General features: G+C 22.4%; 25 protein-coding genes and 2 long non-coding RNA genes across 63 annotated transcripts in view; 14 read left to right on the top strand and 13 right to left on the bottom strand.

Moving 5' to 3' along the window:
- Positions 1-728: 728 nt before the first annotated feature.
- On the bottom strand, positions 729-18,258 carry LOC122721065. Of its 4 annotated transcripts, XR_006347853.1 has the most exons (10): positions 17,653-18,258; positions 16,556-16,847; positions 15,065-15,303; positions 13,510-14,469; positions 12,249-12,600; positions 10,539-10,944; positions 9,166-9,437; positions 8,687-8,871; positions 3,862-4,050; positions 729-1,734 (listed from the first exon to the last, which is right to left on the bottom strand). XR_006347853.1 is itself a non-coding variant. In XM_043948288.1 (9 exons), exons 2-9 carry the CDS (start codon positions 16,655-16,657, stop codon positions 3,987-3,989), a joined length of 2,580 nt encoding a protein of 859 aa, XP_043804223.1. In that variant the 5' UTR covers positions 16,658-16,847; positions 17,653-18,258; the 3' UTR covers positions 3,102-3,986. The 4 variants fall into 4 exon arrangements, 3 of the variants coding, with proteins under 3 accessions (XP_043804223.1, XP_043804225.1, XP_043804224.1); XM_043948288.1 differs by lacking the exon at positions 729-1,734 and having other exon boundaries at positions 3,102-4,050; XM_043948290.1 differs by lacking the exon at positions 729-1,734 and having other exon boundaries at positions 3,102-4,050; positions 17,990-18,258.
- LOC122721066 lies at positions 8,731-10,700 on the top strand. The gene is made up of 3 exons (XR_006347854.1): positions 8,731-9,064; positions 9,175-9,591; positions 10,563-10,700. It is a non-coding gene; the product is annotated as an uncharacterized LOC122721066 (long non-coding RNA).
- LOC122721067 lies at positions 10,806-12,193 on the top strand. The gene is made up of 3 exons (XR_006347855.1): positions 10,806-11,623; positions 11,733-11,787; positions 11,869-12,193. It is a non-coding gene; the product is annotated as an uncharacterized LOC122721067 (long non-coding RNA).
- A 427-nt stretch (positions 18,259-18,685) lies between the features above and the next one.
- On the top strand, positions 18,686-23,373 carry LOC122720861 (Golgi apparatus protein 1). 2 transcript variants are annotated; one of them, XM_043947900.1, is made up of 13 exons: positions 18,686-19,097; positions 19,197-20,180; positions 20,266-20,367; positions 20,463-20,747; positions 20,838-21,007; positions 21,085-21,202; positions 21,298-21,494; positions 21,576-21,795; positions 21,886-22,212; positions 22,285-22,464; positions 22,555-22,783; positions 22,906-23,012; positions 23,096-23,373. In XM_043947900.1, exons 1-13 carry the CDS (start codon positions 18,786-18,788, stop codon positions 23,258-23,260), a joined length of 3,396 nt encoding a protein of 1,131 aa, XP_043803835.1. In that variant the 5' UTR covers positions 18,686-18,785; the 3' UTR covers positions 23,261-23,373. The 2 variants fall into 2 exon arrangements, with proteins under 2 accessions (XP_043803835.1, XP_043803836.1); XM_043947901.1 differs by having other exon boundaries at positions 18,959-19,135.
- A 2,022-nt stretch (positions 23,374-25,395) lies between these two features.
- On the top strand, positions 25,396-27,933 carry LOC122720866 (carboxy-terminal domain RNA polymerase II polypeptide A small phosphatase 1). 2 transcript variants are annotated; one of them, XR_006347823.1, is made up of 5 exons: positions 25,397-25,674; positions 26,399-26,832; positions 26,917-27,102; positions 27,190-27,496; positions 27,631-27,933. XR_006347823.1 is itself a non-coding variant. In XM_043947904.1 (4 exons), the coding sequence occupies exons 1-4, from the start codon at positions 25,605-25,607 to the stop codon at positions 27,379-27,381; spliced, it is 882 nt and encodes a 293-aa protein (XP_043803839.1). In that variant the 5' UTR covers positions 25,396-25,604; the 3' UTR covers positions 27,382-27,933. The 2 variants fall into 2 exon arrangements, 1 of the variants encoding a protein (XP_043803839.1); XM_043947904.1 differs by having other exon boundaries at positions 25,396-25,674; positions 27,190-27,933.
- A 7,408-nt stretch (positions 27,934-35,341) lies between these two features.
- On the top strand, positions 35,342-37,244 carry LOC122720996 (KICSTOR complex protein kaptin-like; the record flags this gene model as incomplete). Its single annotated transcript, XM_043948162.1, has 7 exons — positions 35,342-35,645; positions 35,726-35,991; positions 36,147-36,313; positions 36,377-36,549; positions 36,650-36,725; positions 36,790-37,081; positions 37,191-37,244. Coding segments are annotated over exons 1-7 (1,233 nt in total), but the record flags the coding sequence as incomplete, so codon positions are not given.
- Positions 37,245-37,755: 511 nt separating this feature from the next.
- LOC122720868 (tetratricopeptide repeat protein 7B) lies at positions 37,756-44,097 on the top strand. Of its 5 annotated transcripts, none has more exons than XM_043947906.1 (15): positions 37,756-38,035; positions 38,525-38,676; positions 38,800-38,968; positions 39,408-39,470; positions 40,508-40,690; positions 40,973-41,102; positions 41,216-41,352; positions 41,447-41,733; positions 41,820-42,008; positions 42,082-42,260; positions 42,331-42,770; positions 42,858-43,096; positions 43,219-43,323; positions 43,509-43,600; positions 43,761-44,097. In XM_043947906.1, exons 1-15 carry the CDS (start codon positions 37,912-37,914, stop codon positions 43,891-43,893), a joined length of 2,622 nt encoding a protein of 873 aa, XP_043803841.1. In that variant the 5' UTR covers positions 37,756-37,911; the 3' UTR covers positions 43,894-44,097. The 5 variants fall into 5 exon arrangements, with proteins under 5 accessions (XP_043803841.1, XP_043803842.1, XP_043803843.1 ...); XM_043947907.1 differs by having other exon boundaries at positions 37,758-38,035; positions 41,447-41,685; XM_043947909.1 differs by having other exon boundaries at positions 37,864-38,016.
- A 6,591-nt stretch (positions 44,098-50,688) lies between these two features.
- Positions 50,689-56,975, top strand: LOC122720829 (calmodulin). Its single transcript, XM_043947845.1, has 4 exons — positions 50,689-50,888; positions 53,133-53,307; positions 53,578-53,820; positions 54,027-56,975. The coding sequence occupies exons 1-4, from the start codon at positions 50,886-50,888 to the stop codon at positions 54,053-54,055; spliced, it is 450 nt and encodes a 149-aa protein (XP_043803780.1). The 5' UTR covers positions 50,689-50,885; the 3' UTR covers positions 54,056-56,975.
- Positions 56,976-57,487: 512 nt separating this feature from the next.
- LOC122720979 (gamma-interferon-inducible lysosomal thiol reductase-like) lies at positions 57,488-59,198 on the bottom strand. Of its 2 annotated transcripts, none has more exons than XM_043948142.1 (4): positions 58,974-59,198; positions 58,504-58,565; positions 57,724-58,044; positions 57,488-57,627 (listed from the first exon to the last, which is right to left on the bottom strand). In XM_043948142.1, the coding sequence occupies exons 1-4, from the start codon at positions 59,086-59,088 to the stop codon at positions 57,538-57,540; spliced, it is 588 nt and encodes a 195-aa protein (XP_043804077.1). In that variant the 5' UTR covers positions 59,089-59,198; the 3' UTR covers positions 57,488-57,537. The 2 variants fall into 2 exon arrangements, with proteins under 2 accessions (XP_043804077.1, XP_043804076.1); XM_043948141.1 differs by having other exon boundaries at positions 58,372-58,565; positions 58,974-59,196.
- A 588-nt stretch (positions 59,199-59,786) lies between these two features.
- Positions 59,787-61,559, bottom strand: LOC122720993 (DNA-directed RNA polymerases I and III subunit RPAC1). The gene is made up of 7 exons (XM_043948160.1): positions 61,463-61,559; positions 61,296-61,355; positions 61,039-61,229; positions 60,794-60,978; positions 60,525-60,713; positions 60,042-60,290; positions 59,787-59,965 (listed from the first exon to the last, which is right to left on the bottom strand). Exons 1-7 carry the CDS (start codon positions 61,514-61,516, stop codon positions 59,850-59,852), a joined length of 1,044 nt encoding a protein of 347 aa, XP_043804095.1. The 5' UTR covers positions 61,517-61,559; the 3' UTR covers positions 59,787-59,849.
- A 984-nt stretch (positions 61,560-62,543) lies between these two features.
- On the bottom strand, positions 62,544-64,919 carry LOC122720884 (ATP synthase subunit gamma, mitochondrial). The gene is made up of 3 exons (XM_043947936.1): positions 64,811-64,919; positions 63,128-63,671; positions 62,544-62,960 (listed from the first exon to the last, which is right to left on the bottom strand). Exons 2-3 carry the CDS (start codon positions 63,652-63,654, stop codon positions 62,594-62,596), a joined length of 894 nt encoding a protein of 297 aa, XP_043803871.1. The 5' UTR covers positions 63,655-63,671; positions 64,811-64,919; the 3' UTR covers positions 62,544-62,593.
- Positions 64,920-65,482: 563 nt separating this feature from the next.
- Positions 65,483-66,730, bottom strand: LOC122720991 (protein jagunal). The gene is made up of 4 exons (XM_043948158.1): positions 66,421-66,730; positions 66,107-66,248; positions 65,828-66,043; positions 65,483-65,718 (listed from the first exon to the last, which is right to left on the bottom strand). Exons 1-4 carry the CDS (start codon positions 66,510-66,512, stop codon positions 65,590-65,592), a joined length of 579 nt encoding a protein of 192 aa, XP_043804093.1. The 5' UTR covers positions 66,513-66,730; the 3' UTR covers positions 65,483-65,589.
- A 513-nt stretch (positions 66,731-67,243) lies between these two features.
- On the top strand, positions 67,244-69,358 carry LOC122721087 (tRNA (adenine(58)-N(1))-methyltransferase catalytic subunit TRMT61A). 2 transcript variants are annotated; one of them, XM_043948345.1, is made up of 5 exons: positions 67,244-67,299; positions 67,875-68,144; positions 68,323-68,595; positions 68,764-68,933; positions 69,140-69,358. In XM_043948345.1, exons 2-5 carry the CDS (start codon positions 67,910-67,912, stop codon positions 69,311-69,313), a joined length of 852 nt encoding a protein of 283 aa, XP_043804280.1. In that variant the 5' UTR covers positions 67,244-67,299; positions 67,875-67,909; the 3' UTR covers positions 69,314-69,358. The 2 variants fall into 2 exon arrangements, with proteins under 2 accessions (XP_043804280.1, XP_043804279.1); XM_043948344.1 differs by lacking the exon at positions 67,244-67,299 and having other exon boundaries at positions 67,705-68,144.
- Positions 69,359-69,469: 111 nt separating this feature from the next.
- Positions 69,470-72,113, bottom strand: LOC122721086 (tubulin gamma-2 chain). Its single transcript, XM_043948343.1, has 9 exons — positions 71,950-72,113; positions 71,410-71,612; positions 71,167-71,313; positions 70,968-71,104; positions 70,678-70,872; positions 70,476-70,587; positions 70,197-70,328; positions 69,881-70,063; positions 69,470-69,725 (listed from the first exon to the last, which is right to left on the bottom strand). Exons 1-9 carry the CDS (start codon positions 71,996-71,998, stop codon positions 69,522-69,524), a joined length of 1,362 nt encoding a protein of 453 aa, XP_043804278.1. The 5' UTR covers positions 71,999-72,113; the 3' UTR covers positions 69,470-69,521.
- A 535-nt stretch (positions 72,114-72,648) lies between these two features.
- On the top strand, positions 72,649-85,121 carry LOC122721081 (transcription factor IIIB 90 kDa subunit). Its single transcript, XM_043948331.1, has 15 exons — positions 72,649-72,782; positions 73,168-73,381; positions 73,510-73,594; positions 73,710-73,846; positions 74,037-74,141; positions 82,561-82,710; positions 82,931-83,024; positions 83,105-83,237; positions 83,328-83,424; positions 83,577-83,732; positions 83,838-83,923; positions 84,003-84,240; positions 84,332-84,506; positions 84,600-84,781; positions 84,880-85,121. Exons 2-15 carry the CDS (start codon positions 73,168-73,170, stop codon positions 85,011-85,013), a joined length of 1,986 nt encoding a protein of 661 aa, XP_043804266.1. The 5' UTR covers positions 72,649-72,782; the 3' UTR covers positions 85,014-85,121.
- Positions 76,810-82,211, bottom strand: LOC122721082 (BTB/POZ domain-containing protein 6-B). 2 transcript variants are annotated; one of them, XM_043948332.1, is made up of 7 exons: positions 81,928-82,211; positions 79,897-80,178; positions 79,644-79,791; positions 79,365-79,581; positions 77,812-77,998; positions 77,545-77,723; positions 76,810-77,458 (listed from the first exon to the last, which is right to left on the bottom strand). In XM_043948332.1, exons 1-7 carry the CDS (start codon positions 82,022-82,024, stop codon positions 76,994-76,996), a joined length of 1,575 nt encoding a protein of 524 aa, XP_043804267.1. In that variant the 5' UTR covers positions 82,025-82,211; the 3' UTR covers positions 76,810-76,993. The 2 variants fall into 2 exon arrangements, with proteins under 2 accessions (XP_043804267.1, XP_043804268.1); XM_043948333.1 differs by lacking the exon at positions 81,928-82,211 and adding an exon at positions 80,736-80,869.
- Positions 85,122-86,023: 902 nt separating the features above from the next.
- On the top strand, positions 86,024-88,443 carry LOC122720932 (COP9 signalosome complex subunit 5). Of its 4 annotated transcripts, XM_043948043.1 has the most exons (6): positions 86,048-86,174; positions 86,425-86,539; positions 87,006-87,164; positions 87,289-87,523; positions 87,608-87,802; positions 87,878-88,443. In XM_043948043.1, exons 3-6 carry the CDS (start codon positions 87,013-87,015, stop codon positions 88,328-88,330), a joined length of 1,035 nt encoding a protein of 344 aa, XP_043803978.1. In that variant the 5' UTR covers positions 86,048-86,174; positions 86,425-86,539; positions 87,006-87,012; the 3' UTR covers positions 88,331-88,443. The 4 variants fall into 4 exon arrangements, with proteins under 4 accessions (XP_043803979.1, XP_043803978.1, XP_043803977.1 ...); XM_043948044.1 differs by lacking the exon at positions 86,425-86,539 and having other exon boundaries at positions 86,024-86,174; XM_043948042.1 differs by lacking the exon at positions 86,048-86,174 and having other exon boundaries at positions 86,353-86,539.
- A 2,412-nt stretch (positions 88,444-90,855) lies between these two features.
- Positions 90,856-99,390, bottom strand: LOC122720888 (AP-1 complex subunit gamma-1). Of its 17 annotated transcripts, none has more exons than XM_043947949.1 (17): positions 98,219-98,683; positions 97,749-98,143; positions 97,076-97,166; positions 96,644-96,705; positions 95,917-96,109; positions 95,602-95,748; positions 95,214-95,529; positions 94,563-94,580; positions 93,351-93,761; positions 93,045-93,275; positions 92,749-92,970; positions 92,506-92,633; positions 92,155-92,401; positions 91,683-91,938; positions 91,435-91,595; positions 91,277-91,369; positions 90,856-91,195 (listed from the first exon to the last, which is right to left on the bottom strand). In XM_043947949.1, the coding sequence occupies exons 3-17, from the start codon at positions 97,093-97,095 to the stop codon at positions 91,094-91,096; spliced, it is 2,607 nt and encodes an 868-aa protein (XP_043803884.1). In that variant the 5' UTR covers positions 97,096-97,166; positions 97,749-98,143; positions 98,219-98,683; the 3' UTR covers positions 90,856-91,093. The 17 variants fall into 17 exon arrangements, with proteins under 17 accessions (XP_043803884.1, XP_043803889.1, XP_043803891.1 ...); XM_043947954.1 differs by having other exon boundaries at positions 98,032-98,143; XM_043947956.1 differs by lacking the exons at positions 97,749-98,143; positions 98,219-98,683 and adding an exon at positions 99,220-99,243.
- A 306-nt stretch (positions 99,391-99,696) lies between these two features.
- On the bottom strand, positions 99,697-101,236 carry LOC122720892 (ADP-ribosylation factor-related protein 1). The gene is made up of 5 exons (XM_043947963.1): positions 101,011-101,236; positions 100,743-100,913; positions 100,593-100,674; positions 100,342-100,513; positions 99,697-99,918 (listed from the first exon to the last, which is right to left on the bottom strand). The coding sequence occupies exons 1-5, from the start codon at positions 101,101-101,103 to the stop codon at positions 99,819-99,821; spliced, it is 618 nt and encodes a 205-aa protein (XP_043803898.1). The 5' UTR covers positions 101,104-101,236; the 3' UTR covers positions 99,697-99,818.
- Positions 101,237-101,572: 336 nt separating this feature from the next.
- LOC122720891 (post-GPI attachment to proteins factor 3) lies at positions 101,573-104,531 on the top strand. The gene is made up of 8 exons (XM_043947962.1): positions 101,573-101,781; positions 102,127-102,389; positions 102,572-102,714; positions 103,438-103,590; positions 103,704-103,828; positions 103,896-104,029; positions 104,101-104,305; positions 104,412-104,531. Exons 2-8 carry the CDS (start codon positions 102,254-102,256, stop codon positions 104,488-104,490), a joined length of 975 nt encoding a protein of 324 aa, XP_043803897.1. The 5' UTR covers positions 101,573-101,781; positions 102,127-102,253; the 3' UTR covers positions 104,491-104,531.
- Positions 104,532-106,334: 1,803 nt separating this feature from the next.
- Positions 106,335-113,298, bottom strand: LOC122720845 (integrin alpha-PS1). Of its 2 annotated transcripts, XM_043947873.1 has the most exons (18): positions 112,908-113,298; positions 112,457-112,584; positions 111,940-111,963; positions 110,943-111,046; positions 110,742-110,869; positions 110,459-110,667; positions 110,131-110,335; positions 109,895-110,038; positions 109,629-109,770; positions 109,169-109,437; positions 108,863-109,085; positions 108,536-108,767; positions 108,006-108,402; positions 107,654-107,883; positions 107,336-107,568; positions 107,153-107,247; positions 106,925-107,054; positions 106,335-106,703 (listed from the first exon to the last, which is right to left on the bottom strand). In XM_043947873.1, exons 1-18 carry the CDS (start codon positions 113,078-113,080, stop codon positions 106,464-106,466), a joined length of 3,306 nt encoding a protein of 1,101 aa, XP_043803808.1. In that variant the 5' UTR covers positions 113,081-113,298; the 3' UTR covers positions 106,335-106,463. The 2 variants fall into 2 exon arrangements, with proteins under 2 accessions (XP_043803808.1, XP_043803809.1); XM_043947874.1 differs by lacking the exon at positions 111,940-111,963 and having other exon boundaries at positions 106,336-106,703; positions 112,908-113,297.
- An 888-nt stretch (positions 113,299-114,186) lies between these two features.
- On the top strand, positions 114,187-115,689 carry LOC122720849 (ATP synthase mitochondrial F1 complex assembly factor 2). Its single transcript, XM_043947879.1, has 6 exons — positions 114,187-114,244; positions 114,367-114,560; positions 114,645-114,755; positions 114,830-115,010; positions 115,089-115,204; positions 115,303-115,689. The coding sequence occupies exons 1-6, from the start codon at positions 114,187-114,189 to the stop codon at positions 115,441-115,443; spliced, it is 801 nt and encodes a 266-aa protein (XP_043803814.1). The 3' UTR covers positions 115,444-115,689.
- On the bottom strand, positions 115,515-121,629 carry LOC122721025 (protein eyes shut). The gene is made up of 16 exons (XM_043948206.1): positions 121,566-121,629; positions 120,440-120,611; positions 120,121-120,269; positions 119,817-119,927; positions 119,627-119,734; positions 119,437-119,550; positions 118,409-119,330; positions 117,854-118,325; positions 117,463-117,785; positions 117,162-117,372; positions 116,923-117,074; positions 116,689-116,825; positions 116,369-116,614; positions 116,094-116,288; positions 115,699-115,927; positions 115,515-115,611 (listed from the first exon to the last, which is right to left on the bottom strand). Exons 1-16 carry the CDS (start codon positions 121,627-121,629, stop codon positions 115,515-115,517), a joined length of 3,702 nt encoding a protein of 1,233 aa, XP_043804141.1.
- Positions 121,599-124,218, top strand: LOC122720847 (SET domain-containing protein SmydA-8-like). Of its 3 annotated transcripts, none has more exons than XM_043947878.1 (7): positions 121,599-122,132; positions 122,585-122,953; positions 123,038-123,172; positions 123,429-123,615; positions 123,760-123,792; positions 123,890-123,963; positions 124,059-124,218. In XM_043947878.1, exons 1-7 carry the CDS (start codon positions 121,641-121,643, stop codon positions 124,161-124,163), a joined length of 1,395 nt encoding a protein of 464 aa, XP_043803813.1. In that variant the 5' UTR covers positions 121,599-121,640; the 3' UTR covers positions 124,164-124,218. The 3 variants fall into 3 exon arrangements, with proteins under 3 accessions (XP_043803813.1, XP_043803812.1, XP_043803811.1); XM_043947877.1 differs by having other exon boundaries at positions 123,697-123,792; positions 124,059-124,217; XM_043947876.1 differs by having other exon boundaries at positions 123,429-123,792.
- A 149-nt stretch (positions 124,219-124,367) lies between these two features.
- Positions 124,368-130,169, bottom strand: LOC122720846 (zinc finger CCCH domain-containing protein 13-like). The gene is made up of 10 exons (XM_043947875.1): positions 129,732-130,169; positions 129,475-129,550; positions 128,941-129,341; positions 126,673-128,727; positions 126,213-126,521; positions 125,808-126,141; positions 125,550-125,716; positions 125,076-125,356; positions 124,848-124,965; positions 124,368-124,759 (listed from the first exon to the last, which is right to left on the bottom strand). Exons 1-10 carry the CDS (start codon positions 129,911-129,913, stop codon positions 124,651-124,653), a joined length of 4,032 nt encoding a protein of 1,343 aa, XP_043803810.1. The 5' UTR covers positions 129,914-130,169; the 3' UTR covers positions 124,368-124,650.
- Positions 130,170-131,096: 927 nt separating this feature from the next.
- LOC122720971 (PITH domain-containing protein GA19395) lies at positions 131,097-132,511 on the top strand. 3 transcript variants are annotated; one of them, XM_043948129.1, is made up of 6 exons: positions 131,097-131,175; positions 131,446-131,627; positions 131,729-131,772; positions 131,843-131,920; positions 132,042-132,146; positions 132,216-132,511. In XM_043948129.1, exons 2-6 carry the CDS (start codon positions 131,457-131,459, stop codon positions 132,424-132,426), a joined length of 609 nt encoding a protein of 202 aa, XP_043804064.1. In that variant the 5' UTR covers positions 131,097-131,175; positions 131,446-131,456; the 3' UTR covers positions 132,427-132,511. The 3 variants fall into 3 exon arrangements, with proteins under 3 accessions (XP_043804064.1, XP_043804066.1, XP_043804065.1); XM_043948131.1 differs by lacking the exon at positions 131,097-131,175 and adding an exon at positions 131,220-131,252; XM_043948130.1 differs by lacking the exon at positions 131,097-131,175 and adding an exon at positions 131,315-131,374.
- Positions 132,512-138,031: 5,520 nt separating this feature from the next.
- LOC122721003 (leucine-rich PPR motif-containing protein, mitochondrial) overlaps positions 138,032-140,270 on the bottom strand; it is a 2,883-nt gene continuing 644 nt past the window's right edge. Inside the window, exons 4-10 of the mRNA XM_043948171.1 lie at positions 139,996-140,263; positions 139,628-139,859; positions 139,360-139,548; positions 139,066-139,273; positions 138,742-138,954; positions 138,422-138,663; positions 138,032-138,172 (exon numbers count right to left, since the gene is read on the bottom strand). Coding sequence (XP_043804106.1) covers positions 138,047-138,172; positions 138,422-138,663; positions 138,742-138,954; positions 139,066-139,273; positions 139,360-139,548; positions 139,628-139,859; positions 139,996-140,263 — 1,478 coding nt within the window. The 3' untranslated portion in view covers positions 138,032-138,046. The remainder of the gene's footprint in view (positions 138,173-138,421; positions 138,664-138,741; positions 138,955-139,065; positions 139,274-139,359; positions 139,549-139,627; positions 139,860-139,995; positions 140,264-140,270) is intronic.

Here is a 140,270-nt window from a genome sequence, read left to right as displayed (position 1 = left end):
TTTCAATATTTTAGGTTAGAAATTTGCAAGATGGAATCCAAATGAAATTCGTCACTCGTAAATAATTTATTGCGATTTTAACTCTTTCATTCTCATTATAATATAATTATCATTCGAAATTTATATTCTTTGCAACATCTTTTTTTTTTTTTAATAAAATTCGTAAAAAAATTATTTGGCATATCATCCAAACGATTCACAATTCAAACTAAATCTTGTATATCCCGAGAACTCGATTTTAACAAACGAACCATCCTGCTCGTACAAAATTCATTTCACGATCAACCTCTCTCTACCTCTATCGTTCTGTTCGAACACGATTTTACAGATCAAACATCGATGGCCACGCGATCAGTTTGCACGATACGATTCGAATATTTCTCGAAACGATGGTGATATCTTCTCGCGTTTAGAAGCCATCTTTAAAGATCTTTTAAAGACGAAGACGCTTGATTAAAATCCTAATAACTAGAATTCTGTTAGTTGGTTAGCTTATATTTGTTTTTTTTTTTTTTTTTTTTTTTAAGATCCATTAAACTGCAACTGCAATCATGCCATTTACATTGTTGCACAGAAATACAGACACGGATACAGACACGCGTTTAAATATTATTATGTTCCTCCACGGATGCACAGCGATTAAGATTATACACAGCTCGAATTGTACAGAGTGTTCTATAATCTCTTAAATACTTAAAAAAAAAAATTCTCTCCAACGATAATATACATGTGTATAGCCTCCGATTAGGAATTCTTCTCTTTTTCTTTCCTACCATTTTATCTTTTCCTCTTTGTCATTTTCTCCTTACCTTTTTCTCTTTGCATCTTTCTTAAACAAGCGAACAGTCGCTTTTCACCGAGTATCACGCGCTCTTTTGCACGCTCCTCTCTTTAAAATATATTATGCACAGATGTACTCGAGTTTGAAGAAATATAGTGCATTCTCAGAACGATGTTTTAGTGCGTTTCAGCGGAAATTCAAAAGAAGTCGAGCAATGTCGATGACCCGAGAGAGAGAGAGAGAGAGAGAGAGAAAAAGGGAAAGAAAGAAAGAGAGTAGAAAAATAAGTTCTGCGTGGAAGAATAAGTAAAAAATATTACGCGACATTTTTTCATAAAGAAGTTTCCTTTTCGAAAAAATTCAAGGATAATAAAATATCATCATATTGGAATAAAAATATCCTTCGATCAAAAAAATAAAATTTTTGTTTCAAATATAATTAAGGATGTTATCATTTGACAAAATTAAAATTAAAATTAGTGAAATGAAAAATCGAACAACGATTTTCATTCAACAATTAATTAATAAAAATTCATCAGATTTCCTTTAACATAGTTTCCTTTGACTTAAATTCGCCAAGTTTATCAGCGCTACTATATTTCTTCCGACAAGTGTATACACACACGCGATGCTTTGTAATACGCAGTGTTTCGAACAGTATTTCGTGATCACGCGAACATATTTGGATAGAGGATCGCAGCCATGTTTTAATCGGGGCACGCGTGAATCTCTGTGGCATCAGACTCTGATTGGCGACCACGTTGATTCATAGTTTTGATTATCATCGCCGTGACGTTTTATCACGAGGTTTAAAACACTTTGCGTGGTTGCAACGAGGAATCGATATTGTCACTTCGGTGTAAACGCGTCCACTGGTGTGCTGTGCGCGGAGTTGTTATAACAGATGTTAACCAGAAGAGATAGAGAAGAGGAGATGCTGCTTAAAAAATTTACTAAAAAAATTTAGAAATAATTCATTTTAGAATTTATTTTTTTTTTCTTTTTCTTTTTTTTTTTTTTTTTTTTTTGGCAAAATCGTTTTTATAACTTTTACGAGTTATATATATTCTTCCTTGAAATATTTTCTCTTTGAAAACATTGTTTTATATGAATAATATAAGCTTGTTTTATGTTCTACGCATAAACATGGCAGATATGTAACATTTCTTGTATTTATAAAATCTATTTTCTCTGAAAGAAAAACATTGAATATCGTTTATGCTACAATTATTAATTTTTCCGCGCAAATTGATTATCTCCTCATTTATTATGAGAAACTTTATAAACGTTTAGTATCAAACGTAACGTGTATAAAATGTAGAATAATATAATAGAGTATAGCGAGTTCTCACAGATCTAATCTCTTATATAACGTATATTCCGGTTTATCCACGCGAACGTTTATCTCTTGAACAAACTTGTTCGACTCAAAAGTGAAGGTCCTTTTTTTAATTTTATCACTTCTCCTTTCTTAAAAAAATAAATTTTATAAATTTTTTTCCTCCGTAATTTTAACCGTCTAAACGCTAAACTTGATATATAAAAAAATAAATAAAGTAGTAGTAGGTAATAAAAAATGTGAACACGGTGATTTCACGGTGTGTTACGCGATTATCGATAAAACTATCACAAAAATTTTCTAAAAGTAGACAGACCCGGTATTAAGAATCACTTGCAGTATCGATCGTACGCTGAAAGTAGAGTGCCGCGTGCTATTTAACGTTTTGAGTTCGCAACGTTTTTAGTTTCGTTCCCCATACGAAAGATCTCGTCCATTATTTTACGCGAAATATCTTGTTCTGTGTGTTATTTCGGATTGTTGTCGTCGTCAAAGTCAACAAAAATTACGATTTCTGGTATAAAAAATTCCCATTTTTCTTCTACATCCAGTATTTTTTTAAATTTTCTTGTATCATAAACTTGATGTCACCTCTATTATGATAGTTAATAATTTTTTGATTACATTATACTATAGTGATGAGGTGAGGAATATTATATCATTTTATAATTATCCTCTTCTGAAATCGTTCTTTCTTAAATATTTCAATCGACTCCTTCTCAAAATATTCAAATGGCCTCCATTTGTGCCATCCCCATTCTTGTACAATTAAAAAACGCTTCGAGCATGTTTTTTTCTTTTTTCTCTTTTCAATTAAATCTTACGATCTCAAAGAGTTACAAAAATAGTCTCTAATATTTGTCTATTGTACTACTACCTTTGAATACGCGAATTTTCATTTTTTCTTTTTCTCTCATTCTTTTTTTTTTTTTTTCTTTTTTTAATATATCACATTTACCGTAAAATAGACATCGNAAAAAAAAAAAAAAAAAAAAAAAAAAAAAGAAATTGATAAGAAAGAAAAAAATACGATGGATCGAATGACAATAGCGAATCCTTCATTGCGTTTACGATGACAAGAGATTAAATATTGTGACGAACTATATTAAACCTAGAATTATTAGAAATTTTTTTCTCCCATTTCGCTCATTCTTTCTACGAATCATTCGTAAAATTAACATCGATCGCGAGAGATCGATCAAATTTTTGTGCATTTCCTCGACAACGATACACACGCAGTATAGAAACTCGAAGATCCGAGTTTTTGCACGATTAATTAATAATACTGATTCACATCCATTCTCACACGAAAATCATTTGCGGAGATCGGCAACTAGATATACAAACTATCTTCTATAATAACCCAAACTTTCAAACGCGATACATTTATCTTCGCTTACATCGAACTTGATACTCGATTCTTCAAAATCCAAAATTCAAAATTTTTATTTTACATTTTACATTACTTAGACCAACGCGAACGAGTATTCGATACTTCCTTTTCATTTCAAGATACACTCTACCAGTAGAGAGATCAAATTGGATTCTTTTCGTTCGATTGGAGAAGAAAATCGAATAGAATTTTTGACAAGAGTCGAGAAATCGACGTGCATCGATAGGTAATCGAACATCGTCTTTTCCTTTTCTTTTTTATTTTTTTATTTTTTTTTTTCACCCTCTTCATCTGCGTGCTTCAAGTGGCGTGGGTCAGTTACGATGGAAAGAAGTGTCACGTACTTACTCGTTGAAACCGGCGGAGACGAAACGTACGTTATTCGGTTCACCGTAGTTTCTCTGTTTTTCGATTCACATGGTGAACTGGGACAATAGAATTCGGGGAGTTGTTCGGTTGCTCGGAGGCTCGGGTCAAGTGGTGCACCAGGCCAGAATCACTTTCTTGAACGGGACGAAGATCGCTCGATCGGGATCGCTGGAACACAATGTGAAATTATGTCAAAATTATCTTAATGTTTTATGCTTAATATAAAATACGATAATTAGAGGATCGATCGTGATTGTAAATCACGTAGATCTCTTGAATGTCTTTCTTTTTTTTTTTTTTAAACATTTTGCATCGTATAGAAAATAATAATTGTAAATAGAGCGCAAGTTTTTAGATAATAGATTATCTTTCTTCGATCAACTGCAATGCAAAATGCAATAGAATTCAATATTTCCGTATATACGAAGAAAGAAACAAAAATTTTCACGATATTTCATAGAGATTGTATCCAACAAAACGTAGTAGAAGTATTCGAGTTTTTTAGTAGCTGGTAATGGAGACTGGCGATTCAGAGATATCTGGGCAAAAAAAAAAAAAAAAAAAGAAAGAAAGAAAGTAACGACCGATAGAACGTTGGATGGAACATTGTTGTTGCTTTTACACGGTTGGTCGATAGCCATGCCTGTCGCACACGTTATCGTGAGAAACGTCCGTCCAGGGAGAGAGAGCCTTGGAAAATCGCTCCAAGTTTGGCTCGAGATGCTCGCGTGACGATCGTCGTCCCTGAAAGTACACTTCATCTGATTTTGATCTCGAGAACGTACAACATCTATGCGTTACTTCCAGTCCCATCGTGTGTAACTCGAATCAATAACATGGAAACGCGAAAGGAAATTCCTATCGTGGTTTTGTGCAGCGTCGATAAGATTTTAATTGTTCGAGAGAGAGGGTTTCGTTAGAAATTTAATATCACTTTTCAGCATTGACGAGTAATTCTCTGCTTCGATATGAATTCGTTGCGATGTTTCTTGCGATGTTTGCACTTGATACGGATAATTAAAGAGAAATTTCTATCGTGATAGAGAGAGAGAGTTGATAAGAGATATTCGAGAGATTTTCTTGGAAGTTTAAGCGTTATTGGAATGAGTTAAGATAAGATTTGAACTATTTGAAATAGAAATTTCGTAGAAATTTAATATTTCCGAAACAGATTTGATTCGATTCTGATAACATTTGCACTTGTGATAGTTAAAAAAGGAAATTTTTCTCTCATTGTAGAAATTGATAAGATTTGAGCTATTGAAAAAAAGTTATTGTTTTATAGAAATTTTTCATTTAAAATAAATTTGTTTTTCTTACAATATTTGCATTTGTGATACGAGTATTAGCGGTAAAATCCAATTTTTCTAATAAATAAAATCTAGATAACGAGACATTTTTAAGTGAAACGGAGAAAATAACAAAAAGCGTGGAGTCGATCAGTTTGATTGCCAAGAGGATCAGGTATACATTACAATCCATAATTCTTTATGTATAATTTTTTTTTTTTTTTTTTTTTTGCTCTCTTATCTTCTCTCGTAAATTACGACTCGCGGCAATTTGCTCGGCAAAATACAAAACAACCCATATATTTTTTCGATAAGGCTAGAAAACACCGCGACCTGTCTCAATTGCGTGACTCTTCCTTATTGCTCGAAATTTATAGAGTGATAAAAATTCAAGTGCACGCTCATAAAAATGGAAGTACAAGGAAAATGCAAATGACTTATCGGCTCATGCAACCGGTCAACATGTTACAATATTATAACTCGTGAGTACGTGTTACGTGGCATTTTCATTCGATTCTTTCGAGGAAGTCGAGCCACGATACGAGAATCGTGTAACATTGATCTTTAACCGGTCGTCAATTCTTTTTCTTTCTTTTTTTCTTTCACTCTTTCTTTCATCTCTTGATCGTTGTTACGCCTTCCAATAATCCACCGCATAAGACGTGCACCTCTTTTGCTGGAATTTACTTCGCGATTAAAACTCTTTTCTCCAAAGAATACGCACTTTGTGAAAATCCTCGTATTCATCGGAGAAGAATATTCGCACTTTCTGAAAATATTCCTCCTCCTCTTCGTAAAAGAAGAATATACGCTTTGTGCAAATAATAAATACATTGTAACCGAATGAACGTGTCGTTTGAGCTGGCTTGGTTTTGTAACACTCACGATGATAGAATACCGTGCAGATATATAATTAAGAGAAAAATTTGTTATACCCGGAGGTCTAATTATTTTCTAATTTTTTTTTTACGCAAAATTTCCACGAACTCTTATCGAATACATTTAACAAATGATATTAAATTAAAACATTAAAACGGGAGATAAAAATTAGCATCGTCATTCATTCGATAATAAATTCACGTTCACATTTTATTCATCGCTCGTGATGGAAGAAAAAGTAATGTACAGTTATGAAAAATGATAAAAATACCGATCATAAAAATATCATTTTACGTCGATACTCTCCTTTTTATTCTTGGAGTCAAAGATAAAGATAAATCTTTCGCGTGTGTTACACGTAAATATCGATTTAAAAAAAAAAATCTCTCAGATTTCTATATCTTATAATATCTCAATCTCACAAAAAATGAATATCTCAAAAAAATTATTCAAAAAAACAAATTTTAATATTTAATATTTTTATTTAAAAAAAAAAGAAAAGAAAAGGAGGATAGAAATTTATCATAACGGAAGAATATCGATGAAAAAGTATCGATGTATCGTCGATACAAAGTCTCACATTGTATATAAATTGTACATGTGTGCACACATAGGTCAGACCTCAACGATCTACGGCCACGACACGATGAATTACTTATTCATCGTGTTGTCGATGCACTTGGAACAAAAGTGTTACATCGAAACGTTGTTTCACGTGGTTCATCCGACAAGACGTAAAAACGCTTTCTCGGTTTGCGAACCGAGAATAGCAATTACCGCAAAACGGCCACCGATAAATTCTTCAAACTTGGGACAAGATATGCGCAAAAGTGTGCAATTACACCAACTTTACGTAATAATTTTTTCAAAAAGTTTAGCCAAGAAATTACTAGGAAATTTGCCTCGGCGATGGAACGAATTAAATTAGAAATAACGTACGATGAATTAATAAAAGAGATATTTTCAATGCTTCTGAAAATTCGCTGCTTCAAACACGAATATCATCATAGAAAAATCTCTCTACGAATTACTCGAAAATGAAAATATTCCGCAATGGATCTCGGATAAATACGAAACAGTTAATGCAGTTAAAGTGTTTCGACGCAATTCCAACGAGTTTCGAGGAAAATTCTAAAACTCTTCAGGTTTCGCCTCCGACAAAATGAATATTTAAAAAAAGAGGAATATCAAACCAGCCTCTGTACATCCGTTCGTTATCCGGGCGGAGATGAGCGAATTATCGTTTCTTTCGAGGAACAAAAGTTGTTAAATGTAAAGTTATCGAGCGACGTTCACAGGGTGAACTTTGCATTCTTACTTGGAAGAGAGAGAGCCACGTTTACGCCAGTCCACGCGCGAATATAATCTCGTGCACACATGGCCGAGAGAAACGTCCATGGACGAAGAAGAAGAAGAAGAAGAAGAAGAAGAAGAAGAAGAAGAAGAAGCGAGAAGAGAGTTTATCGCGTAGCGGAATTGCTTTTGTCACGCAGCTCGTTCCACGTTCGATCTATTATCTCGAGAACACGATGCAATTACGAAATTAAATACGTTCCCGATGATGATTCGGGAAAGGACGCGGCGGCGATTTAATTAAGAACTAGGCGAAGAAATCGTGACACACGCCGTTTCGTTTGGAACGGTTTCGCTGAAAGGGAGGAAAGGCCCCATTGCCGGGACGCGATTACCCGGCCAGACCTCGTAAAATACGGGTAAACGAATGCATCACGAAACCTCGTGCGCTGCGAAATGATCACTATTATACCTCGTAACTGCAGAAATTCGAGCAATCTACTCGACCATCGAATATATCCCGTTCGTATACTGGAATTTCGCGTTGTTTCCGCGAAGTAGGTAGCGCCTTTCTCAAGTATGCGCTCCGGTAATTACTCTTTTCTGCGGCGCGAGTTGGAAAAATGTCGGGCTGCGGTGTTACGGTGGATGGATTTTTCTTACCGAAGAGAGGATATACTTGACATGGACTTTCGTATACCAAGAAATATATATACAATTATATATATTAAATATTGATATGGAAAAGTATTCCAGGCTACCACTATGGACTTGAATTTTTTAAGAATTAACTCTTAGCTGCTTAAAAAATTTGTTGTTTAATTGTTTTTAATTTTATGACAATAATAATGAAAATATAAAGAGAGAGAGAGAGAGAGAGAGAGTTAAGAGGAACGTAAAAAAACAAGTTTAATATCGTAAAATTAACTTTGTCGATATATCGACGAAAATAGTAAAACTTTTATCCCGTACTACGATATACGAGAGTTATTCTTTGGAAGAAAGTACTTACGGTGTCTACTCGGTCGTTCAATATCACTTTAGTTTCATAATTCGATATCCATGTCTCGTTTCCTAAGCATTTCGTTAACATTATTTTCACTGCGGTAACGATGCAGAGTCGCGATCCTGGCATTGTGTTAATAGGAACTGCTAACTGCGAAAACGCGATCAACGTTCGTTCGATAAAAGACCTGGTTATTATTTCACCAGCGAAGCAACGTTCCCCGTTTCATCGAAGTCTCTTACTTCACGCATCGATCAATCATACGTATAAAATTGTGCTGACGTTGTGCTCGAGAAGAGATAGAATTTTTTAAATAACTTAAATAAACGAAACTTACCAATCGAAGAATCTTCTCCCGTGAAACGTGCCATCGGAGGAGCCATTCGAGTAAGGTAACTCCACGCCTACGTGAGTCTCCTCGCGGCCTGGTACAGGACCCACGTATCTCACTCGCCCTTGAAGAACTTTACCCTCTGGCGATATAATCTTCACGAGATGATCCAGCTTTAGATCTCTTGGTATCTGTCGAAAGAAGGAAAATACAGGGGAAGGTTAAAGATTAATCGAATATTAAAAAGGAAATATTTTCTAAGCTCGTCTTTGTTATCGCACCAACGATATTTCAAAAAACGAAATTACCACGAAAATCGGATCGTAACAATCCGATTAATCGTATTCTAAAAAATCTATCTACTACTCTACGAGAAATAGATTCGTAAGTTATTATTAAATAATAATACAAAGTCGCAATTCGATGCGAAACAGTGTTCGAATCGAGGGACAATACACGTAGAGATAATTGATGATGGAATTTACCTTTGGCAGGTACGGTCTGGCATCCTGTGGCGGATGCCAGTCACGGATTAGATCCGGCTCAGAGTATCGCCGTGTACGTCTCCGCCTAGCTGTCTGTCTGTTCCAGTAATCGGAACTGACGCCGCTACTGGATATTGTCAGCATCGAGTCGATGCTTCGTCGCAAATAATCCTCGGCCTCGTCGATCAACGACTCGGTCGAATCGCCGCTGTTATCGCCGGTCACCAAATCCGAGCGCAGATTTGGCAAGCTGCCACGCGTCATCGGGCATTCTGCGAGCAAACCAACTTGATGATCGTATGCGAAAAACTTGCTACTTGTTGGGGAAAACACCAGATTCATAACAGGTTCCGGCTAATTAAGATTGTCTTCCCGAGAGGATTTCGAATTTGTTCATCGTAAACGTAAATTCATCGAATCGTAAATGTAAGTACGTATTTATTGGAAATGAGAAAAAGAAGTTTGGAATCGTTGTAATATTTTTTTTCCTTTCTTTCTTTTGTAAAAGAATTAAAAGAATATATTGAATAGGTAACCGTGATCGTATCAGCTTTGAAATTGTTTAAAGTTTGATTATTTTAAAATTTTTGCGCAGTTATATATAATATATTTCAATTCTGAAACACATGTGAATATTGCGCGTTTTAAAATTGTTATATAACTATCGAGTTGAAGGAAATAGTAGTATCTGTGAAATCGAAATTTAAAATTCGAATAAATATTATAAAAGTAATCTTAACAAGTGAATTTTGTTTTTATTGTTTGTAATAACTGTACGGAGATATAGGGCAGATACAAAATATAAAAAAAATATTGAAAAGCACCCGCGTAATGTAGATTACGATCAAATTTCTCGTCCATATCCTATAACGTTGGAAACTCGAACCTACGATACGGTTCTATCCAATACAAGGTTGCTAAGCGCGATAGAAGATTAATTTAAAGTGGCTGAGGCTGAGATTCAATTAACTGTAACCAGCTTCAACGGATTATCGAGAAATCAATTACTATTTGCAACATTTTATCCTGATTGAAAATAAAATTCACTCGTTTTCAAACATCAATTCAAATTAAAACTATAAATATTTATAGATACACTCGTAACGTATAGTATATTATTTCTCCAATTATCTTTTCTATCTTTATCGTTGTTAAAATCATTCCACAACGAAAATAAAAAATTCTCTATTCGAATTATTATTTATTTATTCTCTTCGCATTTTCCATAACATCCAGTTCAAATCTGGATAAATTTTGAATCTAATTAAATTGTCCATCGTAGAAATAATACACGTGTCACGATGTTTGACAATCTCTGATCTCTAGATGACAAAAAAAATTATCTAGATTAACTTGTCTGAAGAAGAACGTACCTTGAAAGGTGACCTTCGATCTAGTTCTCTTAGGAACGCTCTTAGAAGTTTTCGAGGACGTAGCAGGCGGGTGCACGTGGGTAGGAGAAGAGGGCATAGAAGACCAGGTGGGTCTCGGGGTGGAAGTGGCGAGCGGAACTCTCCAAGTGTCGAAGGACGCCGCGGTCGCTCTCCACGAGTGTCTACGCGGTGGACCGCCGACCACCTCCAATCCGGGCGATGGGATCGAGGACAATGAACCGCGGTATCGCGAAGAATAAAGGTCGGTCGAGAGACGACAGTCGCAGGGACTCGGCAGTCCTGTGGCAGGGTTGCAACGGGGCCAGAATCCTGCAGGAGAGCCCAATGATTCTCGCCGATGCACGTCCGGTGTACGAAGTCCACAACCTCGGGAACTGAAGCAAGTCTGAAAGAAAAAACGTGAGCGATTAAAAAATGTAGTTTTATCGTCTATAAATAGTATAATAGCCTCGTGACTCGAGGAGAAGGTCACGTGTCTATTATATAACGGAATTAACAAATAATATTTGTATCTTGTTGAATTTGTGCTAATATTTACACAATTTGTTAGATTTGAGTGTAATATATTTTGTTATTTAATTTATATAGGAATGTAAAACTTGGAAAATAAAGGTACATGGGTGCAAATACTTTTTGTAGTCAATATAATTTTAAAAGTTATGGATGAAAAAGTATAAAAAAGGAAAATGAAGATGAATAATAATTGTGTTTTACGTAAGATCATGATATTAAAAATTTCAAAGAATTTTAAGTTGAAATGAAACGATGAAAAATATTTGCATTTCGATTGCGATACTCGAGATCGATAGATTCTTCCTTAAAGAAAGACGGTAATTGTACAACAGAGAATATTATTGGAATCGACACTACGTATCAATCAAGGCAATAAACATTATAAACCGGTAGTATCATAATAAAACGAGACGAAACCGGTAATTAGTCATCCAAGTTGACGAAGAGACGGAATTGCAACGAATTGCATTAACTTCATTCGTTTGACCTTCTCCCACGCACAACGAGTATTCATTTCTGTGAATACTAACAGAAATAAAACAACGCTTTAGGTATAACTCTACCACGTTGCAAAAGAGATTTATGTACACGTAAATAAATTTGTTCTAATTATCTTTTTCCATGAAGTTTTCCGTTTTCCAAGAAATCTGTTTTGTTTAGATGAACAACTATATTACGATATCAACGATGTAAAAGAAAAAAACAACATGATTATGTAAGTTCTTTTCTCTCTCTTTGCGCTCTCTATTTCATAAATTTTTAAATTTTTAATAAAATGCTATAATTTCATTTTAAGGATCCGATATTAAATGCTCCGATTATATTCATTGATCACGAGAAATAAAAAATTATTAGACATTAATAGAATATACTTTTATTATTCATCATCATTTAATTACATCAAGATACTCTTGAAATGTAAATTCCATCAAATATAACGAAATATATTTAATGAAGCACAATAATCGAAAATATTTAAACACCAAACATATAAAAATTTAAAACAATTGTAACATAAAGATGTAACATATATACAATAATAAATGTGAAAGCGATATAGAAATCGATATGCAATTTGCAGTGAACAGATTTCTCTCGTCTGTCGCATAATAATAATTATTTTATAATAATTACAAATACAAATTATGAAGATTCTGATCCCAATTCGGATCCTACCTGTGCGTGTGAATCGTGGCAGAGATGATCGGCACTTCTCGACAGTTCCGGTACCATACTGGTGAAACTGATGTCGGACAGCATGACTCTTCTCGCCTCTCGGGTTTTATCGGATAATCGAAGCCTTCCAGGCACCCCGGCCGGCAAAGCAAATTTGCTGGGCAACGTGGTGAACGTATGAGCCACTTTATGCGCGAGATAACTCTCGGAACGCCAATGGGCTGGAAGCGCAGAAATGTCTGTTTGGGCGCCAGATTCTCGTCTTGCACCGGTGATCCTGTCCATCACTGGTCTCAATGGTGCCACGCTCTTTCGTCGGTTACCCGCCAGAGCTTCACGATGGATGATCGGTCTGAAATAGTGGATAATTACGTATTTATTAACAAGATTATTTTTTTATGAAATTTTTTTAAAATTAATATTCGTCTTATAAAATTTAATTGACATTTAATATAATATGATATACTGATTTTTAAATATGTAGTGATAAAATTTTGAAGTGATAAAATCGAATTATGTGTTAATTTTGAACCGTTAACACTTCATCCCATCACTCATGAATACATTGACTACCAACTCTGATCTAATTTAATTAATAATCTATTAGAATCAAAGCCAATATCTGATACAACTTTTAATTAATAATAATTTTGGCCACGATAATAATTATACACAGTATTGATTAAATATATAATTATAATATTGCAAGAAATAAAATAGAACAGGTGAACAGACGAATGATTTTAATTAGAACGTTTATTAAATTACATATACGTGTCGATTATATGGCAGGAAACATAAGATATCGTTTCCTTTATGCGTACCAGTCGTACAATGCTTTGTAAAATAAATTGTGTACACGAAAAAAAAAAGAGAGAAAAAAGAGTTGGAAGTAAGTGAAAACGTTTTATATAGCAATTAAGTACCGAGCAGCTAATTAATGCACTTTCAACGAATATACGTATACATATATTAGCGTGAGAATTCTTCGTCAAGTGCAGACTGAAGTGCCCTACGAGATGTAAAACTTGGCACATCCATTCAATCGAATAATTGTATCTTTTTCACTTTCATTTTCAAAAATTTGATATGAAAAATAACATCTACATTTATTCCAATTTTTATTTCAATTAAACAAATTTATATATAAAATTATTATATAAAAAATTACTATATTTATTAGTTCGATAAAAAAAGATAAAAAGATATTGAGAAAAAAAGAAATTGATATATTATGCGACATTAAAAAAATATCTATTACCTGTAGGCAGTGGGTGGTGCAGCTAAAGTGTTCCTTCTAACCGCATGTCTGGTAGCATGTTCAGGCTCTTCGACGATTCCACACTTGCTGATATCCGTTTCAACCAACACCGAACACTGCGACCATATTTTGTTCAACCTGGTGCTAGAACCCTCGTCGAACCTGTCCACGCTTTCCTCGCGATCGATACTCGAACTCTGCGAGGAAACCGCCTCTTCGACAGAGCTAGTCTTCTCACCGTTGCACACCAACGATTCACCTTCGGTTGATTTGGTATATTTCAATAATACCGGTTGACCAGCGGGTACAGCCTGCTGCCAGGATTCGGTTTCCGTTATGGAGACGAGGTCCTCTTGAAGACCGAGATCGCGACAAGTCTCGTCCGTCGTGAATATCAACTCGATATCATCGAGCTCTTCAGATTCGTTCTCGGATTGATCGTTCGGTTTCGGTTGATCCACCGTTTGATTTTGACGTTGATTTTGCTGCGACACTTGCGTGTCCGGATTATCGCTGAACACCGAATTGTCTCCATCGGAGACAGACTTCAAACTTAAATCCTCGAGATCCTTCTCTTGCACCTCCAAATGATCAATTTGAACCTCGATCGCATCCTCCTCTTCAATATCTTTGGATTGTCTAGTATTGGTCAAAGCAGAAGTCTCGTTTTTCAACGTGTCATCCAAATCGACGCTAGATATTCCAATTAAAGGTTTAACAGAAATAGAGTCCTTAGACATGGTGCACTTCAATCCGATGTCCTTAGATTCTGATTTCGAGAAGGATTGTGCATTCTTGGACATTTTCTCAGCTGTATGAGAATAATCAGGATTCTCATTGTTATTTCCAGCGTTGATGTCGGTACACGGCCCAATGACCGGTTTAGATGCCTCTGGCATGTCCTCCGCGACTAGTTCGTCCCTGGATTCGTCCATGAGTACGCCTACTTCCTCTGACAGACTGATATCGTTCACAGGGTGAGAATGACAGCGAGAAACAAACCGCGTGTGCACGCTACGCGTGGCTATTAATAGTTACAACATCGAGAACTAAACGCATTCCTTTTAATTAATGCTAACACCATGAAGCTTCTCCGTTTAGCGATTCATGTTGCTAACTATCGAATTATGCAAATATCTTATCAATTATAACTATTATATATAACTATTATTCTGAATTTTTTTATATTTGACAAGACACGTTGTGCATTATTTTATTCCAATTCTGTATATCTTTTTATATAAACATGAAAAATTGCTTTAGTCAAAATAACTTTTTATTAACGAGTCAATAAAAATAAAACATATAAAACGTATAAAACTACAAAGTAAATGTTGAATTAAAACCAAATACAACAAACAATGAATAAATGAATAATCGTTTCACGTCAATGTGATTAATTGGAACACCATTTTTTGCACGCAAATAGGAAAAATCGTTTTTCCATGTTAATATTACTACGATTGATAAAGAGAATCGATAAAAGGTCATTATCGATCAACTTCCTTTGCCAAGTTGCTCATGATAATCGAGCAAAATTTAAAGATAGGCTTACTCTTCGATGTCTTCTACTGCGAATGAAGAAAAGAGGGCCTGAGGTGGCGGACTTGTAGCAGCATCGTTAGAAAATTCACTGTTCCTGCTTAGGATCTTTCGTCTAAGGACATGATTCTCAAGAGCGAGCCTCTCGACAACGTTAACATAGCTTTCGCCAGAAAAATCACCAAACCTTTCCTTAAGACGACGAAGCTCTTCCCGTGAGGAATCCAGCGCAGAACGCAAAGATATCACAGTCTGAAAGGACCATATTGAAAAGTCAATTATCATTATATTTTGTAAATCAAATGTAAAAGATATATATAAGAGGAAGCAAAAAAATTCTAAAGCATCTAAAACATAAAATATTTGAATTTATGTAAATTAAATTTAAACTTTACAATATTATAACATTATCATCTTAAGGAATATTTAATATTTTTTTAAAATTTTTTAAGAAGAGTGTTTTAAAATAAAAATTTTATAAATAAAAAAAATAAAAATCAGAATAAAGTATAACGAAAGCTGAAAAAGCAATAGTTTTGATTTTTTTCGTTTTTAATTTTAATTTCCAATCATTATATATCAAGTAACATTATTTTTTTTTCAAACTATTCAATTTATTTTATTTTCTTAACAAACAATCTATGCCTATCATCATCATATGCGATAACAATAAATTTTAATTCGAATGTTCATAAAATAGCTTCAATTACATATTATTATCAAATGAAGATATTAGGAATTAATTAAGATTATGGATGAATGTTTGAAAAAAATTATAGTCATATGATTTGATTTCGCTATACATATATAATGATTAATATATTGATGTTTTCTTTAAAAAAAAGATATCTATTATGCGCTATTATTGCTATTATGCTATTCTAAAAATCAGCAATCAATTGATTACTTTCTAATTTATTGTGAAATTGCACGAATAAATTATCAATAATTCTCAACTTCGTACAATGGAAAATAAAATATTTATAACTATTTATATAACAGGAATCAGATAGAAAGTATAATGAAAATTTAACACAGAATTAAATCCAAAAAATATAATTCAATATAAAATAATATAAAGGAAGAAGTGTATTAATGTAGAGATATATATTCATGATATATATATATATATATATATCATCAACAAATGTTAAAAGATTAATTGGAAAAAAAATCAAAGAAAAAAAAAATTAAATTTAATGTCATGGATGTCTCGGATTAATCGATGATTTTTAGAAAAAAAAAAATATTAAAATTGGTTTTTTAAAACTTTTTTAAACTCTATTATCTAAATAATGTAAGAAATGTTCTAATGTTCTAATGTAAGAAAACTGTAAGAGTTTTTATATTCTTTAATTTAATAATGTTTAAAATTATTTTAGATCAAATAAGAAGAAAATATAATATAAAATAAATAAAAATTTAACTATAATGATATTTTATATCATATATATCATGAATGGTAGTAAAATTGGAAGAATTAATTAAATTCGTTGATTCAAACCTGATGCAATGCTCTTACGACGTCCAGTCCGGGGATTCCCGGGGATGACAGGGTAAGCTGCAGCCTCTGATGGTGAGACTGCCGACCAGCTTCAGCTTCCATGCCTCCTCCTCCCCGCCCAATATTTCTAACGAGATCTTGTTATCTCCACAGATCATGCCGAAATCGTCTTTCTCTTTGTCCGTTTTACCACTTCAGCCAGAATTTTACCGATTCGAATCGATTACTTTATTTTCGTTACAACATACAACAGGAACCACTGATCGATTTCCTCACTCATTGGACCTCGAATCTTCAAGGTAAAGCCAAAAAGATCAGATAATGATATATTGATATAATCAGATGAACTATCATAATTAATAAATATTAATTCAAAACAATTATTAAATTTTAATATATTTCATAAAAAAAATACGAAATATGAAATTAAATATAAAACTATAATAGATAATTAATGACAACTTGTTATAGATAGAGCCGAAAATATCAGAGATGGACACGAGATGGTTGTACTCCATTACTTTACATATAAAATTATGAAATTAGAACAATATATTTTTTTTAATATGTTATCCAAAAAAGAACGGTCAATATGATACGTAGAAATACAAAATACATTCAAAGCATAGATTAAGCGTGGTATATATAACAAAATATTTTTTATCACTGTTCAAAATATTATACATATCGTATATGTCGTATATCGTATTATGTCGTATATCAATTTTAATACATTGCGAATTTTCTGCATGTTATTTTTGATTGTTAAATAATATAAACGATATATTATTTTACACAATAATTTTTTTTTTATTCAATAAAGATATATATTATATATAACTCATTTGAATTAAATTATATTTGTTGAATATAATATTAATATGTGTTTAATAAACGTTATATCTTTAATATATCGAATAAAATGAAAATTATTAAAAAAAATTTGTAAAACGAAATTAAATCATTGTTTAGAAAAATAATTATTGAAATATAAAATAAATAAGTTTTTATAATTTTTTATAAAATTAAATTAAAACTTATTTATATTTATATAAATTTTTAAGATATAATAATAATTTTTGTAATAAAATTATTACCAATCAAGGAAATTATTAATTTTTTTTAGAAAGTGACGCTGTAATACCATACGGATTGATTCACTTTTACACATGCACTTTATATTCACTTTATATTCACTATCGAGAACATACTACTGAGAACAACGTTTACGGCGATGCCTCGAAGTTTTCCAATAATCAGTCATTGTTAGAGCTATTAAATGATAACAACCAATATGAAACAATTGAAAAATCTATAAATTAAACTTGCATGCGCTAAATATTTTAAATTTATTAATTCTATATAATTAAAACTTTCTCAAACACCAATTATTATTTAATAGTTAAGTTTTCTTCTTATGAATACATAATTCACTAAAATCGTTTAATGGTTCTTATTATCAAAGAAAAACAGTTCACTTGTATTTCAATATTAATTATATTCAAAATTACATTTTTAATTTTAAGTACTACACACTAATATAATTTTCATAGGAATGTCAACAATAAAGCTCGAACTGTCACTTGCCCTTTAATGCAGACGACGAGATAGAAATACATACTCAATTATCAGGTTTGCCAACATTGTGTAATATTACTCACAATAAGGAGCATTTTCACTAGAAGATATAAATGACAAATATTGCAAAACAATAATTCTTATTTATCAGAATATATATTCGTGTATATAATGATGATTTAAGCTTAAATTAATATTATTTTATTATTATATTTTTAAAAATTACTTTTATATCTTTTATAATTGGAAACTATAAATATTTATAGAACATTAAAATTCAAGATGACCTATATTAAAAATTATTTAAATTATTAAAATATTTTTACTTTTTGTAAATTACAATATAAAAAATATTAAATGTATAATTTAATTATTGTATAATAAATCAATTTTGCTTTTCAATTTCTATCTTTTAAGCTTATTTGAAAATCAAATTGTTAGAACTATAGATAATAAGTATTACATAGATATTATCTGTCTGCTCAAAGTTTGGTGTTACGAGTATACTATTATTCGTGACGTTGATATAACATAATAACAATTAAAAAAATAAAGAAAAAAATACGAAGAGTTTTTATAAAAACGTAAAAGTAATGTAATGTATTTTATCAAAAATAAATTTTAATTGAAAAAGTGAATCTACTTCGTAAGGATGGAAATAAATATAACAAACATTTTGTTTGTAATTTTTTTACATATATCGATGCTAAATTGTACTCATTTGACAAAAACTTATTTTAAAGACGAATATGTAAATAATGGTGAAAATATGCCAAAAATCAGTTGGTTATTCAGCAATTCTATTGATAATTCCATTAGAGTTAAAAGAGCTAAAATTGATTTGACTGAAGACAATTTATTAAAATCTATGAATATTAAATGCCGACAAAATTTGAATCGCTTGTGTCATATAACTAAAAATAATGACGAATTAATGTTACTAGAATGCATTCAAAATTTTAAGGTATAGCTTCTAATCATTTGTAATTAACATAAAACAAGGTATGTAATAAAATAAATAAAATAAAATTATTGTTTTTATCTATTTACTTTTATTTTACAGCCAACTGAAATGTCTGGTATTGATGATGAATGTCGTCAAGCAATTTGGGATTATATCTTAAACATTACAGATAATTCAAATATAGAACGTTTATCTAAAAGAACTTGTGGTAGAGAATTAGATTCATTAGATTGTTCTGGTTTTGGCAAAAAACATGGAGCATATCTCTCATGTTTAATTGATCAAAAAGAAAAAGTCAAAAATCCTAAGTGCATTGCATATATTCAAAGATTAGAATGGATTGCAGTTAATGATTTTAGAATTATAATAGGACCATTTTCTTCAGATTGTGAAAATGATATTAAGAAATTTAAATGTGACAAACTACAACCATACAGAGATATATCTCAAGGACAAATATTAGCTTGTTTACAAGAACATGTTAATGAACTTCAACTTCAATGTAAAAGACATATTCTTCATGTATCTGAAATACAAGCAGAAAATATCAAATTAGATCATCAATTATATTTGGCTTGTAAAAATGATCTTAGTGAATTTTGTCGAAATATTAGACCTGGAAGTGGTCAAGTATATAAATGTTTAATGCAACACAAAACAAATAGATCTATGACAGCAGTATGTCAAGAACAACTTACAAGAAGAGGAAAATTAATTGCATCTGATTATAAAGTTAGTAAAGGACTGGTTAAAGCTTGTAAAGATGATATTAAAATTAATCATTGTAGAAGATCTGCATTTGAAGATAAAAATATAAGACTTGCACAAATTCTTCTTTGTTTGGAATCAGCAGCAAAAAATGGAAGCAAAATTGATGAAGATTGTCAAGCTGAAATGTTCGATCATAGAAAACTTTTAATGGAAGATTATAGATTATCTCCTGAAATAGTTGATGGATGTGCTAATGATATTACAACATTCTGTAATAATTTGAAAATTGGTGGTGCAACAATTCATTGTTTAATGGAACATACTAGAATGAGAAAAAAAAAATTAAGAATATCTAGTAAATGTCAAAGAGCGGTAATTAAATATTTATATATATTTTTATATATAAAAAATTATATAATTATAAATATTAATTAAATATCTTTCGTCATCATAATAGATAGAAGAATTAATAACAGAAACTGATGCTGGAGAAGATTGGAGAATTGATCCTATTTTAAGAGAACAATGTAAATTTGTTGTTATTCGTGCTTGTAGAGATGTAAGAAATATTTAATCAAATAAGAAAAAATTTAAGAAATCTAAATAATATCTAATTAAACAAATAAGTAATATTGTAATTTATTTTAAATATAGATACATGGAGGTGATGCTAGAGTAATATCATGTTTAATGGAACAACTTGGTACAAAAATAATGACAAAAGCTTGTGAAACTGCTTTAATTCAAATACAATATTTTGTAGCTAGAGATTTTGAATTAGATCCTCAATTGTATAGAGCATGTAAATTTGATGCAATACATTTATGTCATGCAAGAAATGCATGGGCCAATGATGGAAAACAAATGGATCCAGAACGAGGACCTCTTGTTTTACCATGTTTATATAGACATGTATATCATCCTCAAAAAAATATGACAGTAAGAATTTACATAATTTGATAAATAACATTGTAAATAAATTTATTTAAAATTTATTTTTGAATTTATTATTGAATTGATTTATTTCAGTTAAAAACAGAATGTATTGAAGAAATTAGACGTGTTATGAGACAAAGAGCAATAAATGTTGATTTACAACCTGAAATTGAAGAAGTATGTTTGAATGAATTAGCATCATTTTGCTATGATAAAACGGCAAAAGGAGAAGAAATATTATGCCTCCAAGATAACTTAGATCGGTAATAATAAATTCAATTACATAAAAATCTGAATTTTTACACTATTTATATTTTTAATTTATTTATTTTATTTACAGTTTAAATAGGAATTGTAAATTAGCAGTTGGTAATTTTACAGAAGAGCAAGCAGAACATGTTGAATTGAATCCAATAATTTCTGCTGTGTGTCAAGATATTATGGAACGTTATTGTGAGGTGCAATATAATTTTTTAAAAAATTTAAATTAAATATTAATAAATATATTTTTTTTTACTTAATTATAATTTATATAAGAAACTTATAAAAATAGGAAATATTAAAATATGGTAAAGATGAGGGTGACATGATGGAATGTTTAATAGAACATAAAAATGATTTAAATGTGCGATCCGATTATAAATGTAAAGCAGCAGTGGAACATTTTCAATTAATATCATTAAAAAATTATCACTTTACATATAAATTTAAAGAAGCTTGTAGACCTTCTGTTAAGAGATGGTGTCCAAAGTAAATTTTTAATACAATTTTTTAAATATTTTATATAAATTTTAATCGATAAAAATATCTATTTTTATATTTAATATTTAGATCTAAAACTAAAGCAGATGTAATAGAATGCTTAAGTACAAGAGTACAGGAAGATATAATGAAAGATACACAGCATCATATACCAAGAGAATGTAGACAACAATTAAAAGCACAGCTTTATCAACAAAGAGAAAATATTCAATTTGATCCTATTTTACAAGCACAATGTATAAATGATATTAAACAATATTGTTATAATCTTGAACCAGGAAATTCACAGGTTGATATGTATATTTATCTTATTTAAATTATTCAATTTTCTATTCCAATATTTTCTATTTCAATATTAATATAAACATTATTTTTATAGATTCTTGAATGTTTAGCAGCACATAAATCAAAATTATCTGATGCATGTCATAAACAATTGTTCAAAGTAAGAAAACAAGAATTTCAAGATAGTTCAAGTGATTTTGCTTTATTAAATAATTGTCGAATAATGGTCAGACAATTCTGTCATGATATCAGCCGTTCACAAGCATTAGATTGTTTAAAAAAATATAAAGATGAACCAACATTTGATGATAAATGCAAAAATATTGTTGTTCGAAGAATGATTGAACAAAATACAGATTATAGGTTTAATACTGCATTACAAATAGCATGTTCTTATGATATTAATAAACATTGTAAAGAGGTAAAAATATGTTACTGATAATATTTTTTTATTTTTTATTATTTCATTAAACAAATAATATTTTTTCATTAGGTATTATTAAATGAACCTACAGATAAAGAACTTGAAGGAAAAGTTATAAGATGTTTAAAAATTAAATTTAGAGAATCTAAACTTTTAACAAAATGTGAACATCAAATGACCAACATACTTAGAGAGGCAGCCTTAAATTATCATTTAAATCCATTATTAGCTACAATGTGTGCACATGAGGTATTATTTTTAAATTAATTATACAAAAAAAATAAATATATTTTTATTAATATAGTAATTATTTATGCAATATATAATTATTTGGAACAGATAGAAACAATTTGTAGAGCAGATGAAAATGATTCTGGAGCAGTAGAAGAATGTTTAAAAATGGAATTTAATGCTGGTAATAGAGATATGAAAGAAGAATGTCGACTTGAAATTGCTGATTTAATAGAGCAAAGAAGAGCAGATATCAATGTAGATCCATTATTACAAAAAGCATGTGCTGTTGATATCAATAAATATTGTAGTGATGTTCCCCAAGGCGCAGGCAGACGTACGTAAACAAATATATGATATATTTATATAATTGATTTACAAATTACAAATTACAAATTAAATAAAAAAAAAGTTTTCTATGTGTATTGGAAATATAAATCAAAATTTTATTATTATTAGATATCAAGTGTTTACAAAATGTATTAGAAGACAATAACAAGTCTCTACAACCCGATTGTTACAAAATGTTAACTACTAGGATTGAAATGTTTAGGAATGCAGCAAAAGTAACAAATTTTTGTATACTATTTAGAAAAATATCTATTCTATAATTTATAAGATAAGAATTCATTTATTTATTTATTTACAGTTAATTGGACCAAATTCAATACAAGAATTATATTCAACAGTAAATCAATCTCCTGCAAGACGATATTTTATGATCATTGCTTTGACAATGATTGGTATCATTTTCATTACTGGTTTATTTTGTGGAAGAGTGACGAGACGAACAATGATAATGAAAAATAAGTGATAAATTATAATAAAAAAAGTCCGTCCTCGATTCTTTATCACTGTAATTAAAAAAGAACAAAATAATTTTAAGTAAACATCGAAAATTAAAAAGAATAAAGTGATTATTAGTGATTTTTTTGCAAGATATATCAAATTGTGCAAAATATAAAAATAAAAAATAGTAACCTTATATATATATATATATATATAATTTAATTTCTTTTTCGTTTTTTTTTTAATATACATATAAACTTCTATTATAAAAGGGAAATATTTGCATATTATGTTCATGTTCATTTACAATTTTACAATTTATTGTTCAATAGTATTATCATAATATAAAAAACTGTAAGAATGAATGGAATGTAAGTTGTAAGTGATTTGCAATTAATATAGATTTTAATAAAAATATATATATATTAATAGAGAATATATATATATATACATAATAAATTGAAATGAAAAATAAAATTTTATATCAATATTTATACATTTATATGATATATAACAAAATATCATAAAAAAAATCATTTATATCAATATTTATACATTTATATAATATACAACAAAATTTCGTAAAAAAATAAAATGATTACATTTTATTTAAAGCAAAATGTATTATCTGGGCACAAATTACCTTGGTCTTCCATTTTAGAACATTAGAATTCATATATATTAGATATTATTAGAAATGATTTATAATTAATATTATAATAAATTTAAATATTATATAATATATATACAATATGACATATAAGAATATTACATTATATTTTACGCAAAAATTCATGCTCAATTTACAATAATTAATGACTAAAGTTATTGAAACATATCAAACAATCATCAATATATTATTATTGTATTATAAGTTAAAGTATAAGACCAAATATTGTGTTAATATAGAACATATTAAATAAATAGTATGCAATATACAAATAAAACCTCAAAATAAAAATAAATATTTAAGTATAGTTATACCATTATTAGTTATAATAAATAAATTTTTTCCATATTTGTGTTATAAAAAAATATTAAAATTAACAAACAAAATGATTTTATTTAAATTAAATTTGTAAACTATATATATATATATATATATTTTCATTAAAAAACGTATTTATTTAAAATGAATCATATTAATAAAATCAGTTCATATCTTAAAAAAAGAATTAAATAAAAATCCTGAGTTTTATTTTTATAGCTTTGATATTTGAGTTTAAACACTGCGCAACGGTTATATGTATAGTTTAACTAAAAGCCGCAAGAAGACGCGACAATCGCATAAAATACAAGACCTAGCAAAACATTGTAACATCAAAAACCTTTATAGCGCAAGTCCATAACGTTGTTTCCGTTGAAAGGATAAAATTATAGCTACAGTAAATGTTGTGAAAAATATACATTGTTTAATATTGTGTGTGTTAAGTGTATAATATAATTGTTGTGTACAAAACATTTGCAAATCATTATTATTACTAATTTCAATTAGAAGCTATATAGATTGATTATTTTAAATTCAAATTTATTATTGAAAGATTGATGTTTAATATGCATCGAAGAACATCATCATCGGATACAAAAAAATATTTAAAAAATATAACATGTATGAGAAATGTCGAATCGCAATGAACTGCGCAATGATATAGGTGTGGCGCGTAAAAGAGAGAGCGTACATGCACGTATACGTAGCATACGTGCAATACGTGCTCCCTTGGAATGAAGACAACAAAGAATTGGATTAACTTTCCCCTGTTACGTTTACGTTTAAAAAACCGATCGATTGCTTTCATGCAGTGTTAAATATTTAATTCTGCTAAATATAATTGTATGTGTATATAGTATAAACAAGGTATTCGTTTTTGAAATCGAAATAAATCCTGTGCCGATCTTGAAATAAATATCTGTAGTGTTAAAAACACCGTGTGGGTGCGTGTGCGTGAGCGTACTCGTGCCCGTGCCTGCGCCTATGCGTCTCCGTTCGCCAAGTTGTAGTGATCTTCGCAGAAGTAGTGGCAGTGGTAGAAACAGTGAAGGTGGTGGTGGCGGTGGCGGCAATAGCAACAGCAGTGAAGGAGACAGTGAAGGTAGTGGTGGTGGTGGTGGTAGTGGTGGTGGTGGCGGTGGTGGTGGTGGTGGTAGTGGTGGTAGTGGTGGTGGCGGCGACGGCGGCCGTGACAGCATTTGGAGGGAGAAATTTCATACATCGTGACTGAGTTAGTGCGTGTACGTGCTACCGCGCGTATATGCTCTCTCATTCTCAAGATTGTGCGCGCGTGTTTGTATATGTATGTATGTATATTATCGCGCGCGCGCATTAACGGAATTCACGATCAGACACGCAGAGACTCTCAACAAATGTTTAAATGGACGCATCGTCCATTATCACGCAAGTGTCGCGGGATGACGAGCTAGGCCAGTTTAATAATGGGAAAGGTAGGTGTCTGCTGTGAATACAGCTTGCCGCCTTACATTTTTTTTTACGTTTTTCTTCCAGATGCTGGATGGAATCTGCACCTGTTACGGGACTGCACCGCACTCCTCACCTTACCTTACCTCACCTAACGTCACCTCTTACTTCTCTCCTGTTATTCGTCTATACTTCACTTCCGACGTCTCTTTTCCTCTCGCCCTCGTTTTTGCCTGGCCTCGCCTCATTTTGCCTTGCCTCTCCTCTTCAAATCATCCTTCTCCCCTCTTTTCTTTCACTTAAGTTCGCGTGTAACTTATTTCATCGTGTAGTATTCTATCTTGCCGCCGTTTTAAACTATTGTATTTTGTTGTATGATGCTCGATATTGAATGAATGATTTAAACAATGCAATTAAAGTCAAATATTTTTCTCTTGAAAATTTTTAAATAATATGTAAATATTATTATATAAATATTTTTTGCTAATGATAATTTTTAATTCATTTTGTAAATTAAACAAAAAGTAAATTTTCATGTATAGCTCCTTAATTAATTAATATTAATTAATATTAAAATTAATTATAAAAAAAGATTTTTATTTTTTCAATATTTTTATGTAAATATATTTTAATACAATTTAATAAGTTTTAATAATTTTTATTCATGTAATACATCTGATATATATATTTGTATATATATATTCATAAAATTTATTGTTTCAATACAAATTTTATTTCTTCCAAATGTAGCTCAATTACCACAAGAAAATGAAGTGGCCAACAATAATCCAGCCAGTGGCAAAAAGCCAAGAGGGCGTGGACTTTTGCGATCTCTACTTTGTTGTCTTGGTAGAGGACGTGGAAGTAGTTCAAAAAGTTCAAAAACAAGTTCATTGCAAGGTGATGGACATGGTTCTCCATCCCTGAGGACTGGATCCCCAAGGTTCCTTCTTCCACCTGTCAGACATCAGGATATGCACAAGAAGTGCATGGTGATTGATTTGGATGAAACACTAGTGCATAGTTCTTTCAAACCAATCAACAATGCCGATTTTGTTGTTCCTGTAGAAATTGATGGGACAGTACATCAAGTGTATGTTTTAAAGAGGCCTTATGTGGATGAATTCTTACAGAGAATGGGTGAACTTTACGAGTGTGTATTGTTCACTGCAAGTTTGGCTAAGGTATATTATATAAACAATTATTTATTACTATTAGTTTTAGGAAAGGAATATTATTTGAATATTCAAAATTTCTGATATTTACAGTATGCTGATCCAGTAGCAGATTTACTTGACAGATGGGGCGTATTTAGAGCAAGACTGTTTAGAGAATCTTGTGTTTATCACAGAGGAAATTATGTTAAAGATTTAAATAAACTAGGACGGGATTTACAACAAATTATTATTGTTGATAATAGTCCTGCCAGCTACATTTTCCATCCAGATAATGCAGTAAGTTTTAATAGAAGAAACATACACACACGCAAAGAAGAAAAGAAATAAATAGAGATATAAATTATAAAATAAGTTTATTTTTAGGTACCAGTGGCATCATGGTTTGATGATATGACAGATTCAGAATTATTAGATTTAATTCCATTTTTTGAAAAGCTCAGTAATGTGGAGAATATTTACACAGTCTTGTGCAATAGTAATCATCCTTATAATCAAGTACCTTCGGCTATACAAAGTAGTCCAAGCCCAGGGTCAGGTTCACTTGGTGCTTCCTAGCCCTACCTAAATTCTAGCCAAATAGTCAGTATTGTCATCGCTCAATGCACTCTGAGGAGAATTTTAATTGGAATATTCCACATTGCTTATTTGTTATGTAGCAATGGATAATCAGGTATGACTTATTAAATGCTGGATATATAATATAAACATTTATCAAAAAATTGTCAAAAAGAAATGAAAAATTGAATTATATATTAATTATTTCGATAAAACATAAATCACAGCTGCTTTCTTTATTGATTTCAGTTCTTTTTTCTGAGAAATAATAATACAATATTGATTGTTCGCAATATGTCAAAAACAATGAACTGATTCTATTTATTTAATTATTAAAATATAATTGATAAAAAGTTCAAAAATATTAATCTAATTGATTATATAACAAGACATTCTTTTAATTAAATTGGAAAAAAAATATGTTTTAAATACAATTTATTACACAATGAATTAATGTGTATATTCCCGTGTTTGATGTATTTGAGAAAAGGAGTAAATGACAATGGTAACAATACATGAAACATAAAATTTGATATTTGATGAATAAATATATTTAGTTGTCATATCATTTAAATTTGTGTAAAGTACATCCAAAAATTATTTGCACAAAAAAATAAATCAAAGTGTAATATAGAAAAAAAAATCAGATTACTTAGAGTCTTTTGATGAGCTATTATAATTTTTTTTTCTAAATATTCCGATTATTTACTATAATTTTGCTTTTAACACTATACTAGTATTGAACTTCAATGAGTTTTTCTCTTTTTATGATTATCACATATTGAATAAAATAATTCTTATGTATATTTTATGAGGCTAATAATTCTAAATATTTACAAAAATATAAAATTTTCTTAACTATTTAATATTAATATTAGTGAAGTTCATTGGAAACTTGTATATTTAACTTCATTATCATGAAATCAATAGAATTTTTTTATAAATGAGCATAAAAAATTAAAATATAAATATGTGGAAAAATAATGTATATGCAAAATAAATTATTTTTTCATTTTTTTATAAAATAAATAAAAAAGGTGAAATATCAAATCTGACAACATTAGTTAATTTAATTTAAATAAAAACTATGAAAAAAGTATATGATATTTTATTCTTATTATTTTAATGATATTATAATTCTATTCCAAAGAATTAAAAAAAAAAAAGAAAGAATAATGCAATAGAAATTTTATAAGATAAAAAAAAATAATATACATTTGAATATTATATTAATGCATATCATTCTGTTTTCAAACAATTGCGTCGATGAAGCATTATGTTAATCATTACAATAATAAATTACATTACATACATTAATAAATTAAAATTATTTAGATGTAATCCATAAATGAATAAAAAAGTATATATTTACATTTGTAATACACTTATTAATAAATAGTCAACAATTTTGTACGCTTAATTCGTGCATAAGAAATGTACAATTAGAATTACATTTTTATATCCAAACTATCGTTATTCATGCTTTTTTATTTTATTTGTATTGTTGATAATATATTCATCATTATTAATGATATATTAAATCAGATTTTATAGATAGATTAAACCAAATTTTATTATATTGTCATTATTAACTTAGTTTCAAATATTATATTTTATATTATTTTATATTATTTATCATATTATATTTTTCAAAATAAAATTTATTAGAAAAAAACAAACAATTTAAATAAATATAATTTTAAATAAAAATGTTTATAAATGAAATTTTTATTTATATATATTATATGTGCTTATTAGCTTTTATCCCTTTTATTGATTTATTTTATTATTTATTTTATTATTTTCATATGATATGTTTATCATATAATATAATATAAAAATTTATAGTCACATATTGGTCTTTTTTTTGAAATTTCGCGCAATATTTGTTTTATATTTTAAAATAAGAAAAATAAAATATTGATAAATAAAAACAAAAAAAAAATTAGTTATAAAAAAGAGTTAATAAATTTTAAAATAAATTTATTGTTATATTTTAAAATAATCATTAAAATAGAGTTTAATAATATTATACATTTATGATTTGGAAATAATTTTTTTTAGTTTTAATTTATTAATAGAATGAATTGAAGTATAATAAATAATATAAATATAAAAATAGAATAAATAGAAATATGAATTCTATTATTGTTTTATTCTTCTATTATTTTTTATTACTTATCTCATCATATTATTATTATTGATAAAAAAAATAAACTATTATTGTTATAAGATTTTATTTCATATAAAAAAGGGCTAAGGTATACAGAAATAATAAAGTTACATAATAATAAATCTTAAATGCATAATATTGCATAATGCTGTATATTGCATAATATTAAATGGCTTCCAACTAAATATTTTTTCAATTTTTTTGTTACATATTATATTATATATTATGTAACTATATGTAACTAACTGACAATATTGTTTTCAATCAAATTTTAAAGCACCTGATACAAAAATAACATTATATACTAAATATATGCAATAAATAAAAATTAAATATTATATTGATTTTCATGAAAGTTTTATATAAGATCATTTTAATATTTATTATTTAATCTAAAATACACAAATTTATCTCAACATTATATAAAAATGTTGAATGTTTATATCTAGACATTATTTGTATTGTTATATTTATGTTTATTATTATATTTAAGAACAAAAAACGGCATGTTATAAAATATTTATATTTAGTAAATGTACCTCGCCGTTATAACTAAAAACAAAGTTATGCTATAATCATATCCTTTCCATTTTATTCTTATAAATTTATAAATTTATTAAAATAGAGAATCGGATATTATAAGAAATGATCATTAATTTTTAAAAGTTTTTGATATAATATCAATTTAAAAAAACGTACATAAATAATAATATTTGCAATTCTATAATATAATATAAAATCTATAATATAAAAGATATTTCATTTTTCATTTGTATAATGCTCATCAAAATGACTCTAATTATAGAGTACTTTTTCAGGAAATATATGCGAAAAACACGGAAAATCAGAGGAACATATATATATATATATATATATATATATATATATATCAATAATATTCGATAAATTTTTAGAGTTAAAATCTCTGTTCTCATTTCCTGCCTGAAAAGAGTGATAAATTTAAAGTATATATGAGCGATTACAATGCGATTACAGTCATGTGACAAAATCTTAAAAAATTATTTCTAAGTTCTTCATCTTGTCCCTCCTTTTTCTTTTCACAAAAATTTTTATCTTTAATACTATATAATAATAAAATTCAAATATAGGAAACATCAACATAATATTGTAAACTTTTGAAAAAACAGATGTGGAAAAAATCATGTTATTTCCGACAAAGACTGTGTTCCTTATCAGATTTAACGTACATGAAATAACATATATCAAACATCCCTTAAGTATCCATCACGTTGTGCTTCCGTGATTAAATAACATTAACAATCCAGTGTACTGCTTTTATTGAATGCAATTTGTTGAATGCTTGAAACACGTATCTATAGTATTTCGTAATATTCATGCGTTTCTTTTGTCATGTTTTAATCTTTCCAAACATTTTGTTTTCTTTTCTTTTTTATTATTATTATTATTATAATCATCATCATCATCATCATCATCATCATCATCATCATCATCATCATCATCATCATCATCATCATCATCATTATTATCATCATTATTATCATCGTCGTCGTCGTCGTCGTTATTATTATTATTATTATTATTATTGTTATTATTATTGTTATTGTTATTATTATTATTATTATTATTATTATTATTATTATTATTATTATTATTATTATTATTATTAATGATTTATTATCATCATCATCATCATCATCATCATCATCATCACTATGGAATTGTAACATGATTGTAGATATTGTAGCAAAACACTAAAGATAATGATTCATTTGCTACAATTTAGATTTATTATTGAAAATGTGCTCCGAGAAAATTGTTAGCGTGAAGGCGAAAATAATTATGATTAATAATTATATGTATACGTATATATAATATATAAATATTAGATAGATCAATTAATTTATAAATCGCAATACTTTTATATAGCAAAGCAACGATGTCTTCAAATTCGTAATTTTTCGTATTAAAATTTACATATATATATATATATATATATATATATATATATATGTAATATGTATATGTAATACGTATATGTACAAAAATACAAGTATTGCTCTTATTGATGAACAAGGAACATATAAATAATATATTTTTAATTGAATTCACTGGTATTTGTGCAAATTATTTGTTTATACAATCTATTATATTTTATTATATTTTGTAATGTTTAATATATTGAGTTATCTTGAATTTCTTAAAAGTTCATTTATACCGGTAATTTTATTACAATTAATTATTAAATCATTTATATGTATTTGTATGTATTGTTTGTTTTATAAAATGAATTTTTCTTATCGATTCATGATAGATAAAATCAATAAAATTTTGAAAAAACAAAAAGTAATGCGAATTATATCGTTATTTTCATTACGCATATATTCTTGCATTAATTTCAAATAATTATTGTTAGTTCGTTAGATTCGTTCCCAAATACAGTGTTTATTTAGTAACTATGTCATATTGTAATAGCAATAAAAACGCTAACATTTTTCTCAGTGCCAATATAATGTTATTTCACAGCAATTTTGCTGTAATATAAAACAAGCAAATATGATATGATATGAGAGATGATATACTTTTGAAAAAGTGGAAAAAAAAACATACATGTGTGTATGCGTGTGTGTGAATATGTGTATACATACCATATGTAAGCATGAATGTGTAATTTGAAAAATATAAATGAAGAAGAGAAGAAAAAATAAAAATAATAGCGAAAATCGTTTGCCAAGCAACAGACGCAAAATCAAAATTGAAACTTTTTATATGTAATCAATTTAAATGAAAGTGAACGAAGAAGAAAGAACAGGAAGTAAAAAATAAAAAATAAAAAAGCTCGAAATTCCAGTCGTTGCCTTGTTGCATACATAATTAATAAATTATTGTATTATTATCATTATTATTATTATTATCATTATCATTATTATTATTATTATCATTATCATTATTATTATTATTATCATTATTATTATTATTATTATTATCATTATTATTATTATTATTATTATTATTATTATTATTATTATTATTATTATTATATACAATGTACAAAAAAACCATTCATCATAAATGAAATGAAATTATTAAGATATATCGTCAATATAGAATGTTAATATGATATGTAACTAAAAACAAATGAACAATGAAGAAAGAGAAAAAGAGAAAAAAACTAAAAGGAAAAACGCAAGTACATGTAAAAAAAAAAACATAATTAACGATATTGCCTTGATTTGTAAATAAAATTTAATTACTTCCACTAACAAAATTTCTGCGAATATTAAGCGGGTCGCGATTGTTCCATGTGGGCTCACCCTCTTCAATTTCGTATGTTTTTTACTAAAAATTGTAGCTGATTTTTTAACAGTAAAAATATTTTGTATAATAATGAAACGTAAAGAATATATATGTATATATTATATACATATATTATTTATATATATATATATATATATATATATATATATATATAAAATATCGAGGTGAGCCCTATGTATCGTACCAGAAAAATCAGCTAGAATATGTAAATCTCCCCTTCGATATGTCCAGTTTGCTCTGTGATTCTGTTTAATAAAAAAAAAGCAAAAAAATATATATATTATGTACATGTATATACATATATGTACATATACACGTTTGATAAATGAATTCTAGTAGTTTTTGCATGATCCCTCTACGAAAGCGTTCCCCAATTCATTATTGTGCATTTTATATATCATAACAATGTTAATATCTGATTATTTATTAAACTTTTAAAATGAAAATTGTATTAATCATGTATTTAATGTTATAAAGGGATATATGAGGAGATTTTCATTATTAATTTCAATTATATCTTTATAATTTTAATTATATCTTAATATTAAATAAAATAGTCAGCTTAGCAAGTTTTTTATAATAAGAAATATGGTGTTTAATTATTTTCAATATGCTGTAATGCTATTTGATAATTTAATAATATAAAAAGAAATTAATTATACATAATATTATATTGAAAGAATTTTGAAACAAAACTAAATATTAGATAGAAATGTCTTTTAAATTCACATATGTTCACTTCTATACTAATTTAAATGATATCGCAGAATTCAAATCAATCGTTCGGTTAGATACAATTGAATAATCAACAATTGAATATTGAATTTCACTAAATGTCCTGATATAAAGAAAAATATGATTATTAACGTAAGTACAATATGCTATTAATTTTATAAAATCTATCAATAATTAAAGCAATTATCGTAAAGTATATAATATATATTTATATGATAATTATACAAAAAGAAATACATATATATATTTAAATTCTATTTTATAATTTATTACAAAAGAAATTTTTGTGTAAATTTAAGTGATCAAGAATTAAATAAATTCTGCGATAATTATTAAAAGGAAGAAAATATATTAATGTAATTTTATAATTTTAAAATTATTAATTAATTTTTAACGTAATTTTTTTTGAACAAAATAATTTGCATTTTTATAAAAATATATATATGTAATTTTAATTTTTATTTTTTATTATTAATTATCTTATAATCAAAATATACTTTTTAAACAGATTTAAATTTTTATATTTATACTATATGTTATATTGTAGAATTTATTATCATTTTTTTATTTTTCATCATATTTTAAAATGTTTCTTAATATAAAATTTAAATATTAATTTAATATAATTCTTTACCTATTTTTTTTAATTCATAATAATTAAATATAAATATTTGAAAATTGATTATTAAAATTAATGTAAATAATATTTCATAAATATATTTTATATTTTTAATCTTAATTGTATTGTAAGAGTAATTTTCTATAACTTTTTATATTTGATATATGTTGAAATTAATTCTGAAATTTAATTATAATCAATTCTATCATTTAAATTGATAAAATTCTCTGTCATATATAATTAAAATATAATTAATAACTCTAATAATGATCTATGATTATTAATAATTTTGAATTGATAATAATGAATTATTTATTAATTAAAAATTATAAAAAAAATGTAATTAATATGTTTACCTTATTAAAAGACTTCTTTAAAAGTAGTGCAAATTGTAAAAATAGTTAAAAAATGGTATTATTTCTTATTCTACTTTATTCTACTTTTGAAAAAACATCTTTAACATTTAAAAAATGATGCTAATGATTAATTCTTATTCTATTTCTATTTTTCTCTTATTATTTTTTGTCATTTTTATATATATTTTATTTTAAAAGTGATTCTATAATTTTTGATATATTTTTATTCTTTTTATATTTATTTGACATATATAATGATATATATATCATTATAAGTATATTATCAATAATATGTATTTAATATGTTTAAAACGATCTCTAATTATCTTAGATCAATATATTATGTTGAATCGATAACATTGGAAATAATATTAAAATAAAATTTATCCTTATTTCACTTATATAAACTTTAATTTAAAATATTCATTTATAAAAATTTATTAAACTTGTATATAATATGCTCAATTTTTAATAATGCAATCATATATAAAAAAATAAAAATATAATATAAGAATATCATATACTAAATAAATATATATATATGCATATATGCAAATATATATATATTCATATGTATACAAAAGAGACATTATTTATATCTAATGTATTATTTATTTAAATGATACTTGTTTTTAAATAGAAAATTTAAAAAAAATTAAAGTTTAATATAAAACATTTTATAATTTTATAAAATCTGTTATTTATCGTGATAAATAAAATTAATTTTATATTTCTAACCTTAAAATTCAAATATAAATATAAGTTTATAATAAAAAACAATACAATATTATTTATTTTCTGTAAATAATAAAAAGTTAATTAAATAATTCATGCAAAATAATAATTATTGTGCTTATTAATACTTTTTTATATAAAAACATGAATAATTTAACAGATGTACATTGGTTTCCTCTAACATCACAAGGAAATATTTATTCAATGACAAAGTTGTGTTCTGCCAATGGTTCTAATAAAGTACTAGTAGCTTCTTTAAAAAGAAAAATATATTCCTGTGAATATCATTTAATGCCAAATCTACATTTAAGACCATTGGTTAAAGAATTACTTTTTACATATATTCCTAGTTTGTAATCTTAAGTATTAACACATTACCTGAAAATTAATCTTTTTTATATTTAATTAAATACAATATTTATATATTAGGTGGTGCAGAAATTATATCTATTGATGCTTATAATAAGATCGATAGTGGTGATGGATTTGTAATAGGAATAACTATTTTAAAAGCAAGTACAGATACATCTGTAGAAAGATATTTAAATATATATACAGAAGGTGCTATAGATGGAGAAGGAGATGAAGGAAGTTCAATTGAAGCTATAGCACAAAATTGTCTTATGGTTGAATTACCATATACACCATATCATTTATATCATACAATATTACCACAACAAAATGCTCCTAATGAGGTAAATTTTTTATAATAAAAATATTTTTTTTAATTAGAAAATAAGATGTAAGAGATATAAATAAGATTTATAAGATATAATATTTAAACAAAAATGATATTATTTATTATTTTATAAATTTATAACAACATTTTAACTATTTCTAAAAATTTTAGGTTGTTTGGCTACTCTCTGGTAGTGATTATAAAATACATATGATCAGAGAAGATAAATTAAATCATAGTTATAGTGAATCATCTATTGAAAAATATTTTCCTGAATTATATGATATTCAAGGAATCGCAATATGGATTAATATTTATTATTATGATAGTTATAATTGGTATGATTTTATATTTTTATATATTATATTATAATAACTCATATTTATCTTTAATTTTTTTAGGAGATTGACGGTAATTGGTTGTGAATGTGGTTTAGTTAATGTAGCTATAATTAATATTCCAGAATTAAAAATTTGCCAAAGTTGGAAATTAAGATATGATAAACCTATCTGTAGTGTATCAATTTTTCCGCTACAAAATAATATTGGAAAACCTTCTTTTATTAACTCTAAAAGTAAATTTTATTATATATTAAATATATATATATATATATAATTAATAATCTATAATTTGATTAATTCAAAATTAACGATAAGTATTTTTATTTATTATAGATTCCAAAATGTTTTTAAATGATAAAGAAAAATTAAATGTTCTTATTGTAAATACAAATAATGCAATTGTTTTCATGTAAGTACAATTATTTTATATGATATATAATCAAACATATATATTATGTATTTTTCATAACTAGGGATATTCTAAATAATGAAATGAATGAAGATATAATATTGAATGGTAGTGAAACAACTGATTGCATTTTATGTTCTTGTGTTGCCGATATAAATATGGATGGTCAGAATGAAATACTACTGGGAACTTATGGTCAAGAAGTTCTTATTTTTTATTTTATAAATAATACATGGGAATTGATAATTAGAAAATTATTTGATGCTCCAGTACATTCTATATGTTATATGGATATTACTAATGATGGAATGAAAGAACTTATTGTTCTTACACAACGTGGAGTGCATATATTACAGGTTATAATTCTTATTTAATTATATTAATTCATTTTAAATTAAATATATATATCATACAAAATGTATATAAAAAAAATTCAAATGTTTAAAGTAAAAATATAAATTGCAGCATAATATTATAGATGTCAAAGATAAATGGAAAAAACGGTATAAAAAATTTCTTGAAAAAGAATGAAGTGAAATTCAATTTTCATTATCAAAAATATTATTTAATATTAAATATTTATATTTATATTAAGGATTTGTAAGAGTACAATATAAAATATAAAAATACACATATTTAATATTATACAAGTATATATATATATATATATATACAAGTGTATATACAAATATATATAAGTGTAAAAGATAATAAAAAAAATAATAGAAAATTTATTTTTATTGTTATTATAATTATAAACTTGAATGATAATAAATGAATATTAATAAATAAAATTAAAGAATACTTATTGTTATTTATTTTTGATTAAAATAACTAATTTAAAATATATTTAGTAAATTTATATAAATAATTCTACATCGTAAGATTTTATTTAAAAAACAAAATGATATTTTTATATAAATTAATAAATTTGTGTATAATGTTCAAACGGATTGATTTCCATATTATAAGTAGTTTCACGAAGTATCGTATCTATATATCGTAGAATCAGTGACGTGATAGACAGTTCAAAATAGCACGTGCTTGAGAAAGAGATTGTCATACGTGTTCTTTTACGTTGTATCCACACTTGTAACACTGATGATCGATATATTACTTTATGTTTTTCTAAATATTATAAAAGAATTTAATATCTTATTTCATTCTTTTTCCTATATGAATTAGAATGACAAGTAAAAAAGGACACACCCTTCGAATTGAATCAGAAATCGATAAAAACCGTGAAGAAGGAAATTGGAAAAAGGTTATAGAATTGGCAGAACACCTAAAAGTACAGTATCCCAGTAATGGTAAATATTTTTTTTCTTTTAATGTTTATAAACACTTGTGATTTGATATTTTTGTTTTTCAATAAAATATTTAATAAGATTTTATAAAAATTAATTATCAAGAATTTCGTAAATTATTCATTTAAAAAAATCGTTGTCATGTCTCGGATTACATGAGTAAAGGTCAAATATAACTCTAATAAAATATATCATTTGATATGAAATTTTTTTAATATTTCTATATTTTAATTTAAATTTTAAAAATTATTGAATTATTAGATATTTTTAATTTTTAAAAATAAAAACGAATAATTAATATTAATTACTAGATTATTAAATATTTCTATTAGTATTTATATTAATTTTTATTAACATATTTTATTAATAAAAATCCATATTTGTAAATATTTTAATATATAAAAATATTTTCAAAAATTGTACAAAAATTTAATTTCATAATAAATACATAACATAAAAATGCATATTTTAAATAAATAGTTTTAATTTTAGAATGTTTAGCAAATTTTTTATGTGGAGAAGGAAGATTAGAAAGTTTTTTAGAACAAACTCCACCTATAGATGCTAACATTGGAAAAGCTAGAAATGGTCTACAAGAAACTAGAAGATATTTAATTCTTGCAGCAAATGAAAAAGATAAACAAGTAATTATAATCTTAATTATATAATTTTTTTATTGTATATTTTTTTTATTGTATATTATTAAAAATTTATAAATTTAAATATTTTAATATTAGATTAATTAAATAATATTTGAAATTATCTAGGCTTTGGTTGTATTAGATGCACATTTATTACTTGGTAAATTGCATTATGCAATGGGAATGTATGAAGAAGCTCTCAAGCATTATCAACAAGCTGAATTACATACACTTACAGAAAAACCATTACCTTGTAGAAGTCTACGTATTATTGCAGAATCATATGCAATTAAAGGTTTGCATCAGATTTAAATCATAATATGTTAATAATGTTAATATATAATTAATATGTATTAGTATGCTAGTGTATTATTATTTTTAATACCATATATAATAGCCTGCTTATTTAAATAAAGGAATGATGTATATCTATTATAGTTTCATGTTTTATATTCACTTAATAAATTTTTTTTTAATTTCTATGCTTTAAAACATTAAATTTTATATCATTGCATTAATATAAATATAATATTATTAATATAAATATTCTAACAAAGATGAAGAACTGCATATCTTTTTTTTTATTTTCTGTAAAAGTATAAATCTTTTCCAATCTAAGGTAACATCAAATCAAAATCATTTATACAACCAATTATTTTTGAGGATATTTATATCATTTGTTCAGTATTATAATTAATGTATAACTTAGAGAAAGAAAGATTTGTTTACTTTAGACACAGGAAAACATTTATCCCGCCGAAGACTGCGCATTATTGCTGAGTCACATGCAATTCAAGGTTTGTACTTTGCTTCATTTTTATTTCTTTTATTTGCTATGTGTAAGTTTATCCTATATCTTCATTTTTCTTTCTTTCAGCTATTAAATTATATTACATTATTGTATTATAATATAAATTGTATATGTTTTATCATTGTAGAAAATTATTGTTAATGCAATAATATAAATCAAATTTTTTTTCATTAGCTTTGAAAATATTGAAATTATGTATTGTTTTGTTAATATAATTTTCATTATTTAATAAGAATTGCTAATAAGAATTTTCCAAAATTTAAAATTAAAGCAATATATTTTTATTAAACTATTATGTATTATGTAATATAATAATATATAGATTTTAGTATTTAAAATCTAAAATCTAAATTTATATATAAATTTATATAATTATATTTTTATATCAAAATACAGAGAAATCTTGTTTATCTAAAAATTTCTAAAAAAGATTTTTAAAAATATTCTATTAATAATAATAATATATTTTTTTATCTAAATTACTTATTTATTTATACTTTTACTTTTTTTAATACTTTTTTTAATATTTGTTTGAGTCTTAAATTCAATTCTTATTATTATTTCATTATCTTATATTATTTTCAATTAATAATTTTTAATTATTTTATTTTATATTTTTTAAACATTGAAAAAATTATTGCATATATTATATTTTAATTAATTTGTTTATGTTTTAAAAATAATTGATATATAATTAAGTAAATCAGTGTTTATTCCTGTTGTATAATTAATATATGTATAACATAGATAATTTGTTTTGTGGTGATTTTATTGATATAATTTATTAATAAAAAATATATTTGTTACATTTATTAATACATTTTTTGATACATATAAATAAGTTATATATTTATTGCATAAAATAAATTAATTAAAAACATTGCTTTGTATTTTTTATGAATATAATTTTTCAATATTTAAAATATGTATCTTAATATAAGAACAAATTATTTTTGTTTTCTATTAATTGTATTTTTTGTTAACAATAAATTTTTCTGATATCCTTTTTTTTATTTATAACAGGTCTTTGTCTAGAAAAATTACCACCAAATTCTAAATCAAAATATAAAATAGCAGAATGGCAAGAACAAATCATCAAATGCTATGAAATAGCTGGGGATCTAACATTGGTATATTTACAAGAACAAGATAAACTTGCAATGCAACATCAAAATGGAACATCTACCGTAAATAGTAACAATGCAGGTGATCCTTTATAACATATTCTTTTGCATTAAATAATGTTAATTGATGTTTAGTGTTCCATAATTTATAAATGTATAAATAATATCCTGATTGATAGTAGGAATATTCAGTGAATAAAGAACAGTAATAGCAAACATTAAAATAAATTTATTTTGTAAAAATATTGTATTAATTATATTTGTTTACATTTTTTCAGGTGATATTATAGGGTTGTTGGTGGAATGTGACAAAACTTGAAATTTGAGTTTTGTAGTTAATACCTTAATATCATTTGATCAACAGGTACATATTCTTCTCAATCTTCGTTTTGTTCTACAAAACATATTGGACCAATATTGGAAACTGCACTACAAAGGGCACCCATATTGTACATTCAAATTGGTAATATTCAAGGTGCAATAAATCGTTATAGGTAATTATCTGTTTCTATTAATAAAATTATAAATAAAGAAAGTGAAAATAATAATAATGTAGAAAAATATTTAAAATGTTAAATAAACAATTTTTATTCATGAAATTTATAAGGGAAATTTTATCTGCTGTGGAGTCTACAACAACTCAAAGTCTTAGGGTTACCTTAACGAGACAATTGGCAGAAGTATTAATTCGAGGTATTAGTGGTGCTGAATATAAACCTCCAGAAATACCAAGTGACTCAACAGGTAATATTATTAATAAAACTATATATTACTATGATAAAATTTAAACAAAAAATTAGAATTGGAAATAAAATCATTATTATAATTTATTTTTTAGATTCACCTTGGAAACCAAAGAAATATTTAGGTCTTAATAAGTTTGTGCCAAGAAATGAATATGAAGAAACAATTTTATTATTATTAATAAGTGAAGCTATGGCAGTTAGAGATGCTGTGCTTAGTCAATCTCCAGAATTTAAAGATGCAAGAATTCATGCTTTTGAAAATGCTGCTGCAGTATATGATCTTCTCACAGTAGTTGTTGTGAGATGGAGTCAAGTGGATTTACTGTATGAAGTAATTGCAATGAATTTTTCAATATATATTCATTTCTCAAATATACATGTATATAATATATCATATATACAAATATACATATATACATATATATAATATATATCATAACATAATTTAATTTTATATTTTTATAGTCATTTGAAAGGGCAATGAAATTTTCTCATGAAGAAGCGCATGTATGGACTCAATGTGCATTATGTTTAATTAGTATGGGAAAATATATGCATGCTTATAGAGTTTTAAAAGTGGTAACAAGATTATCATCGCAAAAAGTAATGCCGTGCCTTTTAGCCGCGAGACTATGCTATGAACAATTAAATATGGTAAAAATTTTATTTCATTATTTATGTATTCTGTAAAAACTAACATATAAAAAACATATTAAAAACAATATAGATAAAAGAAGGTATTGAATGGAGTCAAAAAGCACTTCAAAGAGAAACTTCAAATTCTCAAGGGATGCAATCAAGATGTCATCTTTATATTGGTATTGGTCATAGTATTCTTGCAGTAAATACTATAGTAAAAATGGATAAAACTTATCATACCAAGACAGCTCTAGAATGTTTTCAAAAGTATGTACAATTAAAAATTAAAAAAAGAAATAAATTAAATATATTATAATATTATATATTTATTTAATAGAGCACAACAATGTGATCCAAATGATCATTTAGCAGAATATTATTTAGCTCATGAATATGCAATTAACAGACAAATTAATGACGCAATGATTCATGTAAAAATTGCATTAAATCTACGAGCAGAACACATTCCATCATTGCATTTATTGGTATTGCTATTGTCGGCTCACAAGCAATATTCAGAAGCATTGCATTTAATAAATAGTGTATTAGAAGAATATCCAGATAATTTAAATTTTCTTTATGTAAAAGCGCATCTTGAATTACGAAGTATCGGTGGTGAACAAGCATTGTTTACCATAAGACATATGCTTTTATTATGGAAGAATCTATATGAAGATCAAACTAATGCTAATTGTAATGAACAGCATAGTGAAAAACGCAGTGAAACTAGAAGTGTTTTTCAACTTTATGCTTCTGAATTGTCTGATAAAGACTCCAGTATGTCTTTATATATTTTCTTAATTTATAGTTTTTAAAATTAAATTATTTTGTATAAAAATTTCAAATAGCTAAAATTTTTAATAGGTTCTCTTCATGCACAATCATTAGCTGCTTCAAGAGTAGAGCAAGCTTTATCGGAAGTTGCATCTTCGCTCAGTTCCTTTACTCCAAAGCCTGGACCACAAAGAGCATGGTTGTTACAATTACAAGTTTGGCTGTTGCTTACTGAAGTGTATCTAGTTTTAGATCAACCAAATGGTGCTGTTCTTTCTTTACAAGAAGCTACAAATATTTTTCCATTAAGTCATCATATTATGTACACAGTAAGTAATATTATTTTCTAAGAATAATAATAAAGTAATATTAATTTCTAAGAAAAAATAAAGAAAAGATTTGCTTCTTCTTATTTCATATAATTTCATTATTAAAAGTATTGAAATTCCAGCGGGGTCTTCTTCATGAATATAAATTGGAATATATGGAAGCAAAACAATGTTATCAGAATGCAGTTTCAATTAATCCATCACATATTAAAAGTTTACAACATTTGGTAATGATTTTAGTAGTTTTTTAAACAACAATTTTTAATGAATTAAATAATAATATATTTATTTATATATTATTTATATATAATATTATTATATATATTATATAATATAATAATTATATATATTATAATATAATAATTATTATATATATATAATAATATTTATATATTATTTTTATTGTATATAGGGATTAATTTATCACTATTTGGGTAGTCAAAGATTAGCTGAAAAAACTTTACGAGATGCTGCAAAAATTGATCCAAATTCTCATCAAACATGGTAATATAAAAAATTATTACATACTATGAAAATTATGCTTGTATCTATATTTGAAAATATAATATGATATTTAATGATAATATGATAATATGATAGTATGATATATTAAATAATTTATATATTATAAAATTTTGATCAATAAATAATTTTCTTTTTATAGGTACAATTTAGGAAAAGTATTAGAATCTTTAGGTGAAGTAGAAGCAGCAAGTGATTGTATGGCTACAGCCTTGGAAGTAGAAATTACGAATCCAATATTGCCAATTCTTTCAATACCAGTAACATTTGAATGATTCAAAATTTTAATTTTTTAAAAAAGATCGTAATTTATCATGCAAGATTGGCATTTGTTTGTCCTTGTGACAATCGTACCTGCTTATCTTTAAAATTAATATTACATTATTGTACAAATATATAAATTCTTTAAAAAGTATTATGCAAATAATTTATCAATAAAGACTTACTGTAAAAAAGACTTAAATAAAGAAATATAAGAAAGAAAATTATTTCTTAATAATTAATATATATATCAAATTTAATATTAATAAATATATCAAATATTTAACGAATTTTTTTATTAAAAAAATATTCTATATGTTATTAAAAATATTTTTTTAATATTTTATATATGTGATAAAATATTTATAAATAAGATTAATATTCACTTTTAATTTTTTAAAACAATTTTTATCAAAAACAATTTCAAATAATATTCTATGATTTTTTATTATTTTTATTTTTTATTTTATTAATATATTATTATAAAAATATATATGTAACTTTATATAATAACATTAAATAAATTTATTGAATATATTATAAATTGCATGTAATTGAATGTACACTTTTATAACTTGTAATAGAAATATTTTTATAGTAAATTTTCTGTGTATGATGTGCGCGTGTATATATACATATATGATTAAAATAAATTTTAGAATTTTTTTTCTATAAATATTAAATATAATTAATATATTATATAATAAATAACTATATCAATATAATGTAAAATAATAATATTTATATATAAATATTTATATATTATTACTTTTTATTATATTTTTTTAATTAATTTTGTACATTTTTTTTTTAATTATTTTATTATAATTTAATACTTTTCAAAATTTATGAAAAAAATTTTTAAAAATATAAAAATAAAGAAATAGGAATAATTATAATAACAATATGATTCATATTATGATGCAATATTATAAATATAAACTTCTCGATAAAATATAATTTAAGCATAATTTTTTAATAAAATCATTAAATTTTATTTTTTTAAAAAAATTTAATATCTATATTTTATTAAAATAAAAAATAATGATATTTCTAAAATATTATAAATTTTTATAGAAAAATATTAAAAATATATAATATTTTTATATAATATTTTATATAAAGTATATAATATTTTTATATAAATCAAATTTAAATTTATTTCACTTAATACTAAATTAATATAAATAAATAATATAATAAATTAATATTTATTTTTTTTTAATTTTTTAATTTTTAATATTTTTAAAAATATAATGATTTTTTAATAATCACAATATTTTATATTTCTTCAAATATATGATAAAAAATTAATATTTTTTTATATGTTAAGTACATATTAAAACAAATTTATTTAAAATTATTACATACAAATTTACCTACTACAGGATAGACTCCAATATCGCATTTCTTATTAAATTAACATCAATTAGATTCTACATCGATAAATATTTCGCGTTTCTTATTAAATTAATAGCAATTAGATTCTACATTAATAAACATATAAAATTAACATTCTTTACTATGACATTAAATTCCCTTCCTTACCATTAATTGTGAACGCTATTGTGCGCTTTTTCATTCTCTGTTTCGTCTTTTTTTAACGAGATTATAAGTGTTTCTATCCTATTCTATCGCGTGTCGCATTGCGCGTTTATTGGTGCGCAGACTCATTGCAATTTCGCCACAAAATTTTTTCGAAAACCTCATTTAACAACAAGCCGGTGTTTTGAAGAACTGTGTCATGAATCCATATTTTCTATAACCTATCAGGTTCAGCATTGATTTTTTTTGGTAACGATATCCAAAACAGTATTATATAGATAGTCCATAGAACATTGTACCGCGTCACGTTTAGCGCATCACGCATCTGCAGAGCTTACGGCTATGCGTAATACAATCGACCAACTATTATCTTACTCTTTTTTTTGTATTCGTCGAACGATACTTATAGAAGATTACAAATTTGCTGTAATTGTATTGTATTGGAATTAAAAATTTAGTAATATAATAAAATATATATAAAATACACATAATTATAGGTTAGAAATTTTGATGTTTTTTAAGGTATGACACACTTAAATGTAATAAAAAAAATAAAAATATGTATTTTAAATAATAATAATGAATGGCATAACTCGAATAAATCTTTTTTAATAATATAATATAATATAATAATATAATATTTTATATCAAATGTATAAATTATAGCATATAAATTTATTATTTTTTTAAATTCATTACATTTAAATTATTTTTGTTATAAAATATTATTTCTAAAGAAAATATTGCATATTTATATCATATATTATTAATTTGCTTAAATTATAATATTTATTATTTCAAGAAAATATAAAATTATATATTTATTTGTTACAAATTTTTTTAAAATAATTTATTTAGATTTTGATTAAAAAATAAAACTATGAAAACCATTTTTATTACATGAATTATCATAATTTTAATAAGAGAATTTTGATAAATAAAAATTTTTATTCCACTAAATAATTTTTTTATTCCAGATATTTACATAGGAAAAATTTGTAGTTATATATATTGTATAATACATATATTTGTATTTTGTACATATTTTTTTATAGTAATTTCCAAATCCAAGATGACCTTGATATACTTTCAAAAAATTGACGTGAAGGAACTGTCATTTCCGTTAGGTAGTTAAGTACATACGTGAACGTTCTTTTTTGCCGCACGCATGCTCATCGCTTATTATTGATATCGCGAACATCGTGCGACGGCGTACCGCATATCGGTCACGGCCACCAACGAAACTGTTAATTATCTATTAGATATGAACGAGATTTATGAATATCGATATTAAAGTGATATCATAATTTTAAATGAATTAAGAATTCTATGCAAAAAATATGCAAACAAATGATTTACAAATCAATAAAGAAAATTCATTTATTATATGATATCGTGAATATTAGAATTTGATAGAAAACTAATATATATAATTACAATTATATTAAAATTTATATTAAACATATATTTATAGTTGCAAATATTAATTTAATATTATATTATAATTAAAAGAATATTATATGGATTAATATTATATTACTTTTATTAGTAGACAAAGAAATGCTAAAGCACAAAAATCCATAAAAATCATATATAAATTTACCTTCAATTAATTTAATCTTATGAGTTACATATATTTGCATTATATTTTGCAATAAATTATATGCCAATATGTTATATACTTCAATATTTAAAGAATTAATTCTTGTATGCAATATATTTGTTTTTTTTTTTTTTAGCTATAAAATATATAATTACAAAATTTTATTTTATTTATATTTAATTTATATTTACATTATAAATTTTATCGTTATATAAATTTATATTATATATTTATATTATATATATTATATATATATAATATTATATTATATATTTATATTATATATATATATTATATATTATATATTATATTATGTTATAAAAAAGTTTAATATTATATTTTTAATTATAAAATTATATTTTTTTTCTTAATAATTCTTAAATATAAAAGTAAACGATAAAATAGATAATAAACAAAATTAACGTAGTATTAATACAATATATAATGTAATATTTAATAAAAATTCTAGCAAATTTATGTTATTATATTAAAATTATATATCCACATAAAATTATTTTCGAATTATTTTAAAAATTATAAGTAAGAATTAAAATTGATTTTTTATTTTTCTTAATTAAAAAAATAATTATTTAAAAAATTTTTAAGAATATAAATATAAAAATGTAACTAATTTAGAAATTTTAAACAAAAATTATTTATTTATCGTATTTGGATAAACATCGAAAAATATAATAAATATAGTATTTAAGAATAATATAATCAGAAGATTATCTATAATACCTACTTTTGCAATAGAAAATACTGTTGAATTAGAAAATGTTCAATAATAATACAAATATACAAATTTATCAATTTACATAACAAATATTTTTTAAATAGAAAGTTTATAAAAGTTTTATAATTACCCGATTATTATTGCCAAAAACTATATTTTCAACGATAAAATTAATTTACATATAATATGAATATACAAGATATTCTAAGAATTAATCATGCAATAAATTTAAATTGATTTTGATAATATAATAAAAAAATATTTAAAAATATATTGATATGAAATGAAGAATTTTTTGCCGCAAATAAAATTTAAAAGCATTATTAGAATTTTTTAAATAACATCATTAATATATTTTTTTATTTATATTTTCATAATATATAAGAAATAAAATTAAAAATGTAATAGAACACATTAGATATTTTAGTCATGATTTTAAAAAATTTAATTTTAATTTTCGAAAATTAACGAACAAACTTAGAGAAAAATAAAAAACGAAATAATTTTAATTGACAATTATTTAGAATCTTTTAATTGCAAATGCAACAGCAACAATTAATTTATTGAACATTTCCTTTTTTTTTTATATACATATAGAATCATGGACTCGTCATTCACATTTTTCTCTCACACGTCATACGATGATCACATTCAGTATAATCAACTAATACAATTCCGCAAATCAAAATTTTATCCTGAATGAAATATTCAGTCTTTATTTTTTATCATTATTTTTGTAAAATTCATAATTTTTATAAATAATATTAAAAGAAAATTTAATTACATTAAATAACTTACAATAAATGTAAATTATATTTTATTATTAGAATTAAATGTCGAACTTTAAATTAACAATTTTCTATATCAACATTAAATTAAATTTTATATCAAAGAATTTTAAATTTACATTAAATTTATTTTATTATTAATATTTTATAATATTTTATAATATAATAATTTACTCAAAATCAAAATCATATATATTACATATCACTATGAATTTATTAATAAATAATCCAAATGAAAAGTACAAATAAATAATGCAAATCAATTTCATCTGTGATATTATATTATATGATTCAATTTATATACATATAAAATATTTTCTGTCTTTATATACATATAAAATAAAATACTAGTTTTTTAATTACATCATTTATTCGTCATTGTTAGTCTCACATTCTTTTCTTTATCCATTTTAACTTTTGTAACAATTTTACGAATCCAAATAAAATTTCTATGTATTTCAATTACGAGACATATAATTTTTATGCATAATTCAGTAATAAAAATAGAGTATATATAAATAGTGTATATATTTTTCATGTTTTGATTTTCAATTTTTTAATTCTTTAATTTAATAATATTAAATTATAATTTAATAATATTAATTTAAATAATAAATATTATAAATGAAAACAAATTTTTAAATAGTTATAGATTAAATGTTGAATTTTAAGTATCACTAATATTGATTTTAATCTAATATTGGTTTCTTAGCCTAAAAATGATGCTCAAGTAATTATAATATTTTTTTACTCAAAGTTGCGCATTATTTTTATTTGAGAAAATATCGACCGACTCTATGAAAGAACATTGCAACCATTAAAGCTGAAGTTAATACAAGGGATGGTCCATGTAAAATAAACTATTTAAATATTTTCTTTTTTCTTATCTTGGGAATAGAATCAAAAATTTTCATTATAACACAAAATTATAATTAAAAATTTTATATCAAACATAATATAGAAACTTTTTATAAATAAGAAAAATTAAAGATTTATATAACTGAAAGATTATTGTAATTTTCTTTTTTTAATAACTTAGAATATAGAAATATATTTATTATTAAATGTATTATAAACAAATATATAACAAAATATTTTAACAATAAAGAGCAGCAATTTCACTTTTCTATATACAATGGATATAATGATTTTAGTATTCATTAACTAACATTGTTTCATGAATGCAATTTTAAAATATTTTGTATAAACTGTAAGCATTAATCCATAATGACCTATTATTTATAAGACAAGCTAGAAAACGGAATCAAAAAGAGTTGTACTATTTTTCCTAAATCTTTTTTTTATCCAATTACTATCATTTATGTCCAGATTTTTTATCATTAAGAAATAATTTAAATCAAAAGTTAGATAAAAATTATGAAAAATTATTAAGATTATAATTGTATAAAAATTAATTGTAAATAAATAATATCGTTCTAATAGCTGTCATTAGTATTGATTGACATTATTTACAACTAGGAAATTAATGAAAAATCTTAAAGAAGCAAAGAGAGAAAAAAAAAAGCAAAAGAGAAGATTAAAATGGAAAAAAAAAATTAGGATAAAGTAAAAATAAAGATAGATAAAGAGTGTAGAGAATAAAAAAAAGAAAAAAAAGAGAAAAAAGACAAAGAAAGAAAAAGTGTAGGGCTAAACGCACCCGAAAAACGCGCTCATTGCATTCGAGCTATCTCTCGCAGGGAAGCCCGGCTTTGACCCGGTAGCCGGCGGCGGCACAGTCCGCGCGGCTGCCTGACGCATTGCAGGTGCGCGTCGGCCAATCACAGGCCTGGTTAGTTCGCCCGGACTTGTCCTGTAAACACGACCGCACCCACCCCACATGTAAAGCGGATTTGCACGATTGTCTATGACGACTATTCTGTACGTTAGACGTTGTATCATTCCTACTTCTTCTCATTTGTCCAATTAAAAACTAGTCGTTTTTTCAGGGTTTTCACAGAGGAGAAGCCGCACGGAACTATCTGTCGATCGCGTAGGAAACGGCGCAGCGCATCACCGCGTGAACTCCCCTTAACCCCCGTCTAGATTGCCGACCAATCGGGAGATACCATCATGTAGCCCGTTAGGGGCGGCGTAGTGATACTTGACTGAGACAAGCGGCAGAGAGGCTCGTACACCGAGAGAGAACGGTGGACTCCATTGCTGTCCTGAGTGCGTTTCTCGTCGGCTGTGTCGTATTGCGTGTCTATCCGTGCTTTCGTGCACATAAGTTTTCTTTCCACATTGGAGATATTGTGAATAGTATTCTTTGTGTTTAGTGCCTGAACAATATTTAAAATCGTCAAACGTATCAAGACGTAAAAACGAGCCAAAATGGTAAGTCCAATATTTTCTTTTCTGGTGCGTGTGCTTATGCGGATGTCGTTTAGCGGCTCCTCGCCCTCACCCTCGCCTTGGTTTTCGTTTGCCGCATTGACGCGTCGAGTGCACGTGCAACCCAACCGATACGCATTTATTATGAAACTTTTTTTTGTAATATTTTTTTGATTAAAAAGTTTCGATTTCTATTTCTATATCATTTTATATCTTGTCCTATGTATCAATTTACTAACGCACTATTATATTACATTCGTAATGGCCGGTATGCGGCGATGGACCGACTATCGATCCATTTCTCCTCCGGTGACTACGTATGTTTTTGCCAATCTTTCTGGACATGTCATAAATTGCAAAAGTTTCAAAAATATTCATGAAAACATTAAAAAAACATTAATGTAAAAAAGAAACGAAATTTTTAAATCTTCTGCTTCAAATATAGCATTATTATAAGTACAGTAAAAACTTTTGAAAGTCAATATTATCCATAATATATTTTTTTAAATATCAATGCAACAGTAAATTGAATGTTGTTAAAAATTTATTTGAAATTATAGATTTACAAATTATCAACTTAAAATCTTAATATCTTATCTTTAGATTATCAATCTCTCATGAGATAATGTCAATTTCTTTGGATATTTCACTAATTTCAATTTAATATTAAATTATTAATAGTAAATTCGAATAATGAATTATTATCATTTGTATATTTAAAAATTGAAAAATTAATTGATATTAAAAAAATTTAATTTAATCATATTTAATGAAATAATTATATATAAAAAGCCATATATATATATATATATAACAGTTATTATTATATATATATTTGTAGATGTATTTTATTATGATTTCAAAAGGAATTTATCTTCATGTTAAAGTACAAACTTTAAAATATATCTATTTTTTTGTCTTATTTTATATCACATTATTTTTTTTTACAAAATTTTGTTTGGACAAATTTATGTAATGAAAGAAAATAATCTTACAAAATTTTTTTTGTATAATTATTATTTTTTTTTATGGATGATCATTGTTTTCTTTATATAGTATATAGTATTTGACAATCAACCATTACACAGTAATACTTCACTATTGATTTTCGCGGTCTCTTGCCGTTGCGCTAATTTCCTCTATTTCTTATACATCGTACTTGTTCTACAATTAGTTTTCTCACATAATGAGTTTTAAATTTTTTCTTCAAAATTGAAATTTAAGGATTTTAATTTGTATTTTATTGTATATATATTTAACTAAAAAAATGTTGAAAATTGTTATATATGTATAAATATATTTATTTATACATAAATATATTTATTATATTTTATAATTATGTAATTTCATTTTCTAAATTTTCAAATCACAAAAAATAAGAATACATTTTATGTAGTATATGTAGAATTTTAAATAAAATTTTCATTTTTATTATAATTTTATAATTATAGTTTTATGTTTAAAGACGTTCAACGAGCCTTTTGTCGCATAACCTAAAATGTATATTATTTCGATCTAAATTCATCTAAATTATTTATATAAATATGCATATAAATATTAAAATTTTATAAACAAACTTTTAAATCGACTAAACATAAATTTTTAATAAAACTTTTTTACTTTTATTTTAATTATAAAATTTAATTTATAATGTATTATATATTTTCTTTTCAATAAACAGTTAAATATTCCTAATATTTTTATATAAAGTATAAATTATATGTAATTGACTTATATTCAAGATATAAAAAGAATATTTTATTGTAAAAGTTATGAATTAATTTAAAATTTTTAATATTCATTACTACATAATTTTTATTTATAATGAAATAATTTATTAAAATCAAATATATAAATAATAGGAATTTTATATTTGTATATAGGATTTTCTATTCAAAAGTACAATACAAATGAATATAACATTTTATAAAAGAAAAATATAATCATATTTAAGTAAATTATATATTGATACTTATATATATTGATATTTTAAATACTAATTAAATAAATTATTAAAAGAATTATTAATAGAAAATTATTTTATAATACATCAAACTTTCATGATGTTCATTAAAATAGAATTTTTATATGCAAAAAACTTAGATTTTAATAATACTATATTAATTACTTATTATTATTATAATACTTAATTAATATATTACTACTTAATTAATATATTAATTAATTAATTAATATATTAATGGTTTATTTAATATTTAATTAAAAATTTAATTTTTTAATTTAAAGGCTGATCAACTTACGGAAGAACAAATTGCAGAATTTAAGGAAGCATTTTCGCTATTTGATAAAGATGGAGATGGTACCATTACAACTAAAGAGTTGGGTACAGTTATGCGATCACTAGGTCAAAATCCCACAGAAGCTGAGCTTCAAGATATGATTAATGAAGTTGATGCAGATGGTATTTTATATAATTTTATTTTATATTTAATATTTAACATTTACATTTTGATATTATTCATTATGCAATTTTTATATTCATTATATTCATTATATTCGTTCATAGATTGCATATAATTTTAATATTATTTTTAAATTTATTTTGTTTAAAATACTTGCATAATAGAAAAATAATTCTTATATAATATATATAATTATCTCTTTCTTAAGAATATTGGGAAAAAAATCTGATTTCAGAAAAAATCAAAACTAAAAATACTTGGAATTGTAGGTAATGGCACAATCGATTTTCCGGAATTCTTAACTATGATGGCTCGTAAAATGAAAGATACTGATAGTGAGGAAGAAATTAGGGAGGCCTTCAGAGTATTTGATAAGGATGGAAATGGTTTCATATCTGCAGCAGAACTTAGACATGTTATGACAAATCTTGGCGAGAAACTCACTGATGAAGAAGTTGATGAAATGATTCGGGAGGCTGACATTGATGGTGATGGCCAAGTTAATTATGAAGGTTGTATAATTAAATATAATAATTTTAATTTAAATAACAAAATATATTATGTAGTTTTAGAATTAAAATATTGTTATCAATATTTTAAAAATTCAAATTAAAACTTTCAATTTTAAATATTTAAAATTTTAAATATTTGCATAATTTTTAAATTTAAAATATATATTTAAAAAATTACAATTCTAAGAATCATTTTATTTGTCTAGAATTCGTCACAATGATGACATCAAAGTGAATGCAACCTGTGTAATGGAAAAACTTGCAACTTGGAGTGGTGTTGACGTATTAAAATAAATCAAGAAACAAAGAAAAATGTAATGTTAACAAAAAACGAATCGACCAGAAAGTGAAAAAAATCTTATATCTGGACGCAAAGATGTCTATAAAACGCGAAAAATCAACGTCCAACACGCGTTAATCATCATTAACGATAAGTAATACAGGGCAATTGTTTAATTAAAAGAGTTATTCCACTAAAAATCATTATCTCTAAATACACAAAACTTAATTACACAACATGAACATAAAAATACATATTACTCGCGCACATACATGAATACAAAAAAATATACAGCACACACAAATACCATCTACATAAAAGATAATTTATTTCCGTATTAAAAAATATATAATTAAAAAATGTTATATATAATTAAAAAATATATTATATAATATATTATATATATATATATATATATATATATATATATATATATGTATAAAATGTATAAAAATGCGTTTGTTGATGATAAAAGTTTCTCTACTTTCCTCTCTTTTTGATCTTTTCCTTTTCTTCTCTGTCTATACTTTTGAAGATTTTCACATGCAAGTTTTTCTAAATTCTACTTTTTAAAATATTGAGAAAAATTATTAATTAGTGAATGGAGGAGAGGAAAAGTATTAAAAGAAAGGAAAAATTAACAAATTATTATTATAACATATTGTGTAGATTCGAATATTAATCAAGATAAATTAAAAATTTAGTCTGATTGTTCCTCAATCAAAAAAAAAAAATTTGTTTATAACGTTAACAATGATATTTGCTCTAGTGAGAAATTTTATCAGTAATGTATATATTAAGCGTTTATTTTATTTTGTTAAAAAAATTCAGTTTGGGTTTTTTTTTCATAGTTCAAAAAGTAATAAGTTTTTTGCTGATAATTCCATGCATATTAAATTCTTTATTGTATCATCATGAATAATTCTATTTCTTTAGTATCTGGAAAATATAAGGATTAAAGAAAAATTCTCAGAGTTCAAAGATGCATAGTATTACCTTGGACCACATATTTGTGTAAAGGTAGAACATTTATGAAATTAATTTACATCAGATTTAATTTTGATGAAACATGCTTTTTTAATTTTGTCATATCTTTAAAAATCTTATGTAATATACAACATTATACACGTACATATACACACATACGCAAGTACACAACAGCAACATATAAAACATTTCACCAAGTGCGTTCTGTATTCAATTTCATTATAATCTCCCGTTTGTATCTTATCTCCACTGAAAAAGCCTTAAAACGCGTGCGCGTTATACAACGTCGACACCACTTTTGTTGAAATATAAATGAAATCACAGGGAAATAGGGATGAGGGATTAAAAAAGGAATCAAGTCACAACAGTGATCGGTGCATTATATTTTCCTTCACCCAGGGGTGCGTGCCAGTCTCGCAAGATGAGCAACTAAAACCGGAAAAACTGGTGTGATTTTGTGCGATTCGTACGATAATGTTACTTAAATATTAAGAACAGACACCGAAGAGTGGAAACACATGCGTGTCGATGGTTCAGTCATAATATATATGTAATATATATTATATATACATATATATAAATATATATACGTATATATACATATATATAAATATATATACGTATATATATGTATATATAGTTATATATAATTAATTTACGAAAAAAAGGAAGAAAAGAAGAAAGAATTCCTCCACAGTCCTTTATTATTTAATATTGAAGTGAACAAAATGAGAAGTACTTGTATTTCTGGTGACCTAGATCGCATTGATCATAAAAAGACAAAATAAATGTATCCTCATTTTTAGGTCACAACTACTCAATTCGTTTCCTTCATTAACCAATGGACCTCTCGTTTCAGCCATTTTTATCTTCATCGTCATTTTCAATGGCATCTAGGAATAGTTTGCCGACAAAATGTATGTGTATAATTCACTATCAAGATTCGCGTTAACATATCTACGAAGTTTCATCGATTCGAAAGCCTTTTATAAAAATATTAAGGCATACGAATCGCAACAAAGAGCTCTTACAACTATTTTACTTCACTTGCGATCGTTCTGATAGCTGTTATCGTTATTGTGAACATAAAATTAAAATTTAGATTTACGGCGAAAATGTTCTCACTTTGTAAAGATGCAAAAAAGAGAGAAAGAGGAATCACGACAAAAGTCCTTTTGTAAATGGTGATATAGAACTTATTCAAATAACATCCCTATTTAAATGCTTAAACAAGTTATTGCTCGTTTCATCGATCATTGACAATTAGTATTTAAGTCTAAGTTAAAAAAATATATTCCAATATTTAATATTAATTTTATATTCGTGTCGCAAGTTATACATAGTCTAAACTATAATTTTATTGTTCAAAGTTCTTTACAGCAAGCGTCAGGAGCCAACATTGAGTTAAAAAAAATAAAATAAAAAAATTAGTATTGTATTTAAAAAATAACTAAAAGCCTGAAATTTATCAAAAAAATGCATTCTAATTTCTTTAAGAGTTGTTTCTTGAGACATTTGTTCCTCGCAAATAAAGTAGTAGAAATTCTATATCATTCTTGTTCTCAATCTTTTCTTCGATACTACATAAAAAATATTAAAATGCGATATTTATAAAACTCCGTCGTGACGTGGATAAGACATTATTTATTTTTGATGTTTATCTTTAAAAAATAATTCCAATAAATGTATTTATTCATTCGGCTAACAAAGAAATTTTTGCTACATATTTCTTTATCCTATATTTGAGATTGTACGATTATTATTTCTATTTTATGTGAGATATTTTCCGCCATATTTCAAAGGCATATTTCATTTATCGTGCATGACGAAGCGATACAGTTTGTATAAAGTGTTATTAAGTTAATAAATTGTTCCCATACATTAAAAAGTCGATAAATTATTACTTATATTACAAAAATAATAATTCTTTAATTTCTCAAAAAATTTTTTTTAAATATCATATAGATTTTAACTTAAATAGTCTAGTGTTACTACTATTTTGCATAATGATAGGATTTTAAATTAAAATATTATATTTTGTACAAATTTTAAATATATTCATGTATATCATTAATATAAATAATATAAAATAATATAAAAACAATAAATACATTAATTTACTATTAGTAGAATATAAAAGTTAAATTTTATAAAAGAAAATTTTGATTTAAATTTTCTATTTTTCTATTAAAATTTTTAAATAATAATATTTCTACTAAATTTTATAATTTCTATTAATTATATATTAATATAAATGTATTTATTCTTCAATTTCATTAAATTAATATTTCTTTGTTTTAATAATAAAAACTTCTTTTTTAATAAAAGGTAAAAGTCATTTTTTAAAAATCTTTACATTCATTAAATACATAAAAATTTATGTAAAAAATATTATATTTCATGCAATTTTGTCAGGAAAATTTAATGTTTTGTAAATTCTTTGCATATTTTTATAGTATACAACCTTCTGGAATAATCTTAAAATGTAAGCATACTTCTTGTAGTAAATTTTTTAATATCCTTGCCTGGTTCTCTGAACTCTGTAAATCCATATTTATTACAGTATAGAATTAAAATTTCTTTTTAATAATTTACTTTAAATAAATGTATTTTGAAATTGATTTAAAGAAACTTACCCCATTTATTATAACAGTTGGTATGAAAGAAATTCTTGGTATTAAAACATTTGTTAATTTTCCATATTCAGCCAAAAGTTCTTTACCTTTTTCTTCATTATAACACTTAAATATAGGATTATAATCTATATTCATTTTTTTTGCACAGGTTTCCATGATTCTTTTTGGTATCATATTATTTTTAATCATACAAGATAGATATTCTAATTTAATGGAAGAATTCTTTAAAATGTCTATAGAACATGCATGAATAATATTTGCTGCACATTCAATAGGTCCATGTTGACATTTAAATTCATATCCATCTTCTGTTTTCAATGTCTATAAAAAATTTAATTTAGATGAATAATTCTAAATATATATTTATTTTTATCTTTAAAAATAATAAATAATCTTTTAATTTAATTTAAAAATATTTGAATATGAAAATATTTAAATAAGTAAGATACACTAATCTATTGTTATTGAAATGAAAAATGAAAAATATAATAGATGACATATAATAATGACATATTATGATAGAATATTATTAAAATTATTTAATTATTATATATATTATTATTATATTATACTAATGTATAATAATACATAATATTTAAGAAATATATTGTTTAAAATTTTCTTTTTTTTTTATTTAAAGTATCTTACCATAGCTTTTCCATATGGTATAAATTCTATTCGTACATTATCTGGAATTCTGTGATATGTTGGTAATAACTGTTTTATGAAAAAACTGCGTGAATCTGGACATAGTGCTTCATAATAAATAGCTATGTGTACCTTTTGTGCATTCTTCTCTTCTTTTTGGCTTAATGTTACTGGTTGATTGTCCTGAAGCTGTGCTATACAAAACTTAGCAGATATCCAAGAAAATCGAGAAAGTTACATAATTATTTTTATTTTCATTTTTAAGCCATTGACATGAAAATTAAATATTTATATGTATAATAATAATACTTTATTTTTATAAAATTTATTTCATTAATTTTAATATATAATTTATTATTATAATTATGAAAATTATTTATATCAATATAAGTTTTACATATCGATTAACTACTTATTTAATATATATAATTTATAGTTATATAATAATAATGATTTATATGGCATTTAGAATTGAAAATTATAATTATTAAATTTTTAAATTAACATACTAATAAAATAATAATTAATTAATTATATATTAATTAAAACTAAAAATATCTTAAAAAATTAATTTTATAATATTTGTGAACATGGATTTTTACCTTTTATGCCAAATTTTCCTTGTGTAAAATTCAACCATATTTTCGAGGATTGCCAAAAAAGTAAAACTGACAGAATAATCAATAATATCTTCCATCGAAAAATTCCTAATCCCATTATCCGTAATTGTAAAAACAAAACTTAAAATGATGATAGAAAAATATAAAATTTTACTTGTAATAAAAGTTTAGTGCAAGAAGTCTATGGTATCGCATCACGATAAACATGGAAGTAAATTATTATTTTGTACTATCTATTCTTTAACTTGAATTATTATATATTTTATTATAGAAATAAAAGATATAATTGATACATGTAAAATAAAATTAACTTATATATATTACTAATTAAATATATTTTTAAAAATATTTTTTTTAATTTAATAATGATAAAAATATATATTAACAATTTAATAAAGAATCAAATTTTAATTATTTTTATATAATGTTTAAAATAATTTATAAATAATTATAATAATTTGCAAATTATATGTATTAAGCTTATAATAATCATACAATTTTAAATTATGTATAAAATAACTTAAATTAAATAACTGATAACCTCAAATATATCAATGAATAATTAAAATTATCTAAATATCATGGAGTACAAGAAACAAAAAAATATATTATTTTATAATTATTTTATAATTATACATATAAATAATATTATATATGAAAAAGTTAGTATTTAAAATTTAAATTTTTTAATAATGTTAAAATTTTTATAGATTTTATATATATTTACATTTATTTTTTATTAAATTATATTATAAACATTGGTATAATAAAAATTGTAATTATCTAAAATTATTTAAAATTATATATTATATGTAATTATTTATTTATTATTACAATTAAAAATAATATCAATTCTAATTATTTTTCAATATGTTCAAGTTCTTCTAAAAATGTTTTACACTTTCCTTTAAGTATCTTAATTGCTTCTACAAATAATACAGATGGTAATAATGTTCCCACTGATTCAATAGTAACTATAAAAGAAAAAACACTATTAATATATATAATATTCAAATAAATAATATTTTTAGACACAATATTTCAACTTACAGATAATATGATTTCTTATTCTACTTAATCGTATACATCCTTTGAGATCCTCATGCTGAAATACATTTCTAGAACAACTATCATAGCGAGGATTTTTTACTCTAGCTTCACGAGAATCTGGATCACCAGATTTATTCTCAATTACTTCTATAACACCTATGCTAAAACAATTTTTTAAACGATCTGCCATTTCTCCTTTTACTGGTTTTATTATTTGTATATCTGGTAATAGTCTGTATGATGCTGTAGCTAAAGAAAAAATATATACAATATTATACATACATACATACATATATATATATATATATATATATATCATATATTATATTACATATACATATGTAATATATATATATGTATATTACATATGTATATATATATATACAATATTAAATTCAAAAATATCATATATAATATAAATTATAAAATAATTTATATTATAAAATTTGATAATATATACTTTAGTAAATATCTAATACTTACCTACAGGAGAAAATTTAGCATGATCTTTCCCAATTCCTTTAACTGCATGCATAAAAGCATGAATTTCTTGTCCTGGACGCATTTTACATATTAAAATATCATTTTCTAAAACACCTAATTGTTCTGTTCCTCGAGGATAAAGTTCTGCTTGATGTCCAATAGGAACCCATTTAATATCTCTACTATATACTATAAATAAAATTATTTTTCTTTTTAAATTTTTACCATTTTTTTTAACTATTTACCATTTACCATTATTAAATATTTACCATTGCTATTTCTATACATATCATTTGTCCTTCGAGAATCTTTAGGTGCTTGAGAATTCCAAGTACATGATATTTTAAGTTCATATCTTAATGTATCTTGATCACTAACTTCATCTTGATCTTTAGCAATAGAGGAAGGATATTCAAATAATCTTGGATCAGCTCGAAGTGGTATTAAACCCAATCTTTAATAATAATATATGTTATTTTTAAACAAAGAGATAATTTTAAATATAAAAAATTACCTATGAGCTAAAACTTCATCTTGAATCAAACTTGTATTATTTACAATATAAACTTTTTCTATAGCCATGGTTGGTACTTCACTTAAAAGAACTCTACGAAATGCATTAGCAAACCCAACAGGATAACCTATTAAATCAAATTCTAATTCTCTATTATCTTCAGATTCTCGCATAACTTGTATTCTAAATTCCTAAAAATATAAATCAATATATTATGCAATAATTATAACATTTTCTATTCAAATTAAAAAGTGTACTTTTTTAAAATTATGTAAATTCCAATCCTGTTGAGGTTGATAATGTGTATATTCAGAAGCCTAAAAAATAAAATTATCATTAATAATTATTTATTTTAATTATAACTAATATATATATATATATATATATATATATATATATATTGCATATTATTTAAAATGCTTACATTTGGTATACCGTATTCTTCAAGAATAACACGAGATTTTCGAATTTCTTCCATTATTTTCTATTTGTTATAATTTGAGATTATATTTGAACATATAACCATATATTTCAAAGTTTGTGTTCCTCAATGTATCAAATATTGCTCAAATATATATTATTATATTATAAGTATTTATTTGTAAACATTATTTAATATTATTTAATATAGTATTTATAAATATTTATAAAATTCATTTTAATTGTGACTAAGAAAAGAATTATTATGTATAAAATATTAATACGAATATATAATTTAGTTTCGAATACATAAATTTGTAAAATAAGACTATAATATTTTACATTTAGATTAAAAGTTCATATAAATAATTTATAAGTATATAATACTTTTTCTTTTTTCACTTATATAGTTTGTAATTTACAAAAAGATTTTATGAAAATTTATAATATTAAAGTAAAAATTTGTATAAGTATATATATATATATATAGGAAAGAAAGAAAAGGATGATAAAAGAAAGGATTCTATATAAATGTCTTAATAGTAATTAATTTATTTATTTAGTAATTTTAGTAATTATTTATTTATTTATTTTGTTTTTGAATAAGATGTAATTTGATAATTTTTTTTCATTAAAAAAATATTATGTTCAACAGATTTTCTTCAATATATGTTGCTTAGACTTGTTCATCGAACAATGCGACTAATTTATATGCTTCACAATCAGTGTTTTTTGTTAATAACTCCGAAATTTGTTAACAAAGTAACGAAAGATTTTGGAAAGGAAAACGTTATTTGAAATTTTAAGAATTTTCAATTAATTGATGTTTTCACATTTAATTTTATATTATAATTTTATTAATATAATAATTTATAAATATAATATATGTAATATAATAATACAAAAGTTAATAGAATTATCCATTTTATTTGGCAGTTTTAATATAATATTATAAAGTATAGTAAATTATAATATTATAAATATTCCAATGAATAATTTAATTGGATTTGATTCAAATTAATTTTGAAATTGTGAATTTTTTTCTTTTAATAATGTATAATCACCAATGATCGATAATTGTGTTCTACTTCACAACACTATAATGTATTAATTTTTTCATAAATATTTTTTTTTTTTAATCCAAAGCAGCAGCACCAGAAATAATTTCAATCAATTCTCTAGTAATTACAGCTTGTCGAGTACGATTGAATGTCAGAGTTAATTTATCTATCATCTCTCCTGCATTTTTACTAGCATTATCCATAGCAGTCATTCGACTTGATTGTTCACTACAAGCACCTTCTTTCATTGAATAAAATAATAAAGAGGTTAGAGAAAATTCTAAGTAGCTTTGAATTACATTTTCATCCAAAGAATCATATAAAGATAATTTTGGTGCACTAACTATTGCATTTTTATCAAAAAGAGGTAATTGGTCAACGCTATATGATACCACAGATTTGAATCTATTATAAACAATACGACCAGAACCAAAACTATATCTGTAAATATTAATTTATTAAATATTATATATGTATAATATTATAAATATACAATATAATTATGTATACTAATAATAAATATACTAATTTACTAATTACTAATATATAAAATATATTAATTTGAAAATTAATTTGATATTTTGTATTAAATTAATAATAATACATACCCACTGTTCATGATTTCAATTGCTACTTTGGCAGCATCATTAAATGTAGGTGGTTTACGACCAACTTCAGATGCAACAAATAATATATTATTAGCAAACAATCGTGACAAAATTGCTCGTGATTTTTCACCAACACATATAATTTTTGTATTTTCACGTTCTTTGGGATCTGCTAAAAGAGAATCTCTAATATTACGAGAAACTCCAGTATGTACAGCACCACACAATCCACGATCACTTGTTATTGCTACTACAAGTTTTTTTTCATCTTCTGGCGGAGCTTGAATTTCAGCTTGTTCATAAAAGATTTTTGTGCCAACACCAAGAGGTCTTGCTTGTTTTAAATCTCTTTCTGCTCTATTATATTTAGCAGCAGATACCATTTTCATTGATTGAGTAATTTTCTGAATATTTTTTACAGATTTTAATCTTATAGAAATGGCTTTAAGAGTTGCCATACCACGTTGATGTTGCTGTTGTTGTTGTACAGCAAGTTGTACAAGTGTTTTCATATGATTAGAAAACATTTTGGAATTAAATATTCCTGTAAGTTTGTATTAAAAATATTATCTTATATATAACATATATAGTAAAATTCTTATTAAATTATTCTACATTTAATATTTATAAAAAATAACTTTAATAATGTAAAAATCAAAACTAAATAATTAAAATAATTAAATATATGATATTTATTCAGTATATGATATAACTTATTTATTAAAACTACAAAAATTATTTTCTTAATTATTATATATTTTCTTATTATTCTTAAAAAATATTTAAAAATGAAATATGATATATAAGAAAGTAATTTTTTTATATCTCAAAATTACTTTATTAAAAAAATCTAAGAAAAATAAAAAAAACCATTACATATTGTGTCATAACATATGTACATATATCACAATATATAAATTACGACTTTTAACATAATCTATCTATATAATATAAATAATTCAATTTTTCAATTTAAATAAATTAAAAATAATAAAAAAAAATAAAAACTATAAAATAATAATAAATAATAATAAAAGAATAATTGACTACTGAAAAATTTAAAGAAAATTTAACTTACCAAAGTTTTAAAATTTTAACGTTTGGAAAATAAAACAATAAATTAAAATAAGAGAAATAGATATCTTAATAAGATTATAATTAAGAAATAAAATAACAAAATATATTAAATAATATATATTTTTACCTTATTATTATTATATTATATATTTTTTAATTATATTTATTATACCATTATAATATAACTATATTAATATTATAATATTAACATTACATCAATTATTAATATTAATTTATTTAATATAATTTATTATATTATAAAATAATAATTGTTATTTTTAACAGTCATTTGTCTTACTAAGTTTTTGAGAATAACTATAAAATAAAAATTGAATATAAAACTAATAAAAATTAAAAAAAAATAAATAATATAATATTATATAATAATGTTAGTACAATAGTTAATAACAATATTATTGGTTATTTTTTAATAAGAATTATCTTTTAGTAGAAAATATTATCTGATTTATATAATCATAATGGATACTATTTAATTATATTTGGAATTAATTTTCTTTATTGAATATTTACTTTTTGTTATTCATTTTTTTATATAGTAATTTATTAAAATAACTATTTTACGTTTTATTTATTACATATACTCACCACACGATTTATTACAATATGATAAAAAATGAAAAAATTATGTCAAACAAGATAGAAATGATCATAAGACATGAAGTCACAGAAAGTGATATAGATACCTATACATATATGCGTATAAGTTCTACTAAAGACGATCGATAGACAAGTGCAAAAATATCTTTTAGGATCTAGGGAATTTATTATATATTACTAGTTTATTATAAATTATGAATTTTTTTTTCTTAACATTTTGTATTTATGTATGTATATATGATCTCAAATAAAATTTTGTTTCTAACTTATATTAATATTATTAAACAAAAATCAAACTTGCATGATAGCATTTTATTTTTTATATTTATTTAAATTTTATTAAATAATTAAACAAAGTAAATTGATAATTTTTTAAAAACATTCTTTGCTATTAGATTAATAATATATTAGATTAATGAAATAACAATAAATATTATATTTGGATCATTTAGGTAATTATTATAAGCATACAAAAAAAGTTAATTTATTTGAAATTTTATTTTATTTTTGTTATATAATTTGTTTTATTTAGTATATAAATTTATCATTTTTATTTTTTTTAACATTAATTATTATTAAAATTATTTATAAAACCAAAATAAAAAATAAATTGTTTTAAAATATATAATCCATTCATTTGCATATATTTATATATACATATTTGCATGTTAACAATATTTTCACAGTTTTAATTTTTTTAAAGAATAATTGTATTATTAATGATATTTACAGATATGATCAAAATTCAAATAAATTTTATAATTACATTAATCTGCTTTTTTACTTCCTCGTGTTTTCCATGCTATTAAAAGATTCCAAGAAAAAAACAAAGAAAAAGAATGAACTTGTGATGCTAACAGAATAAATGCATACCATAACAATCCATATGGTAGATCCTAAAAATAAATTTTTATAATTTTGAATAATATTTTATATTAAAAAATTTAATATTTTAATAATATAGAATAATTTATTTATTTCCAATTATTTTATTTAAATTTATACCTGCCAAAAATGAATTTCATCTGTTTTACCAATAGTTAAATATTTCCAAACATCCTTAAAATAATAAATAAGTGCATAAAGTAATGGACCATATCCTAATAGAATGATACCTATCATATATTGTTTTAATGTTTTAATTTTATTTTTTTTAATAGCAGATAATGCAAGAAAATTTAAAATTAAACTTGTACACCAAATATATTCCCACCATAGAGGCTATAAGAAAAAAAGATATTAATTCAATATTTTATATTAAAAATCATATTAAAAATTATATACCTGTGGTACTTGCAATTCTTCAATTTCCAAAATGAATATATCCAAATGATCTAAAATATCAGCTTGTAATTTGGCAAGCATAACAAAGAAAAGAAGATAATGAAAAAATATACAATATTTCAGTCTTGATTTATTTGTTGCACTAAAAAAAATATATATTTTAATTTTTTAATTAAATTCTAATAAAAATATTTTATTTTTAATCATTGTTCTTTCATCACTTTATTGATATTAATTTCTAAAATATTAATATCAAATAATTTTTAAAATGAAAAAAAAAATCTTATATATTATTTTTATTATGTTTTAATTACCTGATTTGATAGTGACTAGCAATTTTTTGTCTATGATTAAAATCACTTCCATCTGTACCCAAAGCTTGAGATAGTGTAACTTTTGAAGCCATATTTTGAAATTATTATGACTAAGATGTAAGAATCACGTATTAATTTTAATAATAAATATTTATATATAAACAATTTTCAAGCTGCAATTCACGATAAACTATTCGGTATTTCATTACCAAATATTTAACTATTTTTAAACTTTTAGAAGCTCTGTTAGTAGTCCCATGGGTCACGGATCTGTGCAAATGTGTCACTTTTATTAAGTCACGTTTTCATTTCATAAAAATTGAATATCGTTTTTGTTGATTTTCTTTTTATATTATTTTTATAAATAAATATTTTTAATTACTATAATATATTATTTTTTATTTTTCAAAAATATATAAATCAATGATACATAAATACAATTTAAAAATTTAAAAAATTATATATAATTATTTAATATATGGATAAATAAAACAAAGTAAAGATTATCATTATAAATATTATTTTCACATTTATTTAATTATATAATCATTTATTATATTTTTAAAAAATTTATAAAACAAATAATACAATTTGATTTTGTGCAAAATTATATATTATACATTATATTATATATTAATAATTTATGTATGTATGTTTATATATTATATAATTTATTTTTGTGAGTATTTTTGTGTGTGTATTTGTATTGTATTGTATTTGTATATTAATTTTTTATTATAATAATAAGAGAAAAATGACAGCTGCACATAATAAAAAATATATATTTTATACATATATATTCTATACCTATTGATATACTTATTGATATAGTACTTACAGTTTTTATTTTGATAAATTTATATGTAAATTTGAACACGGGTATGAGAAAATGATATAATTTTAAATTTGAAACAATAATTAAAATTTATTTAAAATGTTGCAGAATATTAAAACAATATAACATCGTAAAATATATTAAAAAAACATATTAAAAAAAATTCAAATTTATATTGTATAAAATTTTATACATAAAAATTTATGTATAAAACAATGCGTATAAAATATAAATGTATAACAATAATATAATATAAAACAATAATTTCTATTAATTATATTATTATAATTATATTATAATATTAATTATTATATTAATAGCAAATAATGAAATTTTTATATAATTATGAAAATATTAAATTGACATATAATTTAAAAATTATATTATTTTAAAAATTAATATAATATAATAATATTTATATATATATATTATATAATATATTAAATAAATAAATTAATAACATCATATAATATAAAGTGGAACATAAATTATTATATTATTAAATAAAAATAAATCTTTTATATTTTTATCAAAATGAGTTTTAATAAAGTAAAAGAATTCATAGAAGAAGGAGATGTGGTAATTTTATATTTAGGACCTAATAATATGCATTCTTTAGAAATCAAACCAAAAATATTCAATAAAAAAGGTAAAATGGTTGATAACATTTTTCAAACAATTTATGGAGCACTCAAAGTATTTTCTCTTGTGGGACAAAAATATGGAACTAAGATACAACTTTCTCGAGGATGGGTATATGTATTACAACCAACACCAGAACTTTGGACATTAACAGTTCCACATAGAACACAAATTATTTATAGTCCTGATATAAGTTTAATTATGTATTTAATGGATTTAGCACCAGGAAGTATAATTATTGAAACAGGTTGAAACAAATATTATTGTCATTTATTTACCAAATATTTGTTTGCTTTAATTTTAAAAATATTAAATTATATAATAAAATTTTGTTAATATTATCTGTAATACATTAAATTATATTAAAGTTTTTACTATTATCTTATTTATTATTAATTTTTTTTTATATTTCATTACTTCATTAGGTACTGGAAGTGGATCTCTTTCTCATGCTCTTATTCGTGCAATTCGTCCCCATGGCCATCTTTATACATTTGATTTTCATGAGGAACGTGTAAATGTTGCTCAAGCAGAGTTTAAAAGACATGGACTTGATAAATTTGTAACTTCAAATTATAAAGATGTTTGTATGGAAGGATTTGGAAAACAATTAGAAAACAAAGTGGATGCAATTTTTTTAGATCTTCCATGTCCATGGTTAGCAATAGATCATGCAGTATGTACTTTAAAAAAATCAGGTATAAATTATAATATTATTTTAATATTTATTTTTTATATTTATTTTAATTTATTAATATATTTTATAATGTTAATTTATTAATATATTATTAATAAATTATATTATTAATATAATAAATATAATTAATTGTAAATAAATGATGTTTTTAATTTTATTTTATTTTTAGGTGGAAAATTATGTTCTTTTTCTCCTTGCATTGAGCAAGTTCAACGTACTTGTGCAAAATTGATATCAAAAGAATTTATTGAATTGAATACATATGAATGTTTACAAAGAGAAGTAAATGTACAATATAGAAATCTTTCTATATTGGAATTGGAATGCTTAAAACATGAGGTATATATAATAAATACAATATATGAAATTTATATATGATAGAGCATAAGTGAAATCTTCATTTATTAAATTATTTTTCATTTAATTTTCATAAAAAAGAATTATATTATAGTGTAAATAATATGTTCTTTATTTATATCTATATTTTATATTTTAAATAATATTAAACTTTAAAAATACTAATATAATGTTTTTAAATTATTTAGCATAAAGATGAAGATATAGAACAACAAAATAAAAATGAAAAACAAGAACAAACAAAATTGCTAACGGTAACGCATGCTCGTTCTTTACCTGGTCATACAGGATTTATTACAATTGCTACATTACCTCCATTGTATGCACGAAAGTTAGAATTGAATTTAGAATCCAAAAATTAAAAAAATTTTAAATTGTTACAGAATATTAAAAAAATTATTTTACTATATAATATTAAAACTTATTTTTTTCCATATAATTTCAATTCTAGACAAAATAATTTTTAGTAGATTTTACGAATGATTTATAATGAATTAAAGTAATGAAATAAATATTTATCAAATTAATTTTTTACTTGTATTAATGATCTCATTAAAAATATAAAATATTTTATGTTTCTGTCTTGCTAGGATTCCAGGATAAATAATCAACTCGTGTGGCTGCTTGATATTCTTTTACCAAATATTCAACAACTTCTCTAGAATTGTCCAATTCATTTAAATTATCTTCAAACATTTTTTCTTTACGAAATTGTTCTAAGAATGCTTCTCGTTTTCGTAATTTATCATACTGTTGTAAGGCACGATCAAATAACTGAAATGTGTATATATAATATTATAACTATAACATTTAATATTTAACAATTATCTCATACGTAAATATAATAATTATTAAACAATTTTAAAAACTTATATTTAATAATTAAAATAATTCAGTGTTTTTAATATAAAAATATTTTTATATCTTACTGATGATATATTAGTATGATTAGCTAACATTAAACCAGATACTCTGTGTGCTGTTTGGATATATGGCGATTTTCTTGAAAGAGCTACTTGTATGCTAGCAGGACCCCAAGGTATAAATTGTGCAAGTTTCCTTTCTCTGATTCTTTGCAAAGATTTATGAACTTGAGTTGGATCAACTTCACCCTAAAACATTGTACTTATTAAATTATTATTTTATATATCTATAATAATTTAAATTAATTATAAATTATTTTTTTTATTAATTTAATATTAACTTTTATTCTTGATTTTAATATTTTGAATGAATAAAACTTACTTGAATGATATTTAAAATGGATATATAACAATGAGATGCATTTCTATCTAATGCTGTAGAAACCATCATATTTTTTGGTTGTAATAAACGTCTCATTACATCTAATACAGAAGTTTTTCTTACAGAAGCTCCCTATTAATCATTAATTAATTATGCATTAGAAATCAACAAAATTTTTCAAAATGTTTTATCAACTATATCTTCTTCTAATTTTTAATTTTATTATAAAATATTTATTTTAAAATAAAAAATTATGTTATGTATTTATGAAATATTTACTTCTTGATCTGTAGTAAGAGGAGTATAACCAGTCATAAGAAAATGTAATCTTGGTGTTGGTATTAATGGTGCAATTAAACCAACTAAATCATTGTTCATATAAGAAGGATACCTAATATTACATGTAAATTAATTAAAAATTGAATAACTTTTAAAAGTCAATGTAACTTTTCAAACAAAATAAATGTAAATGATACACTACCGAAGTGTGGTGGTACTAACAGACATTATTGTAGAAACAAGTTTATTAATTTGTGTAAAGCTAGGATTTTGAATATGAAGTCTATCTGATGCTATTCTATTAAGTGCTGTGTTATCTAAAACAACAACACAATCAGCACATTGTGTCAGCCTTTTTAAAGTTAATAAAGAATTATATGGTTGTACTACTACATCACTGAAAAAAATTTTCTCATTATATTTTGTATGTTGTTATTAAAATTAAATGTACATTAAATGTATTATTTTAATTATATAATATAATTTCAATACCTTATTTCATCTTGATTTGGAAAAACACTATATGTTTCAATTAATTTTTTTGGAAATCTATCTGCAAGAGATTCTAGCATAAATGAACCCATACCTGAACCTGTTCCACCTGCAATAGAATGACATAAAACAAATCCCTGTAAATAAAAATAATATTATAAATTAAGTCAATCAATTTAAATAAAATAATTGTGCATACCTCTAAACTATCACTTCCATCTGCTTCTCTATCTAAAATATCAAAAATTTCTTCTTGTAATTTCTCTCCTTGATGATAACCAGATGCCCAATTATTTCCAGCACCACCTCCATGTTTTGATAAATAAATATTCTCCGGATTATATAACTTGTAAAAAATAATGTTTATAGTAAATATATATTTTAATAAAAACATGAAATTAAATAATATTAAATAAATTTATAGAAATATAATAATAAATACCTTTGAATATGGAGAATTCATAATTGTATGAATTACTCTAGGTTCTAAATCTAATAATACTGCTCTTGGTATATAATGTTCATCATCTGATTGATAAAAAAATACATCTTTTCTATCAGTTCCTTCTGTTGCATAATCTTCTAAAATACCTTCTGGACTAATACCATGTTCTGCGCATAACTTTTTCCAGAACTCAAATCCAACTGAAAATAATAATTATTTCATTTTTTTTATTTTTCTAAAATAATAATAAAATATTATAATATATTTTATAAATATATTCTTAAAACAAAACTTTAGTTTTCTATTTTTATAATGAATATTACAATTCTAAATATTTTCTAAATAATTTTTAAATATTTTAATAAAAAATATTAAATATATCAAAGATTATTTTATTAAAATAAATTAGTGAAATAATAAATATTAGAAATAATTAAAAATATTTTATTTGATAATAATATATCGATAAAAAAAAACATTTTATAAAATATTATATAAAAATATTTTTATAAAATTATGAATTATACAATTACTTACTTTGATTGCCACATTGACCAAGTTGTAAAGTTATCATTTCACAAGGCATTTTAAATTTGTTATTTTATTCTTATCTTGAACAAATTATATTTATTTAACTTTAATTTTAGCGCGATGAACCTTTAATTTGATTAATATTTCACGTTATCATTTCATATTATAAATATATTTTTTACAAATATTTTATTAATATATAATATATAATTATTTAAGTTATATAAATTAAAATATATTTAAATCTAGATAATAGAATTATATGCATATAAAGAATAATAATATTCGAGTTATTGCAATTATATTATATTATAGATGGTGCTATGTTAAGCTATGTAATGTCTTTGCTTAAAACTTCAATCAATTTAAAATTGTAAGCAAAATTTTCATAAGTAATAAATTTAAATTATAATATAATAATATAGAAAAGAAGATTTTTAAATTATTTTGAATAATTAATATTAGAGAGAGAGAAAAATTATTTTGTAAATATATTTAAAAAAAATAATAATTTTTATATTTAAAATAGTACAAAAATAAATTATATATTAAGTTAATCAAAATTATTTTTTTATTTTTATTCAATTATTGAAATTATTTTAAATTCTAATATATTGTAGTTACAAATGATTACATGAAAATCAATGTTATTTCAAAAGCTACATTTGCATGATATACAATAGAAAGCGTTGCAAATCAACTAAGCTAGTATATGCACTTATTTTTTTCTATCCATTCAACCTTTATGTCATGTTGTGACAATGTGTACTTTCAATTTAACCTATTAAGATAAAAATTAAATTTATTTTAAGTCTTCGCATTCTTACATAAATTAAAATGTAAGTATTATTTTGTTATATTATTTAACATGGCATTACTTAACATGGTTATTTAATTTATAATTTTAATATATTATGGTTTTAATAATCTATAATTAATATAAAGAATAGAGAATAATTTAAAAATATGATGCAAAATTATTTTTTTTAAATTATTTCTCAATATAATGAAAATAATTCTTCTATTTATTTTTATAAATATCTTGATTTTTTAAAGAATATTTAAAACATTTAAAATCATTAAAAAATTAGTTACTTACTTTATACAATATTTTAATTAATTGATACATATATATTTTAAATTAAATTATTTTTACCATAAATATGATTTTATGTTTTTAATAATAAAAATTTTTCTATAAATGACAATATTAACTTTTAACAGATGTCTGGAAGTAAGTGTCGAAATTGTGGATCTACGGATATTGAGACAGATCCAGCTCGGGGAGATGCAGTCTGTACAGAATGTGGATTTGTATTAGAAGATCAACTCATTGTTAGTGAAACAGCTTTTAAAGAGACACCATCTGGTAATATGATGGTATTGGGTCAATTTGTTGCTAATGATAGTACTGGAGGAGCTACAGGATTTGGAGCAAGTATGTTATCATAAAAAATATGATTAAATATTACTTATTCTATATATATTTTTTTCTCTATATATATTTATTTATTTTTTATAAAATTCGTTTTAAAAAATTAAATTTAATAATTTTTATATTTATAGCATATCATGTCAATGGAAAAGAATCAAGAAAAATAACATTGCAAAATGCAAAAAAAGGAATAACTCATTTATGTATGCAATTACAGTATGTAAATTTTTTCTATTTTTTATAAGAATATTATTATATTTAAATTATTTATTATTCTTTTTATATAATTCATAAAATATTGTATATCCTGTATATTCTATTTTTTTAATAGATTAAACCAACATTGTATTGATACATCTATGAATTTTTATAAAATGGCATTGAATCGACAATTAACTCGTGGAAGGAAACAAGCACATAATCATGCAGCTTGTGTTTATATTACTTGTCGTACAGAAGGCACTGCACGTATCCTTTAAATTTTAAAAAGAAAAATAAGATCTTATAATTATATTTTTAAAATTTATTTTTGTTAATTTATATCTATTTTTAAATATAAAATATTTGGTTTAATATGAAATCTTTTTAATATATAATTTCAATTTTTTTTAAATATGATAACTTTTAAAATTAGATTTATACTTAACTAAGTAATTAGATATGCTTATTGACATCAGTGATGTTCTTCAAATTTGTGTTCATGAATTGGGACGCACATATCTAAAGTTTACACAAGCTCTTTGCATCAATATACCTTCAGTAGGTGAGCATTTTATAAATTTGCATGATACAAACTTTTTTTATTTTTCTTTTTGCTATGACTCAAAAATAGAATATTATTTTATAAAAATAAAAATCTTTCAATATTATTTTATTTTTTATATTAAATGCATTAAATACATTTTGTAGTGATATTTCATATCTAGTGCAATAAAATAATGATAAATAATTTAGAAAAATCGATATAAAAAAATTTATATTTAATTTTTATAATATCTATTTTTATTTCTTAATAATCTTAGGTAGATTATTGTATAATTATTTTTCATGAAATTTTACTAGTTAAAATTACAATTTTTTGATGAAAATTTTATGATTTTTTAATTTTATTATTGAATTTAAATTGATATATTATATTATAAATACATAATAAATAAATACATAATAATTAAAACTAAACAATTTAAAATTTTTGAAGTTACTATAATTATTATATAGTTAATATAAATTTTTATATTTTTATATTTTTATATTATTATATAATTAATATAAATTTTTATATTTTTTTTATAAAATAAAAAAATTTTTTAAAATAAAATTTGATTTAGGATAATTAAATTAATTTGCTTTATTTTTCAAATATAAATTTTTATAAATTATTTTTAACAAATATTAATTAATATTACATTTATTAGTTTTTAAAATAATAAAATTAAACAAATAATTTCTTATGCATATTATCATTTTATATTATATTAAATTATATTATATTAAATTAAATTATATTATATTATATTATATTAAATTAAAATTTAATGATCAATAATATTAAAATTGTTTTCAATATTTGTTTTGTTTTCAGTTTATTTAAAAATAATGTAATATATCAGTCAATTCTATTATAATAGTAATTCAAAAGTATTAAAATACTTTATGATATACTTTATATATATATATATATAAGTATACAATATAAGATCACTATTTTTATATAAGATTCTTATATAAGATATTTATTTAGATTTATTGCTTATATAGAAATTTTCAATTACATTTTTCATACCTTAATATTTAATATATAATATTAAATAATGAAATTTTAAATAGCATTAAAAAATTTAAATTAAAAAAATGAAACTAAATATCTTACTTTATTAATAATAAATTAATAATTTAAATTCAAATTAACTATTCACTTGAACATTTTAATATTATTTTAAAACATATAATTGATATTCATTTTTTTTAAATACCAATTTTAAACTAATTTATATTCAAAATTTATTTATTATTTTTTTTTTTTTTTTGGCACTTGCCAATCATGCTAACAATAGGAAGGCATTGTTTTGTACATTTTATTATTATTGAAATATTGCAATTCATTGTACTTTTTTAAATAGTAGTTACTATTTTGTATTTGATGCCAGATTCTATGGCATTATTAAATACAATATAATGTTTACTTTAAAAAAAATGATAATTATAGTTATAATATAATTACTTATATTATATGTATATATTTTATCTTGAAATTATAGAATTTTTTTTCTATTTTTTTTAGGATTAGGATTAATTAAGATTAAATTATAAAATTATATAAATATGTTTGAAATATTTTAAAATGTTTATATGAAATATTGTGATTTTTATTGTATATAAAAATGCTATTTTATTTTAAGGATCTATGCTTAAATATTTCTTTCAATAATTTAATAATCATCTTTTGCAATATATTAATACTTAAGAAGTTAAAGAGGAAAATAAAATATATATTTTCTTTTTTCCTTATTGATATAATATAAAAAATAAAATAATGATTAAATAGAAAACAAATATTGTTGTTCATAGGCAGTTTCAATCATAATATTATATTATACATAGATTAAAATTATTTTTCATTAATTGTGGCATGTTCTAAAATACGCGAATACATCGAATAAAAGTAAAAACAATATAATCTTCTTTCATAAAATGACGCTCTACATTGTTCATTTTAAATTATTTTTAAATTATTTTAAAAAGAAAGTTATCATATATATATTTTTTCAATTGAAAATTAATTAATTGTGATAACAATATAGATTCAAAAATTAATTGATCCTTGTATATTTTTTTATATCATTATTAACAATAATTTTAAGATAGTAAATCCTTTTAAATAGCACTTATTAACTTTCTCAATTATTTTCTATTAATTTAAAGATCATCTTTACATTTTTTTTTCTATATGTTATCTAACAAATATTTTATATTCTTCAGTTGTATATTTACAAATAATGCATCAAATACTTATTATGCGAAAAACAATTTTTTTCGAAAAAAAAAAAAATAAATAAATTAAAAAATACGTGAATATGTAAAAATAGTAATAGACACACTCTCTTCTATAAAAAATATTAATTTAAAAAATTTAATTTTAATTTAAATATATTTATTTTATTAATTACCAAACAATATCTTTTATACTTTTTAGTTTTATTATTAGTTTTGATGTATAAATAAATATTATTTTATGTATTATATTTTATTTTTGTTTTATAAAAATAAGTTTTTAAGAAATCATTTATATTTTGCATTTAATGTATTATAAAACAAAAAATTTAATATAAGTAAAGAAATTATTATTTTTTAAATATTAGATAAACAATAACAAGAGTTATAAAATTATAATAAAAAAAACTATTAACTTTTTTTTATGAATTATTCACATATTAGGATTCTATATTAAATTTAAAATATAAATATTTGATATTTAAGAGTGTCTCTATTATACAAAATTCGTCATTGATTTAAAAATTATACGCAAATTAACAATTATATAAAATATTGAACAATGTTAAGGTACATGTTTTTAGAGACCATCAGTTAAACCATTATTTCTGTAATAAATTTCCATCAGTCATCTACTGGCGGTCCATAAAAAATTAATTCGGGTATTTGTCCGCCCTGTACACCAGTACCATTCGTACTTTCCGAACTGCATTGAAATTGAAAGTTTACATTACCAACTGTTATTTCTGACATGCCTTCTTGACCAAAATAACTCAATTCTCCTCCATCTAATATTACACTAGCTGTATAAAAGCATTCTGGTTCGATTTGAATTGGATTCTCAAAGTATACATGAAAAGTACTACTCGAACCATCAGAAAAAAATTTCGTACTATTTTCAGACAAAATACATCCCAATCTTTTAAGTTCAATGCGAACATTATAATCTGCAGCACCAGACGAGCTTCCATATAGTCCAAAACCAACAACAAATATCCTTTTGTCAACGCTAAATTGGATAGAATCACATCTGCCTCTATAACGCCATTGATTTGATCTATATGCACATGACTGAAACCTATGACATACCTGCAATAGAATGATAAAACAAATATATGATAGAATGATTACTTCATATTAAATTTAAATAAATGATTTTATTTTATGATATTTACTTGAGTTTTTAAACCTTGTCGGGGTTTAATAGGAAAACAAAGTTGAGGTTTATTACTAGCAGTAAAATGTAAGAAGACATCAATTGTTTCTTGTTGTGTTAAAATTCCAGTTTGGGCAGCACTATTAGCAAATTCTTCTAAATTCATAGCAGGAAGTCTAATTAAATACAAAGCAGATCCTAGAATAAAAAAAAAAATATTATAATATAATAATATTATATATTATATTATAATTTTTTTATTTAAAATTTTAAATTAAATATTTACCTAATAGACATCTTTGATTTGCCGATGAAGGTTCAAGTTCTTGTCGTATACATTCTGCAGTAGCCCATCTTAATGCAGCATCCCAAACATGTATTTCCTTACAGTTTAGTGTTTCTCGAGAAAGCACTGATTCAAGAGTATGAATATCAATATCCACAAAGCCATCTGACCTTAGTGCCATTTCTGCCTAAATTATATTAAATTTTATATATATTATCTTTATACAAATATTTTAATAAAAATATAATTTCTTAATAAGTAATAAATTTATTACTTTAGGAATTTATTTTTATTAATTTTATATTCATTATATATTGATTTTATATCAAATAAAATTAAAAAATTTTTTTTTTTTAAATTAAAAAATATAAAAAAATTAAAATCTATTAAAATTATATAAAAATATATTTATATATATAAAAATGATATATTATAAAAATATATATAAAAATATATAAAAATGAATTTCAAATTAAAATATAATTTTATTAATATTATTATTTATTTAAATAAATATTATTTTTTAAATAAATATTTCTATTATATGATAAAAGAAAGTTTAAAAATAAGAATAATTTTTTTTTAAAATTTAAATATTTTAAATATTTATCTCAAGAATACTATTCTTATTGTAAGAAACTAATTTTATAATTTTTTTAGGAAATTTTTAATTTGATTGAACAGTTTAATAATAATATATAATTTAATTTTATAATAATTTATTACAATTAAATGTTTTATGAATACTAATAGTATGCTAAAATATATAATATATATATATATTAGCATATATATATGTAAAAAATAAATTAAACAAATATATAATATACAATATATATACATTACAAGAAGATTCATGTTAGATGATTTTATTTTAGATTATTTTGTTAAAATGTATATTGTAAAATTGCATATTGATTTTTCTTAATTTTAATAATTAATGAATTACATTTTTATTAAGTTTATATATAAATTAATTGTGTGTAAAATTATATTTTAAAAATTAAAAAATATATTTTGTTTTTTTTTTCAATCAGTCTTTTTAATTATATTTAATTAATTTCATTAAAAAAGAAATAAGCAATTTTATCTTAAGTAATTCTGTCTTAAATTTTTTAATGTATAAAATAAATATAAATTATTTAAGTAATTATTGGATTAATATTACATGTTATTTTAGAAAAGTTATAACCATTTCTATGTTCATATTTCTCTATAAAATTATCTTCATAAGTTACATTTTGTGTTACTTCAATTTCTAATTTATTATCTGCAAAATAAGGTTCACTTCGAGTTCGAAATAGGGAAAATGATAATCTTTTATTGTTAAATTTACAACAATTATTCTCAGATAAACTGAAACAATGAGATACTACCGACAATCTATTCTTCACATTTCCATAATTATTATTTTTTGTTCTGTGAATAAATTGATATTCAGAATCTTTTAATTTATTATTCAAACAATTTGAGGAATTTGATTTACTTTTTAATGTTACATTTAAATTATCATTAAAAGTAAAAGATTTCAATATTCCTTTATTTAAACTTACTTGAGCATCTATAACTTCCCAGCAACGTTGCATAAGATCTGGTTCTTCAAACAAACGAGATTGACTTAAAAGTAAACATGCATTTTTTGCTGTTAAACTTGTTTCTAAATAATTAACACATGCTCTTGCTAAATGAGGGACTATATATTTTTTAGCAACATAAAGTGTTGCTAATACTGTATCAGCTTCTAATTGTACTTCATCACAATACATATATCTGAAAAAAAATTATGAAATAAGTAGTGAATAATTAATTATCATAAAAATTAAAATATTCACCTTAATAGAGCAAGAAAAGCAGCAGGTTCAACATCTGGTACTTCTATATCTCTTTTATTTTCTGCTAATCCACCATAAAACATAGCATAAAATACAGAACTACCAGTAGCTAAAACATACTTATGTGCTGGTATGGTTTGTGTATGACCTATAATGAAAAATCATATTTAATGTTATTTAATATAATTCACATATTATTTTATTTTTTTATTACTTCTAATATTAATATACATTCAATGATTTTATGAATTACCTGGACTACCAACAATAAATATAATATCAGCCATCAAATGATTGTTAAACATGGCAGCATTTCGTTCACGAACTGTAGGTTTTGTTGCTTGCCAATTAGGATCTTGTGTACAGTCTTCAGGTGATGACAAATTTAATTGTGCTAATGGAGATGATAAGGAAGACAATGGTGATGCAGGTGCACTTAGTGGTTGGTTTATTGTCCCTTCACGTTGTAATACAATGGAAGAAGATAATGGGCTTACAGTAGGTGGTGAATCTGATACAGGAATCAGTGATTCCGCTGAAATATATGTAACATCAAAATTTTAGATTTAAAAATTTTTTTCTATTCTTCATTATTTTATGATTAAATGACATGATCATAGTTAAATTAATTAAAATTAGTTTTGTAAAATTGTTATTTTATTACATTAAAACAATTTAACATATTCATAATTAATATATTCCATAAAAACTTAATGAAATTGTGATATTCTTAAATATTTTTTTATTTATAATATTCATTATGTAAAAATTAAAGTTAAAATATATTATAAAAATTTATTAATTATAAATAAATATTTAAAATAGAAATAATATAATTATAAAAATTGTATTATAATTATATTGTATTGATACATTTGAAACATAATTTTTTATATGTATTAAATATATTAAAAATTGATGAGGTTATACAAGATAATAATGTTTAAGTAAGATTATTTATTTTATAATTAATTAAACTTCTTTTCATACATCTATATTTTTATATATTGTCTTTAAGATGTTGTATAATTTATCACTTTTTTGCGATGCTTTAATTAAAACGAACACAAAACAAAATCATGAATATTTTACCCTTAGTATACATTATTCCACACGTTTAAAAATAATTTTGAATAGAATATTTTACTTTTTACAACATGGTAAATATTTATTATTTAGTATAGCTTCAAAACTTCTTCTCATATTCAAATATTATCACCACAAATATACACTTAACTATATATAAATACGTATCTATACATATAGGCGTAGCATATACTCTTAGTAAATTTCATCTATGAAAACTTCGAATAATATGTATTAAGCTCGGTTTGTTCCGTTTTTATTCGTATAATTTCGTAGATTTGTATGCACGTGATACGTATGTCAAATAAATGTGTATATGAATATATGTATTATTAGTATTACATATTTTAAATTATTTGCAGAATCAATATATTTTTTATCTATAATTAATATAGTTATTTTTTTTAAATAATTATTAATTATTTCAGAATAATTAATATAGAATAATATAGAATAATATAGAAAATGTTTTATAATAATATAGTAAAAAAAATTATTTAAAATATATAAAATCTAATTAAATTTAATTAATTAAAAATTATAAAAATATATACAATTATTTATATAATTTTAATAAAATATAAATTATTATGTTATATAATTACATAATAATTTATCATTATTTATTTTTATTAATTTATAAATTTTTTATAATTTTTATACTATATAAATAATATAATTAAAAATAAATTAAATGTTTAAAATATTTCTTTTATATTTTTTGATTTGACAAAAATATATTATTTTACGAAAAAAAAATTAAATAAAAAATTATAAAAAATAATTAAAATTTATTTTATAAAAAATATAAATATTTATATATATATATCATAAAATTTCATGTATTTTATTGTTATGTTAATTTATAAAATATATTTATATATACTTTATGTAATATTTACAATATCTAATTACATTAATTAAAATTATTTTTAATGAAATTATTTTTAATGAAATTATTTTCAAATCAAGTATACTTATTTCAAATTAAATACATTGTTAAAACATTATTAAATATTATTATATATACTGAAGTATAAACATTGCGCAAAACATCAATGTTCTCTAAAAAAAATTAAAATACGTAATTTTAAATAACTAATTTTTTATTTATTTATATTTAATTTAATAAATGTATAGATAGTATTTAAAATGCATATTATGTTTTTGTATATTTATATCTATAATTATCTCTCACCATTTAACCATGGATTAGTCTGTTTGACTGTGACGTTGTCTTGGAATCGTTTCATCGGCTTCGTTGATATTTTCGAGTAAAGATTTGACATGGCCATTGTCACTTTTTAAACTTGATGCCCGTTTTTTCTTAAATTACAACACAGAACGATTTTGGATTTCAGTTATATGGGCACCATGTCAGACGGGCGCTGGTTAGATAGTTCTGTACTTCGGTCGATAGGCAACTTAGGGCACGCGCGTCCATATATCGGGTGTTTCTCAAAAACGCAAATTTCGATCTGCGCAGTTATATATGTATGTACATTTGACAGACAGTGTTCACTTATAATTTAATATACGAATATTTAATATACATCTTATTATAATAAATTTTAAATAAAAATTATATGTTATCTTATATTTTATATTTTTTATCATCTTACTTTTTTTATTTAGGTAAAAGTAAAACATAATATTATATCTATTATGTTAAAATTTGAACAAAATTAATATGATATATAATATAATATTATATACATTGTATTTTAATAAAAGTAAAAAATTTATATTTTAATATATTTTAATTTTATATATTTTTTAAATTGTTAAATTTTTAAATTTTTTATATTTTTGATATTTTTTCCCTTTATAGATCCATGTTTATATATTATGAGATTTGCAAACAAATTGGAGTTTGGTGAAAAAACTCATGAAGTATCGATGACAGCTCTACGAATAGTCCAAAGAATGAAAAGAGATAGTATTCATAGTGGACGAAGACCATCAGGATTATGTGGCGCTGGTATTAAAAAATTTAATTTTTTCATAATTTAAATTTTTTTTAATTTTCATATAAATATTTATATCTTAATTTAATTCATTTTTTAAATTTTACATATAATTTTTATATAAACATTAATGTAAAATATTAAAAATAATACCGAATCATTAAATTAATTAAAAAAAAAAAGATCAAATTACGAAATTAAATTAAATCTTATAATAAATTAATTTTTGATTAGCTTTACTAATGGCTGCTCGATTACACGAGTTTAATAGATCACCTACGGATATTATAAAAATTGTAAAAGTCCATGAATCAACATTACGTAAGAGGTAAAAGATATTCAAATAAATTTATTTTTAAATAAATTTAAAATTAATAACTATTTTTTTTTATATGTTAAAATTTATAGACTTATAGAATTTGGTGATACACCTTCGAGCGCATTGACTCTTGAAGAATTCATGACGGTTGATTTGGAAGAGGAACAAGATCCTCCAGCTTTTAAAATAGCACGAAAAAAAGATAGAGAACGATTACAAAGAGTATAAATATTTTTATTTTATAGTACAATATATATATAATATTAATATAATATATATATAATTCTTTCTAATTTTATTTTTATTTTTTAGTTAGAAAATATAGATACAGAGATAAATGAATTGCAAGCTGAAATTGATAAACAGTTGGAAGATCATAGATTAGGAAAAGCAAAAAAACGAAAAGATGGTAATTGTAATAATAATTTAAAAATCAATTATTATTTGTTAAATATTTTTTTAGAAGAATAAAAATTTTGTTGTTGTTAATTACTTTTTGATTATAAATAAATTATAATAAATATAATTGATTATAAATAATAATAAAATATTAATTTTCAGCTGCTGTTATAGAAAAAGAAGATACTGATAGATTTATAAGAGAAAGTAATTTAGATGTAATTAAAAATTACGTTGAGAACGATATAGATGATCCTGATAATGAAATTCAAAATTCTGAATTAAATAATGCAAATAATCGATTAATTATTGGTCTCGGTAAGAATTCAATTAATTTTAGAAGGATGAAACAGAAAAATAAAAATATTTAATAAATTTCGATTATGCTAAATGTCATATTTAATAAAATTTACAATATTAAAGGTCCAAACATTGCTTCTATGGGATTAATATCAGCAAATAATCGAGAAAATGAAACGAAAGACTCAATAAACATAAATTTTGAAAATGTAAATAAAATTAATTCTATTAAAATAATTATTATTAACATTATTAATATTTATTAACATTTATTATTTTCTATTTTAGAATTCTGGAGAAATTGACGTCGCTGATTTAGATGATGAAGAATTAGATAGTTATATTATGTCTGAAAAAGAAGCGCAATTTAAACATAACTTATGGAATAAAGTTAATGCTGAATATTTAATTCAACAAAAAGAAAGAGAAGAAAAACGGCAAAAAGAAAAAGAAGAAGGTAAACCTGAGAAGAAACGACGGCGAACTACTAAACGTAATAAGAGTCAAGCTCCTGCAAATACTGCAGGTATAATATTATTAATATTATTAATCATAAATTGAATTATATTAATAGTTTAATTTTTTGTTAATTGTTAAAATTTTTTTAATATTATTAGGAGAAGCAATTGAAAAAATGTTACAAGAAAAAAAAATATCATCAAAAATTAATTATGAAGTATTAAAAAGTTTAAATGTGAATTTAAATACTTCAACTAAAGAGCAACAAAAAATTGAAGAACCAATTCAACCATCAAAAATAGAAATAAATAATATAGCAAGTTCTAGTAAAATGTTAATATAATATTTTTAATGTTAATTTTTTTTTTTAGAAGAAATATTAATTAATATTATATTTATGCTTGTCTTTTTTTTATTTTTATATAGATCTAATGTTTCTATTTCAATGAAAATTCAAGATAAGTCAATTACACCAATAACAAAGAAATTTCATTTAGTTAAACCACAGATTCAACAAACAAAAAAAGAAGAAATACAAACATCTGATGACATAGAAATTAGTGACATAACAGAATCTACCCTTTCAAGAATGAATGCTTGTGATATAGGTAAATTATTAGTTTTGATTTATCAACATTTTTTTTAAATTTAAATTTTATTTTGTTTAATTAATTATTATTCTATTTTATATTTATAAAATACATAGATGAAACAGATGATTACGTTGATGAGGATATTGAAGCTGATCCTACAGAAATGACTGTTGGAGAAATGCTTGGACAACATGGATCAGAAAATGAGAATGATTTTGGATATGGTTATGATGAAGAAGATTACTAATTATTTATAATATTGTACTTATTTATTTAATTATTTAATTAATACTTATTAAAACTCAGTAAAAAGACTGCTGTAAAATTATGTACAAATAAAGCATTTATTATTGTTTCTTCTTTTTTTTCTTTAAATATATATTTTAAATATATAATTTTTTTTTATATATATAATTTATTTATAATTTAATTTTATTTAGTTTTTCAATTTTAAATTTGAGTTACAATATTACAATGTCTAGAATTATTATAGTTTAATTTATTTCACTTCTTAAATCTTTTCATTTTGAAAAGCATTCTGAATAAAATTTATATAAATTTATATAAAATATATATAGAAATATAAAAATATAAAAATACAAAATATAATTATTAACATTTATTATATTTTTTCATGAAATTTTATCATGAAAATTATTTTTTTTTAATTAAAATGTATTGTTGTAAATTAAGAAGTTTTGAAAAAGAAATTGTGAAATGTATTGATGTATTCAATTTATTTCTCATCTTGATTATAATTATGCATATATCATAATCAAAATTCAACAATTATAGACAGAGAGCAAAAGAGTAGTAAAAGAAGTAAAAATAAAAAAGTAATAATAAAAGAAGAACGGAGATATTATAAAAAATAGATATTTAAATTAGAGTGTCGCAAATAAAACATAAAGGAAATGAGACTAAGATAGAGATAGAGTAAGAATTGATTGTTAGCACTATCTTAAATTCTAAAGACATTTTTTTCAAAAACAGGATAAGAATAAGAACAGGATAAGAATAGAATAAGAAACTTTCTGGAGTGAAAATTTTAGAACATATTCTATTTTTGAAAATATTTTTGGTATTTAAGAGATTGAGCTAATAATCAATTCTTATACTTCTTATGTTTTTTCTTCTATTAATTTTTGTTCTTTTTTTATATGTTTCATTTGCGGCATTCTGAAGATGGCGCTGATTTCAATATTTTTATGCTATTTCTATTCTTTTTCCATTACTCGTTATTCTCTTTGCTCTCCTTATCTACTCTGCAAAATTGAAAGTTGAAATTATTTTTAAAATTTACTCATCAAATGTTATCAAAAGTTACAAAAATAAGTAAAACATTGTGTGTCCTCTAAAACAAAACTTAAATTATTATAAGAATAAATTACGATATTTAAAGTAGACTGTAAATAAATACAATATATATTTTTTATAAAATATTTGTTTCTATGATATACTAATTAGTCCATGATATTTCATTCAAATTAGTATTTCTGTTTATAACGTTTCATGATATTATATATATGATTCTACAGATTCGTGTTATTATATTATTTATGCTTTATGTTAATTATTACCAATTTAAAAGTTTTAATTCGCATAAAACATGTAATTTGTTTTGAAAAAATAATAAATAATTAAAATTGTATTGATAGATGGCGTTAATAATGCAATGCATTAAAGACCAAAGTAACAGTCTATCATTATATTATAAATGTTGTTCAATTGGAAACAATCATAAGAAATACTAATTCAAAGTGTTGAATAAAAGTATGATTTTAGATCTTATTTTATATGTATATATTTTATGTTAAACGATTTGATAAAAATTTATAAATACAATTCAAATAATATGTATATATATATTATATATATATATATATATATATATATAATATACATTTACAAAATAAGTTCCTAAATATTCTTAAATTATGTGATATCAGTTTATATCAGTTTTATTTAATAATATGACAGTTAATTATTTTTCAAATTTTTATTTATAAAATATTGAACATTTAACATAATTAGTACAATAAATTTATTTTTTTTTATAGTTAATTCATATTATTATTATCAATTATAATATTGATCTTATTTAAATATTCTTCATCTAAACTACAAAAATCAACATATGATGATATTAAATTACAATAAAATTAAATAATCAATATATATAATAAATTAAATTATAATATTTTTATCTATTTTAAAATTTTTAAAACTTTGAATATAGATTGAATATGGCAAGCACTTCTTCTGATCAAAGCACTATTGCCAAAAAGACATGGGAAATGTCAAATAATATTGAAACAATCAGCACGGTTGATGAAATTTATAGATATGATCGAAAAGAACAACAAGATATATTAGCAGCAAAACCATGGGAAAAAGAGTATGTTATTTTTTATGTAATTATAAACTTTTAAATTAAGATATTTTATTTTAGATATTTTATATATTATTAAAACATATTTTCTTTGTTCTTTCTTTTAAACATGTATTTAATTATGTTTCAGTCCTCATTTTTTTAAAGATATAAAAATTTCTGCATTAGCATTATTAAAAATGGTTATGCATGCTCGTTCTGGAGGAACTTTAGAAGTAATGGGTCTTTTGCTTGGAAAAGTTGCAGCAAATACAATGATTGTTATGGATTCTTTTGCATTACCTGTAGAAGGCACGGAAACAAGAGTTAATGCACAAGCACAGGCATATGAATATATGACAGCATATATAGAAGCAGCTAAACAAGTATTTTTTTATCATTACAAATATAATTATTAAAATTATTAAAAATTTTTATTTATAATAAAATGTTTACTTTTAATAAATAAGGTTGGAAGGCAAGAAAATGCTATTGGATGGTATCATAGTCATCCTGGTTATGGATGCTGGTTATCAGGTATTGATGTATCTACACAAATGCTTAATCAAAATTTTCAAGAACCATTTGTTGCTATTGTAATTGATCCTGTAAGAACAATATCTGCTGGTAAAGTTTGTTTGGGTGCATTTAGAACTTATCCAAAGGTAAATATATATTTGTTAAAATATAGATATATAAAGAAATAACAAATAATAACAATATTTATTTAATATAAAAAGGGATATAAACCAGCAAATGAAGAGCCATCTGAGTATCAAACAATTCCTTTAAATAAAATTGAAGATTTTGGTGTTCACTGTAAACAATACTATTCTTTAGAAGTTTCTTATTTTAAATCATCATTAGATAGAAGATTATTAGATTCGTTGTGGAATAAATATTGGGTGAATACATTAAGTTCTTCTAGTCTTTTAACAAATGCAGATTATACTACTGGACAAATATTTGATTTATCAGATAAACTTGAACAATCAGAAGTTGCACTTGGAAGAGGATTTATTTTAGGTGGAACAGATCCCCATGATCGCAGCACTGTAGAAAAATTAATGAAAGCAACAAGAGATAGTTGTAAAACTACTATTGAAATTATTCATGGATTAATGGCACAAATAATCAAAGATAGATTATTCAATCAAGTTGGGTGTAATCCTATTGAATCTCAACAACAATAAATTATATATGAAGCATAATAATTAAAATTAATTATAATAATAAGATTGATCATAATAATTTAAAATTATTACGTAAAATGTATTTATAATATAACACTTTTAATTAAATTATAATAAAAAAAAAATAAATCTATCTTTTTATTATAATATATGTGTATATAATATTTTTTCTTAATATCTATATTGAAATTATTATTGCATAAAATGATTATTAAAAAACTATAAAATTTTAAGATTTAAAATCTAAAAATAAATAAGAGAAATGCATAAGCATTAATACAATATTTTCAAAGAATAATGGAATAAAAATACATTTTATTTTCACACCTTGAATCTCTAGAAAGTATATATACAGAATCTTTATCATTATTCAATATCCTCACAGTTGATTTATATATATTTATATTTATAAAACTAATATAATATTGAGAACAAGTAGGCAGAGTACATCCCACTGAAGGGCTGACTGTGTCATAGACTTTAAGACAAGGCCACTCAGAAACACACCCACCTGTTCTAGAATTATACATCGCATTCGTAGCGCACAACATATAAGGGACGGAGCTAAAATGCATACAGTTATACTGATAATATATTTACTAATATGTTCTGATAATTATGCTTTAAAAAAAATTTAGGAAAAAAAATAGTAAAAGAATTTATCAACTTAATCTTTCAAAATATTAGATTATTTATAATACTAGAATTAATCGCGCTTAAAATCTATATATTCATATAATTCTATTACAATAAGATAAATTAAATACAATTAAGTACAACTGTCTTGTAATTTCATTTACATAAAATCTTGAAAAAGATAAATATTTGCAAGTAAAGATGCTATTGCTACTTTTTACACAATTTATTGTGTATCGTTTCGCACAATTTAAACGCACATTCATTGTTAAATATTTGCTTCATATAGGAAGAAATAACATGTATAAAAAGATATGAATTTTAGTTTCAAAGATTAATTCAAAATTTTCAATTCATTCATACAATTTTCAAATTCATTAAATTAATAAAAATTTAAATTTTTAACTTTTTAAAAAATTAAAACATTTTCTTACATTTTTTTTTATATATTTAAATAAATTTTATAATAAAAAGGAATGTAAAAATATTTCTTTACATCATAATTTTTCTTAAATTTTTTGTTAGAAATATATAAATTTATATATTCTTAAAATAATATGTTACGAAACAAAATATAGCATATAAGTCATAATTTTGTTTTAGATTTTTATGCATAATGTTTTTTAATAATAATTTTTAATATAAATAAATATTTTTTAGTGAAATATATTTTTTCACAGTACAAAAACTTATATATATTACATTATAAAATTCTTGTAATAATTTTCGGATGATATAATTTTTAATATTCGATTTTCAAATAAATTGTGATTTGAATTCATATTTAGAGAAAATTCTTCTTTCATACGAATTTCTGTATAAAAAAAAATTGATAATTTTAAATAATTTCGTAAGTAAATATATATTTAAAAAATAAATTGACAACCAGAATTCAGCCCTCCAATAATGTCATATACTCCAAATACATTCAAAACAGTATAAACATCACCCATAACATTGTAAATATGGGATATAGCAAACGTACCCGCTACATGTATATGTATTTATGTGTAATTCCTTTTTTATCTAAAAAATTTTTCGTGAAAGAAGCAATGCTTCTCTACTAATTATTGACATGATAATGTATGTAATAAAGAATCTCATTTTACATTCTTCATAATAAGAATTTAATTATTTCTATTCTATTCTCACTGCAATTATTTAATTATTTACAAGGCAATTGCATCCATTTATTATTTATAAATATAGTAGAAAAGATCAATTATTATAACGAGATTTGTGTGTTTGTCGTTGATAATTGGGCAGCAATATTTTTAATGACAAACATCTTTTATCTGCATTGTTGATTAATTTTAATAATTTTTGTTATGTATGTTCTTTGTTTGAATTATCCTATATGAAAAATTATATACTAAATCAGAAGCTATACGATCATAAATTCAACAAATCAAATAACAGTGTTGCATGTAATATTGTTTTATCTGTCTAATATTTAATTAGAAAAAATATTTACACATTTCACAATACATGCAGCATAGTACAAGAGAAATTTTACATTCCTTTCTTTCCCTGTTGAAATTTAATTATTTCAATGTAATGATAAATTTTACTAATTTTTAAAAATTTCAAAATGAATATACATCATACCATCTGCTCACTAAGCATCTTTTTTAATCAATTACAAATCTATTTATTTATTTTATAATATAGAGAACTATTTATTTTATTAACAATATTTGTTTAAAGAGTACTAAAAATTGTTATTTATTATATAAATTTTCAATTATTTAAAAGAAATTTTATTTATCATTATATCCAATATGAAATTAAATTAAAACAATTTTTACATAAACTTATTTACAAAAATTATACTTATAAAAAGCTACATATATATTTAAATTTCCTACAAACATAAAATATAGCTTGTGAGCAGATGAAAAACTTACAGATTCATATTAAAGAAAAAAAATTAAATTCATAATAATTTGATTTTTATCAAATTCATGTCCAATAAATTATTAGATTAATCAATCAGTTTTTGTCAAACATATCCTTTTACCAATATATTTTTGTTTTATCCAATGAAAAGATGAAATTCAGTCCATTTAAGATTCAATTACTTATTTAGACAGGTATATGTACAATTGTCTTCTTTAATATATCTTGTCACTGTGATATTAATGAAGGAAAATTATTCACTTCTGTTTGTTCCAAAACTGGTCCTGTTGGTCCAGTATACGATATACGTAATCTCATTCTTAAAGGTACCTGTATTAGAAAAATACAAAAATAATTAAAAAAAAACATTTATAAAATTATTTTTTATGTAATATTGTTACAAAAACATACTTTGTTGATATTTGTAACTTTTAATACTTGAGTAACTTGTCCAGAGGGAGGAATGACTGTGCTTGATGGTGATAACATTTGTAGTTGGAATGTCTAAATAATAAAATATAAAAAGTGACATTTTCTTAGATAGAGATAATACAAATAGTGATTGTTACCTTAGGAACTGCTGCTTGAAATAAAAAATCCGTTAATATTGCACTTCCAGAATTTTGAGCTGACATATTAATAATTAATAAATCAGCAATATCTGGAGATCTTTCTAATCTAAAGATTATTTTAAGTCCTGCTTTATCCAATACAATCATAGTAAGAGTATCTAAGTTTCAAAATAAAATAAAATGTTTACATGTTTACATTATAATATAAATAGTATGAAATAAATAATTTATTATATTAAACAAACCATTTTGAACTGATGATGAATTAAGCAAACCATCTACTAAAAAATTGCTTGTATTAGTGGGATTAAATATTTGCGATGACGTTTGTGTCTGTGGCAGTGTAGATGTAGATGTGGGTACATTTAAATCCAAACTACCAAGAAGGTCCAAGAGATCATTATTGTTTACTATAGTTGTTGAACTAGCAGATGTATTTTTATTTGATACTGAAGGTGTCATTCCTAAGTCAGTAGTTCCAAGCAAATCTAGAAGGGCACTCTAAAATATAAAAAAATATTAAACTTTATTGTAAAAATATGACATTGATTATTAGTAATACATAAAAAATGTTAATAACTTTTTATTAATTATATTAATTAATAAATAATATAAATTATGTTAAGAAAATTGATAATAATAAATTATATTTTATTACAAGTTATTTAATTTAAATTCAATTAAAGTATTATTATAAAATGTTTAATATAAACTTACTGAATCGGATGATGGACTACTTGCTTCTAAGACTGAAGATTTTTCTTCTTCTAGTTCTGGTTCACCATTTACCATACCAATAATTCCATTAGCTTGTGGTCTTGCAGTTTCCATAGGAGGCATTCTTTCAAGTAATGCAGGTCGTAAATGATCGTATTTTCTGAATAATTGTGAAAATTCAATACCTCGTTGTTGTAATTCTATATGTAAATTACTTCCAAATGTATCAATTATTTGACGAATTTTTCTGAAATATAAATAAAAAAATACAAGCAACTACACGAAAAAAAAAATCTAAATATAAAAATAATATCATAAATAATCCTAATTAATTATTTTAATAATACTTACTCATTGCCTTTCTGGAATCTTGTGCTAAGTTTTGTAAGAGACAATAAAGTATATTGTTTTGTAACAACTGTGTTTTGTGGATTCCATAATAACCTTTGATAAACATCAATAACTTCATCTTCTGTTAACTAAAAAATAATAATAGAAAAAAAGAAATTATATATTATAAATATATTATTATATATTATAATATAATATTGTAAAGTCAGAATAAATGAACACATGTTTAATAAATGAACATACATTAACAGGAGCGTCTATATCTTCTAATGGTGGCCCATATAATAATAAATCACCATATTCACCAATACACCATGTTGCTACTTGAGCCAAAGGTTGTTTATCAGATGTATCTTTTTCTAATGCTCTCCATAATGCACTAACAGCATAACATTGTTGTGATTGTGTTTCTGAAATTAATTGAATAGTGCATGCTACCACATCATCTCTAACATAATTACCAGCCTAAAAAAACAAGAAAATTATAATATCAAAGATTAAAAATATAATTAAATATAATTATGAAATAAATTTCTTACAGCAACAAGAACTTTGAATAGTGTTTCAAGATGCCAACGTTTATTTGGAGCAAATCTTTCTGCAGACATTACTATATTACTACTACATTGAGCTTTAAATTCTGGATCAGCACGTTCCAAGAAAAGTAATAATTCCTTCATCATATTTCTAATATTGTTTGAATTTACAAGTGCAAAACTAAGCTCCATTGCTCGTTTTCTAATTGATACATCAGGATCTTTTAGACATTCCTAAAAAATAAAAAATGAAAATAAATTTAATTTAATATGATAAAAATGTGAAATTATAAAATAATATAACATTACCAAAATTGTTGAACGATGTCTCTGTACTGCACTTGTATCTACATAAACTGTTTTTAATAATGTATTCAAAGCAACATATCGGATATTTTTATCATTATTTAATAAAAATCGACCTAATATATTCACTGCTAATACTCTGAGTCCACTTTCAGACTTTATATCCATAATGGATAATACAGTTTCATATAGAATTGTATTTCCAACATTTTTACTAGTTTCTGTATTGGTTGCAACTTGTGCAAGTATATCATTCATTGCTTCAGATGCATCAATATCGTTACGCCCTAAGATTCGAAGTAGACGTAATATCTTTACTTGAAGAAAAGGATCAGATACTCCAGATACATCATGTTCTGGAGAATATCCTGCTAGTATCAAATTCTTTAAAATCCGCACAAGATTTGGCACAATCTGAAATAATAATTTTATTTTTATTAAATAATATTTATATATTTTTATTAATATAATTTTAGATAAAGAAAGTTTAGCATAACAATTTATAAACATATAATAATAAATAACCGTAATAAAGTGATATTTATTATTTTCGTTAAAATTTTTCAAATAAAATGCAACTTGTTAAATACAAGTTATTTAATAAAATATAAAAATAAAGATATATTGATATTTAAAAAACAAATAAATGCTACTATGTAAATATGAAGTATATTATTGAAATAATATAAATATATTATTTATATATACAAATATATTTTTATATTTATAATATAATTAAAAAAATATTTAATAAAATTGTTCTATATAAAAATATATTTTATATTTTATTTGCTCACAATACTGTAATGTAATATAAGAAAAAAATTAAGCATCAAAAAATATAAAACATATTATTAATGTATTATTTTAACAGCTAAATCATTGTGACTATTCAATATTAATTTTAAAAAAATGATATTTAAATTTTATTTTTAGAAACTTAATTAATATTAGATTTATTCATTGTATTAAAATAATAATGAGAAACATATAAAAATAGATAAGAAAATATTATAATAATATTATAATCTCAAATACATGCATATTTTTATATTTCATATCTATTATCTATCTATTAAAGAAATAGTTAATATAAATAATGAAATATTTGCAATAAAATGATAAGCTAAAATATAAGAATGGAATTTACAATAAGCATAAAAAATATAAAATAGCATGCAAAAAATATGGAAAATGTTCTCGTATGCTTTTTACCTCTCGATGGCCGCATTCCTGAGAAAGATAAAACCATACTTATATTATGAATATAATTATGAACAAACAGTATATTAAAAAATTACACTTATTTAAAATTATTAATTATTTAAATATATTTATTAATCATATATTTAATATACATAAAATATTTGGATTTTATTAATATTAAATATATAATATTTTGTTTTATTCATTTTTTTATTTGTTTTATTAATTTTATATTATTATTATGAATTAATTTTCCATAATTTTTTTTTTAATTATTTTAATTTGCCTACATTGAAAAAATTTGATTAACATTACGAATTCAATAACTTTGATTAACTATTAATACTACCACGATCTAGCTTGTAGTTATTAAATATATGTGTCTATATACATATGTGTAGATATATATATATATATATATATATAAAGATTATATATATATATATATTTATATATATATATATAAAGATATAAATTATATTATATACAATTAAAAAAATTTAAATTACACTAAAAAATAAATACTATTATTTTCTATTATTGCTATTTAGTTTTCTTTGATGCAATGACAAAATGTTTATAATATTAGTTAAAACTAGTTATCTAAATAGTTTACTACCTTTTATAATATTCTTATTCTTATTAAAACATGTAACTTACCTTTTTAAAGTGATTTAAGGTATCAACACTGTTTTCACACATTTCTGTAATAAGCGTAACACCTGTAATTAATACACCATGATTTTTTTCTGTAATTAAACTACGAGTAGCAGGTAAAAACATTTCCATCAATTCTGGTACACGTTTAATAATTCTAAATGCACAAAGTGCTGCTTTCTTCCGAATATATGCATTTGCTGATTTCATTAGCCTCTCAACTTCAGATGCCAAATCTCTTGCCATTTCTGGTGATGCAATTGCACCCAAAGTACATAATGCCAAACCAATAACAAATTGTGTGGAACTATTTAAATCACTATAAGAAAAAGTTCCAAAGTAATTATATATACTTTAAAGAAATTTAATAATAATTTTATATGAATATTACTTTTTTAAACAATTTGTAATTAAAAGATGAACATCCTGTCGTTCATCTAATAGTAACATTGCACCTAAGTAACCAATTCTTTTATCTGTGAACCTTGGAGATGCAATAAGTTTTAGACATTCTAATTGGCCAAAATGAGCAGGATATCTATAAAGTTATTTAAAATTATACTTCTTATAAAAAAACATTTTTTTAAAATATAATAAATATAAATAATATAATATATATTTAATAAATAATATATATATTTAATAAATAATAATAAATATATTTTTAAATATATTATTAAATGTAGAAATAAAATTTAATACAAACCCAAGCATATGTATATATAAAAGTTTTGCAATGTTCCGACATCTCCATACACTATCCTCTTCTCTAAATGTAGAACGAATATAAGCACATTCTTTGTTAACAACTGTCCTTTCTTCTGCTGCAGTTCTAGCAGCTCTTATTTGTCTGATAAGATCTCTCAATCTTGTTGGTGCAGGCATTCTAACTGTTGAGACTTTTAAATTATGCATATGTTATCAAGTTTAGTGTTAGTAGAATTTAATGAGTTAAATTTTCAAGCTATGAAAAAAAATGATCATAATAATTATCATATTTTTTTATAGAAAATATAAAAAATAATATAGAATTCAAGTTTTATATTCTTTTGATTATATACACTTTATTTTTATATTATGTTTATATTTTTTTTTTCAAAATAGATGAACAAATATTTAAGTATTATTTATTAATTCATTATTATATTATAATTCATTAATATATTTATTGTTAAAAATAATAAATTGAAGATAGATGAATTAATTAATTATTATATCTAATTATTATTTTAAGCATATACATATACATATAATATGAGATTTTATATTTTTTTTAAATTTTTTTTATATATTAAAATTCTATATTATTATATATATTTTATATTATATGTTATTATAATATTTATTATAAATTTTAAGATATTATATGTATTTTTCCATGATATTTTTTTTAAATGAATATTTAATGATAAATAAATAAATATTATATTTACCTCTTTCTACTGCTTCATTAAATGCTTGTTTTATAGAGGCCATGTTAAAGGCTGGGTTAAACCTGTAATGTACACACCCATGCTATTTACACACACAAACCATTTACATACCATTTTTTTGTTGTGCAATGACACTCATAATATGATTTCAATTGTTCGCTACTTCAAAAAAACAATGTTTTTACAAGCAATATTAAAAATCGTATTATTGAAATAATACAATTATTATCATTGCAATAACAAATTGTTTTTTATAAAATAATTTTATTAAAATTAATGACAATTAATATAATATTAGATAGGATAAAAAAATTTACAATAATTAATTTCTTGATATTTTTCATTACAGAAAAATATTATTATCAATATTAATTAATTATTAATTAAGTATTTACTAAAAATATTTATTAGATATGTTAAAAAATATATTACCCGTGTTCTGAAGCATTCATGGTTCTCAATGATGTTTTCAAATATATATGATGAGCTTCAGTAATACAAATGAACACACACTGTTTTCTTCCTATTAGGAAAAGGTCATATAAATATAAAATATTATTAATGTAGAATATTATATATTGCAAAAACTTGAAACAGCTATAAATATTATATTATAAATAAAAATAAGTTCATGTTCTTTATTACTTTTCTTAAAAAATATTTAATTATTTAAATCAAACAAAATAAAAAATAACATTAAAATTACAATGAAATAAAACATACCTTACATTATCTTCATATATTGCATATAATATAAAGAAGAAATATATGTAATATTAATTATAATCCATTATCAATTTAAATTTATAAATAAAAATAATTATGATAAATTATAAATAATAAAAAATAAATTTCAAAATTACATTTACAAACAGATAGTAAATAAATATAAGTTTAGTATAAAAATTCTATGAAAATAACAAGTACTTTAATATTTTGTATAGAAAATACAAACATAATTATAGTTTATTTATTGAATAGAGAACATAAACTTAATATTTTATTTTTAATGCGTTATAAGACATACAATAAATACAAAATAACCGGTTTCGCTGACGAAATCTAAGTAGTCGATCAAGAGTGCAATGCATGCAATGGATATTACCTAGTTTTTGAATGTCATTCGACCACAAATTCACGTGCTATAAAAACGCGTCGCGGTCGCACGCTCGTACAAGTCGGCAGCATATTGTAAAATGTGTAAACCGGTTATATAAAAGATCGTTCGCACTGAAGGGCATCGAACCAAGGGTTAGTTTTCTAGCTGTCAAACAGTACCAGTCAAGGACGTCGTTTTCAGGAAACTCGAGTCCGGAAATCTAACGTTTACAACACACGTATGAAACGGCACGAAGCCGCGTCAAATGTATTGTCGTCGTATCGCCCACCTTTTACACAAGTCGTATGACAAATACGGCGAGAAATGCCTCGCCTCTTAGGGCGCGAATTGTGCGCCCTCACTCACTTTTGCATAGTCTATTCTGCACCTGGTATATTGGCCTGTATCGGTTTATATATATATTGTATTCCGCATATTTTCTTCCAACTTGACTTTTTACCGTTTACAATACGTACCGTACGAGACTTTGATTCACTGTAAAGGGTTAATCAATTGCGAAAAAAACTATGGACATAGTTAAACGTCCACAGTCGTTTAGTCTATCATACGACAAACACTTTTCACGATGGTCCACGATATTCGCGCACCAAAAATCAAAATGGCTACCCATTTTCATTGACGTTGTTCCTGATAATATTGGAACTTTTCGTTTAATATTATCGTAACCATTTTCTGTGTTATACATGTTTCACAATTGAAACATCAGTGAACAGATATATTGATCATTCTTTCTCGAAATTCAAATTGTTTCACTTGTTTGTAGCCTTAATTGCATACCTCATATTTATATTTTTGCTCAACGTAGTGAATTAGAATGATGTTCATTTTTAAAGCGCGAAATTTGTATTCCATCTTAAATTGAAATTTTATGATCCATTTTTTCTTTATTCTGATAAGATAATCGTTATTGAAATTTTAGTGATGCAAATTTTCATGTCAAAAATAGAATATAATAGAATATAATATAATAATTTAAGAATTTATTATGAAACATTAATATATAATCTGAGCGTCATTGCACAATTTATATTAAAAATAAATAAGTCGTAATATATATTTATAATATATTAGTATATTTAGTATTTTATATAAAAATACATTTGTAATCTATTTATTCATTATATTAAATTAAATGATATAATAAAAAATAAATATTTATACTTAATTATTGCAAAAGAAACAAAATATGTATGTAAACAAAATATAATTTTCGAATATTTTTCACAAAATCATTTTTAATCTATTTTTAATCTAATTTAAACTATATATATTTATTATTGATTAATGTTATTAATAAAATATTTATTAAAAATATAAAGTTAATAAATATAAATATAATTAAATAAAATTGCACATATGTATATATATATAAAAATATGTATGTAACCAAAATTTTATATAAATAAATATATATAAAAATAATTTTTATTAAAAATAAAAATAATGCAATTAATACCGTCTATTCAATTCTGGTGGTAAAACACTCCAATCTTCAGATTCATAATATGGCCACATGATGCATTAAAAATTTAACAGAAAAATTATAATATAATTATTTTATAACATATAACAGAACTACCAGTTTTGTAGACTATTTATCACCAGCATAACAGAAGAGGAGGTAAGGTGCTAGCATTATCTCTTATCTTAGCTACTTTGATATCAGTAATACAAATCACTTACAATAACAAGGCAATTGGAAAAATCATTAATTATATTAAATTAAGAGTAAGATATTTAATATTGCTTAATTAATTAAATGTAAAAATTACTAATATTAATTATATATAATATTAACTATTATAATAAATAATAAATAAGATAAAAATAAATAAATATAATAAGACAAAAAAAATAAGAAAACTTAATGTTTAAAAAACAAACAAAAATATTAATATTTTATTATCATAACAAATAAGAATAAATAATTCAATTAATACAGGAAATAAAGTTTATTGGTAAAAATGTACTTTTTAATGTAAGTGTATACAATTTTTACAATAAAATACTGTTCATTGATTAAACTATATTATAAAACAAAATATGAATGTATTATTAAGATAGACAATTGTCATTCTGATTACGAGGGGGACGAACATCGTTGTTTCTCTTCACACAATCCACAAGCCAGTGAATTCCTTCATCTATGCCATCCCTTTGATATTATATTTATATAATATAATTGTCTTAAATAATTTTTAAACTTCACAACATGTTTATTTTACCAATATAATAACTATTTAGTAATAAATAATTATTAATAAAAATATATAATTTATTATTAAATAAAAAATTGGCATGATATCATGTTATGAAGTATTATTTTATTTATTTTAAATAAAATTTGTTAAATTTAATTTAAAATAATTATTCTTTTTCAATATTTACATTAAAATCATAAATAATTTCATATATAAAATCTTTGTAATTTATATTTTATTTATTCATTAATTTATGTTTTTTACACTAAATATTTAAGATAATTATATGTAACTTAAAAAATTATATAAATATATGAATATATTTATAATATAATTTATTTAAGTTTGAAATAAAATAAAATTTAAAACTGACATACCCATTCAAAGCAGAAACAGGCATTACCATGCAATCTCTTCGTCCTATTAAGTGTGCATTTTGATTAAAAATTGGTTTTACTTCTCTAACACCCATACAATCAGGCACATCCTGTTTATTTGCTAGGACTAAAAGTGGCACACCTATTAAATGTTCTGATGATATAACTCTATCTATAATTGAATATAAATATTTGTTTAATAAAGTATAATATATATAATATATAATACATATATTTCTTTTATACTTTACCAAAAGTTTCTTTAGATTCAGGTATTTTTTCACGATCTGATGAATCAACTATATAAATCACAGCATGTGATTCTGCATAGTACTATAAATATAAAATAATTGTTTAATAAAAAAACAAGTTTAATAATATATTAAATATTTATTACTTACTTTATCCCAGAGTGATCTTAGTTCTTCTTGTCCACCAAGATCCCAAAAATTGAAACGAACACCAGCTATGTCAATTTTTCCAATGTTTAAACCAACAGTTGTTGTAATTTTGCTGGGATTCATTCCTTTATAATTCTTTGTAAATTTGGTTTTCGCCGCTTCTAAATAAGTCTATGTCATAAAAACCATTTAGAATACATGATATATTTTATTATTATATATATTATACTTAACCACAATTATTTTAATAGCTTTTTTGATATCTTACTGTTTTTCCTGCATTATCAAGTCCTAATATTAATATAAAATATTCATCTTTTTGTACAAGATACTTGTATAATCCATGTAAAAGTGTATACATTTCAACGTGTTTAATTCAAAATTGTTTATACATAAATCTATCATATTTGAAAAAATATATTCATTGATGACATATCATTTACTCTATTTTATATTTTGTATTATCTAAATAAATCGTAAGAACATATGATGAAAAAAAAAATAAATAGAATATTAACTAAAATAATATGTATATATACACATATACATATATATATAAAGAGAGAGAATGTCGTAAAAGTATGGGATATTGATTAAATGGAAATTCTTGAAGTAATTTCAAATAACATTTTCTTTTACAAAAACTTTCATTATGACTTCTTTAATGAATAATTAGAAAATACTAGCCAATCACAGAGCAGTAAAGTAATCAAGTAAACCAATTAAGTCACGACAATAGCATTGAAATATAATGCATATATAAATATATGCTGCTGATTGAATATGAACAAATTCAAGCTATATGTAATAAAGAAAATCTTAAACATAACAAATATTTTTTTATAGAAAAAATTCAAGAACAATGAATAAATTATTTATTCTAATTAATTGTTATTTCCATCAAATTTTTTTAATTCATGTTGCTTGAATTTGTTCGTGCTTAGTCAAAGACATACTCAACGCTATTATCGAAAGTTGAGTAATTTATGTGCTTCGTAATTGACATTATAATATTTTTTTAATAACTTATTAATAAAATGTAATGAAAATTTTTACAAAAAAAAATGTTGCTTGAAATTATTTCAAGAAACTTTAGTAATTAGTGTTTTCATATTTTTAGGATATCTGTATATATATACAAATTTTAAAATGAATACTTATAATTCTTATTCATTAACATAAAATGAAAAAAATAATTATTTTATATCACTTTTTCCTGCTTCAATTTAATATAAACTAATAAAAAAAATTAAACAAATTTTTTATGTATTTATTTTATATTTTATTTTTAATTAAAAATTAATATCTTATAATTAAATTATAATTAAAAGTGAAATATACATATATTTTGTTACTTATTGTAACTGATATTAATTCGTTTAAGATTGGATATATTGGATAAATATTGGATTTCTGCTTCGTCATTAAGGTTTCTTAACAATATATGTTAACAATATATGTTAAAGAAAATATATAAATTACACTAGAAATAGTGGAGATAAATATAAAACATGTTGGAATTAAAATGGTTTTTAGTTTTAGCATTTCAAATGCTTATAATAACAAATATAGAAGGTTCCATAGGTGATAAGTCTCAATTTTACAATTTATGTTTTGAAAAATGTCTTGATAGTAATTGTGATAGAGGTATGTATATAATATATCTAGATTATAATAAATTAAAAAATGTTTGTTCTAATAAAATTATTATATAAACTTATATTTTTTTAATTCTATAATTAAAATAATAAAAAAAAATTTTTAACAACTTATAGTTTATTATATGTAATTATATAATATTTATTAATTATTAACTTATTATTTTACAGATAAAAAATTTAAAGAATTACCTTCTTTATCATTAAGATTATTATTTTGGTCTTGTACAGAAGATTGTAGTTATAAATGCACTTGGAAGACAGTTGATTATTTTATATCTCATGGTTTAAAAATTCCTCAATTTCATGGAAAGGTATATTGAATATCTATTGCTAATTTGATAAGAGATTAAATAATAATAAAAATGATAATAAAAAAACAAAAAAAATAGACATTTCTTTTTTTAATTTTTCATAAGATATAATAGTGTAAAACAAAAATTCTTTCTTTCTTTAAAATTTTTCAAAATTTCTTAAAGATTATTTCTTCTTTTTATTATTATTATTTTTAATAAAAAATTATACTTTTATTTTATAATATAATAAAAAAAACAATGAAAAATGATTCAAAATAAATATTTGCAAATAATTTAACATAATATGATAATTTTGACATGATATGGTTGAAAGACTAATAAATAAAGTTTAAAACTAATAAAGTTTTTTATTCTATTACTCTGTTTATGTTTAAATGATCATTTTAGCTTTTATATACTATTGTATTTTGAAAACAATTTTTTTTTAATAAAGGAAAAACATTTATTTCAATGAAAGAAATCATTTATTTTGAATTAATGTACAATATTCAAATTAATGTATAGATGATTATTTCTATTAATGCAAGATTTTTGTTAATTAATTAGAATAAATTAGAATAATTAGAATTATTATAATAGTCAATTATATTATAATTATATTCCAATTTCTGAAAAAATTGTTAATTTTGTTTGATCAAAATGTTTTGAAAGAAAAGACAATAATAATTACTTATGAACTTGCTAATTATTACAAATAATGATTCAAATTTTTTATTTTAGTGGCCATTTATTCGTCTTTTTGGTTGTCAAGAACCTGCTTCTGTTATATTTTCTATATTAAATTTTTATGCTCATATTACTATGTATTGGAAATTTAAAAAAAAATATGGATCAACTTATCCTATGTTTTATATATGGACTTATTTCAGTCTGGTAAATATATAATTATTATATATAAAAATATGATTTTATTATGATTAAATAAATTTCTAATATTTTATAAATATTGTCTTTTATATAAATATAAAAAATTTAATTATATATAGGTATGCATGCATGCTTGGTTTTGGTCATTTATTTTTCATGCAAGAGACATTCCATTTACAGAAGTAATGGATTATTCCTCTGCTTTTATTATGGTTCTTACATTATTATATTGTATGTTATTAAGGTATGCTAATTAGAATATAATATTAATAAAAAAATTTAAGAAATATTTATTATTGTGAACATTTTAGGATAACTTATAAAAATAATAAGTTTTTTGCTGTGATTACATGTGGATATCTTAGTACTTTATATTCACATTTATCTCATTTATGGTCTGGTTATATTAATTATGACTATAACATGAAATTTAATATAGTTATAGGTAATTAATAAAATATTTATTTTTTATTTTATTAATAAACTTTTTTAATTAAATTATTAAATATATTACAGGATTTTTAACATTTGTTATAACAATGACATGGTGGCATCGTAATCAAAAAAAATTATCTTATATATATTTGATTGGTTGGTTCAATATATTAACAGTTTTTGTTACTATATTAGAAATAGCAGATTTTGCACCCATTTTTTGGATTTTTGATGCTCACTCTTTATGGCATGCAAGTACAGTCCCACTTACAATATTATTATATAAGTAAGTATAATTTAATAAATATCATTTAATTAATATTAACATATATTAATAATATTATATTTATATGTATCATTCTTAGAAAATTAATTTTGTATAAAATTTATAGATTCATGATGGCAGATTGTTCTTATTTGAGTATATACTATAGTAAATTGACATTAAATATTGATTATCATATACATTAATATTTAATAATATATTTTTAATGAAATAATGAAATATAATGTGAAATATAATTAAAAATAATAATAATTATTATTATTTTACAAAATATTAAATATTATTTTAAAAATATTTTTTATTGATTTGTAATGTAAATATTTAATTTATATGTTTTTAGAATCATATTCCTTGTTGTAAAAAATTTGGTTTATAAAGTTGATTGTAAGTATTTTATATTAAATGATATTTATAAAACAAAAATATATTTTTTTTATATTAATATATTAATTTACGAATTATATCTAATTATTTTATTGCAGAAATTATTACGTAATAAAAAATTTAATATAAAGATATAAATAATGAATCATTATTATAATCATTACTTTATTATAATGATATAAAAATTATAATAAAGTCTGAAATATTGATTAAATATAATAAATTTCTAATAGTATTTTTTGGATTAGCAATTAAATTTAAGTATATTTCTTTATTTTATTTCATTATCATGATCATAATCATTTTAATATAATGTAGTTCATTGAATTTATTAATGCATAAAAATATATAAATACTTTAAAGAATGCGCTATAACATGAAAATGTACACTTAGTCAATAATTTTTAAATATTTCTAATTATATTAAGAATTAATAATATATATCTTAATATGTTGTATGTTATGTATAATAAGATAATAATATTTTGTTATATATAATAACATATAGTATACATATAATATAAATTATATGTATAAATAATATGTATATGATAAAAAAATGATAAAAAAAAAATTTAATGATTAAGATTATGATGAATATTTTGTATAATATTATAAAAAAAAATTTTCACTATTATAAGAGAAAAATATAAAAATTTGTTTATTAAAAAAGATATTAAGCATTTTATTTCTAATTTTAATACAATATAAATATCAATTTAATTCATATCAATTTAATAATAAAATGAAATATAAAACAATAAAATAAGTAACTAAAAAAACTATAATGCTTACATATATTTAAATTTTAAATCATAGTGAAAAAACAATTTAAGACTTTATTTTTTTATTTGCTTTACATTTTATAATTAAATAAATTTATATTTTATGACTTACATTTGTTCTATGTTAAAAAATTGATGGCAAGTTTGCATTAATTATGAAATCTTTCTACGATTTCTAACTTTTTAATAAAAAAGGAACTATATAACATTTTTTTAATATGAAATACATTTTAAATTGTAAGTTTTAATTTAAAACACTTAAATATATAAAAAAACTTATATATAACTTAGAGAAATATTTAATATTAAATAAATGCATTTTTTTATAAAATATGAATCTGAACTTTTATAAAATATTATTTTGTAATAAATATTCTATTATATGGATTCAAAAATTGTATGAAATTAAAAATTCAGTTGTACAATATTAAATATTCCGTATAATTAAATATTAAATTTTTATATGATTCAAATTGTGCGCTTGTATGAATGTATAAATTCAATAATATTATTGTCATAAAAAATAATTTTTATATCTTTTAATTTTTTAAAGATTTTAATAGTTTGAATAATTTTTGTAATTTTTTATAAGAATATATAGATAATATATAATATATAGATAAATATAATTTATAAAGATATTTGAGAATATAGAGTTTATAATTCGCAAAATTATTATATAATAAAAAAATCAATAGCTCATTATTATATATCATTATTATATATTTATAATAGTTATATTGGAAATTATAACTATAAATATACTAATGTAATTATTAAATAGATAAGTATATATAAAATCAATAAAATTTGTAAAAGAAATGCAAATATAAATAAGTCAATATATCACATTATAAGTTATCAAATATTCAAACTTTATTCTATCTATTTTCTTCATTTTTGAAGAATAAATTTTTTATAGATTTTCGTTGTTATAAGTACTTTAAACGTAAGTAAATAATAACTCATAAAAAAATGTAATATTTTTGTTATAATATTTGGCGTTTAAATAATGCTTCACTTTCTGGATTATCATCTTTATGTTTTTCAAGATTTCCTGATAAAGTTGGATCAGGTCGACGTCTTTTAAAGAATCCAAGTTTTCGAAGAACTAAAGTAAGTAAAATAAATAATAATAAACCTGCTACAACAGCTACTATAATTATCCATATTGGTACTGGTTCGACATCTTGATGATCAAGAATATCTGGATATACAATTGTCTCAGCCTATGTATTAAAATATAAGTTAAAATAAAAAGCCCATATATATATATATATATATATATATATATATATATATCATAAGTTAAAAATACTAATGAATATTATATATAATATATATATATAATAAATAATATATATATATATATATATATATATATAATAAAAATAAAACAATATAGTATACAACAATAATATATTAAATACAATAATATTAAAATACTTACAATTGCATAATCATCTTTTAAATTTTCTTGTTGTATTATGACATTTGGAGGAATAATTATTCTTGCATTAGAACCAATTTTTACTTTATCTACTTTTGGATAATCTTCTACAAGAGTAGAATTCCATAGTCTATTATAAATAAAAATATTAATAAAATTAATAAAACAATATAATAATAAAATATAAATTTATATATAATAAAATATAATATTTCTATCAAATGTTACCTTGCTTTAACAGTTATAATTGCTTCTTGTTTTCTTTGCAAATTGTATATAAAGCATGTAATATCAAAACATTTTGCCGTTCCTGCTTTACAATTCTATATTTATAAAAAATTATTAATTTTAATTTTGATACATGTTCATAATAATTTATTTTAAATTTCAAAAAATATATAAAATAATTACCATGGAAACTACTTGATGTCTATGACCATCCTTATCAATAATAGTTCGTGTATTAACAACTTTTTCTGTATCTCGCTTATTTCTCATACGAATTGTATGATTATGTGGTAATGTAAGTGAAGTAGATATTGCAGATTGAAATACATCTATATCATCATAACTAATACTGTCTTGTAATTTTAAAGGATTAACTATCTGTCCTGGTGGTAATATACATTCACCATCACCTGAAGCTATAAAATAAATATAATATATATCTATAATGTAAATTAAAATAAAAATGTTATATAAATAATATTGATATAAATAAGATTTTACCTTGAACAATTGGTATTTCTTCTAAATATAAAAGCCATTTACCATGTGCTTTATCATTTGCAACTTCATAAGGCCATGAAATGCGAACTTCTAAACTACTTACTCTCCATGGACCTTCATTAAATACTTCATACACATGTGATACTTTAGGTCCTACTTCATTTAAATGTTTAATAGCAGATTCACCTATAATTGGTCCACCATATACAGCCCACTGAATTTTTGCGCTTCTATAATTTTAATAATTTGTTTACAGTTAATAAATTATTAAATTATTAATTTTATAATATTTTGTTTTATAGAATTTTTTTATTTATTTATTTTATGAATTTAAAAAAATATTTATATATACCCTTTAATTGATAATTCTGCTTGTTTCAATATTGTTGCTTGTAATCTTATAGGTTCTTTTTCTTTTATTTCTTTTGAAGTGGAATTCGCAAATATTACAAATTCTAATTGTGATTTACTATCTTCTAATTCTTTAGGATCAAATCTTACTTGTATATTTACTAGTTTGTCTTTTTTAAAAGGATTTCCGATAGAGCAACTTACTGTACTTGTATTATATAAATTACAAATTACAGAATCATTACTTTTACTAGCAATATAATTTAAACTTTGTGAATGAAGAATGAATAATTGAGCTTCATATGCAGATTCCCCGATGTTGGATATGTTTACATCCACTACAACTTCTTCTTTTTCTCCCAAAAGAAGTTCATAGAAATTTGGTTTTACAGAAGAAGCTAATTAAAAATATATTTAAATTTAAAATAAAAATAAAATTAATATAATAAAAATAATAAAAATAAATTTAAATATTCGTAACTTTATATTTTTGATTATTTTAATTATTTATGATTTTTACTAAAATCATACCTGATAAATTTAATCGAGCTTTTACTTGTAAATCACTTTCGCAAATATCATTATTACCACAATCTTTTTGAAAGGTTGCTTCAAATACACGAGCAGCTTCCTGTTGATTTAATATAGGATAATTTTTTATATCAGGTAAAGGTTCTCCTTCAGATGGCATAACTGGTTCTTCTTGAATTAATGAATAATTTAAGCGAAATTTAATAGGTGATTGAATATCACGTGTATTTTCCTTAAAAAAAAATAAAACAATTTTTTAATTTAATTATTATTAATTATTTGATTTATTGTTTAATTATTTATAAAATATTTGTTATAAAATATTACCTTTAAGTAAATAATTTCTTTTTGACAATGTTCAAACTTTCTATCTAAATTGACAGTACGATTTACATAATGTAGTCGAGAATATCCAGCTCCAAACCAAATTCTAGAAAATTTTTTAATTCCAGTATAAGTTTCTGCTTCAATATAATAATTTAATTTTAAATTTTGCATATCTTCTTCTTTTACTAAAGATTCTGTTTTGCAACAAGCTTCAAATGAAAAACTACAAAAATATAATTAAAATTTTATAAATATAATATTGATGAAAATTTTATTTGTATTAAAAATTTATTAAATTATATTTACCATGTATGGTTTGAATAAGGATCTGCTAAACATCCAAATTTATTAGGATCTATGGGTTCTATTTTTTCTTGAAATGTACCATCTTTTTTTAAATAACGAATATAAGTAGTAATATCAATTATTTTTTTCGAACGAAGAAGTGCTACAGCATCATTTTCATAGGCTCCTACTAATAAATCAGAATATCCATTTTGATCCATATCAATCCCACCACTTAATGAATAACCAAATGTTTGTAATGGTTCTGGCATATCTTCTGCATGAATAATCTAAATTTAAATTTAAAAATTGTTAAATTATAACAACATAAAAAATATTATATAAACATAATAAATTTATTTTTTTATTTTATATCATATCATATTTTTTATATATTATATATTATATTTATTTTTTATATTATATTTTATATATTTTATATTATATAATTTTTTATATTTTTTATATAACATAACAATACCTGTGATGGTACTGTGATTATTCCATTTTTTGAACCAAGATATATATAAACTGTTCCTTTTTTTTCATATGGTGCTCCAATAGCAATATCTTCATATCCATCCTTATTTAAATCCCCCAAATTTGTTAAAGCAAATCCAAATCTATAATTTATTATTGCATATTTACAAATTTTAATTTATAAAAGAATTTTAATTTATAAATGGAAAATAATTATAATTTATTTATAAAATTTAAAAAAAATATATAAATTTAAAAAAAAACAACCTTGATTCTTCACGTCCAACAAGTTTAATAGATTTACTCTTTTCATATTCTTTGTAAGCTTTTTGTAATGTAGTATAGACATATACTGCACCTCCCTCTGCTTTATTAAAATAAAATGGGGCAGCTATAATAAGATCGCTAATTCTAAATGTAAAGAAATGAAAAGATAATTAATAATTTAAAAATTTAAAATAAATATATTTATTATATTTTTCAAAATTATAAAATTATTATACTTGTCTCCATTAACATCTGCAGAAGTAATTTCGTATCCAAAACTTGAAGCAAATTGTTCACCATCCAATATAAAAGCAACATCCATATCTGGCTTATTATCGCGTCGTGTAAGTAAAATAACTTGACCTGTACCGTTTGAACGTGGGGCTCCAGCAGCATAAGCTAATCCAGTACCAAAGAAATTACCCACAGTAACAGACATTCCTGTGAATTAATTAATATATTCCTTTATGTATTTTAACGAAATTATTAAATATTTTATTATCAAATTATTGTAATTTTATATTTACATTTATATGTAAATTTTCATATATAAAAAATATTTACCTAAATAACTATATTTACTAACAGGAGAAGAATCTTGCATTGGAGCATTATAAACTGTATTATCTCTATTTAAAAAATCATCTGAAATTGTAAAAAGATATAAAGTTCCTCTCCAAGTATGTGGACCAGGAGTACCAATAACAACACGATCCTCTGAAGTAAGTACACCACTAGTTCCTGCTTGACAATATCCAAACTGTTCATGTGCTCTATAATATCATCAAAATAAATTTTTATTAATTTTACTATATAATAACAGAAATATTTATATTAAATGAATTACTTGTTTGTAGGTTTTCCAGAACAAGGTTTTTTTAAATCTTGATATTTTAGATCTTGTGTCAATATATAACATTGTCCTTGACCCCATTGAGAATCTGCTGTTCTTACAATATGTCTATGAGCACAAACCTAGAAATTTATTATATTGAATAAAATTTTATATAATATAATATTATTAGATAAAGTATGATAAAATTCGTACCATTACTTTGCCACCAATGCCTTGACTACGTACTGTTACTCCCAACCACTGGTTATTTTTAATTTCGTCATTACCTGGTGGTATTAAGTCATCAGATTCAACATCTAAAAATTAGAAAATATTTTATTAAACAATTTATAATAATAATGGTAAAAGATTACATGATTATATATTATTTAATCAAATGTATTTACCATATAACATAAATATTTTTTGATCAAAAATGTTAAATATAAATTTATTTATTATTATAATATAATATATTTATAATATATATTATAATTATAATATATTTATTATATTTGTCTTTAATTAACTAAATTAATAATTTTTTAATTATTTATTATATTTTTAATTATTTAAAATATAATAAATATATATAAAATAATATAATAAAATATAAAAAAATATAATTATATGATAATTTTAAGAATAAAAAAAATAGTCCAGATAAATATTTGCATGTATTATAAAATTAATATATTTTAATTTTTTGAAAAAATAAAAAAATAAAAATAAAAGCTAAATAATATAAAACATTATTTATAAAATTTCATGCTAAATGAAGAATAGATCAGAATGATTATTAAAAAGCAAGAGGAAATATATCCATTTATAAATGAGAAAACAATTTTATTTTTTTATATCATACATAAATTATGTATAATGTTTATATTTTAATATGCATATATAAAAATATTCTATAGTTAGTGAGAATATGATTATAAATTTGAAAAAATAATTGTTAATAATGCATTAATATTATATAAAAAATATTTTTTTATAATATGTAATATATATAGATATTAAGATCTATATATACATTTATAGATTCTTTTAATATATACATGTACAAAAATGCAAGACAATAATTTTTATATTATAATTCAAAATGTCATGCTAATATAAAAGTGAGCATATCAATATAAATATACACACATAATCAAATAATTCATAAAAAGATTGCTCATTCAAATAAGACCATTCAATGACTTACTTGTGTCATATAGACTCCCTTCTGCTGCTCGTTAACCAACACATAATTTAACAAAAAAATAATCTTATTATACATATAATATAAAATAACATAAAATAAAGCAGAATAACATAATGATAACATCAAAGATAACATGCACAATTACTACATTAAAATCATATGTAAACATAATATGACACATATTATAACATAAAAATTGAATATATGTATATATATATTTAGTTTCATTAATAACAATTCTTTAAAATAAATTCCTTTTATTAATTATATGCTAATCAATTATATATTAAATATGTTATTATATATATTAAATTTTAATTTATATTAAAAAAAACATTAATATACATTTATTATTTATATTAATATACATTAATATAAAGTTAGTAAATATAATATAAAAAATAATATAAATATTTTAATATAACATAGAATTATATTTATAATTAATAAAATATAATTATAATTAAAAATATATCAAAATTTTTGTTAAAAATAAAAAATTTTTATTAAAACATACTTAATCGTCCATCTGTAATCACTTGAATGCAATCTGTTTTATATGTTGTCATAGGACATTGCCATAATGCACCAGATTTATTAGTTTTAGGTTGTCTGTTTTCATCTAAAGGAGCTCCAATTAACATCCTGTAACATATAATTTTTTAAATTTTTAATATAATTTTTTAATAATATAATAAAATATATTATAATATATATCAAAATAATCCTGACATAAGATATATATATATATATATTATAAATCTTTTAAAATGTATTTTTATATTTATGTAGCTTATGATATTATTATACCATACAGTGATAATGAATAAATTAAAATTAAAATAAGTAACAATTGTATAAATGAAATATTAATATTATAATACTATTCATATATATGTATTGTTATTATATTTTTTAATTGTTAGTTTTAATTGTAATAAAAAGAAATTATAAATATTAATATATACCAGCTTTTCGGTTTTTCTATACCATCGTGAGAAATTTCTTGATGTTCGGCTACAGAATAACCGAAATAAGAACCATTTAATCCTTTTTTAATAACAGGTATTCTTGGTTCTAAATTAAAGCTATATATTAAACATACGTCTAAAACGATTAAAATCAGTTGATAACATCTCATGTTTAATTAACTTTAAGCGCTTTTGTATATATAATTTGATAAATATAAAAAGTTACAAATGACTTTTTAAAATTCGTATAAATTTCTATTGTTAAAAATTATTTTTATATACTTTTCTTAATTTTATAATTAGAATAATAATCTACACTCTATAAACACACATGGAATCCACCCACATAATCTATATACTTTGTTTTTCTATGGCGACTAAAATATATTGTAATTTTATAAAGATAATATGAATTTATTAACGAGTTATATCGTAGTATATATGTTCATGATAAAAAAAAATATTATATTACGAAACAAGAATAACGGATATATTCATAATATAAAAATTTTCATATATCTAAATATAAAATCAGAATAATATAATAGTATAAAATGATAATATAGTATATATAGGATATATAAAATATAGAAAATATAGTTTACTATAGTTAATACATAATATATAACATATTATATATTATACATATATATAGTATAATATATATTAATATGTACAAATAAAATGTTATTTATATATATATTATATATAATATATTGAAAATTCGTTCTTCTGTGAAATATATTATCATTTATATAAATATCTTATCTAAATCTTTTTAAATTTTGAAATGTCTTTTATTTTCTTTTTTATATATTATTCAAAAAATAAGATTTAATTATACTTCAGTATATATATTGTTAATTTATTTGTATTAATTTGAATGAATTTTTAAAAGGGCATATATATTTTTATATAAATTTAATTTGATTTTATATTATTATATTTTATAATATTAATATGAATGTATAATTAAAATTAAATAGCATATATAAAATAAAATATTTCTCTAAATAATTTTATTTTTATAATTTATTTTAAATAATTCAAAAAAATAATAAAAAATTTTTTCGATTAATATATTTATTAAATTATTAATAAAATTAATAATTAAAAAAAAATGTATTTATATATTTTATATATCAAATATATTTAATAATAAAATATCTGTAACTGTGATGCTAAATATTATAATTATATTATAAATAGATTGTTAAATGTATGAAAGCGATCAAATAATATTTATGACACAAAGACATTTTAATATATAATAAAAATGCATTATTTTAAATACAAGAAATTTGTTATAACTTTTAATATTGTGAGAAATATGGGTAAAATATGAAGTTTTTATTTTTTTATAATTTTTAACCTACAATTCTATATTTCAGTATTAAAAAATAATATATTTTTAAAATAAAATTAATTTCTATAGAATACATGAATCATTTTTTAGCTACTCTTAAAAGATTTTATCGAAAAACAAATATATTATCAAGCAGTGGAAAGTATGAAATTACACTTGATCAAAGAAAACTCAAAACACCACAAGGAAAAATATTTCAAGTGGATAGTAAACCTTTGGCTTTAGCTATAGCAATTGAATGGGATATGCAGAAACAAATTATTGATAAAAGCAATATGCATTTGGTAAACTTATCTTTTTAAATTAAATATAAATAAAATGTAATTTAATAAACATGATTTAACATATTTGTATATTCAATTTGAAAGACAGCACTTTGTAATACTGTGATAGATAATCCTCACAATCATACAAAAGAAGACATGGTAAATTATATTGTAAGTTCTTTAGAAATGGATACATTATTATTTCATTCAAATGTAAGTATATTATGTATTTTATTTATATATACAATCTAAGATATTTATTAAATAAATAATAAATATATTGTTAGGAAAATGATGAATTACATAAATTACAAACTGAAAATTGGGATCCATTAGTACAATGGTTTTGTGATAATTATAGAGTAAACATGATAAAAACTCAAAGTATAGTAGCCCCTACTATATCTTCAGAAACTAAAATAATATTGACAAGACATTTAATGTCTTATAATTACAGTGCAGTTTATGGTAAATAATTTAATTATATATATTAATTTAATAATGTATAGAAATATTATGAATATTGTTATATTGTTTTATTCATAGGTTTTATGTATGGAGTAGATGCAATCAAATCTGTAATTCTTACACTAGCTACAGCAGAAAGAGTTATTAGTATAAAAGAAGCTGTAAAACAATCACGTTTGGAGGAAAATTATCAAGTATGTGAATCAATTTTTATATTCAAAAATTTATAACATAATGTAATATAATATTTTATAATCTGTTTCTTTTTTATTATTTTACTTTTTGATTGTAGATTTCTCATTGGGGATCTGTAGAATGGTTTCATGATCATAATAAGTATGATTTACAAGCTCGTTTAGCTGCAGCTATTTTATTTGTGCATTTGAATTCTTATTCTGTATCATATCAACCAAAACAAAATAATAAAAATTAATTGAATTCAATATAAAATTTAATTTCATATAATGTATTGAAATAAAATTAAACAATAACATAATATTTTTATTATTTTGAACTATGGCAAGAAATTGGATTAACAGAAGATAATGTTTCTATTGGTATAGAACAGTCAGATCCCATCCAGTCTTTTGTACAAATACAACTGAAATAATTAATTAATTAATATTTTATGTAATTATTAAAAATTGTATTAATTTTTAAAATTACTAAAATTGTATAAATAAGTCACCTATATGTTGCTCCATGATTTAAACATACTGCACCATTTTTACATAAATGATGAATGCATTCATTTCTGTGACATTCACCAATACCACGACCTGTTGCAGGGCTTGAATTGGTTATTGGATAAATAGTGGTTTTTGTACGTAGTTCAATGTCAAATATACAACCAGAAAATCCAGTATGAAGTGGTAAATCATGAGGTAAAGATTCAAAGTTTTTTGATTTGTGTCCACCTAATTTAATAAAAAATTTAAATTTTATTTTAATATATTAGAACTATAAATTGTTCATACAATAATGATTTAATAAGTATTACAAATAATATTTTATTTATAATATTTTAAATTATTCTTTGAATATAAATTTTTTTAAATAACATTAAATTATAAAAATACAAACCAATATAAAGTATTGGTGATACATCGAGTCGAGTCATAGATCCAGCCACTCGTCCAGTTACATTGCCTATGCCATCTACTGCAAGCCATGCATCTCGACCTCTTCTTCCAATTCGAATTGTATATGCTATATTTTTATTCATTGTTGCTCTTGTTGTAGTAATCAAAGGAACATTTGTAAATATTCTTCGTACACCTAATATTTTTAGAAAATATTTTCACAAAATTTCATTGAAAAAGTTTTAAAATATTTAAAATATTAAATTAAATTACTACCTGCTCCTAAATCCCATGTTAACATAATATAACCACGAACGTATGTTATGGAAAGATGATCTGATAAATCTTGATGAGATCCACTTTGTCCTAAATAAGCTATTAAAGATATTTGCTCATAAGTACGCGGTATAAATTTTAATTTCAATTCCATTGTATCTTTTATAGAATTTGAAATTCCATAAGCAACATATGATGAGAATCCAGGTACAAGTATCGAAAATGATGGTCGCATTATAACAGTATCTATAAGTTTAGGATAAAAAATAATTATTTTTTTTGTGAAATAAAATATATAATATATATTTAATATATATTACCTTTTTCACATAAAAGCCCATGAGTTCCAAGTGGACAAACGCAAACAAAACCTGTACCTGGTGAATTGATACAAGTTGCACCCAAAGCGCAAGGATTTTCATCACATGTTGAACGTTCACAAAAAAGACCGGTGTATCTATTTAATTAAGTAATATTTTATTTTATTGTTATGATGTGATTCTATTAATATTAAATTTTTGAAAATGAAAAATTGAATTATAAAAATATTTTACCCGGCTATACATCTACAATGCACAGTATTATTTATTTCGTTACATGCACCAAAATTTTGACATGGATTTGACAAGCATAGAAATGATATGCAATCTTCAATTTGAAATGTTTCAATTGAATCGTGAATAAAATGACGTGATATATCATTCACCTACATTAATAAAGTAAAATATAACTTTAAATTTTTTGAATGTTTCCAAAATATACATTGTTGTACATATATATATTAAAAAAAAACCTTTAGTGAATTCATGCAACCTGTAAATCCCATAGAGACATGGGCAAAATAATGGGAAAATACCAATGGTATACCACCTAAATGTAAATTAGCATGTCGTGGAAGATTTCCACGTAATGGTAAAATTTGTTCTCCATTAACTGCTGTTGTTCCATTTACTAATAAACGAGCTGAACATTTATTGGTTTCATTTTTCATGAAATATTCAAATCTATTTATATATATATATATATATATAAAATAAGAGAATATAATAAACAAATAAAATAAATAATATATTATTATATTTATATTATTTTACCTTGTATCTATGTCTGCTTCATATCCATTATTAATAGGCGAGTCTATTTCACCAAGTAACATAGTTTCAACTCCACAGGAAAATTGAAACTTTAAAGAACCATATTCTAAATATACCAAAGCATATTTTTCATCATCGAAATAAACATGTAATATAATACCATCTTTAAAATGCGTTCTAAGTCTTACAAAAATTTTTAACGTTGCATTATTATCGTTTGAAATTTCTACATCTACATATTGTCTTGCGTAAGATTTTCCATTAAATGCCGCGCGCATTATATTTGGATCAGTTTTACAATTTTTATGATACGAACAATTACACTAAAAATAATTTAAAAAACATTAATGTTTTTTATTATTATAATAATAAAAAAATTTATAATACTTGCATTATTATCGTTGCGTATAGGTGATACTGTGGAATTTGGACATAATATTCCATAACATTTAGGAATGATAGAATTTTCTGAAATTGTTACTGATTCATCTTTTGTTAAAAATTGTTCATCTTCTTTATTGGTAGTATTTATTTGATAGATTTCAAATGTTGGTTTTATAGAGTTATTAATTGTTGCAACTGAAGAAATATTATTAGTAAAAGTAGAACTACTAAATGTAGAACTTTCTGTACTTGAAGATTTTGATAGTTCTTTAGACGACCATTTATCTATTAATGAATAAGATGTAGTTTTTGGCACTTCTATTAGTGATATATTTGAATCCGAGCTTTTATTTTTCCAAAATTCCGTAAAATTTAAAAAAGATGTACTAGTGGAAAATGAAATATTATTAGTTTTAGTTTCTATCATTGTAGGTTCTTCTGTCGTCTTTTTAACAGCTTTAGTTACAATTGTATAATATCTATTGATAATAAAGTATAATGAAATTTTTATTTTTCTTCATTATATTTAGATAATTATTAATAAAATATACATCATTGTTACCTTGTACTTGAAATATATCCTATCGTATTTCCTTCTTCAGAAGATGATGTATCATTGATAAATTTAAATGTTCTACCATCATTCTCTTGATAAATAATTTCAGTTGTATTTGTTTCATTATGAATTAATTTGTGTGTCGAATATTCTGTCTCAATTTTTGACGTTGAAGTCGAATGAATTTCATTTGAAACATTAGGAAATGTTCGAGATTCTAACGAGACCATTTCAGTTTGAGATATCTCTTTACTTGTAACAGGATACATAGTCGAAATATCGGTAATAAATGGAGTACTTTCTACACTGCTTTTGCTAATGTTATTACTAGTATCGGTACTACTACTACTACTACTACTACTACTACTACTACTACTACTACTACTACTACTACTAGTAGTAGTAGTAGTACTACTACTAAAAAAATTAACACCATTTTTATAATTTGAGGTGGTTGTTTCTATAAAAGGGTACCATATTGAATAGAAATGATTGGTACTTTTAAAGGAAGTTGAAGGTTGCGTTTCTATGGAAGTACTCATTGACAATGATGTATCAATTTCTGGCAGTGCCGATGACTTTACAAGTAAAGTAAAAGCAGTACTTCTTTCTTCGTTATCAGTCTCAAATGTTTCTTCGAAAAACGAAGTAGTCGATAAAAAATCATAGATATTGCAAAATGGTCCACTATAAAATATTGGACAAACGCAAGTAAAACTGTTGATACCATCGATACAAGTACCTCCGTTCTCACAATTTGCAAATTTGGATTCACAATCATCATATTTTAATTCACATAATGCACCATGATAATCTGGTACACAATAACAAACATGACGTTCGTCCTCGAATAAGCATACTGCATTATTTTTGCAAGGATTTTCTTCGCAGGGTACAATCGCTTTATCGCAATCTTTACCTGTATATCCTTATGAAGAATTTTTAATATAATATTGAATTCAATAATAATTTAAACATATTTTAAGATAAATCATTTTCTAAATTATTAATAAGAATAAATAATTGTAACTTACCAAACAAACAAGCACAAGTATACGACGCAGGAATATTAATGCAAAGACCACCATTCTTACATGGCAATGTAATACATTCATCGATATCTTCATCACATAATCGACCTGTCCAACCTTTGAAGATTAATTTATTTAAATACTTAAATTGAAACATAGACTATTTAAATTATTTAAAAAAAAAAAGTCATACCTTCAGAACAACGACAAAAGAAAGAAAATCCAGGTCCTTCCATACATTCACCTCCATTTTTACATATTGTATTATTACAAACCGAAGCGTCAATTTCGCAATAATCTCCTAAAAAAGAAATAGTATTAGATGAAGTAGAGTAGAGTTAGATGAAGTATAAAAAAATTTAATTTTTACATATTAATTTTACCTGAATACCCATCAGGACATTGACAAGTAATACCATCGTAATCGAGACAAGTTCCGTTATTTAGACAGGGTTGATTCGAACATTCGCTATATTTTTGCTCGCAGTTTATACCTAAAAATATGTATAATACAATGAAATAATATTTTATTAGTATTGTAATCATATAAAAATATAATTTTCAGTTTTTTTTCCACTTAAATAAGTAGAAAAATAAGTACGCTATTTAATAATTCTCTCTGCTAATATGTCAAGAGATCATTTTCGCATGTGCTATGAAAAGTAAACGAAGGAATCGTGTGATTACCTACAAACCCTTCGGCACAAGTGCAGTTATAAGCAGCAACAGCATCGTTGCATGTTCCTCCGTTTAAACAAGGATTAGACCAACAATCATTCCAATTGATTTCGCAATTGATTCCAGTGTAACCATCGATACAGTAACAAGAATAAGTGCTGTATTATATGTACGAGACGAATAACTAATATATTAATTTTAAATACTTATATAAAATCATCTTTTTTATTCAATTTTTTCTTCTTTTAAACAATAATATAAAAATATAAAAAATAAAATAAAGAATGAAAATTTATTTATTTTGCGTTATAATAATTGATTTATATACCTGTTCATATCTTCTAAACATATTCCGTACATACAAGGATCTCCGCTACAATTCAGACCTCGTGAAAAACTGATCGTTAAGAGGAAAAATATTGCCAGAATAAAAGATTTTTCATTTATAAATTTTTCAATGTTCACCCTTTTATAATACATTTTGAATAAAAATAATAACTCTTATGTACATGTACGTTTGCTATAGATTATTACAAATTTTTATATGAAAAATATACTTATTGACTTATAGAATAAATTTCATAAAAAAAATTTTGATTTATGCGTGAGTATATGTATATGAAACAATATATTTACATATTATTATTTTGATAATTTAGAATTAATTAAAATTTTATTATATCTATTTTTATTTAAAAAATTAAAGTAACATGAACCGCAAATAATACGTCACTCGTCGGTTTATATGTACTTTTTCTCAATGATATTCGAATATGATACATGTATATGTAGATATACTTTAACTGCTATTTGTTATAGGTAGTTGACCACTTGGTAGTCTTAGCAACGGTAGTCTTAGTCTAGTACTATACAACAAACAATAATACTTATCGGTTACGCTTGCGTAAAATTTGCTTCATCAATAATAAATTTTATTCGATTTTAAAAATATTAATGTTTCGAATCGGTGTAATGTAACATTTAATTCGTCTAATAATACAATTGGAATACAATCAGTTTATTAATGAAAGATTAATTCCATTTCTATTTTTATGTCATATAAATAAAACTAAAGTAGTAAAAAATAAAAATATATAAGTAAAATTTTATAAATATGAATTTTATCATTTCATACTTTAATTTTTATGTTTTTTTTAATTGACAATTAAATATAACAACAATGAAGTAACGAATACTAAAATGCAAATATCAGATATGAGATTCCAACTCTATTTTTGACTAAAACTAAGCATACAGACAAACTATTTTCTTCATGTAATAATATCATTATTACATGAATAAAAATATTTTATGTAAATTTTAGTTAATAATTTAATTGATCCTTTCATATTTTAATTAATTGCCTTTATACAAAAATTAATGCAACATATAGATACATAGTATAAATATAATTGCATTATATAATCTGATGATTTTCTTAAGCATATATATACTCTGACAAAATTCTCTAAGATCAGTTGTTAGAATCTTATAAGTGATTTTCTTCAAAGTTATCATTATTGTTTAATATGAATATTCAGGATATAACAGAACCAAAAGAAGTGGAAAAAGTGTTCGTATCTCATTTGAAGGAGAATAAAATCTTCCAGGAACAACAACTATGGACTATTAATTATTCATCGCTGGGCGGTCGTGGTATATTCGCCACTCGAGACATTAAACAAAACGAATTGATCTTCATCGATGCACCTTTGATAATCGGGCCAAAGTGCTTAAATAAACAAACAAAAATGTGCATATGTTGTTACAAGAATGAATGTCCGCTGTTTCCATGTGATAAAGGTTGCGGTTTACCAGTTTGTTCTACTCAATGTGAGAATTCGCCGAACCATGAGAAGGAATGTGAATATCTAAGATCATTGATACCGATTTGCGGTACCGATTGGTGCTTGAATTTACTGTTAGCTATGATACCAATTCGTGGTCTTTTTATGACGAAAATGCAGCGTAAATGTTTGGCCACTCTTCAATATAATAAAAATTTATTTTCAAAATATGAGGTATAATTTATGTTAATAATTTATTTTAATTATATTTATTTTAATATTAATAATCATTTGAAAATAACATTTTTAATAAAAAGAAATTTTTTAAAAGAAAATTAACTTATATAAGCGCGATATGTATATTTGTTTTAATTGTTTGTTTAATTTAAAGAATAAAAGTTAAAGCCAAATTTAAAATTATTGAATTTGTTTTGTATTAATATATTCGTAATAATAAATATTAAAATTTATTTGAAGATTGATAGAAAAAAAAAATTGTGAAATATTATTTATGCAAATAATTCTTAAACTTTTAATACGATACTAATAATTTGATAATCATTATTGATATTAAAATTTTAATAAATAAAATTAATATTCAATAATAAAATTATATAAAATATTTTTTTTACATAATTTAACATTTTTATCTTTTATTATTATGAAATATATTTGTATGCGAAAAGATTGAATTGCTCAAGAAAAATGTGGTGAATTCTCCAAGCGACGAAGATATAGAAATGATGGAACGCATATGCAGAGCTTTTAACACAAATTCATTTGAAACGATTCGTGTTCATGACAAAGACCATTTTACAAATTTACGAGGTCTTTATTCTCTGGGTTCATTGCAAAACCATTGCTGTATACCGAATACAAGACATTATTTCGATGAAGAATTTCGATTATATGTTAGGGCTGCTCTTCCAATTTCTGCTGGAGAGGAGATCACTATGTCCTACACAAGTTTATTTTGGGATACAACATTGCGGCGGCAATTTCTGAACGTGACTAAAAATTTTTCTTGCATATGTAAAAGATGTAGTGATTCTACGGTAATTATATAGATATAATAATTACTTTTAATTTTATAAACATATTAATAATTGAAATATGAGAATATTTTTTAATTATATTAGGAATTTAATTCCAAATTAGGTGCACTTTTGTGTGCATCTGATAAATGTTCTGGAGAATTATTACCAAAAAATCCTCTTAATATGAGAACATCTTGGATTTGTAATAAATGTACCATAACAATAAATCATAGACAGGTATTTAAATATTTATTTAAATTATATTACAAATCATAAAATACATTTTATATATATTTTATTTGCTGTATAATTAATAATTTATTTCATACATCATATATAATTTATACTGTAATTAAGTTTTTATTAATTTATTATTGCTTTCTGTTTTAGAACTAATGCTAATTTAATAAATTTTTACAAATTTTAATTTTAGTTCCATTATTTATAAAATTTAGATTTTATAAATATTTTGTTTTTTACTTTTTATTATTAGATATGTTCGATTCGATCAGGTCTAGCTGCTATTATAAAGGAAATTATATATAAAACACCACGCGAGATCTTTAAGTTTTTACAAAAAGATCTTTCAATTATAGTTCCTCAGAGTAATTATCTTATCATGGATGTGAAATTTCGAATCATTTCATATTATGGCAGAAGTAACGATCTTCAATGGAAAGGTACGAATAATATACGAATGTATTTTATTCAAAATTTATTAATTTATACACTGTACGATACTTTTTTAAACATTATATTAGATTTAAGTGACACTGAGTTGAATATCAAGGCAAATTACTGCAATGATTTACTTTCTGTATTAGATACTTTAAACAGTGGTGATTCTACAAAAAAGGGTAAATATATTTAAAATAAAAATTATAATTATATATTATATTGTCTCATTTATTTTTATATATAGAATATTAAAAATTTTTATTTTTAATATTTTAGGTCTTATTTTATATGAATTATATTGCACAAATCTTGAAAAAATGAAACGATTCGAACAATCAGATATTCAAAAGGTAGATGAAAATTTTATTGCATATTTTTATTATTTATTTGTCGATAGTTTGATATATTTTATATATATTTTATTTTATATTGAATATCTTTTCAGATTGATGAAAATCAACATTTATTAAAAGAAGTAATTAATATATTGCAAAATGATGCTATTTTAGCTGTTAGATTCGAATACGATCAAAAATATTTTAAAAAATAAATTATCGTGTGCAAAAAAATAAAGAAAATATTATCGATAATATAAAATTTAGTTATAATTGTGTAATCAAAAAATTTAAAAGAATAAAAATAATATATAATCTTTAAAATCAAAAAATTATATAATATAATATTTAAAAAAATATTATTATATATTTTTCAAATATATCATTATTTGTAATATTCAATTGGAGTTATTATAATTTTGATAGAAAGAATATAAAAATTGAATAATAAGATATTTAATAATTAGACAATTATGGAAAATTAAAGAACTAGATATTAAGAAAAAGATATCAATTTAATCTCTTTTTACATTGCACCATAAATGGTTAAATTTGCAGCAGAAAATATCTAAATAGCTGAACTAGACTAGCAAGTAATAAAATGATGCACTTGTGCTCTATAATGTAATGCTCTGTTTTATAATATAATGTAGTAGCAAAGTGCAATTTTGAAAATCACGTCCTATAAATAAAAAAAATATTTCATACAGCTTGTTCTAATAAACATTTTGCTTCTTCATATAAAGCTGTACAAGGTCTTAAAACTTCTAAATCATAATCTACGTCCTCATCAATATTTACATTATTATTCCTGTAACATACATATATATGTGTGTTATTTATAATGATATTATTTATTATTATTTTGCTTTATTAAAAAATAATTTAACAATGTTTACCTATACAGAAAATCATCTACTATAGATAGCGTATCATTGTTTAAATCACGCAGCAAATGATTTCGTGTAAGTGCTGTATGCATAAATGCAATATTGTGAAGGAAAAATTCCGAACGATCTAAAAGTAAATATTATTTATTTAGTATGCCATTAAATAAATATATCATCATATTAAACAAATATGATTAAGATAATTTATATTAAATAAAAATGTATTAAACAACTAACCATCCTTTCCATATTTTTTTGTTAGTTTTTTCATTACATCTTCACCTGCATATTTTGCAGAAACACCAATTCTATGCAGAATTGCCTTGCATTGCCAACGATTTTCTGAATTTTGATTACATGATATAGATTTACGGGATTGCGTTTCCTTAACAAGACTCTCCCAATCAACTCCCAAAGCATCTCCCAAACCTTTACCACTCGTTTTAATGTCCTCTTCTAATTCACCATCAGAAATTTCTTCAAAGTCCATAGTTTCCATATTTTCATCTTCCATATTTCTATTTACATTTTAATCATTTATTAATATAATTTATATATATTTTAATATAATCTATATATATTCTATATATATTTTAATCATTTATTAATATAATCTATATATTCTATATATAGATTATTATATATAGAATATATATAATCTATATAAAATAAATAACAAACTTTAAAAACCTTAAAAGTTAAAAATACTACCTAAATGATATTGTGTCAGTATTATCTTTTCCTTTAGTATTAAAAACTGTTTCTTCTATAGTTTCTTTTGGAGATGAAAGATCTGTCTCTTGAGTTATTGGTTGACCATCTCGTTGTATAATATCGGGAATTCTTTTCGTTATTCTCGTTTTATTTATATCTATATCCTATAAATATTAATTTTAAAAATTTTAATATAGACTCTTAAAATCATAAAATGAATTCAATTAAATATTCAATCAAATAAATAAAACGTACTGTGATATCTTCCATATTTAATATATCATCTGGATCATCACTAATATCACTGAGATCACTCTCAGTATGAAGTGTTTGTAAAGATTCATCAATGCAAGTACGTTTTGAATCAGATGTAACAGTTTCTTTTATTTCAGATTTTTCTTTTAAGACAGTCTTTTTTTGAAAAGTATCTGTAGATTTTTCTCGAGTTATAGATAATTTACCTTCTGCTAATTCCATTAACTTTTTATTAATAGGTTCTTCTTTCATACTACCATATAAAGATGCTTGTTTAGAATTATGAACTGTACATTCATCTCTTGTTTCAGAACTATTATAAGTTCTCCTTTTACTAAAAGGAAATAAAAAATAATTTATATTTATAAAAATCATTGATTAAATAAATTAATAAAATTAACATACTTATGTGATGTGGATTCTGCTATTTCTAATTCTTTGGATCGATCATTTCTATAATGACTTCGAATATGCACTGATTGATTATCCCATTTTCGAGAATCGCTTGATTTCCAATCTGATACAGAATTATCATATCGAGAATTCCAGTCATCATCATGTACTTCTGATCGAGGAAGACTATCTCTATTATCCCATAATGCTCTTACTCGCCATTCTCTTTCTTCCCAATCAACGGGACCATAAGCTCGCTCTCGGTTATGTTCTACATCACGATGATGATTATCCCAATCATCATTAGGAACATTTTCATCTCTATGTAATAAAAAATAAAAAAAATATAATAAATATAATAAAAAGCAAATAAAGAATAAAAAATCTGCATTATTAATATTTTAAGTAATAATCTGCAGATTAATAGTAATAATGCAAATTATTATATATCTAGAATTAATTATTAATATACCTAATAGATGTGTTACTTCTTAATTTTTCTCCAGAATAAAGTGGATGTCTATGATGATGATGATGATGACGATGATCATCAAAGGAACTTCTATCAGTCGTTTGAACAACATATCTAGATTCTCGAGATCTTTCTTCACGAATTCCACGTCTTTCATCAAATGGACTTTCATATCTTCTTCCATCAACAGTTTTTCTTCTATCATCTTCATGAACATGGTGATCACGATAATCTAAATGTGAAGATGCTTCCTCCTGTTCATCCCAATGTTCTGATAAACGTCCGTAATTTCTATTATAATTTCTTTCGATTTCAATTGTTCGTCGCGGACTTTCCCGTCTTTCGATTAACCGATCAACTTTGGTTGGCGTAATACATGATTGATCATGCTCAGATGTATGATTTCGATCATATCTTGTGCTAAATCGTCTGTGTCTTTCACGATCATAATGTGTAACATCTATTCTATCAATTAAATTATCTCGCGAATTTGATAATGTAGGTGGAGCGGATGAAGATGATGAAGATGCTATAGAAGATTGAACGACTGGTAAAGAAGATGCTTGTGATAATGGTGGTACATTGTGTGTACCTTTATCAAGCAACGATGTTCTATCTAAAGATCTTTCTCGCGGAAAACGATCAACGCGATCTCTAGGTGAATTTACACCAGCTTTACGAGCTGATGTATCCTTATCTACAGTATTTCGATCATATCTATTATCAATACGCTGTGACGTTCTGTCTCTATCAGAAAGAGTTTTTGTTTCAGATCGTTCTCTTTCTCTATCGCTTCTACGTTCTCGAGTTCCATTTTTTTCAAAAATATTATCTTTCATTATTAATCGTTCTTTATCCCGACTATAACGTGTATTTTTATCCGCTGTTAAATTTATCGATGCTGAAACTAAAGATGGTACATCTCTATCTCTTGATTTAATTGATTCTTTTTCTCTATCACGATCACGATCTCGATCACGATCTCGATCTCGATCACGATCTCGATCTCTATCGCGATCACGATCTCGATCTCGATCTCTGTCTCGTTCGCGATCACGTTCTCGATCTCTATCTCGATCACGATCTCTTTCCCGTGGTCGTTCGCGACAACGTTCTTGTAAATCTTCTTTATCTTTATCACGACCATCACGTTGATCTCGAGCAAGTCTTGAATGCCCACGTTCATCTCTCGTGTGCTCTTTATCACGACGTTCTCTGCTCTTTTGTCGAGTTTTATCACCTAAATAAGTTTTATCGTCAAATTCTTTACCAATTCTTCTATGGCTTTCTTCTTGATTTGATATCTGTCTGGTTTTGCTATTTTGTTCATTTTTTCGTATATCTTCTCTGTCTTTAGTTTTATCGCTTTTATGTGATTCACGATCTTTCTTTTCTGTATCTCGAGATCTGTTTGTAGAAAGTTGTCTATCTTGAGTTTTTGAGGGCGTAAACTCTCGTTTAGATCTTGATGACTTTTCGGGTGTACGACTACGGCGAGTTTTAGCTGAAATCGTTTCTTTCGAGTGCTGATGTTTTGATCTTTCAGATGTTGGAGATGTTCTAGATCGTATATCTTTATCTTTACATTTTGCTTTTAATCTATCGTTTGTTTTAATTTTTTCATCTATTGCACGACTTTTTTCTTTATCCTGTTCTTTAATTTTATCAAAAGGTTTTTTAACACTATCTTTAGATAATTCATCTATATCACGTATTTTTTTATAATGTTTATCTTCTTTCTCCATATCTCTGCCTTTTACAATTTTTGGAGATTCACTTCTGTTTCTTTCTCTAACTTTATTGGATGTTCCATGATGAGGCACAGATACTGAAGAGCCTAATACTGAGGTTGTTGTTGATGTTACCGTTGTGGATACTTGTATTGTTGGAGATCTTGTACGAGGTGTAGAAGAATGTTTTTTTGATGCTGAAGATGAACTATATTTTTTTGCTGTTCTAACATTAATTTCCTTTTTTGTGGAATTACTTTCAAATTTACGTTTCTTCTTGACCGAGGATTTTTCATTTTTTGTTCCAAGTCTTTTTAATTTTAATCTGTAAAAATTTTTAAATAAAAAATATAAAAAAATTATATAGGTTTATATATTTAAATTTTAACCAAAATATTAAAACATAAATTATTGATTTGTAATTTTATATTAATATTTGTTATATATAAAAATATATAATATAATAATCTCAGAAATTTTAAATATTTTTATATATTAAATAAAATAAAATAATACTTAATAATGATATATAACTTACTTTCGTCTTCTTTCTTTATCTTCATCATAATCAGTAGATCCACTATGATGTCGCTTAGATTTAATTTTTTTTATTTTTTTACGTGAATCAGATGTTGAACTAGAAGATGAATCTTCACTACTAGAACTACTACTACTGCTAGATGTACTTGAAGTATGTGAACTAGAGGAAGAAGTCATAGCTTTTTTCTTTTGTCTTATTTTATCTTTTCCATGAACTTCTTTATCTTTCTTCATTTGTAATTCTAATTCACGCTGCAACAACTGTCTACGTCTTTCTAATACTTTTTCGTCTTCGTATTCCAAATCTGTTTGATTCCACTCTTCTAAATTTAAATCAGGACTATGTGATGCCTTTTTTACGATCTTAGAAGTAAGTCTTTTAAATGGATCTTCAATAAGCTATATATTAATAAATATATATAAATATAAATAGCTATCTTTAAATAAAATAATATAAATGAACAAATATTTTTCATTTTTTTTTTAATTAAATTTTTTATACAGAATTTGATGATATAAATTATATACTTACTCCAGTTGTACTTGCAATAGCATTATCCTTTTTGGCACGCTTGGATGGACTTATTAATGTGTGAGTATTTGCATATCTAATTGCAATATCAAGAAAAGAAAATGATGATCATCTTAAATAAAATCAATGATAATTCTTACTCTATGATTTGAATAATAAATTTGATATGTAATTGTATTCTCATTACTATAAAAAATATAAAACAAATACATATTTAATTTTTTATGCAAAATAAATTGATTTCAAATTATACTTGCTTGCAATTCTTTCCATATGAACAGCTGCCGTTTAGTGCCCAGTTTCTACAATAATCCGATGAATTTTGGCCGGCAGTAACTGCTGGTTTAGTCCCCAACCTCTCAAACACACTTGGTCGACGAGAGTCTGTATTACATTTCGTAGGGTCAACCGTTATCTTCCTTATGTTTGATTTTGACATATTATCACCATAAAACAATTATGTTTTCACAATGGAAGCACATAACTGCAGCATGCAAATATTCATTTGCTATGGAATCACCATTAATCAATTAAATATTCACAAATACAATCACGATTCTCAAAGAATTGATTTCCTTTGCATTTAAAAATTAAAAGCATTTGAAAACTAAAAAATATAAGTTTATTATATTCTATATAATTATTCTTTTTATAAATAACAATATCATAATATTTTCACTTAATTCATGTTACATATTTTTAAAAGGTAATTCCAGATATTTTTTACTATTACTTATAATTGAAGTATTAAACTATACAGAAAACAATAGTGCTAACTGAATGAAGTTATAAGTAATATATAATTCAATGTTACCAACTAACAATGATAAATATAGAAACTAATTCAAATATTATTAATATTTCGTTAGATATACAAAAAAAAAAAAATATTATAAGAATATAAAATAATTCGTATATGTTATAAAAATATTTTTATATATTATATTAAAAATGTAAAATATTATATATATATAATTTTCGAACCAATGAATTGTAACAGATTTTAGATTTTATTTTAATTATTAAAAAAAAATTATTATTAAAAAATTATTAAAAATAAATTTAAAAAAAGATCTAAAATTTATCGTATATCGAAATAAAATTTAAATATAATTAATAATAATTAAAATATATTATTAATTAGATAAATAAATTTATATAGTATGTTTTTAATGGGAACAAGATCTTTTCAATCTTAAACAAATATTTACAAAAGTTTAATTATATTAAATATAAAATAAATATTAATAAATAAAGAATATAATCTTTAAATTTAAAATTTTTATTAATATTTATCTTAAATTAATACAAAACTATAATAATTTTATTTATATTATAATATAAATTATTTATATAAAATATTATATATAAAATAATAAAAATATAAAATATTAATATTAAAAATATAAAATATAAATAAAATATAAAATATTATATATTTATTTAAAATAAAATATTTATATTATAATATAAACTAAAATGAAAGAAAATTTTAACAAATTATTAATAATTTTAATATCGTAATTATTTATAATATTTCTATATTTTTAATACTAATATATACATATATATATTTAATTATTAAAATATGTACATAATTCCGATTATCGCTTTAGTACCTTAAACGTTCTGTCACATTGAACATCGAAACGGTTAATTCATTCATATATATCTTTCTTCTATCTATTTAAAATTGAAATAGTAATGATTTTAATTTATGTATTTTTAACATTTTGTTCATTTTAATTACAATTTTAATTGAATATTAATTAAATAAAGTAATATTAATGTATAATTTATTTATACTTTTATATATTAATAATGTATAAATGTATTATTTTTAGTATAAAGAAAATATTTTAAGATAATAAATCTACAATTATTATTATATATCATTACTGTAATTATTACTGTAATGTTAATATAAATTTGTTATCTATTTGTTGATTTATTATCTAAATTTTTATTTAGGTTTTTTAAGAATGACTCATCAATGTAGTTGTGGAAGTATACATAATGATGAAGAATTGGGTATACAATATAATTTGTATCAAAAAATTGATATAGAAAACATAGAATGTTTAAATGAATGTGAAGAAGGTAGTGGGGCTACTGTATTTAAATCATGGGAAAATAGATTAGATAGAAATAAAGTAATTATCACAAAAAAAAGATTTTTAATATAAAAATTTTGTAAATTATATTATAATTATATTTATATGATATATTATATTATTTATATAATCTTTTTCAGTATGTTGAAAGTGATATGGATAATGAACTTCTCTTTAATATCCCGTATGTTTTTTACTTAGACATAGTTTTTAATAGAAGCACATTAGTAGAAATATTATTATTTCTTTTTCAGTTTTACTGGAAATATAAAATTAAAAGGCCTTATTATTATAGGAGGAGAAGATGATTTTCATCCAAATAAAGTAAAACTGTAAGTATTCTTAAATTTTTATATATAAAAATAGAATTTAACTTATAAAATAGAATTTAATTTATAAAAATGTAAAATATCTATGTTCTATAAATATTAAAAAAAAATTTTATTAATATAGGTATAAAAATAGACCACATATGACATTTGATGATATCAGCACAGAACCAGAACAAGAGTTTGAATTATGTGTAGATACAAATGGGATACATGAATATTCTCTTAAGTATACAATTATATCTAAACATTATATAAAATGTAAAGTGTAATTATATAAATATAATTTTTAATTTAGGATAGTTAAATTTTCATCAGTATATCATTTAAGTTTACACTTTATTGGTACTGAAAGAACAGATAAAATAAAAATTTATTATATTGGATTAAAAGGAGAATGGTCACCTGCACATCAACATGGTGTTACTATTTGTACTTATGAATTACGTCCACAAATGAATGATCATTCAAGAGGAGATCTTGAAAATATTGATAGAACAATTAGTTGATTTTATATTAAAAAGTTAATAGAATACTTCACTTTATATAAAAAAAGTAAAAAAAAATAAAAGTAATTCCAAAGATCAATAAGTATTTGTATTCAAATGAATGTTTATTTATTTATTTTATTTTAATTCAATCAATTTTATATGTTAATATTACATGTTATTATGTTAATATTATATGTTATATTTTTATTATACTAATAATACCATTTCTTAGTTATGAATAGGTATTAAAAAATTAATAATATTAATAAATCGAAAAATATCATAATAAAACTATATTTTTTTAATAAAGATTATATCGACAAATATATAAATATATATAAATAAATCAAATATTAATATTAAAAAATCAAATAAAGTAATATTATAATTAATATTAAAATTTTGTGAACTTTGATTAATATCTTATTTATCATTATCATATAATGAAAGAAAATTCTTGAAATTTTTAATAAAGAAAAAAAAGCTTATTTTAAAAATATAATTATTTGTTAAAAATTTATTATATTTAATATTATCTCTATATAATATAACAATAATTTTTGTATTGTTAAAAATAATTTCTAAGATTTCAATATCTTCTTTTCTTTTTCATTTTCTTCTACTATATTAATATTAATTTAAAACTTCGATACTCGATATCGCGAGTATAAATAACATTCAATTTTAACTCATGGCACATGCGATTATTAGCTTCTTAATTGAAGCAAATAGATAGAATAAAAAAAATGTCAATAAAGAAAATACTGCTTATATGAACTCAGTATTAACAAATATCAAAAACCACCAGACGGAGAATAGGGCTATGTAATAGTTGTAGCAGTTTTTTTAATTCAATAATCGGTAAGTGAATTTTTTTTTGTTTGATATATTTTGTTCAAATTTCATTTATAAGTTACAAAGGCATATTATCTATCTTTTTCTTTTTTCTTTCATTTCTTAATTTTATCGAATTTTATCTTCGAATTTAATTTTATTTTATGTTTCTAAAATATTTTTAATTTAATATATTTTTAACAATATATTTTTATAAAATACTTTTAAAGTACTTTTAAATTTATATTATACTTAAGGTATCTTGTAATATTTTTTATTTCAGTAAAAAACTAATATATACAATATTATACAATAACAATTATACAATAACTAATATTATATAATATAAATTAATAATATAATTATATTGCTATTTGTAATAACAATTTAATAAAAATATGTTTAATGTTAATTTATTTTTATTTATTTATTTATTCCTTCTTTTCGAATCATTTTATCATTATTATTATTATTATTATTATTTTATTCGTCACGTATATCGTCACATTTTGGGAAAATTAATCGAATAAATAATATCTTCATTAATTTTTAAACAAATAAAACATCTTACGATAAAACAAAAATAAAAGACGAAATCATTAATTTCAATCATGTTAATTTAACCTAATTAATTTTAAGAAATTTATTAAAGTTGATTTAATTTTTTATTTTATAAGAAATATTACAAAAAATCCCATACTTCACAATTCATTATTTATATATTATTAATTTTTCTAATTTATTCAATAATAATAATATTTAAAAAAAAAAAAACTTTTCTAATAATGAAAATGAATAAAAGCCAAGACTATTTTTTAATATTTAGTTCTTTTATTTCATATTTAAATTATTATTTCATATTTAAATTTTAAATTGTGAAAATATAATAAAAATTGAAAATTTTTTTCTCTTCTATAAGAATATATATTTTTTACAAAANAAAAAAAACCAATTGTAGTATATCTTTCTAGTTTTGAAACAAATTATAAAATATTATATAATTATTATTTTCCTTTTTTATATGAAACATAAAATATAATAGAGCATGATAAATCTTTAAATATTTATATTTTCTTAATATGATTGTTTATATAATATAAAATAATTAAAATTTTATATAAGATTATAATAAACAGAGATTGACAATTAATATATTGCAAGATTAAAAAGTTCCTAAAGTTTTATTGTATTATATGAAAAATAGAAAAGATATATTGAAAAAAATGATTTGATTGATTGCACAACATTTAAACACAATATATATAGTATATTTATATTTATATATGTATGTTTGTTTTGTATTATGTTTCTTTTTATTTTTTATTTATGATATATATATAAAAATAATATTTCTATTATATATAAACATATTCATTAAAATAGATTTCTATTTTAAATATTGTAAATTTAAAAATGATTACTATATCTACGAAAAGATTATAATATAATATATTAATTTAATATAATATAGTATTGGTAACAGGATCATCAATGTCAATAAATATAACAATTAAAATTATATTTAAAATAATTTTCATTCAAACAATTAGAATAGAAATGTTATATAACAAATTTCAATGAAAATGATTTCATTTTTAATATCCATAATCGAACTGCATTATTGTTCAATTATTTTCTCATTATTTATTATATATGTATATGAAAATAACACATACAAAGAAATATTGATGCATAATATTTTCACGATATATAAAATTAGAACATGATACAAAAAATATGTTTTCTAATGAGAATTATATTATACGATCTTTAAGGTGTAACTTTTTTATTTAAAATATAAATAAATATTTAAATATAAAAATTACAATATGCTTTTGCAATATATGTGTATATGTTTATTAAAGTATTGTTTATATTTATTGCATTTATGATTGGAAATAAAATAAAATACTTTTTAAAATAAAAAAAATACTTTTGCAAAGATATGAATATTAATAAAATTATCTTGACTAAATCAATTTAAATGAAAATTTAAATAAAATAAAATAAAATTCTATTTTTATTAAAAACAAATTTTTTTTTTTTATATAATGGATGACACGACATATTCGTTCAGTATTTTTTATTTAGAATTTTTGTATTATTTCGAGGAAGGAAAAGATGCAAGTACATGGATCGCATCAATATTAGTTGGTATCATTTTATCTTCAGATAAATTTTAATTATCTATGATAATAATTTTGGTTTCTCAAGAATATAATAAAAGATTTATTAAAAGTCCAATATTAGGTTGATTTGAATAAATTTGAATGCCAAATAGTAGCTATAGCTACCTCAATAATAGCAAGTATATGCTTAGTGACAAGTATGTGGCTCGAAATATTGACATTTTATTTTTCAATTGAAACAGATGACATGAATATTATTTTTATCGATTCATATCTTTTTATCAATATATATCATTTTAATATCTTTCAAATTATTAAACAAAATTGTTATAGAATAATAAATTCATAGGTTCAATGTTAGATTATATCCGATTTTCATTTTTAATTATAATGGATTCGCGCTATAATTTGCGAATTTTTACAATACAGAACGTATTGATGAAAATCTACTTTATATATTCCAGATTTTATAATTATATATTTTAATAAAATACGATATATATGCTCTCTGTTATATAAATTTAGAAACAATTATTAATATTACAGATTTATTTTAGGTTTTGATTGAATATATATTTAATTAATATATATTCTTATATGTATTATTATAAAAAATTTAATAATAATATAATTATATTGTATAATGAATTGTGTAAAATCGAACGAATATACAGAAATAAATGCAAGTATTTTTTATCGAACATATTATATTGAAATTGAATGTATTTAAAAATTATATTGAGCTGTTATTTTTTTAATATATTTAAACTAGCGATATAATATTATCTAAAATCTTTGAGTCAACCTGTTTTGGTTTCGAATAATATAACACAAAATAATTCAAAGAACATCTATAAAGAATAATAAGTAATTTTTTTGTATTTATGTATTTGATGTTAATAAAAAATATTAAATTTCTTCTCGTTAAAAAAAAAAAAAAAAAAAAAAATATAAAATTCTTTTAATATAATAATAATTATTTATAGTCCTAATTTAATACAAGAGCAGAGTGAAAAAGTCATATTTCATATTCATATTCATGAATTTTCTAAAAGTTTATCTAATAAAATAGAACTTATAAAATCAGATTATAAATGTGTTTCTCCATCTAATGTTTATAATAAAAGGAAAGTAAATAATTTAAAAAAAAATATAGATATTTCTATATTTAAAAATCTAATATTTATATTATTTCTTTTGCACCAGTATAAATATATATATATATATATATCAATATATATATTTATATTGATATATATACAAAATTTTATGAAGAAAGTTAATCCTTAATCTTTCAATAGTAAAAATTTTTTAATTCTAAATGATTTTATGGTATTTATAAGCTTATATAAAAACTTATTATAAATTTTATAATTTTCAAATAATTTATATTGAAAATGACTAATTATAATATTGTATATACATAGAAATTTAATAAAAATATTAATTATTCAGTTTCAAGCTGAAGAACAAGGAATTAATAAACAGAATGCAAGTTATCTTCTTGCAGTAATTGCTTGTTGGAATTGCTAATACAGTTGGTCGTATAATTATGGAATACATATCAGATAAGCAATGAGTTAATTAATTATTAATATATCTTAGTTTTTTTAATATGTGGTATTTGTAAGTATTATTCTTATATTTATAATTTAATGATAGTTTTTAATATTATTAATCAATATTATTATAAATTACAAAAATAATAAATATTATACTACCATTAAAATAATAAAATAATATCATTATTTATTATTATTTTAATTTTTAATTATTTTTAATTTAAATTTATTAAATTTATTTTTAATTTAGTTACAATTTTCAGTACATTTTGTGCTTCTTTCGCATCATTCACACTTTATTCTTTTACATTTGGATTTACATCTGGGGTTTATGCCAGTCTTACGTCAGTGATTTTAGTAGATTTATTAGGTTTAAATCAACTCACCAATGCATTTGTTCAACTTTTCTTATTTCAAGGTTTTGCTTCACTTTTAGAACCACTTATTGTAAGTGTATATACAATAATTATAGTTTTTAATATCATATAATTTCTTATAATTAATATTTTTATTTTTTAGGATGGACTTCAATCTTATGATCCTGGAATTTATCTGCAGGTGATATGATTATTGTTAGTGGATTGATATTATTTTTTATATCTATTATTAACAAAAAATTCAGAAAAAATAAATATTTAAAAAAATAAAATTCGTAATAAACAATTAATTTGTATAAAATATTTCTTTCATTTAGTTATTATTTGATTTTTTACTATCATATATATGTATGCAGGATATCTCAAAAATGTGAAAATATCGGTTAATTCGAAATTTTAATTGAAGAAGCTAATTTCAAGCATTTTTCTTTTCAAAAACTTTCTTTTGTTAATAAGTTATTAACAAAAAACATCATGATCAATCTGATCAATCTTGAAATCAATATCTCAAAAATTTTCATCTTCCCATATTTTTAACATATCTCTTGTGTATATATATTTTTTATTTATATATATACTTTTTTAATTATAAAAAATTTATATAAAATAAATTATTATTTGATTTATATTAAATATATTAAATAGATATAATAAAAAATATTTAATAAAATTAGATTTGATAGATTTAAACTTTTTATTATTTATTAAATACAAATTTTATAAAATATTTGACACTTCATTTTATTAAATTTTGAAGTATATATATTACATCATTTTTTGCATATTCACCCAAATATTCACGTATTGTTTTCACTGTTTCAAGTCTTAAATTAATATTGCAATTTATTAAATGCTTTATTATCTGAAAGAATAATAAAATTTTAACTATTTATTTTTAAAATTATTTAAATTATTATTTAAAATTATTAATATTAATTATTTCTATAATTACATTTTATTTTTCTAATAATTTAAAATTATTTTTACCTTTCTCTGTCTTACTCATAACAATATACACAAGTACATGTTACTTTAATTTATTACAAATAAAAATAATTAAAAAAAATAATTAATATATATAAAAATTCTATATTGAATTTTAATTTTATACCTTCGTCATCCATATTTTTTGTGATGGAAAATCAATCATAAATTCATGTAATTGCTTATCCATAGATACAAATATTGTGTAAGGTGATTTATTGTTTAATATAAGTGTTGAATTTGAATTTATATTTTCCACTACATTACAACTAATATATAAAAAATTTAATACATCATTTTTAAAAATTGCAGAAAATCTAAGATCAGGAGCAATTATTTTATAAAAATATTCACCTTCAAAATATTGCACTATAATAAAAAATTATATATATTGTTAAATATATATATTGTTCATATATATACATATTTGTTAAATTTTTCACTCACTATATCCAGCAGCTTCTGCTATTTTTCTCTTTTTCAATAAAAATAATACATAAGAATTATTAATTATGATTTCACTTATTTTATGTTTCATTAATAGTCTTCTTATATAGATTACTTCTCCATATATAAATGGTAAAACATAATCAGTAATTGTATCAATACAAGGCGATATATTAAAATCATTGTTCATAATATAAAGAATATTTAAAATACCTAAAAACATATTTTTTTATTAAAAAAAAAATATATTTTTATTCATATTATGTGTAAATGTATAATATATAATAATAAAATATTTCATATATTTAAATATAAAATGCATACCTTGTACATTATATTTATTTGCTTGCCTAATTAAAAGTGGCCAAAAGTAATGTGGGCGTAATAAACAATGTTCTTTACATATTTTGAGCAAAAGAAGAGACAAATTGTCATTTTTCTTTAATGAATAATATAATGATATTAAAAAATATTTTTTGGATATCTCTTTATTTCCCGTAAAATTACAAAACAAAATAATATCTTTAATTAGCTATAATAATAAATATATTTAAATATGTTTAATAAAAAATAAAATATAAAATATATATATATATTCTATATGCATATTCTTTTTACCATTTTAGTATTAATTATATGTTTTAAAATTAATCTCAGAATATTTTCAAATTGGGGATGCTCATTATTTAAACCTATATTTGAAAGTGCCTTTATAGCTATATTCATGTAATTAATATTTATTATTTTTAATATGATTTCTATTTCATTATTTGAAATAATCTTATTTTTTCTTAGATACTTATACATCTAATAAAAATGATTAAATTATTAAATCATTGTGATATACATTAATAATAATTTACTATATAATTCATTAAATTCTTACAGTATCAATATCTTCAGTGTGATTATTTTTTGCTAATATATAAATTATTTCCAAAATATTTATATTATTAAAATATATGTTATTTAAATTACAATCTTTAATTATTTCTTTTATTTTAACAATATTATTTAATTTAGCATAAGTATACATAATAATAGCATATGTTTCATTAGTTACAATTAATTTATATTTTTTCATCATATTTAGAATATTATTTACACTTTTTATATCTCTGAAAAATATTAATATTATAATATTAATATTAATTATAATAAATATGTAAATTTAAATGTTTATTTAAAAAAATATTATATTGATATATATAAAAAACAATATTTACTTAATTAATTAAATGTATATATATTTACCCAGATTGAGAATATCCTAACATTAATAAATCAAAAATGGATTTTGATATAGAAAACTTTAACTTTCTCATATCATGTAAAAGCATTAGTGTTTTATTAATATTTCCTTTCATACAATAATATTTAATACATATTTCATATGTATTCTCATTTGGATAAATTTTTTTATATTTCATGTCTTCTAATAAGTTTATAATTGAGAAATTATGTTCATTTTCTATATATAATTTTAAAAGTATATTATAATGGACTATTGATATCTTGAAATCTTTGAA

This window comes from Apis laboriosa, unplaced genomic scaffold (assembly GCF_014066325.1).
Source record: "Apis laboriosa isolate Shangri-la unplaced genomic scaffold, ASM1406632v1 scaffold13_cov153, whole genome shotgun sequence".
Taxonomy (NCBI): Eukaryota; Metazoa; Arthropoda; class Insecta; order Hymenoptera; family Apidae; genus Apis; species Apis laboriosa.
Note: the sequence above shows the minus strand (reverse complement) of the source record. Positions and strands in the feature narration are given on the sequence as shown.

Coding starts and splice junctions, on each gene's coding strand:
- LOC122721065 (XM_043948288.1), bottom strand. CDS start 16,657: ATGGAAGCTGAAGCTGGTCGGCAGTCTCACCATCAGAGGCTGCAGCTT. Junction 14,470..15,064: donor GCAGTAGAAGACATCGAAGA/GTAAGCCTATCT, acceptor GAACGATATCAG/TCTGTCAGAGGAAGTAGGCG. Junction 8,872..9,165: donor CCAGACCGTACCTGCCAAAG/GTAAATTCCATC, acceptor TTCTTTCGACAG/ATACCAAGAGATCTAAAGCT.
- LOC122720861 (XM_043947900.1), top strand. CDS start 18,786: ATGGAAATAAATATAACAAACATTTTGTTTGTAATTTTTTTACATATA. Junction 20,181..20,265: donor CTAGTAAATGTCAAAGAGCG/GTAATTAAATAT, acceptor TCATCATAATAG/ATAGAAGAATTAATAACAGA. Junction 23,013..23,095: donor TGTTTAGGAATGCAGCAAAA/GTAACAAATTTT, acceptor ATTTATTTACAG/TTAATTGGACCAAATTCAAT.
- LOC122720866 (XM_043947904.1), top strand. CDS start 25,605: ATGGACGCATCGTCCATTATCACGCAAGTGTCGCGGGATGACGAGCTA. Junction 25,675..26,398: donor CCAGTTTAATAATGGGAAAG/GTAGGTGTCTGC, acceptor TTCCAAATGTAG/CTCAATTACCACAAGAAAAT. Junction 27,103..27,189: donor TTTTCCATCCAGATAATGCA/GTAAGTTTTAAT, acceptor GTTTATTTTTAG/GTACCAGTGGCATCATGGTT.
- LOC122720868 (XM_043947906.1), top strand. CDS start 37,912: ATGACAAGTAAAAAAGGACACACCCTTCGAATTGAATCAGAAATCGAT. Junction 41,353..41,446: donor AATACCAAGTGACTCAACAG/GTAATATTATTA, acceptor TTTATTTTTTAG/ATTCACCTTGGAAACCAAAG. Junction 43,324..43,508: donor TTAAAAGTTTACAACATTTG/GTAATGATTTTA, acceptor TATTGTATATAG/GGATTAATTTATCACTATTT.
- LOC122720829 (XM_043947845.1), top strand. Junction 53,308..53,577: donor TAATGAAGTTGATGCAGATG/GTATTTTATATA, acceptor TTGGAATTGTAG/GTAATGGCACAATCGATTTT. Junction 53,821..54,026: donor TGGCCAAGTTAATTATGAAG/GTTGTATAATTA, acceptor TTATTTGTCTAG/AATTCGTCACAATGATGACA.
- LOC122720979 (XM_043948141.1), bottom strand. CDS start 59,088: ATGGGATTAGGAATTTTTCGATGGAAGATATTATTGATTATTCTGTCA. Junction 58,566..58,973: donor AGGAAAATTTGGCATAAAAG/GTAAAAATCCAT, acceptor AGTTTTGTATAG/CACAGCTTCAGGACAATCAA. Junction 58,045..58,371: donor TACCATATGGAAAAGCTATG/GTAAGATACTTT, acceptor AATTTTTTATAG/ACATTGAAAACAGAAGATGG.
- LOC122720993 (XM_043948160.1), bottom strand. CDS start 61,516: ATGGAAGAAATTCGAAAATCTCGTGTTATTCTTGAAGAATACGGTATA. Junction 60,979..61,038: donor GATGAAGTTTTAGCTCATAG/GTAATTTTTTAT, acceptor TTATTATTAAAG/ATTGGGTTTAATACCACTTC. Junction 60,291..60,524: donor TGCTAAATTTTCTCCTGTAG/GTAAGTATTAGA, acceptor TTTTTTCTTTAG/CTACAGCATCATACAGACTA.
- LOC122720884 (XM_043947936.1), bottom strand. CDS start 63,654: ATGTTTTCTAATCATATGAAAACACTTGTACAACTTGCTGTACAACAA. Junction 62,961..63,127: donor ATTGAAATCATGAACAGTGG/GTATGTATTATT, acceptor TAATATTTACAG/ATATAGTTTTGGTTCTGGTC.
- LOC122720991 (XM_043948158.1), bottom strand. CDS start 66,512: ATGGCTTCAAAAGTTACACTATCTCAAGCTTTGGGTACAGATGGAAGT. Junction 66,044..66,106: donor AAGAATTGCAAGTACCACAG/GTATATAATTTT, acceptor TTTTTCTTATAG/CCTCTATGGTGGGAATATAT. Junction 65,719..65,827: donor ATGAAATTCATTTTTGGCAG/GTATAAATTTAA, acceptor ATTTATTTTTAG/GATCTACCATATGGATTGTT.
- LOC122721087 (XM_043948344.1), top strand. CDS start 67,790: ATGAGTTTTAATAAAGTAAAAGAATTCATAGAAGAAGGAGATGTGGTA. Junction 68,145..68,322: donor AAGTATAATTATTGAAACAG/GTTGAAACAAAT, acceptor TTACTTCATTAG/GTACTGGAAGTGGATCTCTT. Junction 68,934..69,139: donor TGGAATGCTTAAAACATGAG/GTATATATAATA, acceptor TAAATTATTTAG/CATAAAGATGAAGATATAGA.
- LOC122721086 (XM_043948343.1), bottom strand. CDS start 71,998: ATGCCTTGTGAAATGATAACTTTACAACTTGGTCAATGTGGCAATCAA. Junction 71,613..71,949: donor TGGTCAATGTGGCAATCAAA/GTAAGTAATTGT, acceptor TATTATTTTCAG/TTGGATTTGAGTTCTGGAAA. Junction 71,105..71,166: donor ATGGAAGTGATAGTTTAGAG/GTATGCACAATT, acceptor TTTTATTTACAG/GGATTTGTTTTATGTCATTC.
- LOC122721081 (XM_043948331.1), top strand. CDS start 73,168: ATGTCTGGAAGTAAGTGTCGAAATTGTGGATCTACGGATATTGAGACA. Junction 74,142..82,560: donor CATCAATATACCTTCAGTAG/GTGAGCATTTTA, acceptor TTCCCTTTATAG/ATCCATGTTTATATATTATG. Junction 83,025..83,104: donor GAATCAACATTACGTAAGAG/GTAAAAGATATT, acceptor TAAAATTTATAG/ACTTATAGAATTTGGTGATA.
- LOC122721082 (XM_043948332.1), bottom strand. CDS start 82,024: ATGGCCATGTCAAATCTTTACTCGAAAATATCAACGAAGCCGATGAAA. Junction 79,582..79,643: donor GCTTTTCTTGCTCTATTAAG/GTGAATATTTTA, acceptor ATTTTTTTTCAG/ATATATGTATTGTGATGAAG. Junction 77,724..77,811: donor AAATCAAAGATGTCTATTAG/GTAAATATTTAA, acceptor TTTTTATTCTAG/GATCTGCTTTGTATTTAATT.
- LOC122720932 (XM_043948044.1), top strand. CDS start 87,013: ATGGCAAGCACTTCTTCTGATCAAAGCACTATTGCCAAAAAGACATGG. Junction 87,165..87,288: donor GCAAAACCATGGGAAAAAGA/GTATGTTATTTT, acceptor ATTATGTTTCAG/TCCTCATTTTTTTAAAGATA. Junction 87,803..87,877: donor CATTTAGAACTTATCCAAAG/GTAAATATATAT, acceptor TAATATAAAAAG/GGATATAAACCAGCAAATGA.
- LOC122720888 (XM_043947943.1), bottom strand. CDS start 99,278: ATGTGGCCATATTATGAATCTGAAGATTGGAGTGTTTTACCACCAGAA. Junction 95,749..95,916: donor TTATATATACATATGCTTGG/GTTTGTATTAAA, acceptor ATAACTTTATAG/ATATCCTGCTCATTTTGGCC. Junction 95,530..95,601: donor ATTACAAATTGTTTAAAAAA/GTAATATTCATA, acceptor TTTTTCTTATAG/TGATTTAAATAGTTCCACAC.
- LOC122720892 (XM_043947963.1), bottom strand. CDS start 101,103: ATGTATACACTTTTACATGGATTATACAAGTATCTTGTACAAAAAGAT. Junction 100,675..100,742: donor TAAGATCACTCTGGGATAAA/GTAAGTAATAAA, acceptor TTATATTTATAG/TACTATGCAGAATCACATGC. Junction 100,514..100,592: donor TGAATCTAAAGAAACTTTTG/GTAAAGTATAAA, acceptor ATTCAATTATAG/ATAGAGTTATATCATCAGAA.
- LOC122720891 (XM_043947962.1), top strand. CDS start 102,254: ATGTTGGAATTAAAATGGTTTTTAGTTTTAGCATTTCAAATGCTTATA. Junction 102,390..102,571: donor TGATAGTAATTGTGATAGAG/GTATGTATATAA, acceptor ATTATTTTACAG/ATAAAAAATTTAAAGAATTA. Junction 102,715..103,437: donor TTCCTCAATTTCATGGAAAG/GTATATTGAATA, acceptor TTTTTATTTTAG/TGGCCATTTATTCGTCTTTT.
- LOC122720845 (XM_043947873.1), bottom strand. CDS start 113,080: ATGAGATGTTATCAACTGATTTTAATCGTTTTAGACGTATGTTTAATA. Junction 112,585..112,907: donor ATAGAAAAACCGAAAAGCTG/GTATATATTAAT, acceptor TATATGTTACAG/GATGTTAATTGGAGCTCCTT. Junction 109,771..109,894: donor GTTGGACGTGAAGAATCAAG/GTTGTTTTTTTT, acceptor AATAAATTATAG/ATTTGGATTTGCTTTAACAA.
- LOC122720849 (XM_043947879.1), top strand. CDS start 114,187: ATGCATTATTTTAAATACAAGAAATTTGTTATAACTTTTAATATTGTG. Junction 114,245..114,366: donor TAATATTGTGAGAAATATGG/GTAAAATATGAA, acceptor ATCATTTTTTAG/CTACTCTTAAAAGATTTTAT. Junction 115,205..115,302: donor GTTTGGAGGAAAATTATCAA/GTATGTGAATCA, acceptor TTTTGATTGTAG/ATTTCTCATTGGGGATCTGT.
- LOC122721025 (XM_043948206.1), bottom strand. CDS start 121,629: ATGATAACTTTGAAGAAAATCACTTATAAGATTCTAACAACTGATCTT. Junction 120,612..121,565: donor TCTTAGAGAATTTTGTCAGA/GTATATATATGC, acceptor CATGTACATAAG/AGTTATTATTTTTATTCAAA. Junction 115,612..115,698: donor AATCATGGAGCAACATATAG/GTGACTTATTTA, acceptor TAATTATTTCAG/TTGTATTTGTACAAAAGACT.
- LOC122720847 (XM_043947876.1), top strand. CDS start 121,641: ATGAATATTCAGGATATAACAGAACCAAAAGAAGTGGAAAAAGTGTTC. Junction 122,133..122,584: donor ATTTATTTTCAAAATATGAG/GTATAATTTATG, acceptor GTATGCGAAAAG/ATTGAATTGCTCAAGAAAAA. Junction 123,173..123,428: donor TAACAATAAATCATAGACAG/GTATTTAAATAT, acceptor TTTTATTATTAG/ATATGTTCGATTCGATCAGG.
- LOC122720846 (XM_043947875.1), bottom strand. CDS start 129,913: ATGTCAAAATCAAACATAAGGAAGATAACGGTTGACCCTACGAAATGT. Junction 128,728..128,940: donor GATAAAGAAAGAAGACGAAA/GTAAGTTATATA, acceptor AAATTTTTACAG/ATTAAAATTAAAAAGACTTG. Junction 124,760..124,847: donor GTAGATGATTTTCTGTATAG/GTAAACATTGTT, acceptor TGTATGTTACAG/GAATAATAATGTAAATATTG.
- LOC122720971 (XM_043948129.1), top strand. CDS start 131,457: ATGACTCATCAATGTAGTTGTGGAAGTATACATAATGATGAAGAATTG. Junction 131,773..131,842: donor GAACTTCTCTTTAATATCCC/GTATGTTTTTTA, acceptor TTTCTTTTTCAG/TTTTACTGGAAATATAAAAT. Junction 131,921..132,041: donor CATCCAAATAAAGTAAAACT/GTAAGTATTCTT, acceptor TTATTAATATAG/GTATAAAAATAGACCACATA.